This window comes from Lotus japonicus, chromosome 4 (assembly GCF_012489685.1).
Source record: "Lotus japonicus ecotype B-129 chromosome 4, LjGifu_v1.2".
Lineage (NCBI taxonomy): Eukaryota > Viridiplantae > Streptophyta > Magnoliopsida > Fabales > Fabaceae > Lotus > Lotus japonicus.
In genome coordinates this window covers 9,053,504-9,195,248 of record NC_080044.1, presented here as the reverse complement: position 1 = coordinate 9,195,248, position 141,745 = coordinate 9,053,504, and the positions used below count along the sequence as shown (strand labels likewise).

Sequence of the window (141,745 nt, the reverse complement as noted above, 5' to 3'; positions counted from 1 at the left end):
ATGGTGTGGTAGCGGGGTGACGGTAGTGGGTCGGCTACACAACAATGAAGCGGCGAGGGTGAGGTGGTTAGAGAGGGAGAGGCCAAGAAAGTTGGATCTGGTGATCCAGGAAAAGGGTAAATGTGGTGGAGGAGACTAAAAAGGGGTAGAATAGGGCAACAAAATGGAGGGTGAAAGTGGCGGAGGATGAGGGGAGGAGGGTGATGGGATAAGCAGTGGTAAGGGTAGAGTTGATTATGACGCGCAACAGAGGAAGGTTTGAGGGATGATTGAGGGTGGGAGTGATGGTGATGCGCGACAGAGGAAGGTTTGGGGCATGGGCGGTGGTATCCGACACAACATTCCTCCTCATGTCTTGACTTGTCTGTAGGCAAAATTTGCGTCGGCAACTGCTTCTACATAGGCTGTGGACTTAGCGTCCAAAACAGTTGTCGCTAACTGCCCAAAGTGACACGCTTAAATAGCGATGATCTTAGCACCGATGTTAATCAATGCTAACCTGTTAAAAGGTGACTCTATTTATTGAGGGGTCAAGTGCCACAAATCTTAAGTAAGTTTTTTTTTTCTTCTCCTATTTACGTCATTCTAGCCGATGCAAAATTGTCGAATTTAGCATTGGTGTCGTGTCTAACCTAATTTTTTAGGCTTGACCGGAAAATTATGTTTAATAACACTAGCATCGGTTAGGCAGACACTGATGCTAATGTTTGCTATAATGCTCATTCAATTATGAGTTACAATTATTTGCTCATTGCTTGGGAGCCTCTAAATTGGTCGTTCTTGTCTAGGCTAAATAATACCTGTGACTTGGAGTTACTATATTTAGGATCTCTAATCAAGGGTATTGCTTGGGCAGCACGAGACCATCAGCTTAGAAATCTCAAACAAATGATGTAAGTCATCATCAAATTTGCGTCATACTCCCATATTATACTAATATTATGTGTAGAACTTGTGGAATTAGAAAATTCTAATTTAGATGAAGAGTTATTCTTTGTTCTTTAATTAAACATACTTGCGTTGGTTGATATTGGCTAGTCGATCGTGGCTGCAACTACCATGCTATATGTATAACTTCGGGATATGATGGATTGGAATTTGGAAGTTTCTTTATCCAACTCGAAAGTTATAGCATCCTAACATGGAAGTTGCCGTGAAAAATGTCCAATGCTCAACTATTCAGTTGATGTTAAGAAACTAACAAAGAACTAACTCATCATCTAAGTTAAAATTTTCCTAGTTCCACAATTTCTATACATAGTATCATCTTAATATTTTCTGCCAAAAGATCTCAATCTTAACAAGAACAATTCCAACAGCAGCAACAACTGCATGCAACTGCAATCTCTACACATAATTATTGATGCTAAATGAAACCTTCTAGCAGTGGGAAGAACATGAAAAGAACTTCATATATTCTAAACAATTTGCATGAAAACCGGATTCCAATACTTTTTTTAAACATCCAATACTTGTCAACTCTTCATTAATAAGCAACATTCTGTTCCAGCTATCAACGATACCACCACCCTAGGCAGCCCTCCATTCTTTCAAATCCTTCCTTCTTTTTTACTTTGCTCAACAATGAATTATCTTCTTACAATATTCAATAGCATAATGACGCCATATTATAAAAATATAAATAAAATTACTATATCAATCCCCTTTTATGAGTTTAATCAAAGCTATATATAACTCAATTTTTCTGAATACTAACCTAAATTTCATGTTGCATTAATTTTTTTTTACAAAATTAAACACCATATATATATTCTCCACTCTCTAAATGTTGAAGACAATTAAAAAAAATACATTTTCTGATACTTATTTAAAAGTTGAGGAGTTCACACAGTTTACCTTAATTTATCATGCTTACTAAGTTATTATAATGGCTTAATTGCACTTTTGATCCCCCACGATTACAAAAGCCACGATTCTGGTCCCTAACAAAATTGTATTGTATGGAAGGTCCCCCACGTTATGCTCCGTTAGCAACTTTAGTCCGGAGTGTCCATTCCGTTAGTTTTCTAATGTTTCTCTCTCCTAGTGGCCACTAACTTATGACATGGAAAATGTAAAACCCAGAAATCTATCATCTTCATCTTCTCCCCATGATCTTCATCTCCTTCTTCATTGCATACAACCAAAAACCCAGGAAAAAAATAAAAATAAAAAACACACGCACACTTGGACAAGAAGAAAATTAATATAAATAGAGGACAAATTCAATATTACCAACTAAATTACTATATTTTTGTATAGGCATGAAATAGTTAGTTTACATCTGTGAAATGTCGAAGCTGGTATAATTATATAAATATTCACAAAACTATCATTTTGTTTTTCAATTTTAATGAGTTGCAGTGATTGAATCACACAATCTTCAACACCCAAAACACCTCCATTTTATAACGATTTTAAACCCTCACACACTAAGTTTTTTTAAATAATTAAAGAGCAAAAAACTGCCATTGTGAAGGTGTGGAACTACCATAAATTTTCTGATGGGCACAATGATTTTTGATGGGTACAATGATTTATTTTTTTCTTTTTTATTTTAAATTTTTTCACTTTGTGGCTAGTGTTCGTGGTTCACCGTTCATTCTCATTTTTTAATCTCTATACTAACTTTTTTACGTAAAAAACTCCTGCATATCTCACTTGTGTGCTGTGCACTCTATTTTTAAAAATGGCGTCAGATCCAAAGCAAATTAAACCCCGGCTATATTACTCCACACACCACGTGCAAGTCTACCACTTTCATCATTTATATCTTCTATTGTTTTTAGGTTCATCACATAAAAAGGAAAGATAGACACTTGAAGGCTGGCAACTGCACATTTCAATCCATGATGACACTGGTGGTTTTCCAATTTTTGACACGTGTGTAATGATGACATTATACATAGGGGCTTATGGACCCTGTTCCTTCTTGTTTGGACATGCAATTCTCTTCGCCATGAAAGCTTTCTTATTCTTGTTTTTCTCTCACAGTCACAGATTCATAACGAATATTATGTCACGTCTATATATCCTTTACTGAGCAACCGTTAAAAAAAGAAGCAAAAGAAAATAAAAGAAGGAAACATACAAAATTTAGATTAAAAGCCACTTTCCTTTTTGCCTATTTGCTCAAACGGTTAGCTGGCTAAGGTTATATGTAATTATATAAACCATGGCTTCCTAAAGGTCCACTTCATTTTGAGGATCTGAATTCGTGTTTACTTTGGATCCTCTCCAGCCATTTATTCTCTCCAGCCCCTCCTGCACATTTTGAGCCACTAATTTTTCAATCCAATGGTTATAATTAATTTAAGAAAAAACCAAGTGATAATTACATGTATATTCTCTCTCATTTTATACTTGCTGGATGGTGCAGCAGCAGGAGAGGATCTGAATTCGTGTTCAATTCCTATTATTAATGTTAAGATTATATTGGTGAACGATTTATACCATAATCTGAAAAGCATATCTTGACCTGTGATGTTGACTGAAGTCAAACTCACTCAAACTTTTATTCATAGAAGAAAATGTACTTCTAATTTAGCAACGTGCTAATTTGTACTCCAAGAATTAGCACTTGCTAATTTGCTTGGTGGTGGGTACATTGTGATGACGATTGTGATCATGTGAACTGTTAAACCTTCGCTTTCAATTAGAGGCATGCAATGTCTCCGCACTACTTTTCATCTGTCTAAAAGATCAATGTACTTATTTAGCAACTTCTAATAATTGAAGGCCAATCCAAAAGACAATAACACTTACATAATGCGCCAGATTCTCTCTTATGCATTTAATAAAAGTTGTTTCTACTACCCAAACAATGCAAATAAAGCAGAACATGGTTTCCACTACTTATCCGAGCAAATCAATAAATTTAGACATATAGGGGTTGGTCCTTGTTTTAGTAGGCTATTTGCACTCATTTATTATATGCTGTGGTGTAGGCTGTAGGTTCAGTTGTCATTGTAAGCGGTTATTAATTTTGTGCATGTTGGTGAGCGATTCCATCAATCATTAACAAGGTAAATGCATCTTTGGAAATTATTTCATAATTAATTAATTATATAAAACAAAAATCAATTTCCAAGTCAAATATAATGTGAGTAGCTTTTTATAGGTTGGTAACATGTATTCATTATCTACCGGCGATAATAGCGATAATAAGGACTAATTTGCTCATTCTCATGTTTTGCACCATTAAGTAAACAGTTTGACAACGAAATATGAATATATAGCTTCTAAGAGAAAGCACATCTATATTATCAGATAACATGTTGGAAAGACTAATACAGACCCACTCGTACATAATAGCATCAGGAGATCTCCATCAAGAAGGTTATTCACGAGAGCATTTGAAAATCGGTGAAATTGAGAAGGTAAGATTTAAAAATTTTCCATTGATTCAATATGCTATAAGAGATAAGGAAGACTTGATTAGATTAATGGAGTCATTTCTTTATGCGCCAGGCACATGGTCCCCAGTCCCCACACAGAACAGGAGAATCATTGCTTGGGATCGTAAGGATATTCCAAAATGGCTTAAAGATAAAAAAGAACTCCTTACTTAAAGCAAAAAATGCAATTAAAGCCGCGGAAAGCTAAAAGGGAAACGTGGAGCCAAGAAGAAAGCTCGAACAAAAGACACTTTTTCATAGAAAAATTACCAAATAACAACTGGTTTTCTATCCATGAATTCTTCTAAAACTGAACAATGAAAACAGCCCTAAGAATTAGCTGAACCCCTTATTGTACTGGGAACACTGAAAGAGACGATCTCAATTGCAAATTCCAAACATAAGGACACCAATTCCGTGTGGGAATTTCTATGCTCTTTTTTTATATTTCTTCCTCTTTTTCTTCATCATCATCAGCTGAAAAAGGACCTCTACACTTCTATTTATTCTATCTATGAGTAGGGAGATTGTGTTGTAGCAGAAAAGCCAGCTTGTTATATCCAACATGTGAAAAGAGAAAAGAGTTAGCTGTACAAAAATTGTAGCCTTTCCATCACCAGCATCTCTACCAGAAGTTACACTGTCAATTTCCATTTTACCATGTCAAGTTAGCTTCATCATCCATCACCATCAGTGTTCAACACCAACTCTCCCTTCAAACTTAGAAAAACTTACTTTCACGTTTCAATCCCACTTCCGCCGAGATATAAAAGAAGAAATAAGGCACGAAATGAATATGATAGGTGATGTGATAGGAACAAAACAAAGAGATAAAAAGAAAAAGAAAAAATGAGTGAAGACCAGATAGAAGAGAGAAATTTCAAAACTCTACAAACTCCTCTCACCTCTATTACCCCCTCCATCATCCATAACCAACACACAAACACTTTCTCTTTCTCTAACTCTTTCACTCGATCTCTCTTATTCATTGCATTTAATGTAAACGAACCCACTGGTATCGACCCTCCAACGGCATATCTCTAACAATATCAAAGTTGTACCTACCACATGGAAAAACTGTTAGTTAATTAGGGTTCGATTATGGCACTGACAGAATGCGAGCGGGGTCGCATTCCTTATCCAGTGCCACACAAAAAAACACTATAAGCTCTTTGTTATAACACTCACTTCTCTGCAAAGCGCTTTTGCTCGTTTCTTTCGGTGGTTGCAAAGAATTCTTCAATCTCCGCCATTGGTGGTGTCTTCTTCATTTTCCGAAGCTCGCTCACCGCCGCTGAATATTTCTCTGGAAACACCAATTCTTCTGAGTCTCCAGAAAATTCCCTCAACAAACTGAACAAAGAAAATGGAAGGAACAAAAAAAGAAAGTGGCGTTGAGTCTACAGTTTCAGAATGAAAATGGAGGAAAATTTACACATGATGAACCTGAATGACTTCAAATTGTGATTCGTTGAGTCTACAGTTTCGAAACCCTTGGTTTGCACCTGCAGGATCACATAAATTCACCAATGTCAATAAATTACTACAAATAAATTAAAATAAATAGGTTAATTAAAGGAGGTAATTAAGTCCATAGCTCGAGTCGTAAGAGCTGGGTGACATATGAGTTGGAGATGAGAAAGTCAAGGATATCGATCCCTGACGGATGTAATTTATATTTTCGATGTAAAAAAAACACAGCAATTCAAGTAAGAAAAAATAAATAGAAATTTTTTGAGAGTTGGTTAATGATTTCAGTTTGGAGAGACATACCTCCAGATCTAACGGCGCGGTCTTAACGGATTCACCGGTATCAGCAACATGGCTGGAGCTGCAGCAGGAAGAGAGCGGAGAGCGATCCAAGCAAGACTCACCGGAAACCACCGTGCCGGCGGAATTCAAGGAAGTTTCAGGCGATATGTGAGGAAATTCAATGAGGAAACAATGGGAGTTGGAAGGAGTGGTTTTCCTTTTCTTAGAGATGGTAGGTCCACTAGAAGAAGATACATAATCCTCCTCCATTGCTGCAATTGTTGAAGCACTGCGTTTACAATCACTCATTCTCTTCTTCTTTCTCTCTCTGTGGAGTTTTGCTATTTTCAGATGGGTGGAGCTGAGAGAGAGTGTGAGAGAGCGAGGTGGAGTGAGCTTAAAAAGAGGGTGATCGTAGAGGAATATTGATCAGCGTGGTTTTATGATGGACGGTTCAGATTTATCTTAATAAACAACGGGGACCTTTTTGTCTCCCTCAAAAGTAAAGGCTTGGGATGACTGCTAGTCTGTATTTTTTGAACTTGGATTGGAGTAATAGTTATTTTTTTGTTACACTTGGAGTAATAGTTTAAATAAATTTAGTTATTTAATTATAACATTTTCTATTTCAATTTTTTTTTGAAACCTATTTCAAATTTAATTATAAGATGATTGTGTAGACTTCATTTATATTATCATTGTATAATTAATTTGCATTTATTGATAGTGTAAATTTTTTTTTACGTACATTCAATCGCATATTTTCATTATTTGTTAAAATATGTGTAATTACTAATTAAACTCAAATTTAGTTATTACATGAAAAATTGATGATTCTAATTTAATTTGATAAATATACAAATCATTTTACATTGTTATATATGTATTTGAAGTTTCAATTGATTAATGTAGACGTATTTTCCATTAAAAAATGTTGATAATATCTTATATATTGAGTAAAAGTATAAAACAAAAATTGATTTTTTTTATTAAATACAAATGAGATCGATCGAGATATAAATCCTTTCGACAATGAATTTTATATAACGCAAAGCAAATGAACATTTTAGATTTACTTAAAATAAATATACCTTATTTCAAACAATATAATTTACAAATAATTAATTGTCATGTTGATTTTGATTAGGTGAACAGTTACTTTACAAGTAAAATTAAAAAATATCATGTGTGATTACATGATAAAAAGTTATGGAATCACAAGGAATACTTTTCATTTTGTGCCCCCACAAAGGGGGCCACTTTGCCAAATGTCCACATTATAAAAACGCATACATACGTTCCTATGCCTTTGGCAACAGCCCATGTGAAACGCTTCCTTCTATGCTATTTATTTTCCTTCTATGCTATACATGCACTTCACAAAAGTATTTTCTTTAATTATTCTTCACAGAAATAATGCTGTTTTTGCTTCTTCTTTTTTCTTAAAAAAAGGTAATCACTCTGCATAAAAAGAAAGCTCAATCAACTCTCATGGATTTTTAACCTGATATGTCAATTCAATGATCAGATCCAACAACGGGAGATGCCAATTAAAGGGGGAAAAATGAAAATACACATAGGCGTTATTCATTTTGTTTGTTGAAAGCTAGCTTTTCCCTTTTCTAAACTCAAAATGGAGAAATGTACTTTTAAACAAGAATCAATAAAGTAGAAAATGAAACAAGAGTCTTCTTGGAGTTCGTCTTCTTGTATAAAACTGGCCTCGAAATTCAGGTGGCAGATGTGGATGTAGGCATGGCAATGGCACGGGGCTGATTTGGGGCCAAATTTAGCTCTCTCAAGTGCTGTCTTAGTTATGAACATATGAGTTTGAAAATGTCGGAAATGAATTTTTAACATTTTAATTTAATATTACAAACTTTTATATATTCATATAGCAGAGACATTTTGATTTAAATATTTTATTAAAATAGTTTTCAAAAATATTAAAAATGAGTAATGATATATACACACATCACTTTCTCTTTTATCTCATTTCCACACATTTTTCTTTCAATCTCTCTCTGAATTTTCTATCATACTACAAATCATATCACATATTTCTCACTTTTTTTAACCAAGGTGGAAGTGAAAATAAATTGTGGCTAAAAGCATTCTTCTATTAAAAATATAAGAAATTTAAAAACTAAATTACATTTTTAGCAAAATATATACTCCGGATCCAAATATATGATCAATACTATTATTTAAGTATTATTATAATTAAAGTTATGTAATTATATCGGGTTGACGGGGGACTCAGGTTATTATAACCCGAATAGTATTAAGCCAACCACATATAGGGTACGTTTGGCCGTCAGAATATGATAAAAGTATAAAATAATAGATAGTTGAATAAGGACAGTATTTCATAAGAGCAGGATAACTTTTATCATATTATGTGAGGTGGATAAGAAAATGATATGATATGATATGATATAAATAATGAAAATGTATCGAATTTTTCTTGGAATAAGATATAGATAGTATTTTAAAAATAATAATTTTCTTGATGAATTTATCAAAAAAGTGATTATTTTATCAAATTAATTTTTTTATTTTTATAAATGAATCTGTGTTTTAGAATAGAACTAACTAAAGTTAAATTTATTTGTATTAATTAGCCTTTTTTTTTAAGGATCCTCCTATCCTGCACTATTTTATTTTGTGTAAAGTTGCACAGTTGAACTAGGACTCGCAATATTAGTAGAGTTGTTTATGTTTTTTTTTTTTTAAAAAAAAATCTCCCACCACATGCCACCGCCTTCCCTTCCTCCACCTTCTCTCTACCACCCTCCCTCGCTCAACCTTCTGGGTTGGTTGTGGAGGGTTTTAGAGAATATGTGAGAATTTGAATACGCTATCAATGGTGTTTTTAGGTTTGGGCTTTACGGGCTCAAGGTTGAAGAAGAAGAAGATGAAGATGGAGATGGAGATGAACGAGCTTATGGGTTGGATCGATCTTCTGAGAGGCTTTGAAGGTTTGATTTCAGACTAGATTAATTCAAGTGGTGGGTGGTGAGAAAGAGGAAATGGGTGGGTGTTTGGAAGGGTGTTGCAAAGGTTGAATGCGGGAGGGTGGTGGAGAGAAGGTGGAGGAAGGGAAGGGTGTCGATCGACGATGGGGAGGGAGGAGACGATTTGGGCTATTTTTTTTATGTAAAATAGGGATTACCTGTTGGTAACCTATGGTAGTATGTAAGATCCCCTTGCAGGTTCTTAAGACAGTCCAGAATCTCTTAGTGATTAATATTGAGAGGTTGAAGTCGAGGTAGCAGGTTAAAACTAGGTAACAACTAAAATGGATAAATAAAGACTTGAAACGACTGAAAGTAAAAGCTTGAAATGTAAAATAAAAGCTGAAAAATAAGTAAAGGGCTAAAGATAAATAAAGTGCTGAAAATATAAAGGCGGAAAAGTAAATAAATAGAAAAAATACAAAAAAATTGAAAATAGTATTAATTGTTTGTTTGTGACACACTCCCTATTTATAGGGAGTAATTGACATGGTACCACTAAACTACATCGATCTTATTTTCCACAAACACTCATAGATCATGGAGTATTAGTGTCGTATCTTTCACTGTCAGTTTGGAAGATTATTTCAAACTGATTTTTCTTAAGTATTTGTACCTCTTGCATGCATACGTGAAAATATTATAGAAGCTCTTAAATTTCTTTTCTGTTTTTGCTTAGGCTTCTGTATTTGTCCACAAATCCTATCTTGACACATAACAGCCCACACTCGGCTCTGATATTTATTGGTCATATTTAAGAGTTTAATTAGCATTGGAATGTGGAAGGTTTCTTTGGGTTCTTCTACCTAATTCACTAGATAAGTGGATATTAATTGGTGAACCAATTAACTCTGAAACGGCGGTGCAAGGAAATTATTTGCTTAGGGCCTTCAAAATGTCGGGACCGACCCTGTATTAGACCTTTGGTGAGTAGATGCATGTACTGAGATTTTATGACGACAACTGTAAACTCGCTCCCCCTGAGAGAGCTTTCGAACTGCTTTAATCTAAAGAAGGGTGGAATAGTTTCTGTTTTGTAACAGCTTTATGACTTTATCTCCAGCAGGAAGTAGATAGATAGACTCTAAAGGAGAGAAATTAATTCATATGGTGGTATAAATGAAGTTAGGTAACTGATCTTTGGATCCGTTGCTTTTTGGTGAAAGGGGAATTATGTTCATAATATGCATGCAACTTAATGTTTGTTCGTGCATCAAACTCATGATATCACTTATTAATATATGAATAAGTAACTGTCCATTTGAGGTAGTCGACATATTTCAATTTTTTTTCCTATCTGTAATTGAAAACAAAACGTATTTCGCAAAATTAATGTTGAAATGGTTATTTATTCAAATTCAAACGGTTTTAATCTAACTTTTAATAAAATTACAAAATATAATTTTGTGATTACCATTTTTAGTTGCATTTGTTAGAATATCATAACCTATATGTAATATTATTATCACCACCAGTTTCATTAATTGCCCGCACAATCACCACCGACAGGGCCAGCCCTGGGCCTGTGTAAGTCCACAGCCCAGGGCCTCCAAAAGGAAGGGACCTTAAAAAAAATTCGAATATTTTTTACAGCGTTTTTCCTTAAAAAACCGCTGTAAATAGTCCATCTTTTACAGCGCTTCGTACCACTGTATACTATTTTACAGTGGAGAAAGGCCCGAAAAGCTGTAAAAGGCCTTTTTTTGGGCTTAGTATTCCCATTAAACTTTCTTCAAAAAAAAATTTAGGGGTCCATTTTTATTATTAACCCAGGGCCTCCAAAATGTCGGGACTGGCCCTAACCACCGATGTTACCACCCCCTGCCGCCACCACCTCCACTACTACCACCATGGCCACCACCACTCTCTGCCACCACCACACTGCCAACACCGCCCTCAACCAATATCACTATTGCTACCACCACTATCTGCCACCACTACCACCTACCACCACCTTCATATTCTCTAACGCCTCCAGTGGCCCTCCACCACCACCACCACCACAACTGCTACCTCCGTAGCCACAACCACCCTCCAACACCATTACGCACCTACCGCCATCACCATCCTCCATCAGATTGTTATATATGTTATTATTAGTATCTTTATCTCTTTGTTTCTTATCTTGTAATTTGCATTTCTCTCTTTTGTATTTGGGTAAGCACCCCTTGTGCTTTATTTGAATATAATTGTTTGGCTTATCAAAAAAAAAATCATCATCCATCACTGCCAATATTGGCGCCACTATATATCACCATCTCCACCATTGCCACCACGAATACCGCTACCACATGAACCACCACCACCACTCTACAACACCACCACCGCCTCCACTGCCAACACCACCATTGTCATCACCGCCACCATAGCTACTTCATCGTTGCCGTGATAAGATTTTTTAGGTAAGCTAAAGATTGTATTAAATGAGAGTATAAGGGGTGCTCCAACCCTTAGGACACTAGAGAAAATAAAAGAGATATGAAAGACAAAATAAGATATAGATTAATAAAGTCTATATAATAACCCAACAACCCATCTATATATCAAAAGTCAAAAAACCAGCAAAGAAACAGATTAGGACAACACATCAACATCCACCATCACTACCTTCTTCAAGACCACAACCACCTCCACTTTTGCCACGACCATCGCCAACATCGGCACCACCACCTCTACTTCCACCACACACTCCACGATTGCCAATGTTGCCACCTCCTTCACCACCACCACTGTTGCCAGGGACGGATCAATATACACATATAAATTTGTAACAAAAAAATTAACATATACTATTAAAAATGAGGGCATTCAATATTGTGAAATACAAGTGAGCATTTTTTACCAAAGAAGCTATAAAAAACACATACTTTTACTACTTAAATTTTTTTCTAATACTTTTTTTCCCAAAATCAAGTGAGGGCACATGCCCTCATACTCTAATACTTGAATCTTTCCCTGACCGTTGCCTCACTCTACCATCACTACTGCTGCTAGGTAATATCAACCTCTACCCAACCCGTACATTATTTTGTCGTTGCTACTACCACTATGAATTTACAGAGTTGATAATTATGGTGTCTATTATAAATTTATAAAGTTAACAACAACTTTTAAAAACTGAAAACTAAAATAAACTAAAACTAAAGTTTTAGTATTTAAATATTTAAAAAAAAACCACGGGGTAAGGTTTTGCATACCAGTCATATTCACCAATAACATATGTATATATCAGTGCAAAAATGGTTAATTTACTATAAAGACTCCGATTCTATCACTAACAATTGTATGACGTGATGCAATCTTAAAAAAAAAAAAGCAAGAATCATCATTCGTAATTCTAACAAAAAGAGTTGAGGCAAAAAAGAAAAAGTAGAAAAGGTAGAGAAAGGACTCTGCTAATGATAAATTTGTGAGCTTATTGTTTCCTCACTAGATGCATCAGTAATTCAGTATATGCTGGAGATAGGGGGACAACAGTTTGGAGCTCTTTCCAATGAAAGGGATTAATGGGTAGATAGTCACAGTGATTTAAAACAGTAGCCTATTCCTACCCGCCTTACAAAATGAAGTTTTGTACTGCACATACATACTAATGAAGAACTTTGATTGCATGGTGTTGCTGTTATTTATTGCACGTGCTATCATTTGGTTTGTTCTGTGCAAGGAAACAAATGTGGTTGTTCAGGAGAGATTATGATTTTGGATTCAATTCGTATAGTCATCTATAACTTTAATCATGTGATGTCCATTGACAACATTAACCCAAAAAAGTAGAATGCAAGCCAATGATGTTTCAGAAATGAGATGTGGAATATAGAGACTTTGAAGACAAATGGAAGGAGTTGGAAGTTCATTATCATATGCCTTTGTGGCATTGCATGAATAAGGGTGCATGAATAAGGAATTAAGGATGTCAATTTTCACTGAGGAGAGTGCTTTGTTTAGAGCCTCATTTTTTGAAAAAAATTATATGTAAGGATGCGAGACAGGTAAAATTCTCTCCCATATAAATTTGGGGATGAGAAAAGAGATATCCATGCTCTTTGTTCTATGGAGCCTTCACCTGCGTATATATGCGTGAAATTATAACCATGCCTTTAATGCAGTTAGTTAAATAAAAAAAATAAAAAATAGCTTATGCACTGAACCCAACTCACAATAGAAAATTAATAACCATTTCCGCAAAAAAAATCTTAATTATTCAAACATAAAAGGAAAAAAAAATAGTCAGACTATTGCAACCTATGTTTACATTTAGGATTGCATATTTTGAAGGATTCATATGCAATTTTAAAGCATAATTATTTTGTAGTATACAATATGCTTTGAACTAGTTTTCAGGATTTCCAACAAGTGAAGAAAGTTTTATCACATGTTTCTTATGCTGAAAGTAGAAGTCTCTACACCGGTTAGAATAAAGGAGATGTTCAGCTGATTAGTGATTCTGAAGAATAGAAGTCACTATGTCTAAAGATCTAGATTTTAACCACACGAGCTTTCAAAAGTTTCTCTTGCTTATGATCAAAGAATAGATAATTCTTTCGTGAGAGAAGGAATCAAGAAGAATGCAACAAGATACGAAGTCTTTTGCTGAAGAACTGAGATGCTGAATGAAGTGAAGATCTGAAGAAATCTTATGCTGAAATAAACAGATTCTGAAAGAAGAGTTTCAGGCTTATATGGGCTTTAAATCAAGAAGAATGATTCTTAATGGAGTTATGATCTAAAGGAATAACACGATACAAGAATTTAGTTGGTAAAGAAGAAACATCTTAGAAGATAAGTTTCAAAAAAATTCAGTTGCTGAACAACAATGCATGCTGAAAGCTGGGGATGACAACGGGGTAGGGCAGAGGCCGTGAGAGCCTCCCTACTCCTCATCCCCATCTCTCATCTATCTCGATCCCCATATCTCATTCCCATGACGAGTCATAGGATTGCCAACACGTCATTAAAACTTTAAAAATAAATATATAGAAAATAGATAAACTTAAGTAATAAAATTTAAAAGCCACAAATGACAACGCAACCACATCAAATTTAATATATAAATACGTAATAAAATTAAAATAACATTATTTTTTTATAGATAAATGTTAGTTATTAGTAATGTTAATAAATTAGTCTCTCCTTGATATTCGAATCTTAACATTAGTTGAAATTCATCACATGGTATTTACAAATTAAGAAATTTGAAAGGTAAATACCAACATTAACTTTTTTTGGAAATAAAATACCAACATTAATTCATCCTAAAATGTGAAGTCTAATACTCAAAATATACCTCTGAAAATTTAACCCATCTAAAAAAGTGAAGTCTTCATTAAAATTGGTTGTGTTTATGGTATTTTATAATTTTGTATATATTTATTTATGAGATTTATGAATGTGTGCTATTAGTGTAAAACAGTTTTATACTAACATCTAATTATAATATGTCATATAGGAGGAGTAATAGCTTTCGCTTTAAGTTTTAATTAAACCAAAATTATATTTTCGAACGTTGGATGACCGTGTAAATAAAGTTTATACGAGCAGTGCACACACCTTTAATTTTATATTATAAGCATGGGCGGACCCATGTTGAGGCAACCAGTTTTTCTTTCTTTTTTTTTTAAAATATATATATATATATATATATATATATATTTATATGCTTCTATTTTATATGCCCTCACAACTGTGTGTTGCTTTCATTATATTCTCTTCCTGAATGTATTTGATGTTGTGTGTCTGTTGTTCATATCTATCATGAAATTAATGTTCACTCAAATTATTGTGTTCATCATGTCATCCAATACTATACATATATAAAGAAGAATATACTCAAACATATAAATTATAATAAACGACAAAACCTTCACTCAGCACTTTGCAAGCTACTCAAAAAATTCATTAGAAGAAATTTTGTAGTAACCTGCTATGTGATGCTGTGGATTTCTCATGCACCTCCTTTTTTTCGGCCTCCACTATTAGTATAATATAGATTGTTGTCTTCCTATTGTATTTTCCATGTTTTATTGTTCTTGTTTCTTTACTGTACTGTTGTTTTCACTTTGTTTCTTTCGTTATATTTCGTTGTAAGTCTAGTCCTTCTTGAACTGTAAACTCTTCTATTTCTATGAGAAACTTTATCTCATGGTTTTATCTATAATATTTCTCTTTTTCAAAAAAAAAAATTCAATATATTTTAGTCTATAATTTCTTTTATGTTTAGTCTCACTGATATATAAGGTCTAGATCCGCCCCTGATTATAAGCTATTCGATTTTTTTATATTTGATCTACTCAGTTTCATGATCATCACTGTAATTATGTATCGATTTCTTGTTTCCATTCATTTATTGCATCACATGATTCATATAAATTATGTACCTTCTGATTCTTGAAGAGTTTGTTTGTACACCTAAAATTATTACCATAGTTCAGCTGCCCCGTCGTGGCAGAGTAACCAGTAATGCTGCATTTGCGCGCTTACAGAGAATTACTGATGCACAACTACTCACTGAGTCACTGCAGATAAATAATTTTTTTCCTGATTCTGTGAGGACGATATGAATCATAACTGTGAGTTCACATATGGTAACTAACTTCTTAAATTTGAAAGTTGAAACTGTCCCATCGAATCAACTTGTGATCTGCATTTTCTTTCCAAACAAAACCCTTACGTTCGTTATAAAGTCCCACCTATTTGGGAACGAATATTGTACAATCCTATGGGGACTCAAAAATGTGACACGTTTGGTTGCCCGCTCGTGTAGCTAGCTACATTCATTTGGGGTTAAAACTTTCATTAAAATTCAATTTCATTCACTCTAAAAAAAAATCATTCAAAGAAAGTGAAATGAGAGAAATGTGAGAGATATGATAAATGACATCATAGGAAAATAGGAAAGATGAGAAGGGATCCATTGGCTCTAGGAGGGATCCATTGACTCCAAGTCAAGTGATATATTATAGGTATTAATCTTAGCCTTTATTTTTTAATAAAAACAATGGTAAAGATTTGGACGATGATCCATTGACATAATTAACTTTTTATAAGCAAAATAAATATTAATTAATTTGAGTATAAGAGATACTAACTAACTTATAAGTTTGTCGAAACTAATTAAAAGCCAGAATAAATAAAAATCCAACAAATGTGTTTTGTCTTCTCAAAAAGGTAGAGAAAATATAATACGATAATCGGTAAGGAATATAATAATGATAGTATTATTTGTGTATAAATAAACTAAATCGTCATAACATGAACTGTAGTTGCGCCTAGCTTAGGAGTTACTTACTGAGGGTCTCTTTAAAGTAAGAGGTTCGATTCCTATTCACAATTTTTGTCCTTTTTATAACCTTTTGGTACAAAAAATGACTTTAAAATTTAAGGTAGGAGGGATACAAACACGGGACAGTCAGAGGAATCCCTGAAGTACTAACCCTTGGGCCACCTTCTTTTCTTTGATTCGAGTTACCCCGTCTTTTATATTAACTTTACTACAGGGGCCATAAGAAAAATGTACATATTATCAAGATGCAAGGGGACGGTGGCCCCGAAGGGCCACCCCTCGGTCCCTCCGCCCCTACATACACGATGTCCAAAGCAAATATTTAAGGGTAATATTGCTCAAAATGGTCCTTGAAAGTGTTAGGCGATGTCACATTCGTCCCTAAACTAGTTTTATCCATTTCGCGGTCCCTGAATGTGGCAAACATCATTCATATTGGTTCTTCTGTTAAAAATAGCTTGGCGAACGTTAACATATTCATTTTTTATATTTTTTTACCTACGTGGAAATCATTAAATTAAATTAAAAAAACACAAATTAATTAACTTAAAAACTGATTCATTAAAAAAAAACTCAATTAAAATTTAAAAACACAACATCCTAATCTTTGTCTCATCTTCTTCTTACTTCTTCATCTTCTTCTTCTTTCTTCTTCATCTTATTCATCAATCCTTCCATCACAATCAAACCCCAACCCAACCCAATCTTCTCCCTGTTTAATTACATCCACCTCATTCGTTGCTTGCTACCAGTTAATATCTTTGAATATGGTTGTTTTTCCGGTTACCATGTGGTATATGAATTGATGGAAAAGGACTTGATATTGATTCAAGAATTGTTACATCCACATCAACATATTGTTCGCACGCAGCCCAAATCAAACATAATGAACAACCCATATCAACATAATGAAAAACCTAGATCTAACCCATTGCCACCACCCCTCGGTCCCTCCGCCCCTACATACACGATGTCCAAAGCAAATATTTAAGGGTAATATTGCTCAAAATGGTCCTTGAAAGTGTTAGGCGATGTCACATTCGTCCCTAAACTAGTTTTATCCATTTCGCGGTCCCTGAATGTGGCAAACATCATTCATATTGGTTCTTCTGTTAAAAATAGCTTGGCGAACGTTAACATATTCATTTTTTATATTTTTTTACCTACGTGGAAATCATTAAATTAAATTAAAAAAACACAAATTAATTAACTTAAAAACTGATTCATTAAAAAAGAACTCAATTAAAATTTAAAAACACAACATCCTAATCTTTGTCTCATCTTCTTCTTACTTCTTCATCTTCTTCTTCTTTCTTCTTCATCTTATTCATCAATCCTTCCATCACAATCAAACCCCAACCCAACCCAATCTTCTCCCTGTTTAATTACATCCACCTCATTCGTTGCTTGCTACCAGTTAATATCTTTGAATATGGTTGTTTTTCCGGTTACCATGTGGTATATGAATTGATGGAAAAGGACTTGATATTGATTCAAGAATTGTTACATCCACATCAACTTATTGTTCGCACGCAGCCCAAATCAAACATAATGAACAACCCATATCAACATAATGAAAAACCTAGATCTAACCCACTGCCACCACCCTCATCTCTATCGCAGAACCCCCCCCCCCCCCACCGCAACCCTATCGCAAAAACCCACCGCCACCCTAGCCAAACCCAAAAACCCAGATCGAACCAAGCTCCACCTCCATCCCCAACCCTCCTCAGGAATTCCCCTTACACCCCCCTTCACCGAGATCGAGTCATCATTCTCTTCACCCACTTTGACCTAGGTTCGTGTGCACAACGATAGATCTCACAATGTCGAGCTGAACGTGACAGAGGAGAAGAACAGTGCGACGTTGCTAGGGGCGAAAATATGGTGTAGTGGGGAGAACAAAGGTTTGATTGAAATTTCAAACAAAAAGAGGAGAAGATTGAAGTTTTTCTATGGGTTTGAAAATCTCAATTCAGACATGTGGATTTGAAAATCTCATAAGGGTAGAGAGAAATGAGTTTCAGTGGGGGTGGGGGATGGGGTTTGCAATAGGGGATTGGGTTATGGGGGAGTTTGATTGTGATGGAAGGATTGGGAAGATGATAAAGATGATGAGAAGAAGGAGATGAAGAACGATGGTGATGGATGGTAGCTCTCATCAGGATTTTTTGTGTTTTAATTAATTAAATTTTTAGTTAATTTGTTATTTAAATTTAATTTAATGATTTTCATCTTTAAAAAAAAAGGAAATTGTTAACTTCGTCAAGCTTTTTTTAACAAAAGGACCAATATGAACGTTTGCCACATCCAGTATCACGGGATAGATAAAACTAGTTTAGAGACGAATATGACAGCACCTCACACTTTCAATGATCATTTTGAGCATTTATCCAAATATTTAAACGGCATCTTAGAATATGAAAGAACCAGAACATAAAAGAAATCGAAAACACAAATATAAGCTTAAAATATTTCATAATGTTGGTTCTTGATGTGTAGTAACATTGAACTTGAGATCTATATATATAGCCTTGGACCCTCTCCCCACCCTTCTATATTCTTAGCAACGTGAAACTTTTCAAGATGCTTTCGTTGATCTCTTTCTACCTTCATCAACATTTGCAATTACTACACCAAAAAAAGAGAGCCTTTGCAACGGTTCTACAAGGGTTTTATAGAGATTATTAAATGTTGTACAATTCGGCGCTATAAAAGACTATATAGTGGTTGACGACTACTGTAAAAGAAGGTTCCTCATTTACAAAGGTTTTGCCGCAAAAACGTTGTATTCAAATCCTCGAATACAGCGGTTTTACAAGGATTTGCTTTAAACATCTCTTTTATTTTTTTTTTCAAAATTCAGTCCCTGAAAAAACATAAATTATAATTAACTCACATTAGTTCGGCAATCCCGGCTAGATCAACCATAAGGTCAAACATTCTAAACGTCATCCATATCACTATTGAAAGATTTTTTACCACTCTACGCTTGAATCTCTCAAGACTCAATTGTAGTATAGTAAAGGTTTTGTCGTATCCACAAGGAGGTGTAATACTTATGTCGTTCAATAGCTAACAAACTCAAATGATGGTTAAAAAAGAGATTGGTTGTTTGTTTAAGATCTTAAAAACATAAATGAAGAAGATAAAAGAGTTGGATTCACCAAGGTAGATAGTTATGCTGGGATTAGAGTTTCGTTATCGGACCTCTATGTAACCTATTGATTTACATGCAAATATTGTTCTATGAAATTGATTTCTCCCACCATTTTTTATCTTACTACCTAGTCCCCGGCATAGAAGATTATCAACTCAGCTATATTAACCCTCAATCTCTTGATCGATTAACAATAGTGAGTAACATTAAACATGGATGTTTGAAAAGACTAATGATCTAACCCTATCCCTAGACCTTAGAATCATTAGATGATTTTACCTAGTTCAGATTTAAATAGTTAGTTCCCATTATCCTATAAAATCTTAATTCATGTTCTAGGTGATCAATCCAAAACCAGCACGAAGAACAAGGTAAAAATTATTGAATCATGGAAAAGAAGCATATGATTAACTCTAGTTCGGACTCAAGAACGTGTGAGTTCCCTACACTAGTTCGAATCAATCAAAATACCCAAAGAGATCAACCTAAGACATAGCATGAAGCAAAAGAGAAAACCATTGATTCTTTAGCATAGAAACATGAAATTTGCATGAAAGGAAATCAAATAGATTACATGATCATCAAAACAACTAGTTCTAATACAAACAAATGAGAAATTAGCTATCTATTTCCATGGATAGCTTTACAATCAAAAAAAGAGAAGAAGAACGAAGAAAAACCGAATCCACGACGGTTCCCCGGCGATGAAATCAGCTCCAAAGCCTTCTCCCTAGTCTCATATACCTCCCCTGAGGCTCTCCTTCAAGTTCTCTCTTTCCCTAAGTGATGGGTTTCAACTCTGGTTCAAGAAGTGGTTCAAAACGTGATGGAACGCACTTTATATCAAAACAGGGCAGCAGGTTGGTGCTAAGTGCCACAATCTGGTGCTAAGCGCCATGGAAAATAGCCTGAAACCGCCTTAATAGCGTTAAGCGCCACTTTTTGGTGCTTAGCGCCAAACTTTCTTCAGCTTTGGATTTCCTCTCTGCCAAAATGGTGCTAAGCACCCAGAAATGGTGCTAAGCGCTTAACACATCTAGAAACTCCATTTTTCATTCCAAAGCTTTGATTTCCTTGATCTTCTTCAAGCTTTAACCCTACATCAAAACTAGGGGATTAAACATGATTTCTACACAATATATATACATAAACTAGATGTTTAACAAATTAATCATTTGAGGAATAAAATGATCAATAACTTAAGCATACAAGTCAAATAAGTGCTAAAAATTATATTCTAATATACGTAAAATTGACACTTATCAATCAAAACCAATATATATATACACACACAAGTTCTTAGTAAACTTAAAAGAGAAAATGAAAGCTACAAGCATAAATGCTAACGGACATAAATCTAAAAAAGCAAGAATAAAAAGATTGAACACTGCCTGATTATTGTGTATGAGTGTTTTTTATGTAAAAATTTCAGACTTAAAGTTTACTGCATATTTTCTGCTACTACAAGCATAAATGCTAACGGACATAAATCCAAAAAAGCAAGAAATAAAAAGATTGAACACTGAGTGATTATTGTGTATGAGTGCTTTTTATGTAAGAATTTCAGACTTGAAGTTTACTGCATATTTTCAGCTTTAACACTTTATTTGTTAGGAGAGAGTTAGAAGAGAGAGATGCAAGAGAGAGAGATAGGAGAGAGATAGGAGAGAGATGGGGTAAGTTACCTTGTTTGGTGGGAGAGAAGAGAGAGGGAGGAGGGGGCTGCAGAGGTGGGACCCAGCCCTTTTTTGGGTCTCTCCAATTTGAAGAGAAAAGAAACAGTAACGGAGGGGCTGCGTTTTTTTTTCCTGCATGTGGCCTAGCGGTTAAAAACCGCCACTATCTTACTTTTTTTTAAAAAATATTATTTTAATCAAAAGTTAATTTTTTTTCTCTCTTCCACCTCATTATTTCTCATCTCTATCTACTTTATCTCTATCATACCAAACAACCTCTTAAATCTACTCTATTTTATCACATATTTCTCTCTACTCAAACTCTCTCTTCTATACTCTCTCTTCTCTATCTCTCTCTACCCTACCAAACATAGTGTAAGTGACTCACCAAATCGTTCATCAGCTTCCATTTTCTACAATTTTGTCTCGACACGAGGAAGATTCTCAACAGGCTTGGCAAGTAGTACTAGCTATAAGTACATTGTCTGTTGCCCGTTAAATCCATTATATTGTCTGCATGACATTCCTATACACGATGCATTTATCTAGAGCTTTTAGAAGAACATATAAGAGATCTAGTTAATTGCAATCGAATTTTATAGACACAATTCAACTCCCTCCCCCCTATATTGTGTCCCTGTGGTTCTCCTCAACTCGCACTTGAATTTTCAACATTCTCACTCTCAAGTGCGAGTCACCACCATATTATCATGGTCACCCTCAGTGAAAGCTATTCACACTTGCACTGTCTTTAGCTGCATTGCATCAACATGACTCGCTACCTGACCACACCGCCAAGAAGACTTTTGATACAAGGATATTTAACCCTGGCTACATACATCGACCATATATCAACTCTGATACCACTTCAAAAAATGAATCATCCTGAAATATAAAACTCTTGTTGGGGAGACAAGGGGATCTAAAACATGAGACCATGCACCAATGTATCAACACCGTAGACCACCAAGAGAAACCGACGCCCCAACTTTACCCAAAACTTTAAGGCATTTATTTTGTGAGTTACATCTCTTATAAAGTCTTCACATGCATCACTCATTTTTAACCTATATGAGACTCCACCTCGCACTTGAATTATAAACGTTCTCCCCATGAAGTGCGAGTCTCTACCACATTACCATACTCCTCCTCAGCCGAAGCTTTCCAGACTTGCACCACCGTACGCTACACTGCATCAACGGGACACGCCACCTGACCACAACTCCAGGAAGACTTTCTATACTAGAAGCCTTAACCGTGGATACACCAACCATCAACTCTATAACCAAATGTAAGACTTAATTGAAAGTTATACATGATTACAGAACATCAAGTATATTAAGATAAGTTGTGTATCTGTCAAATTATTAGTGTGGATCGAATAAGGATTGAGTGATCTCCTATGGAAACTTTCACTGCAACAGTCGAGTGACGGGAAGTTACTAGGGCTTCCTCTATACCTAACTTCATTTCACAACTGTCAATGGGAAAAGCAGTGGAGATGTTTCAGATAAGTGATTACAGAGAGGACCTAACCCAAATATATTTATCCCAAAATATATTTTGGCTAGATCCCCTATGTAATCACTTATCTGAAACGACTCCACAGCTTGGCCCAATGATCGTTGTAAAATAGAGTGTAAGATATAGAGGAAGTCATTGCTACTTCCAGTCACTTGACTGTTTTAGAGAAAGCTTCCATTGGAGATCATTCAATCCTTATTTCACTCATGATTTAACAGGTACACAACTTATCTCAATATACTTGGTGTTATATAATCATGTGTGACTTTCATACGTCTTACACTTAAATCCATTGTAAAATTAATTATCTTATATACCTTGCTTGTCACCAAATTGTAAGTAATAGATCAAGATATTAATACTCCAAAATAATTGTAGCCAAGCAACATCATACCATCCCCTTGTGGGTAGGGTATGCCTCACAACAGAGAAGGAAAATGAAAGAAAATGAGGTAAGAGAAGGAAGGAGAAGGTTGTGGTGGACTGGTGGCTGGGATCATGGTTGTTTCTAGTGGTGCAAGGCTGAGATTTTGGTAGCTTGATTTGAAGATACGATTGTGATTATCTTACACTTACTCATGAGTTGTGAACCTATTTTTTTAACTATCGTTGAATTTAATTATATAATTAAAGGATGACTTTGAAATATAAAATAATAATAAACATAATTAATTGATGTGTATTGCCTTACATGTCAATAAATTATTGGACCACATAAGTTGGAGTGATTTAACTGATCATCGTTTGTTGGATCAATGAGACAACCCCATATTCATCTTGAAACATTTTTTTTTTCATATTAGGGTTTGATTCAGTTAAAAAAATTAAAGCATGAAAATTAGATCTCATATACTCATAGATAGTAGATATTTTATATCTTAAGATATTAATGAAATTGATTAATGTTGGAGTACGTTACTGAAAAAACAGAAGATATAAGAATTTTAATATGAATTATCAGGAAATTAATCTATAAAATCTGATGGGATAAAAGAATATACGTACCACTTCATACTTCATATACTCACACATATATTGTTTTTGAAATTTTTCAGTAGATTCAATCTATCAAAATTCACCTTCACTCTAAAATAATTGATGATGATAAAAGGATAAAAAATTATGAACAGTTTCAGTTCCACTATTTTGATCTTTGAATTGAAGGATCATGTAGGTGGAGAAAGAAATAAGGAGAAGACGAGAGGAGAAGAAAGAGGATGGCGAAAGAAATGAGAGAAAGGCTTTATAAATAGAAGAGATTTTTTTTTGAAATAATAAATAGAAGAGATGAGAGGACATTTATGGAACTTTAGATTAAAAAATATTAAATTTTAAATTCTATTTTTTTTTTTGAAATAAAATTATAATAATTAATTCTTATAATTAGTGAATTTGACTTGAAAAAGGATTAATTACATAATTAATTACATTTTATGTTACAAAATTAATTCTATTTAATAATATTTATATTATTAATGATATCAATAATGAAAATTATTAAATATTACACACATATTAAAATGAGTTTCTTAATTAAAAGAACTAGAAATAAAAATAATTTACCAATGAGTTTATTTACTATGGATTGACATTCTAAAAAAAACTTTTACGGAAACCTCAAATTAGAAACTATCTACTACTTTTCATGTCATAATTAAACCTGAATTGAAAAATATTGAAATAAAAAATCGAAAGATATGACATGATTGGATGCATGTGCAAATCCCTTTACATTCATAAAATTAATATTTTATTTATTTTTTGAAGCACTATTAATGACAATAATTAATAATTAAGTTTTAAGTTTTTTTTTTTGAAATGAATAATTATGGTTTAAGTTAAAATGCTTAAATTCATTTAATAATGTTTATATTCAAAATTTAAAAATAGTAACATCTTCAAATAAATTTTTGATAAATTTAATAATTTGAACAACTTTACCTTAAATATACAAAATAATGTATTTTAGTAACATATTTATTAATATATTGGACTTTGAGAAGCATTAATGACATAAATAAATACAATTTAAGATAAAAAAAATTAAATATAATTAATAATAATTTTATTATTAATTATTAAAATTATTACTAAATATTAAACTTATTTAAAAATAACTTTCGTTATTTAAAGGAATAAAAATAAAAATAATTACCGATGACTTTAATTACTCTGCATCGATTGTGTGGAGACTTTTGCACAATCATCCAATTAGAATTTCACATTTTGGAAAGTGGAGAGTTATGATATGATTGGTTGTATGCGTAAAACACTTTACACTACAAGTACTTATAAAATAAACTTTTATTCATTTGAAGCAAAATTAACCATAAATTAATTAATAATTAAGGTCTAAGTCAAACATTTAATTAATTTAATAGTATTTATATTCTTAAATATTACTAAAACTCTGAAATTTTTCAAATAATCATGTGATAATTAAGTTTAAAAATTTGAACAATTTGACATAAAAAAGTAAGAAAATAATATTTTGAATAAACTTATGGTTAATAGATTTGACTTGAAGAAGCATTAATGAAAAAAGTAATTACATTTTAAGTTAAGGAATTTTTTTTTTTTTGAAATCAAGTTAAGGAATTTAAGTCTAATAATACTTCGATTATTAATTATGAAAAGTATTAAATATTAAACTTATATTCTTTTTTTTGCTGCAACGGAAAAAATACATTATTAAAGATAACTTAAGCATTAGTGCCTCTAATCCTCTAGAGTGCAGCCCAAGTTCCTTGACCACAAACCAAATTCTCTCGTCATGTTCGGGAGGGGTGTTCTGCGATGGCTGAGCAAACATGGTGGTATTGTTCAGGTAGTGCTCATAGTAAAGACTTGATTGTAGTATGACGAATAAGAGTATATGAGTAATTTCATCACGAATTTTCATATGTATTGATACATATAATCTAAAAAAAGAGGAGGGCTCGACTTACACCTTCTAAATCTTACACTCTTACACTCAATCTAAATCATTGATTTCATTTTAATCCAATGGCTCTAATATGTTTCAATTATTAAAACATCCTATGCACCTTCCTCCTTCTCAATCCTTCCACAGTTTCCTTGTCGTGCGCTACTCGCATCATCATTAATTTGTCTTCCAAGAACCCTCACAGACGATTTCTCACTTCTGGAAGCCCCTTTTCCTCTGCTGTGAATTTCTACCTGTGTCTTTGATTCAATGCTATTAGAAGGAAACAAAACATTAGATGGATAGTGGTCAAAGGATTGTTTGATCTTATTAATTAATCTTTGAGAAGCCATGGCCTATTTTCTCCTAAGGTTTTTGTCATTTAAACAACGATTATTGGTTGGATTAAATCATGGGCAAGGATCTGGAAAAAAAAATGATAGGCAACCAGAATTTTTTAGAAAGCGACATCCTATAATGTTTGGGAAAAGCCAAGAGGCTTTGATGGATCATATTTTCTGGGAGAAAACAAAGGCGTTTCAATAAAAACTCAATTTGATTGATAAATTGAATTAGAATTTCAGAAACCAAACAATTCTTGGACCTCATAAATGTAGAACGTGAGTGTGGTCCTGCACCAGGAAGGATAATGTTTATCAATGGTGGTGCGCTAGGTTTTAATAATTGAAACATATTAGAGTCATTGGATTAAAATGAAATCAATGATCTAGATTGAGTGTAAGAGTTTAAGATTTAGAAGGTGTAAGCGGGGCCTTCCTCCTAAAAAAAAATGTATATTAGGCCAATTTGGGCCTATAGCAGGACGATCGGGGTCCGGGTCACCTAAAGCAGGCCCAGTTCGCATTGCCCCCCAAGGCAAGAGATGGGGTCCACGCGGGAGATATGTAGCATTTGTAGAAGCCAATCATCTCGATTAATCATCCCATTTCTATCCAAGTAACAGAACCTTGGGTGGTTTCTGCACTTAATGTAACCTAATTTACTAATCATGTCGTGAGTTATCGCAGATACATACTCATCAACTATATAATGGGAGTCCTCTTGTCTTGTGCATATGACTCACTTTTTTTCACTTGCAACGAAAGTTTATGTTCTGAGTCGACCTGATATTCATAAGTCGATTCAGGAAGAAACGGTCATACAATAAAGCAGAAAATTAAAACAGAAGAAACATGATACAACTACTATATATGGTCATTCCTGCTTGATGAATGAGACAACTTGGTTGAGCAAAACCATAGCATTCTCACATGTTGGTTTGAACATATGAAACACATGCTCCTCATCCTTTGCTTCCAACACCTCCACTTCTCCACTCCACCCACTCTTCTCAAGCAACTCTTTGTAGTACCAACCCCTATCCCTCAACAAATCATTCCCAGCCACACAAACAAGCACTCTCCCACAAGCTAGCTTCCCAAGATTCGGATCCTTAGCCGGGTTTAAAAGCGGGTCATCGGATCCACTCGTGGTCGGGTACGAAAACCGCCACAAATCATGCACCTTCTGCACATACTCAGGCCTATCTCCCTCCTTCCCAATTCGTTCACCACCCCAGAAATATGGATGCACGTACACTAACCCTTCAATCCTCACACCATCAAAACCCAAACCTTCCGACCCGACCCGAACACCCAAATAGTGTGCTATGTTGGCACCGGCGCTGTCTCCGGCGAAGAACATTTTCCCAAAATCGCCGTGCTCGTTCAGCCACGGATCAGGGCCGTTTCCACCGACATGGGAAGCGACCCATTTCAGTGCCCGCCATGAATCTTCATGCGCTATCGGAACAGGGTGCTCCGGCGCCCTCCGGTAGTGAACAGACACACCAATCACGTTCGCAAGCGAGGCAACAGAGGTAACGTAGTTGTGGTAGTTCGCAGAAAACGGCGTTTCTATGCAGAACGCGCCGCCGTGAAAGTAAACAAGAACAGGAAGCTTCTGCGGCGGAGGGTTAGTCGATTTCGGAATGAAAATCCTCGCTGATATGCCATCTTCTTCGGAGATAACAACGTCTTTGGATTCAACGTTGGTTTTGGGGTCAAGGCCTGTGGGAACAAAATCTACACCGGCTAGCCTCTCTACACGGCCGTTTTTGTAAACTTTCATGATGGGGGAGAGGTCGTAGGCTACTTCTTCAGTGTTGGTGGAGCTGGAATCCATGGTGGATGATGGTGGTGTGCAGTGGAGAGGCTTCACCAGTCTCAGAGAAGGAAGGGTGGTGTGAGGCTTGTGTGGTGGTAGTGGAAAGGAATGGGGTATGAGATTGATGAATGAGTGATGTAAATTTGTTGGGACATGGAGATATTTCAGTTGGTGGTGGACAGTGGCGCTTGGATATCTTATCATCTTGGTCTTGACGCTCTAGTCGTTTGTTTTTTGAGCAATAAGGCACGAGTTTAAAAAGGCCTGAGGTTTAGTTGAATAGAGCTGTCAAATGTAACGTGACTTTTTGAAACTTTACAAGAGGTTTTTGGAGTTCTCTTTTTCTAGAAAAATCGTTCAGGGAACGGTCTGCGTGTGTTGTTACCTATCAGGTAAATGGAAGAGAAGATGAGAAAAATATTCCATCTCAATAATGAGAAGGAAATTGAATGGTTAATAAGGTTGTTTGTCTAGTGTTAAAATAACTAGACCTTCATTCCAATGAGCATAAAAGTTTGAACCGTGAGTAAGATATTTTATTAGAAGGCACGTATAATCATTTTTTAAAGGTAAATTATGTGGTACCCATAAAATATTTTGGGTATGGTTCCCGCATTGATTAATTTAATAGATGATTATTCAATTAATTATCTCATGAAATTTGTTTTTTTAATGAAAAATGGTTTAGTTGTAGAGATGAACGATGATGGTTGAAATGTGCGCAAAATGACCATGATTGACGGATGAACAAAGCCTAAAAAAACATTACTTACAAATTTCATGTCTCTAAAAATGAAATGTTGCATCACTACGATAAAATAACATCAAAATTATAACTTATACATGCTTCTTTATTATTGAATTATCTCATTTTGGGTACCTTACCTTGATTTGGGTTAAGGTACCATAACAAACACATTTTTTAAAAGTGGTGATATTAGTAAATTAATTGGACTTACTATTTTCTTAACATAAAATGAGATCCCATGAGTAAACAAACTGGACACTATATGAAATCTAACTATTTAGGACACTATATGAAATCTAACAATTTCGGAGGTAGTATATTATTATCATATTTCAAAATTTTTAAAACAAAGTTGATTATGGTGATTAAAACAAAGACAAACCAGGATGTTAGTTGGGTGTCGATTTTAGCGTGTGACTTTTTTTGTGTGTGTGCACGTAAAGCTAATAAAATAGTAGCAATCAAACTAAGGCACTGCTAGAGTGTCTTTTAGAATCAAGACTTCTAGCTCATGGAAAGGGGAATCCATCACCGAAACACCTGGGGAGGCTGCTCTCCGCGCCAATCATCAGCAGCAGCGTTGCCCTATCGATTAATATACATAAGCTTTGTGCACCAGTTCCTCTCTAAGAGAGCACGAATCTCTCTAAGTGTAACGCCCCAATTTCTCAACTGAGGAATCACATTAAGTAACCTAACAAAGTCTAAGGACTATTCTGCAATACCTAAAATCCAAGGGTATTTTTTTTTGAGAATGACTAAATACCATAGGGTTGGAAACACATCATAACTTTATTTAAATAACCTGTTTCCCGATATACAGTAATAATAGTTTACAATATCATAAGTAAGGTTCAGAATAATCATGCGCACTTTAACAGTGGCGGAAGCAATGCTTTAATAACAGAGTCCTCATATAGAAAATGAGACTCAAACATAGTCCACAATAAGAGAAGCAAAGCTGCTTCTTACACCCCTACTCCACCGCCTACAACCCGATCTCCAACTCGAGCAGCTAAGCTTCGGCGGAAGGATCTTCATCGCCTAATAGCGTTAAGCGCCCAAACAACAAGTAGCAAATAGAAAGGGTTAACTCCATGCCATTACCACATATGAAAGGAGAAAATCATGCTATTCAAATTTAATTACCTAGCATGGTAAATAAACTAGCAACTTAAGTTAATCCAGATATCAGCAAAACCAGCAATATAACTAAACTCATATATCAACAACTTAACATAGATTAACTCAGATAATAATAACCTCAACAATATAACATCAAATCAGATATTAATAAACCAATAACTAAAATCCAACAACATAGGGTCAGGTGTTAGTTCCCTATAATGCAACTATATGCTGCTACCAAAATGGATCGATCAATAACGTCTCACAAGACTGGACAATCACGCGGGACCACACCCACCTCATCGCCACTTAGCGTCACTACGGACGGGACAATCGCGTGGGACCACACCCACCTCATCGTCACTTTAGAACATCTCGAAAGATGGGACAATCACGCGGGACCACACCCACCTCATTGCCACTTTATAACGCCTCGAAAGACGGGACAATCACGCGGGACCACACCCACCTCATTGCCACTTAAGGACCAAAGCCTATATGTCAAGTCAGTCAACAACAATGCCCAGCAAATGATCAATTCAGAGTAACCTCGTGTTATTCCTATTATCAACAACATAACTCAACTCAATTGCATACCAACTCAGTTCAATGACAGAAACCAGTAAACGACCGAAGCCTCTCAGAAAACGGAGACACACGTCTCAATAAGTTCACTCAGCCGAAGCCTCCAGAAAACATTTTCCAAGATCAGCACAATAATCATAATCCAATGTCAATCAATATAAACATCTTCATCTCAAACACATGCATTGCGATAAAAGCAAGCAAGACTCAAGGACGCTCTAAAACTAAGTTGCCCTTACCTTCGTGAGTAGAAGTTGTGCATGGAAGTTACGAACCTAGAACAAGGAAACACAATCATCAACACAAGACCTACTAGAAGTAATCAATCTAATAACACTAATCGAAACCGGAAAGAAATCTTTTAAAGCTTCAGAGTTCCTATTTAGGCACGAAATGACAACAGAACTCCATTTGCTGAAACGCGCATAACTTGATTACTTGAGCTACAGAACTCGGAATGACACGAAACCAAAGCCAAAATTTCGACAATCAAAAGAGCTACGCTATAGCTCAGGTCATAGAGATCCAAAAATTATTTTTGGACACGGTACCCTAACAAACAGGTTTCGGCCACTTTAGAAAATAGGGTTTCCGGACTTTTTCTTCGATCTAAATCAATTCCTAGGTATTCTTAGGCGATATCTAGGCTAGGGAAACTCTCAGAAAAATTATCGGATCGAAAACTAGAACAGGGGTATTTTGGTCAAGATTTTTAGCTCGGAAACTCAAAATCAGAATTACGAAAAATAAATTGGATGAGGTCGATACCAACGACGTTTATGACGACTAATCCTACTGACGCTAAGCTCAGTCGAGAGTTTTTGATTCAAAAAGCGGAACCTCAGCATAAAATGAGTATTTTGAGTAGAATTGAAGTTCTGCGGCGATTCGACGAGATTCGGCGAAATATAACCGCTAAACATGCTCTTGGGCATGCAGAGAATAAGTTTAGACAGAGAAATCAAGTTATTTGGTCAGTTTTACAAAAAGCTCAAAACTTTGAGCACAGAAAGACATAGAAAAAAACCACAGAATTTATGATCGGAGGTAAGGAAAAGCATCAGTACCTCGAGGCCTACGCGTAGCAACGAACAAAGCGACGATCAGACAAGAATCGGCGAAAATCACTTCTCCCCCTCTCTTCCTCATTGCTCTCGGCCGTGTGTGTGTGTTGGTGGTGATGATATATTTTTTTTCAAGCTATTTATAGAAAATGGAAAACGCGGGAAAATGAATATTTCGCGATTCCAATTTTTCCTGCACATTCCTCTGTGAATTATAAGATAGAATCCGGCGACAGAATTTCAAAACTCGAAACAGGTTTCTTGGAATTTAAGCAAACGATTCACTAACGGTGTTAATCGATTTAACCCGAAAAGTTACTTTTTGCAGTTGATGTTGGATGACAAAACTTCTTTCTGAAGAAAGATTGGAAACATCGAAAGAAATGGGTGCACGCGTGTGGAATCTTCGTTTGAAGCTCTGAATAGAAAAAGTCTTCATCAACAGTTTACTTTAAGGTTCTTGAGCTATCAGGGATTCAGTTTCGGCAAACTTCCGAGAATCGAAACACTTGTCGTGGAAAGGAATAAGAGAAATTCTTATATTCCTCTAAATATTTTTGAACATCGTCTCTACAGTGCTTTAAGAGCAAATTAGTCATTTACTAACGTTTTCGCCCTAAGGCGGAAGTGAATGAAAGTCGTGCTATAACCTATAGCGAATTTAGTAATATTCTATGTCGTTTCCTAAATTTTCTTCTTCATAATACTGATCCAAACATCACACACAAGTTAAGTTCCTCTCACGCTTACACATAATCCTATGCGTGAGTTGGAAATTAATTATTTATTTAATTCTAAAATTTTGGGTCTTACACTAAGTAGGAAGGCTTGGCGTGAAAACACCAGTCATCCATGCTAACGAGCACATCAACGAGGTCGGAGCAATCTACCTCGCATACCACATTCCAATGACCACGATTCCAGGCCAAGACTAACCTATCCCGCAACGCCAAAGCCTCAGCAAGGTAAGGTTTTCACCCCCATCAAACCACATAAATCCTTCAAGCCACTTACCAAGGCCACGCCCTCCCATACCGTTTTCCTTCTCTTGAAAACTCCCATATGTATTCAATTTGACACTACCCAACGGAAGGGCTCTCCACCGATTACACATCATCCTCAAACCATCATCCACATCCGTCGTGTTGCTAAAACGAAGGAAGTCGTTGTGATCGTGGCAAATTTTGTGCAACGTGACCTGCATAGACCAAGGGCTCTGATCAAGAACCATATTGTTGTGCTACTTCCATATTCCCCAAACACCGGCGAGGAAACGCTACGTGCATTCTGCCCCCTTGCTTGAGTCAGAATCCAATCATGGAGGTCCATAAGCTAAAAGTTCTGCAATCCACAAACCCCAATCTCCCCCACATCTCACGAGAATGCGAGCAATCCCTCAAGCAGTGAACACAATTCTCAAGAGCCGCAAAGCACTGAGTGCAAGAGCTAGCGTGGTCAGATGACATCTCAACCAATTTGAATTAATAATAAGAGTCATATACAAGATAACCCAACGAAACATGCGAACCTTTTACGGAGCTAACGACTTCCATACCCAAGTCCAAACCTAGTCACGAGCTATCAATCATGCAATTATTCAAAATTGCCACAAGAAGATAAATAATAAACATGAAGGATTATAAATAGACAAAAAGTAAAAGATTATACTATCTGAAGACATAAATAATCAAATAAAGGTATATAATTTTATATCCCTCAAACTCATGATGGATCAACTCTTTCGGATGCTTTAACTTTGATTCACATTGATGTAAGAGCATCTCCAATGTCAGTTCTTAGAGATGAATTCTTAAGCATTATTCATGTGGGTCTGTACTGCCTCATATGCTTAAGCAACTCTTAAACAACTTTTGCATATTTTGCTCCAACTACAAATTCTTAACTTTGAGTTCTTAGCACTATTCATTTGCTCCTACAATACCACATTATTTATAGTTTTTATTTTCATAAAAATATAAAACAAAACTCATAAAGTAATTAAGCAATTTGGATGAGAGAAAAAAAATGTTTTTTATGCTAAGAACTCATAAAGTTAAGTTATCTATATAAGAACTAGTTATTATTTTTAAGAACTAAGAACTCTACGTCAACAATTTCTAATGCTTAAGAATCTGGTTCTTAGTTCTTAGCTTAAGAACTCACCTCTAAGAACTAGCACTGGAGATCCTCTAATGACTCTGAGCCGGTTTAGTTGTTTTTTCCTTTACAAAAAATGAATTTATCATCTTATCGTTATTTTTATTTCGTAAACATCAAAACTTTATTAAGTATTCATGGCTAATTGATGTTTGAATCGTTCAAGAGACATTTTTTTTACAGCAATCGTTCAAGAGACATGAAAGTGATGAAACAATTAATAAAAAAAAAAGACATGACATGAATCAATTAAAAATAAAAACCCTACATAGATTCCTTTAACTGCATAATTTGATCACATATGCCTGTTACTGTGTTACTCATTATTGATTACAATAAGTTCTTCTTAACCTAACCATGGTTAATAAAGGAAACAAATCTATTGAGCAATGAAACAGCATTCTCACAGCTTGGGTTAAAGAGATGAAACACATGACCTTCTCCTTTTGCCTCCATCACCTCCACAGAACCCTGCCACCCACTCTTCTCCAATGACTCCTTATAATACCAACCTCTATCCTTCAAAAAATCATTCTCAGCAACACAAACCAACACTCTCTTACAAGGGACCCGACCCATATTCGGATCCATAACCGGGTTAAACAACGGGTCATCCAAACCACCGGTGGTTGGGCTCGCTAACCGCCACAAACGCTCCACCAACACCGCATGTTGAGGCTTCTCCGCTTCAGATCCAATCCGCTGCACGCCCCAGAAGAACGCATGGATCAAAACAATCCCTTCAATCTTCATACCCGGAAGCCCCCCTGTTCCGACCCGAATACCCATGTTGTGTGTGATCGTAGCCCCTGCACTGTCCCCTGCGAAGAACACTCTTCCTAGATCAGCATGGCGGTTGAGCCACTCTTCAGGGCCGTTTCCGGTGCAATGGGAAGCGACCCATTTGAGCGCGGTCCATGAATCCTCGAAAGGGATAGGAACAGGGTGCTCTGGCGCTCTTCTGTAATGAACAGAGACAGCAACCACATTCGCCTGAGAAGCAACCGTGTTGAGGAACTTGTGGTAGCGAGGAGAAAACGGTGTTTCTATGACGAAACCGCCACCGTGGAAGTAAACAAGGAGAGGAAGCTTTTGATCATGATCGGTGAGTTTTGGAAGGAAGATCCTAGCGGATATGTCTTGTTCTTTTGAGATCACAATGTCTTTGGAATCAACGTTGGTTGTGGGATCAAGGGATGGGGGGACAACGTCGCAACCCATGAGTCTCTCTATGCGACCGTCTTTGTAGATTTTGATGAGGGGGGAGAAATCAATGGAAACTTCATCACCAGAGGTTGAATCCATGGAGGAAGGAATGGGATGGTGAAGAATCTGGAAGTGTTTCTTATTATAGAGAAGGAAGAAGGTGACAACAATGGTATAGGCAGAGGGTGGTTCAAATTTGTTTTGTATTGACAATGCAACCAAAGGATTGGGACGTGGGAGAAGTGAGACAAATAGATAGACGGAAAGAGGAGAAAAACGGAGACATATAGGAACTCATGCATGTTACGGACTTAGGATTTTTCTATTTCAAGTAGAAAAATTAATACGTGAAGTGTAAGTGTCTAACTATTGAAATTGGACGCTTAACAAAAAAAAAACTATTGAAATTGGACGTTTCTTTCAAAAGAAGAAATTGGACGTTGATATCTAGAAAAGTATTATGGATTTTAAAAATGGTGATGTTGAAAATACACTTCAAGTTAAAAAATATCTCATTTATTTTGAGTTATTATGGATCTAGCGTAACTTTTTTTATTTTTTACTAATTGAGTGTAAGTTGTCATTTACTTTGCCGATTTTGGGCAGAGAAAATTACTTTTTAAATGAGTCTCTCTTATAATCGATGACTCTTGTTTCTTTATTTAGTTTAGTTTTATTTTATATATGATTATCTTGGGGTTGTTTAAATAATCTATGAGAAAGTTTGGGTTAAATGACTCAACATCCAATCTCATTGAAGATAAGTGAGTTGAAATTTCTATATTTTATTTATTCATTTATTTATAAAAAATCTTATTGATCAATAAAATTATGGGTTAGTAACCTACATGAGTCATTTAGATAACTCTCTACCTTGCTAAATTGTTAAATAGAAAAAAATATTTAATTTAGGATCGAGTGAAAGACCATCACAATTTCTTCTATTCTATAAATCCCCTTAATCTCAAATAGAACACATACTTATAAAAAGATAACAAATGTTCATTTGAAATAAACAATGCATCAACAAACATACAAACCTAAACTTTCTAGCTTTCTTTTAGCTTCCGTCAAAGCTGGCTTGGTTGTAACTATGCTTAGAGCCTTCAAGCTTTTTGATAATATAATTTGAGTAAAATACACCCACCCCCTCAAGATTTGTGAGAATAACACTAAGCTCCATTCTTATCCAAAATATGCACTCCACCCCAATAATAATCTCACAATTACACTTAACTCAATTCTTCTCTAAATTCTACACTTCACCCCACCCCCTTTAACATCATCCAAAATATGCTAACGGAATATTCTTTTAACTCAAAATTAATTAATTTAAATATAAATACATTACATTATCTTCTAACTAAATAATAAAATATACTTTTTTTTAAAAAAAAAAAGTAGCACGAGATAATCATTGCTCATTCAAGTAAACAAATCCTTATTATTTGGAGGGCAGCACAAATGATTTACAATAAAGCATGTTCTGGCCTTCTTGGTGTAATTCCAAATTCATAGAAGTAGAATATTTCTTAACCGAGAACAACTTCTGTTTTACTTCTTTCAGATCTGAGTTACGTAGCTTGTAGCAAAGTTTGAAATCATCCTCTTCAAAGCAACAACATTTTCCATCACAAATTTAGCAAAACTTAACTCAATGTCAGAACCATCAAAACTCAAAAACTTTACCACTAAGTTTACTAAAAAAATTTGTCAATAAGTTTACTAAACTTTCAAAATATAATTGTGTTATGACGATATGTGATTACCTTAGTTATTAGGTTGTATGAGCACTTAAGCACATGGCATTTTAAGTTCTAAAATATAAGTTGTTTAAGGTTATACACAGGTATTAAGAACTCGTCATTTGATAAATATTTTGACTGAAATACTCCATATTTAAATTTGAGTTATATTTGAGAGAGAAATATTTTGACCATAATAAACATCAAGTTTAATTATTATTTTTTATTTGGAGGTATTTAAAATATTTTATAAATATTTAGAATATTTACAAAATTATAGTACAATTATTATTTGGTTAGAGGATAATGTAATTTATTTATCATTTATATTTTAATTAATTAATTTGAGTTAAAGGAATATTCTGTTAGCATCTTTTGGATTGTGTTAAAGGGCTGGGGTGGAGTGAAGATTTCAAAGAAGAATTGAGCTAAGTGTAATTATGAGATTATTATTGGGGTGGAGTGTATATTTTGGATAAGAATAGAGTTAAGTGTTATTCTCACAAACCTTGAGGGGGTGAGTGTATTTTACTCATATAATTTTAACTTAAAAAAAAAAACATACAACCTAAACTCCAGATTCTTTTAAGTTTTAACTGTAATGAAACGGGTACCAAGGAAATGCCTAATAATTTCTTCTGCATAACTTAAGTGTGTTTGATAAAGGAAGCAATTTGACTAAACAAGGAGAGAGCATTCTCACATTTTGTGTTGAAGAGATGAAACACATGACCTTCCCCTTTTGCCTCCATCACTTCCACAACACCTTCCCACCCACTCTTCTCCAGCAACTCCTTGTAATACCAACCTCTGTCCTTCAACAAATCATTCCCAGCAACACAAACCAACACTCTCTTACAAGAGAGCTTCCCCAGATTCGGATCCTTAGCAGGATTACACAATGGATCATCAGATCCAGGGGTACTGGGGCATACAAACCGCCACCATTTCCCCATAAACGCTGCAACTTCCGGTTTCTCTGCCTCAGATCCAATTCGCTCCACGCCCCAAAAGAAGCAATGCACCAAAACAATCCCTTCAACTTCAAGCTTGACACCCTGAAGCCCCTCTGTTCCAACCCGAAGACCCATGTGGTGTGCAATGGTACCCCCTGCACTGTCCCCTGAGAAGAACACGTTATCATAATCAGCGTGGCGGTTGAGCCACTCATCAGGACCGTTTCCACTGAAATGAGAAGCGACCCATTTGAGTGCAGTCCATGAATCTTCGAAAGCAATGGGAAGAGGGTGCTCTGGGGCTCTTCTGTAGTGCACAGACACAGCAATTACTTGAGCCTGAGAAACAATGGTGTTGAGGAATTTGTGGTAAGGAGGAGAAAAGGGTGTTTCTAAGACGAAACCACCACCATGGAAGTAAACAAGGAGAGGGAGCTTTTGGTTTGGATCATTGAGCTTTGGAAGGTAGATCCTAGCAGATATTTCTTCATCTTTTGATATCACTATGTCTTTGGAATAAACATTGGCTGTGGGATCAAAGGATGGGGGAACATACTCGCACCAGTTGAGTCGATCTACATGGCCGTCTTTGTAGATTTGGCGAAGGCGTGCGAAATCTTGGATTAATTCGCTAGAGCTTGAAGTCATGGCTGAAAGTGGTGGTGGTGGTGAAGAATTTGAAAAACAGAGCAAAATGGTTAGTGAGAGACAGAGTTGGGGCTGAGATGAGCAACTTTGAAACACTTATTATTTTATAATTCTCAACATGAATCATGCAATTTGCAATGGAATACTTACTACTTGAATTATATTAATCTAACTCTAGCCTTTTGGAATTTTAAAAGGTGAAGGAGCATGCCCTGATGTCACCTGCTGTTGTTCTCATTTACCATGCTCAAACAAAAACTCTTCATATAATTGGAATAATTGTTTCTTTTTCAAAGTTTGTAACTTTTTTCTTAGATATCCCTCATTTTCTTCATGTGTGTCCTCCAATATACAAAAATATCATCGATAAAAATAACAACAAATCTGTTAAGAAATATTTATTTGTTTATAAATGGTTTATGACCTATACTTTATCAGTGAAACGTATATGTTATCGTCGTTGCTTAGGAAAAAAAAATATGAATAATGTGAAAAAAATTATTTACCAAAAAAGGGTAAAAAATTCATATTTACCAAACTGGTGCGTTTTTGAGAAAAAAAGCCACGGAAGCATGGCCACCAATATAAACCGTGGCCTAAAGTCGGAAAATGCAACGGTTCTGAACATGTGGCCTACAAACCGGTTCTAGCCACGGTTTATGAACCGTAGCCTATAACTTCTTCACATTCCCAAAAACTTTCACTTTCTCCAAAAAAAAATTTGTATCAATAACTTTCACTTATAAGAAATAAATTTTTATATGTTTTTATAATTTCATATTGGTATATTATATTTATTTATTTTTTATAGATATTTATTTTAAACAACAAAAATAAATATGAGCTTTTTATTTATTTAAATGTTTAAAATATAATAACTCACGAGATTTAAATATTGGCTCTTTATTTAAATATGAGTCTTTATTTAAATATTTATAAATAAAAAATATATTAAATTCATGAAATTTTAAAAATATATATTAAATTCATGATATTTATTTTAAACATTTAATATATGAAAAGCTCATATTTACTTTTGTTCTTTAAAATAAATATCTATTAAAAATAAATAAATATAATAAACTCATATGAAATTATAGACACATATAAAAATTCATTTTTCATTTAGTGGAAATAATTTATACGAATTTTTTTGAAGAAAGTGGATTTTTGTGTGATTGTGAAGAAGGTATAGGCTACGGTTCCATAACCGTGGTAGGAACCGTGGCCTTTCATGACTTTAGGCCACGGTTTTCTGACTGTGGCCTTGCGTCCGTTGCTTTTTCTCACAAACACAGTTTTGTAAATATGATTTTTTTAACCTTTTTTGGTAAATAATTTTTTTTTCACATTATTCATATATTTTTTTTCCGTTGCTTAGTGGGTAGTAATCTTTCTTAAAGTTGGTGGACGGTGGTTATTTTGTTGTTATGTGATGTAGTGCCTAGGCTATCTTTATCAATAATAATCATCTCAAACAGTTTTTCTATCCGTTACATTACATATCCCATCAATAGCGGCACTTACTATGGTACGGGAATTTTTTTTTTGGGTATCTTACCGGAATGACGTGGACCACTTACTATGTTGCACATGTAATTGTTATTTGGTGTTTCAATTATGACTCAAAACTAATGATAATTATTAATATGCCCCAAAGAAATTAAAAATATCATTTTTAGCCCTTCATTTAGGTGAAATTTTTTACCTAGAACCTAATAGAACATTCTCGACAACCATCGATCGTCGCCGCTGGAGACTTGACGACTTGCGATTTGGGGCTTTTGACTTTTGAATGCCGACGCCGCTGAACTGGTAAACTTGGCAGCCACCATCACTGTTGATGGCGTCGTCGCCGATCGTATCCTTTAATTTTGTGATTTCATCATTGGCTATGATTCGCTCCAAATCTGGGATCGTTGAAACTTGTTCGCTAGATTGTTGAAAGATTTTTTTACCACTCTACGTTTGAATCTCTCAAGACTCAATTGTAGTATAGTAAAGGGTTTTGTCGTATCCACAGGGAGGTGTAACACTTATGTCGTTCAATAGTTATCAAGCTTAAATGATGGTTGCACAATAGTTTGATTTTTGTTTAAAAACATAAAAGTAAATGAAAACAAGTAAAATAACGGAGAAACAATAGGTATGAGGAATTGTTGGGATGAGATTTCATTGAATGACCTCAGTGCCTTCCTGTGATTCAAATACAACCAAGTCTATGCTTATGACTCATCTACACCAGTTCAACCCTACATCATCGATGTCTCGCATGAGTGGAATGCAATAACTCTCTAATTCTAAACATTGATGTCTCACATGATTAAGAAAGATAGTTATCATGAAGCTTAGGTGTTTAAGTGACTAACAAACCTAACTCTATGTCTAGCAATTAGGATTATTAGGTGATTAATTCTAGTTCGGACTCTAGGCGATATAGCTCTCGCTCTCACGCCGAATCAAGCATATATGTTCTAGGAGCGCAAACTAAAACATAACATGAAGATCAAGAGAGAATCACTAACTCATAAACAAAGAACGTGATTTATATCAAGGAGAATCAAATAGAAAACATAAGTATCAATCAGTTACATCAAACCCCAACAAAAGAGAGATTAGCTATCCATTTTCATGGATAACTTTACAAATAGAGAAGAAGAATGAGAAGAACCGAAACCGTCGCGATGTCTCGCCGCCGAATCCGACCTCCGGAGCTTCTTCTCTAGCCTCCTAAGCCTTCCCCTTTGTGTTTCTCTTATGAACTCTTTCTCCAAAAACCAAGTTATCTCTGTTTTGATCTGAAAAGAGCCTTTTATAATGTGCTGTCACGGGCCTGGCCGTTGAGCGCCCCTTTTTGGCCGCTGAGCGGCCAGTTACTTCAGAGAAGGGTAATTGCCACCGCCTTGGGCGCTGAGCGGCCTCTGCATACCGCTGGGCGCCCTGGGCTTCTTCAAATTCCTATTTTCTTGCCAAAACATGCCCTCTTCCTTGAATCTTCAATCCTACAATACAAGTTGAGATTAAAATCAAACTTAAGCACATCTTAGCCTAAAGTTCACCTATCAATAAGTTCTAATCAAAAGAAGTAGGATTTGATCAAGATTTATCATGAATTGACAAGGATAAATGCCTAAATTTCTCATCAAAATAGGTAAAATTGGCACTTATCAACTCCCCCCAACTTAGCACTTTGTTTGTCCTCAAACAAAAGGTAAAGACTTAAATCAAACAAGCATGACAGAAACTTTTTCAAAGCTCACTTTGCAAGATCTCACATGGATTGAATCAATGATCCAAAATAGAAACATGATGCCCACAAGAAAATGCATAACATTAATACAACTACTTATTCAACCTGGAATTCAATAGACATACAATCAATTACTCTTGATCAGGGAATCACTCAATCAAGCCAAGATATAACATGTAAATCAGGCAAGGTCAGTGTTTCGCTCATGTACATCACTGAAACACAGAAGTCAAGATTGTTACTTGTCTCCACAATCATCAAAGCTACATGTTCAATCAAGGATCACTAAGGTCTTTATAGGGTTGTAATGAGGCTAGGCTTCAAAGAGTTTGGTTTTTCAGGATATGCAAAGAAACTCAACAAGGAAATAGAGCAATCACACTTTACTTTCATGATATTCACTCCCCTCAACTTGCTTTAAACTAACTCTCATTCACCATTTTCAATTGAACTTAACCCTTATCTTTCATAAATCTCTTCTTTATTCTCTTTTTTGTTCTTTTTTTCTTTTCTTTTTTTCCTTTTCCTTTCCTTTTCTTGTTGATTTATTTTGAAGCATATAAACATGAACATTTTTCAAAGTAATTACAAAGAGATTGACACAATATACAAACCATAATAGCATTCTCCCCCCAACTTGCATACAACCCACACTAGTGAATGCTCTCTTAGCCTATCAAGCTCAGGAGAAGTCATTGTTTTTCTTTTAGGTTTAGGGTTATAATCACAAACAAAACACAAATCTTCAACTTTATGGCTCAAAGGGGTAACAAATGGATTTTAATTGACATAGGTAGGCTGTTTGGCTAAGTAGCTATATATACACAACAAAATATGCTTTGATCCTTTCCTATCAATTCCATGCAACCAATGATATCAGAGACTCAAACAAAATCAACCATGTAAAGCAGTGATGTTCTCTCAACTCACAGTGTATAGGAACACTCTCTCACAGGCTAAAAAGTTTCAAACTTCCCTGATTTTCAAGTAATTTTCATGTATGCTTCAAGAATTCCAATTAAATCATGCAATCATATCAAGTCATGATGTCAATGAGTGCAAACACAATTTCTATCATGGAATCACTAAAATCAATTCACTTTAAGCACATATCAAGAAATTTTCACAAAAGTCATGCTAGTATTGAGAAAGTCAGAGAAACATGTAATCCAGGACACATGTGCTATGTATAAAACTATCCTATTAAAAAGAAGCTAAAAAAAAGTGAAGTGGATTCCCTTGTGATGTCAATGATTTGAATCCAAGCTCTCTACTAAAATCCTTGATCTTTCTCCCCTTCCATGGGAATTGGACTGTCCTCAGGCCAAACTGTATGATTATCCTGTTAATTTACCTTACAGTCACTTGAAAAACATGTTAGAGTACAAGGGATAAATGAGAATATAAAAGCATTAAAACAATTCAAATCCTAGTCCATATGAAAATAGACTTCAAGAGCTTTCTAGAGAGTGATCATTTGCTCAAATCCGAGAAGAAATGAAGAAGTTACGCTCATTTGAATAAAAGAGTGGATTGCAGAAAAGGGGGTGGCGCTGAGCGGTTAGCATCAGAGTTGCAGACCGTTGAGCGCTATCAGATGGGCGCCCGGCGCCCTGTGCAGTGTAAAAGCTGAAGAAAACTAAAAAACACAACTGGATTGGTCCAATTTTGAGTTTTACACTTCCCGATCACGCCAATTGATTTACACACATTCATATATCATAACAAACATGTTCATGCCTTAAAATTCAGCAATCAAGCATAGTTTATCATAGATTCACAATGCAAGGCTTCAAAGACAAGTTTTATGCTTTTTTTGAAACTCAATAGGCCATATTTTTATGTATTCACTTCTAGCACATGCCGCTTGGTCCAAACACATTCAAATACCCTATAAAACTTGTACATACCTAAAAATTAGAAATTGAAGCACATTTAGCACAAAAGTTATTCTAGGTTCCATTAAGGGTCAAATTTCATGATTTCACAACTCAACACCTTATCTTTTTCATTGCTCAAATTCCTTGCATTCTCTGCCTTATAATCACTCATTCATGTCATTTAAAACTTGTGGAGAGCCTTAGAGCAAACAATTGAAGCACATCTTCTCATGACACACTCTATAAACCATACAAGAGCAAATTGACCTTTATTTTTTGAAATTTCATCACATCATCAAAGGGTTCACTACAAAACTATTCTTAAACTTACAAAACAACATTGATTCACACATGAGATAGTTCATAAGCATTTGGAAGCATGTTTTCACAGTTTATGCAGAAAATGGCTAGGAGAGACTAATTTTTCATCCGAAACTCACAACCACATACCCCAAATTTTGAAAAATACTCAAACCATACACACCAACCATTCATATGCATGCTAAATCAAAATTTGGACTTGTTACAACTCTTAATTGAAAATTTTGAAAAGAAATTTCACACGATCCAAATTTCAGTGAGTTTTCATGCATTTTCACAAGTCAATCCCTCAAATTCCAAATTCATCACTTTCATTGCTTCCAAAACCTTTAAACTCACTCAATATATATATCAAAACTTGTGTAGCACCTTAAAGCATGAAATTAAACAAAGCTTCACTAAATCACTAACCTAGTCCTAAAAACACACAAAACACAACAAAAGCAATAAAAAAAAAACACTGGGTTGCCTCCCAGGAAGCGCTCGTTTAACGTCATTAGCTTGACGCAAACACTATCATGGTGACCACAAACAAGGGTCATAATATAACCCCTTCCGCTTCTTAGGCCGTTTGACTTGGACTTCATCTAATTTTCTTTCAAATCCTTTCCAAGTCAACAAAAATTCATTCTTTTTCTTTCTTTTCACGGTCCAACTCAACTCACATGCATTCAAATCAGATGCCAAGCTATTTACATGCATATGAATGAATGCAAATTTACAATTTTTTGAATAATTTGATGCAATATGCTCATCAAACCTATCACCGAACACAAAGCTTATATGCTCAACATTAAGGATTTCATCATTGCATTGATGATGTGATACACTATCAAAATCTTCAAAGCTTACCTCATCCACTTCATGTTTTACCTTTGGAGGGCTTGAAGGAATTGGTAAGTGGTGAAGAGTCGGACCATTTTCTTCTTTTTTGATTTTGTCTCTTCTTCCTCACTTTCTTCCTCATTTTCTTTCTCAATTTCTTTTGCTTCCACAACAACCTTACCATATTCAGCTAGTTGTGTTGCAAGCTGCCCCACTTGGTTTTCTAGGTTCTTGATGGAAGCCTCGGTATTCTTTTGATTAACTATTGAAATTTGCATGAATTGGACCAAGGTATCCTCAAGCTTAGCAATCCTATCATGTTCTGGGGAACAATATGATTGATATGGTAGTGGTGATACCTGTACTTCCTGAAAAGGACAATAACCCACACAGTGAGTGTTAAAACAAATATCACACCATATTACCTGATCTTTTATAGATGGTTGTTGCATTTTTGGAAGTTAGTGACTCAGAAGCTTCTTGTTGCTCTTTTCTCTTTGACTAGCCGATTGAATGAAAACGAAAGCACAAGCTAACACAAGAGATTAGTAACAACAAGGAATATCAAACTGAAAACAAAAACTATACACTATATTCACAATCATTCAAGAATGAAAACTATTGCAATGCAATTAGTATTGGCACACCTCCCCGGCAACGGCACCAATTTGTTGAAAGATTTTTTTATCATTGGCTATGATTCGCTCCAAATCTGGGATCGTTGAAACTTGTTCGCTAGATTGTTGAAAGATTTTTTTACCACTCTACGTTTGAATCTCTCAAGACTCAATTGTAGTATAGTAAAGGGTTTTGTCGTATCCACAGGGAGGTGTAACACTTATGTCGTTCAATAGCTATCAAGCTTAAATGATGGTTGCACAATAGTTTGATTTTTGTTTAAAAACATAAAAGTAAATGAAAACAAGTAAAATAACGGAGAAACAATAGGTATGAGGAATTGTTGGGATGAGATTTCATTGAATGACCTCAGTGCCTTCCTGTGATTCAAATACAACCAAGTCTATGCTTATGACTCATCTACACCAGTTCAACCCTACATCATCGATGTCTCGCATGAGTGGAATGCAATAACTCTCTAATTCTAAACATTGATGTCTCACATGATTAAGAAAGATAGTTATCATGAAGCTTAGGTGTTTAAGTGACTAACAAACCTAACTCTATGTCTAGCAATTAGGATTATTAGGTGATTAATTCTAGTTCGGACTCTAGGCGATATAGCTCTCGCTCTCACGCCGAATCAAGCATATATGTTCTAGGAGCGCAAACTAAAACATAACATGAAGATCAAGAGAGAATCACTAACTCATAAACAAAGAACGTGATTTATATCAAGGAGAATCAAATAGAAAACATAAGTATCAATCAGTTACATCAAACCCCAACAAAAGAGAGATTAGCTATCCATTTTCATGGATAACTTTACAAATAGAGAAGAAGAATGAGAAGAACCGAAACCGTCGCGATGTCTCGCCGCCGAATCCGACCTCCGGAGCTTCTTCTCTAGCCTCCTAAGCCTTCCCCTTTGTGTTTCTCTTACAAGCCAAAAAAACGCATACACAACCAAAACTTACTTTTTCTCCTCTTCAATGGAAGAAGAACAATAACAGGCATTGGAATCTACAACGAATAAGGTAATCCTAGATGAAGAAACATGATGAAGCAGATCGGAAGTCAGAGAATCCACCTCACTGCAACCCAAACCCTCTGGCTCTCGCCTCTGCCATGAAACCCAAGGACGTCACCACTGCGTCGCACCACCTCTGTCAACCCTTGCTCCGGTATCTGCTGGGAAGAACGTCTCCACCGCCTCAGTTACCCAAACGCTTTCCCTACCTACATAGCCCCATCTTCGAACAAACCACAAAATAGAGAGAGTGAGAGCGAGAAAGCGAGATGATGGAGAAATCGAGATAGACCTTGAGGGATTTTACCTCCGCTGCGATGCGCACCGATGGCAGAGAAGGATTGTGGAAGGGAGTTGTTGGCTATAGTGACTGGTATGGGCTGAAGGGTTTTGTGACGGATTATTTCCGTCACCAATTAATAGCCTATATTTTATTAATTAAATAAGTGACATGTCAGCATTTCCGTTTGGTCAACTGACGGTGATGGACGGAAGGGCTTCAATCGACCGTTTTAGAGACATGAGGGAGTTTGACCGCACATTTTAAACACGGGGGATGCAGAACCGCACATTTATGAAACATCAGGGACCCAAAGTGGAATTAAGCCTAAAATATTTTAATTGTGTCCCGTTCCGTTCTCTTCCGTTCCACCCTTTTCAACGGAACCAAAATGTCCTGTTTAAAAGCTTTTTGTCCTGTTCCGTTCCATCTTAAAAGCATGACAAACACAGAACATAACATGTGTGTTCTGTTCTGTTCTCTTCACACCTGTCTACCAAACGCTACCCAAATCATCATCTTGTTCTGCCTCTACAAATCAATTCGGTGGTACCAATGGACGATGAATTGGAGCTAACTATGAGTTGTTTGGTTTGATTTTATTTTTGGAGAAGTTACCCGATTAGATTTGATGGTGTTGGTTTGGTTTTTGGAAGAAAGAGTGTTATTGGGTTTGATTAGCTTGGTTTGATTTTTGGTGGATTTGGTGGTGGTTTGGTTCTTCAGATGCTTCTCATCCTGCTATTCTCTTTCAACCTCTTATATTCTTCTACTACTAAATATTTAATCTTGCTTACCCTGATTATTAATCTGAGTATGCTGGTATAATCTAATCGTATGTTGTTCTTTGATTTTGTTAAAGGTACCATCAACATAGAGAAACACGGCAGGGGTTGAGGGTTTGCGATGGCAGCGATTGAAGCAACATGTTTGTAACTGAGAATGAGACACAGTGAAATCAAGAATTACCTCTGGTTGAAATTTTTGATTCACCGAGTTACCTATCCCAATCAGGGTTTAATTTGGAAATATATAAAAGTGAGAGTATAAATCATAATTATTTCAAAAGAAATTAAATCATTTATGACATGTACACATCAGCTTAATATGTATTAATTTGATTGGGCCAACTTATTCATGTAGCTACACTCAAATGAATTTATGGGCACCAGAGTAAGCACCATCAATAGCAATATGCAATGGAGATGATAGCTTTAAAGTTGGATATGTTAAGCATATCATCTAGTTTCGGTTCAAGGTGGGAGCTGCAGGTTTTCTTTCGGAAGGCTCCTTAGTTTATTAGCCTTGGTCTGTCTCTCTTTTGTTTTTGTTCTGTTGCTGTAATTTTTGCTTTTGTTTCTTGATTCACTACTTGTATTGGAATAGCACCCGGTGCTACTTTTGAATGCAATCAATTATTGGCTTATAAAAAAAAGGATAAAATGGTTTTTTTTTAAGAGGGTGATTTCTAGAATGAATTTTTCTATCAATTTGGTTTCTAATTGTGTCTTTTATTAATTTTGTTATAATGTTAAATGAGAATCTCCAGCAGACTTTTTCCTTACAAGAGGGGCTCCGTCAAGAAGATGCTCTTTCTTCTTATCTATTTATTTTTATGTGGAAAGTTTCTTTCTTGTTGAATCATTAGGTTGTTGTTGATTCTACCTTGCATGCAATTCGTATTGCTGGAACTTCTATGATTATCACATAATTTGTTTGTAAATTATAGCATATATTTGAGTGTCCTACTGCTTCTGAAGCAGTCTATGTGAAAGATATTATTGTACAATATGAACATGTTTCTAGTGAGGTTATTAACCTTGATAAATTTATGTTCTCCCCTAGCCGAACTGTACATAGTGTTTGGAATTAGAGTGGCAAACCCAACTTCCAACTGTGACAATAATATATAATATATGACAATAAAATAGAGACACAAAAAATTTTAACGTGGAAAAACTTTATCAATATGAAATGTAAACAATCACGGGTACGAGCTAGAAAGTAATCAACTATAGAAAAATAACGGTTACAAAATAATGTCCCACAACATCAAAATCTTCACAAAAAAGGTGGAAATAAAACCCAAAAATAAAAAGGGAAAAACTACACCAAAGAAAGGTGAAAATAGGAGACAGCAAAAGAACCCACAACAAAGAATAATGTTATGTTGACACCTCTAAAATGAGGTGGAGAGAGAGGTGGAGGAGGAGAGAGATAGGAAGAAAAATAAAAGTAAGAGAGAGGAAGTATGAGATGTGATAGATGATAAGAGGAGAGAGATAGAAATAAAAATGAGTGGAAATAAAGTGTTTAGAAAATGAGGTGTATATATGTCATTGTTGAATTATTTGTCCACACCTCATCTATGAGGTGGAAAGAGGTGGAGGATGAGAGAGATAGGAATAAAAGAAAAGGTAAGAGAGAAAGTATAAGATATGATAGATGATAAAAGGAGAGAGATAGAAATAAAAATAGGTGAAAATAAAAGGAGGAGTATAACATATGAGGTGTGTATATATCATTGTTGCAAATAATTATCCCATAGTATCTGGTTCATTGAGCTTACCGAGATGTTGGTAGTAAAGAAAGTCGAGTGTTATGATAAGTATTTTGGGCTTCATGCTATAAATATTTTCTTTTGTTAAGAAAAGAGTATGGAAGATGCTAAAAGGTTGGTAGGAGAAGGCATTTTCACAGGCATGGCGGAAGGTGTTGATCAAAGTGGCCGTTTAGACTACCCTAGCTTATATTATGTAGTGTTTTTCCTTACCCTATGAGCTCTATGATCAAGTTAGGAAACACACATCTCTCTTTCTCTCACATATTATTTTTCACACATTTTTATTTCTATCTCTTTATGCATTTTTTCTCACATCTTATAACTCATTTCTCTCTTTGTCCTTATAGTTAAAAGTGGAAAACATACGTAAACAAAACATTATTGTTTCTAATGGTCTGGTCAACACCTATTGTATGTTCTCATGTTCAGCAATCTTAATAGATGCTACAAACACAAATGCATCAACAAACACACAAACAGAAACTCTTTATTCTTTTAACACCATAGAAACGGGTACAGAGGAAATTACTAATAAGTTCTGCTGCATAACTCAACTGTGGTTGATGAAGGAAGCAATTTGATTAAACAAGGAAACAGCATTCTCACAGTTTGGCTTAAAGAGATGAAACACATGTTCTTCCCCTTTTGCCTCCACCACCTCCACAACCCCTTGCCACCCACTCTTCTCCAACAACTCCTTCAAATACCAACCTCTATCCTTCAACAAATCATTCCCAGCAACACAAACCAGCAATCTCTTGCAACCAAGCTTCCCCAAATTCGGATCCTTAGCCGGATTCACCAACGGGTCATCGGATCCAGTGGTTGTTGGACACGTAAACCGCCACCAATTCTCCATAAATGCCACCCCTTCCGGTTTCTCTGCCTCAGACCCAATCCTTTCCACACCCCAAAAGAACGCATGGATCAAAGCAATCCCTTCAAGATTGAAACCCGGAAGCCCTTCTGTACCGACCCGAATACCCATTTGGTGTGCAATGGTTCCCCCTGCACTGTCCCCTGAGAAGAACACGTTACCAAAATCAGCATGGCGGTTGAGCCACTCGTCAGGGCCGTTCCCACCGCAATGGGAAGCGATCCATTTGAGCACAGTCCATGAATCTTCAAAAGCGATTGGAACAGGGTGCTCTGGTGCTAATCTGTAATGAACAGAGACACCGATTACATTACCCTGAGAAACAACCGTGTTGAGGAATTGGTGGTAAGCAGGGTCAAACGGTGTTCCTACGCAGAAACCACCACCGTGGAAGTACACAAGGAGAGGGAGCTTCTGGTTTTCATCGTTGAGCTTTGGAAGGTAGATTCTAGCAGATATGTCTTCATCTTCTCTTGAGATAACCATGTCTTTGGAGTTGACATTGGTTATGGGATCAAACGATGGAGGAACATACTCGCACCCTACGAGTCTCTCTACACGGCCATCTTTGTAGATTTTGACAAGGGGTGAGAAGTCTTGGACTACTTCATTGGAGCTTGAATCCATGGCAGAGAAGGAAAGTGAAGAGTTTCAGGGGTTTGTAGTTTGCACTCTCTACTAGTTACTGAAAAACAGAGCACAGTGGTGTGTGAGAGACAGAGATATGTGACTGTCAATTTAAACAACGCTGGTTGTTGCTTTTTTTCTATGTGAGCACAGTGGATGTCATCTGCTTTTCTTCTCCAACGAAAATTCTCATCTAGACAGCTGAACAAACATGGAATTGTTGCTTTTTTAAATTATATAACAGTATATATCCTATTATGTCCCTCATGTTCTTCATGTGTGTGCTGGAATATTCAAAACTATCAACGATAAAGAAAGACAATGACACATTTGTTGAAATGTGAATCTGCTTTTGTTGCTTAATTAGTGCGTAGCTATTGCTCAGAGATTTCAAAGATAATGGTTATATTATATGCTTTTGTTGTTATAGTCCGTAGCGTAGCTATGAAAGGTATCTGTTTTTGTTGTTTTATGATGTATATGATGTACTACTACCTATTTAAAAGCATATCTTTCTCGAGTAATGATATATACACACCTCATCTTTGAAACACTTCATTTTTACTTTTTTTATTTCTATCTCTCTCATCTTATCATCTATCACATCTAATACTTTCTTTCTCTTACTTTTTCTTTTCTTCTTATCTCTCTCTTCATTCCACCTCTCTCCACCTCAAAGAGAGGTGTGAAAATAACATTATTGTATCTTTCTCTATCATAATTAGAATTATCTATCGGGGTTTCCTAACTTACGTATGCTCCCAATTTCAAAGGAGCAAGATATCACTTTACACCCTTTTTAAGTGGGGGTTGTCTAAATAACTCATGATAAATTTTGGGTTAAATAACTCACCATCCAATCACATTGGAGATAAGTGAGTTGAAATTTCCATATTTTATTTATTAATTTATTTCCAACTCATTTATCTCCAATGTGATTGGATGATGGGTTATTTAACCCAAACTTTATCATGGGTCATTTAGACAACCCCTTTTAAGTGACTAAAAAGCCAGCCCACTTACTTTTCATACAACTCAGTCTTTTGGGCATAAAGGTAATTTGAGTTTTATTTTTTTAATCTGAAAAATCACACACTCTCTTCTAATGTGACAGCTTTCTCCCGCTTTTTCTTTCCAGTTCCTTCTGGAAGAAGCTGTTCCCTTGTTACCAAATGTGTGTTTGTGGCTCGTTCCCTTTTCTCTGATGCGCATGCCTTCAATCTTTTGTTACTTGAAGGTGAAATCAAGATTCAAGGTACTACACTATTAAATCTACATTTTGCAATCTGTTCACCGTTTGAGTTTTACTTTCCCGTAAATGGGTTTTGTTGTGATTAAATAGATTTTAAGTCTCATTCATTTATTGTTTTTCTTTTTTCGTTACACCTCATTTCATTGTTTATAAATATGCAGTAGATTAAGATCTTTGTTCAACTTGGAAATAATGTTTTTTTTTCTACTAAACATGAGGGCAAATCCTAAGTTTTATATACAGATTGCCGTTTTCTTTTTTCTGGCATATGTTGTCATTCTATCTTCATTGTTATGGACAGATGTATGAAATTAATTCTTTTTGGGTTACTTGTAAGTTTTACTTTTCTCCTATTTTACCATTATATAGGGAGAGGTGAAAAAAAATTTAAAGCCTTAGATTCTAGGCCAAAAAAAAGATTAAGATTTTATTTCAGATAATGCTTTTTATGCTTAACATATTCCATGTTTTGCTATGCAATGTATGTAAAAATGTGCTTTGTAAACTCTTCAATTATGCTTGCTAACAATGATTTTTTTTACTAAACATGTAAAATTCATAGCTGAACTAAGATCTATATGACATCTGAAGAAGAAAACGATGTCACTGATTGGCCCTTAGAGCTTTTTAAAGATCATGCTTCTATGTGTGAGGATAATGGAAATACAAACTCTTCAACCTGTCAAGAGCCACAACTTGAACCTCTTTCTTTAGCTAATAACAGTGCTGATTGGATTCCTTATGAAGGGCAAATATTCAATAGTGAAGGTGATGCTTATGACTTTTACTGCTTATTTGCACGTAAAAGTGGTTTTTCTATTAGACGTGATCACATTTACAAATCTACAAAGAATCAATCAGAGAACAATCCACTGGGTATTTATAAAAGGGAATTTGTTTGTCATCGTGCTGGTATTACTAAACAGAGCAAAGTTAGTGAAGTTGAAAGTCAAAGAAAACGAAAAACTTCAAGATGCAACTGTGGTGCAAAAATGCTGGTCACTACAAGGACAATTGGCTTTGAGGAGAAATGGGTGGTTAAATATTTTCACAATCACCACAACCATCAATTATTAGATGACACAGAGGTTCAGTTTCTTCCTGCTTATCGTAGCATCCCAATTGTTGATCAAGACCGTATAATGTTGTTGTCAAAAGCTGGTTGCTCTATAAGTCTCATAATAAGAGTGCTTGAGCTAGAAAAAGGAATAGATACATGCACTCTACCATTTTTGGAGAGAGATATTAGAAATTTTATTCAATCTCAAAGTAGTATTGGTAAAGAAAGTGATGCTTCAAATGTCCTTAAATTATGCAAAAGTTTGAAAGATAGGGATGACTCATTCAAATATGATTTCACATTGGATGAAAATAACAAATTGGAGCATATTATATGGGCTTTTGGTGATTCAATTAGAGCATATGAAGCATTTGGAGATGTGGTTGTTTTTGATACCACATATAGAATAAATCGTTATGATATGCCTCTTGGAATATGGGTCGGAGTTGATAATCATGGAAATTCAATTTTCTTTGGATGTGTTCTATTGCGAGATGAAAAGATTCCTTCATTCTCATGGGCTTTAAAGGTTAGCACTATTTATGTGAAGTTGTTATTAATATTGAATTTCTAATTTTCATATTTTAGTTAGCTAATTTAACATTTTCACTTGTCCAGTCTTTCCTATATTTTGTCAACGGCAAGCATCCAAAGACAATTCTTACGGATCAAGATGTGGCACTTAAAGAGGCAATTGCAATGGAGTTGCCAAACACAAAACATGCATTCTGTATATGGCATATTGTGGCAAAGTTATCAAGTTGGTTTTCTTTTTCATTGGGTTCACGATACAATGACTTTAAATATGAGTTTCATAAAGTATATCATTTAGAATGTGAAGATGATTTTGAGCATAAATGGACCTTGATGATTGCACAATTTGGTCTAGGCATGGATAAACACATTGACTTGCTCTATTCTAATCGTCAATTTTGGGCCTTAGCTTATTTGAAGGACTTCTTTTTTGCTGGGATGACAACAACTGGACGTTCAGAATCTATTAATTCATACATAAAAAGATTCTTACATGTCAGAACAAGTTTGACAGATTTTGTGAATCAAGTATGAACTTAATTGAGTTACTTGTTTCGATTATATTATTTTTGGAATCAATTAGCTTATAACATGGTATTAATAAATATATCTTGTGTAGGTCGGTATTGCTGTGAACATTAGAAATCAAGCTGGAGAAGAAGCAAGGATGCGTCAAAAGTACCATAATCCCCATATTAGAACAGGTTTTCCTATTGAGGAACAGGCTGCATCCATGCTTACACCGTATGCCTTTAAGTTGCTCCAACATGAGATTGAGTTATCTACAAAATATGCATCAACTGAAGAAGGAGAAAACTCTTATATCGTGCGATTTCATACTAAAGTTGATGGAGGTCGTATTGTAAAATGGATAGAAGAAGACAAATCGATCAATTGCTCTTGCAAAGAATTTGAGTTTTCAGGAATATTATGTAGACATGCTATCCGAGTGCTAGTAATGAAAAATTACTTTCACCTCCCTACAAAGTATCTTCCTTTTAGATGGAGACAAGAAAGTTCATTGGTCCCAACATCTAGTCACATAATTAATTGCAATGATGGCTCATCTTTTGAGTTTCGATCTCTAGTTCAATGGCTACAAGTTGAATCTTTGAAGACAAAAGACCGAGAAGAAGTTGCAATTAGAGAACTAGAGAGAGTCATCCGAATTATTACAGATATGCCTGAAGAGCAAGAACATGCAGTTGATATGGAGCCTAATGTTCCAAATAGCAATGATTGTGATGTTGGAAATCCTATTATTTCAAAATCAAAAGGTCGGCCTAAAGGATCAAGGCCAAAAGGAGGAGTTGAGGTAGCAAAAAAGCCTCGTCATTGTCATGTTCCAAATTGCGGTGGAACCGATCATGATGCACGAAATTGTCCAAATAAAAAAAGAAATGTTGAAACATTTAGTTCTCAATCTCCTAATAAGTAAGTTTTACAAAATACATTTTCCTTTTGACTGACTAAGTGATGTTTATTTGTCCTCTCTTTTGCTTTAGCAGGATGAGAAAGGGTTGGGGAAAGTCATCTTAAAACAGAATGTGATGTTGGTAATGAAGAGGTTGAAGTGAAAAGGATTTCCATGTAGTCAACTTGTATTTTAAGATGTGTACTTAATTAGTGGGCTAAGGTCTGTAATTTATACTAGTATCAGGTGGTGAAAATATTAAATATTTTGGAGAAGGAAAGCCAGAGGGCATTTGTAGTGAGTTTTGTCAATGCCTCTTGAGGTGTATTGTTTCTTAATGTGTTGTGTAATGCCAATTAAGGTGTATTAATGTATTCTTTCTGAAATACTATGTCAGTTCTTTCTTGTTGGGCAAACATGAAGTTATGCACTCTCATATAATATTTTGTGTCCAATAATCTATAGAAAGATGTATACAACCGGTTTTCATTATTATTTTTTTTTGCACTCTCACCCAATGTAGAGTTGGCACAAATTTCAGACTTAAATTGCTAGATAAACTACAATTATCACAACCAGAGGTTCGGCAAAGCCAGGAAGTGATGCCAATTTGAATGCTGCCATTTACATTCTGTTATAAAATTGGTCTTCATTCGTTAACTTTTGATCCTAATGGTCTAACAATTCACTATACCTTCCATTTTTATCCATTTATTATAGATCTTAGAGAGAAACGCAAATTGGAATTATTTTACATTAAAAAAAAAAAACCACAAAGACAAGGGAACAAGAAGCTGAGTGATGAATTGCTTTGACTCAATTTTGCCCCAAGAGATTATGATTGAGTTTTCACTGAATTGAGCAGGTTGTGTTGAGTTTTCACACTCAATTGAAAATAAATAATAGATCTGAATTCCACACACCAACAACCCCTTTCGATCAAACACTTTAACCAAAATTGAATTCTTCTTCACAATCTCCCAAACGAGCTCCCTCGTGTTGTCACAAGAAACACTCGTCATCTCTGTCACGGTGGAAGCAATGCCTTCAAGGCAAATTTTTGAGGGTACGCTCTCCTTCTTACTGCCCACGCCGTAGCCGCAGGGGCAGCTGGTCCTAACCATGCACGAGTTTAGGAAGCCCCACGTGATGAGGATTTCGTCGACGGAGTAGAAAACACAGGAGTCACGGAGGAGTGGTGGCGTGGTGCCTCCTCGTTAACTTTGTGGGCAGTGGTTGAGTTTAGAAGATAACCTGGAACAACCTTGAAAGCAATGGGAGAAAGAAACTGAAAAAGGGAAAAAGCAAGTATGAGCCGAGGAGAGAGGTATCAGGTTTTTTTAGATTAAAAAATTAAAAGCCAATTGACATTTATACCCAATAGCTGCAATTATGTGTAATTTAATTGCACTGGTTTTTATGACCATATGAAAAAGGTGTAACATGATAACATGCTCCTTCTGAAAATCTAATTCCCGTAAGTTAAGAAAGCCCCTATCTAAATGACTCAATTATTCAGGTGACTAACTCACAAATGGACCGGACCAATATGATTTTTGATAAATAAATATAAATAAAATGAAAAGATTCTAACCCAGTTATCTTCAATATGAGTAGATGATAGTTACTTAACTCAAATTTTCTTATCGGTCGACCTATAATAATAATCTCAATTTGTTTTTCAATTCAGTTTTTTATTGTAGTATTTATTTTTGAAGGTCAGTTTTTTATTGTAGTAGCATTGTAGCAAATGGCATCTGAACTTCTGAAGGCTCGTTTATGCAGCCATCAATTCCTCATTTTGATGGTTACTAATTACTATGATCCTTAGAGCATGCTCATCATGGAGAACTTCTTGAAATCCAAGGAGTATCGGAATGTTGTGGAATCTGGATTAATTACCATAGATAGGAAGTTGTGTTAACTGATGCAAAGAGCTGAGATATAAGCTTTGAAGCAAATTAAAAGGACATGAACGCAAAGAATTACCTTTTTCAAGCTATCAATCGAGTAAGCTTGGTTATGATTCTCTTTAAAGACTCCTCCAAACAGAGTTGAGACTGTATGAAAAAGAGGTATTGTTAGAATGCAAAAGCAAAGAGTGTGCAACTGCAAGCACATTGAACAAAGTTTCGAAACTTTGCAAATGATATCAGGTGAACCAGTCACACATTATTTGTGTAGAACATTGACAGTAATTAACAAATCACGGTTCATGGTGAAAAGATGGAGAATGTATAGATTGTATAAAAGATCATTTTGTTAATGTAGGGGAGGCATGGGAGCCCATAAGTCGAGGAGCAAGACACCAAGAGATATCGACGTTATATCTTAACTCAAAACCTTATGGGTCACATCTCTTATAAAGTATTCTCGTCACTCATACTTAACAAATGTGAGACTTAGACTTAAACTTCAATTTCAACAATCTCCCCCTCAAGTTCGAGTTACCACCACATTATCATGTCCCCCTCCGCGGAAGCTATCTACCTTTGTACCATTGTTTCCTGGTCAATGAAACCCGCCGCCTAGCCACACTACTAGGAAGACTTTTAACACCAGGAGCTGTTACCATGCTCTCATGAACCATCAGCTCTGATACCACTTGTTGGGGGAGACAGGGGACCCCATGGACCGATAAGCAAGACACCAAGAGATATCAACGCTACATCTTAACCCAAAACCTTAAGGCATTAGGTTTCTGGATCACATCTATATAAAGTATTTTTCTCACTCATACTTAACTAATATGAGACTCCAACTAATACTTAAATTCTTAACAGTTAATGACACCTAACTTTAATATTATTGTGTGCTTTATTGAAGAATCTAATAACATTGATGACCTAATACTTGATGAGTTACAATGTTCTTTGTTGGTTGATGAATAGAAAATCATCTATAGCATGATATTGAGGAATTGAATTTGAAGGCTTCAATTTCAAAGAATTCTAATAAAGGAAAAGGGAGGAGGAAGGGAAAGTATGCACATCACTAGTCTTGATCAAAAGATATCAGATATTTTTCAGTTAAACCCAGCCTTTAGAAATATTTGTTGAAGAGGCTGTCAATCGAGCAACCTTTGTCAACGGATACCTTGTATATTTCAGCACTAGCTATTCAGGCTTTGATCATTATGGGGTCATCATGATCCCTATGTATGCGGCCAAAGTCTTTGCTACTAAATTATGAAGTCATATGGACCTTAAGGCGAGTGTGGCCTTTGGCATCCCTTTTGGTCTCCTCACCTGAAACTCTGGGTTATGTGACCTCGAGATTGGAGTACTCCAAATACACGTTCAATGTCCTTTCTTGCCATTCTTGTTTTTTTGAAAATAATTGTATTTTTTTTCTCTTTGTGGCATTGGGATGGTCTTCACAAATGTAGCTCACTCATGATAGATATTATCTGCTAGATAGTATGCCATATGATACAGTGTTTTATTCACACTATACCACACCACGAGAGGTTCTCCAGCAAAACATCATTAAAGACAGGAGATTGGTTTAGCACATTAATGTCATTGTCAGAACCTGCAATGCCAAGTCCACAAGTCTTGTAGTGACACTGCATCAAGCATGATTTCTGGCCCTTCATGATCACCTTTCGAGACTTCTTAGAAAACTGGGTCGGGAGGCCTGGAGGGGTGAACCCCACCATCAAGATCCCCATGGTCATGGAGGGAGCAAGGGACCTGAGATGGCGAATTTTGGGAGGGAGATGGGTTATCTGCATATCAGAAGTTTTGAGGATGGTGTGTGGTTACAGGGCTTTGTGGGAAAGATAATTGATCTTGTTTTGGGAGACAGGGGAGCCCATGGGTCGAGGAGCAAGACACCAAGAGATATCATATCTTAACCCAAAACCTTAAGACGTTAGGTTTATGGGTCACATCTCTTATAAGTCAAGGTGATTTCGGTGTGGGGGGCACTGCCACTTGGGCTGAGTCAGTTGGGGTAAGTCTTGAGGGGTAAGCCCAGAAGGTGGGGTAACTTGGGTTCCCTTGCTAGGTTGGCCCATTTTCTTGGCTCTGTTTTTTGAACGCAGCCAAGCTGGAAGTGCGTAGTTTTTTGTTCTCCACGGGTGGGCCCCTCCCAGAATGGCCACTAGGGTTTTCCTAACGCCTTTTGCCTCCTCCACGTAACAAAATAATTTTTAACCAAATTTTAAAAAATAAATATTAAATAATACTCCAATCAATTTTACCAAAATCATGAACATCCACAAGTACAAATAGAAACTCCATATTATTAACGGGCAATAAAGAAACTCTGGTTGATAAGTTCTGCTGCATAACTTTTTTTTTTTTTTTGAATAAACTACTGCATAACTTAACTATGATTGATAAAGGAAGCAATTTGATTAAACAATGAGAGAGCATTCTCACAGTTTGGCTTGAGGAGATGAAATACATGATCTTCCCCTTTTGACTCCACCACCTCCACAACCCCTTTCCACTCACTCTTCTCCAGTGATTCTTTATAATACCAACTCCTGTCCTTCAAAATATCATTCCCAGCAACACAAACCAGCATTCTCTTACAACCAAGCTTCCCCAAATTCGGATCCTTAGCCGGATTCAAAAACGGGTCATCGTATCCAGTGCTACTGGGACATGTGAACCGCCACAAATTCCCCATAAACGCCGCAAGCTCCGGTTGCTCTGACTCTGACCCAATTCGCTCCACACCCCAAAAGTAGGAATGAACCAGAACAATCCCTTCAAGGTTGATACCCGGAAGCCCCTCTGCCCCGACCCGAATACCCATTTGGTGTGCAATGGTTCCCCCTGCACTGTCCCCTGAGATGAACACCTTACCAAAATCAGCGTGGCGGTTGAGCCACTCGTCAGGGCCGTTTCCGCCGCAATGGGAAGCAACCCATTTGAGCGAAGTCCATGAATCTTCGAAAGCGATTGGAACAGGGTGCTCTGGGGCTCTTCTGTAATGAACAGAGATACCAACCACACGAGCCTGAGAAACAATGGTGTTGAGGAAGTTGTGATAATGAGGAGAAAAGGGTGTTCCTACGCAGAAACCACCACCGTGGAAGTAAACAAGGAGAGGGAGCTTCTGGTTTGGATTGGTGAGTTTTGGAAGGAAAATTCTGGCAGATACGTTGTCGTCTTTTGAGATCACAATGTCTTTGGATTCAACGTTGGTTGCGGGATCCAGTGATGGGGGAACCAATTCGCACCCTACGAGTCTCTCTACGCGGCCGTCTTTGTAGACTTTGATGAGGGGTGAGAAATCTTGGACTACTTCGCTAGAGGTTGAATCCATGGCAGAAAAACAGAGCAAAACAGAGTGGTGACTGAGAATGAGATGAACAGAGGCGGATGTACCGCCTGGCCATCCTGGGCCTGTGCCCAGGCTCTGGCCAAAAAAAAATTTTTTTTCTTTGGCCCAGATCATAATTTGGGTAAAAAAAAACAAAAAAAAGGCAAATGTAAAGGTAAGGGAAAACTTCAGGGACTACTTCATAAAAAAATTCTGATACCGTAGTCTCTTGTTCACGCACGGGCACGGGGAATTAGATTTCCCACCCCTGGGTTTAGAATTGCCACCCTAGTCTTTTTAAAAAAATGCCGGGAATACCCTCCGGGACTTAAACCTCCATACCAGTCCAGAGGTTGATGTTCTGGACTAGTCCGAGAGTTAAACCTTCGGATTCTTTAATTACAGTTAAAATAACATGACTTTAGTCCAATTGCAGCAAATATAACATGACTTTAAAATTGAAAAGTTACATAATCCAATTTAAACAAAATTACAATACAATAATCCAAGTTAAGCATTAGAAAAGTAAAGCAAAATAACAATACGAAATCTAAGTTCAGCATTTCAAAAGTTACACAAATAGTCCTTAATATAGATTAGTAAAGAACTAATATTAATCTTCTGTTATGTTTGTGAAGCTTCCAGGTGGAGGTGCACTGTCCTTTGAAAATACATGTATAATGAAAACAGATTCAAATGCTTTGTTGTAGATGTGGAAAAGATTCAAATGCTTTATTTTAGATGTGGAAGAAGATTATCATACCTTGACTACATTGGACAAGGTTATATTCAGATAACAATTAGACTTTCTAGGAGAGAACACAGCGACCTGAAAGCAAAGTGAAGAAACGATGTGATGTCCAAGTTGTCCAAAGAAGCTTAAAATGTTAAAGTTGCCTATAGATTAACCTTTTGGAGAAGCAGAACAGATCCAACAGTTATGTCTTTCGCAAATACGCTTTCAGTGAAGACCTTGTGATGGATACTAGCGCCAACAGTGCCCGTAGGGTCCTGAATCTCAATCTCAGATGTCATGAGAGAAACATGAATCATTTCACTGAAATATAAGGAGGAATAAGGAAATACCTTGAGTGTAACTGTTGCATCTCCAAACCCATTGGGATTGCAGGATTTGATAACACCGATGACGTGATCTACTCTTTCATGATGGTGAGTGATTGCGCCCAGAGGAGTGGCAGATCCGTTTAATTGCAGGGCTGAAAGCCAAGCATTGGATTGGAAATCGGGATCGGTGTCGTGGCCGTCTTGGAGGACTTGCCTAACGAATTGTTGGGTTGAAATGTTTGGTTTGTCGTCGGTGGATCTGCGGTGAATCATGGCGGCCTGGACGGCGCCAGCTGGGCCGGGAATGAGAGGACGAGAGCTGGAGGCAAGGTTGTCTTGGCGTTTGCAAGGGCGGATGAAGGTTGATGGTGGATCTTGTTCCATTTCTTCTGGTTATTTCCTGCAACAAGGGAAGAAGGGAAGTAATGTAATGGTGGAGGATGCCTTTGGTGCATAGGGGACTAATATAGGAAGTAAAGGGATTTATGGTGTAGGAGGAATGAGTAATGGGGTTGGTGGTGAAGATTAATGGTGGTCAGAGTTGGTTGTGTAGGCAGTGATGGTGGTTGAGATTGTAATTGATGGTGGTCAGAGTTGGTTGTGTAGGCATTCTGCTGCTTGATAAGGGTGATCCAGGACTATAAGTTTCGGATCACTCCAGGACTTTAAGTTTCGGATCAATCCAGGACTATAAGTTCCGGACTGATTCATAATTAAATTTACCACCCCCCTTTTTAAGACGTCCGAGAGTTGAAAACCCGGATTAATATGAAACTTCAAGATTCGTACCTCTAAAACCAGATACTGTCACAGACAGAAACGTGAAAATGCAGTGACAATAATATGGGACAAACAGACCTCGTTACAATACTGGAGCATTGTCTTAATATATGTAGGAAAATATTCTTGCTAATAATATGGTTACAGACATGGTTACAACATTACAAACATGAATCATATTATCAATCTTCTGTTATGTCTGTTAAATCAAAGTTGGTAATAACACAAGGACCAATCCAAACAGTGTGTTCAGCCATAAATCTATCCAAACGCTCTTTATACGGTTTACACCATTCGGACTCGGGTTCTTCAACGTTGTATTCCCATTGGGGAGCAATTGGCGGCATAGGATGTCCAGACACCAACTTCAGCTACATTTAAGAGTATAGTAGTAAAATTAGATATATTTCAATATAAATTGTTTAACGTGACAAGAGAGTGTATTAATAAAAAAGAAGATATGTATTTAATTGAGGATATACCTGTACAAAGTGATTGGTCACATGACCAATAGCTATGACAGGATGTTCTAACGGTGGGGCGCCTCCTCTCATCGGAAGGTAAGTGTAACTAGATTTTAACGAGATGGAGATGAAAACCACCCGAAACCGGTTAGCAATAAGGTACCCCATCTCCGGTAGATGCATCCATCTGGCTTTAGTGGCTCTACCATCAGGAGGGAGAGTGAGACGATTGTGCATGGCTTGTACCACATCATAACCCCACATGCGTGTATAGTGTTTCTCATAGAGTGTGAGTTCTACAATCAGCTCTTCCCTAACCCGAGGCCAACCGTCCTGACCGTTCTGAAGGTCCAGCAATGCAGCGACGGCTCTGTATCCACAATTACCATCCCCGACAACATCTATCACTTCATGTATATATGGCCATAAAAAAGATGGCAACTCCGGTAAGTAGATTTTGGAGCCGGTGGCCGTCATAGCCATCTTGTTCTTTGACTTAGGAGCTTGCGATGTTGGAGTTGTTTTAGGAGTTTTGGTGAGCCTAGGTTTCCTCTTGCTAGCTTTCGATTCTTGTTCTTTGGTCTGATTGTCAACATGTTCCCAATGTGAAAGGTCACGCTGGGTGGATCCTATTGATTGACCTCTGGGAGGTTTGGTTTTCCTCTCCTTGGACGATTGATTGTGCTTTATCTTCACTTCAGGAGGACACAATGAACTGATTTGAGGACAATAAAGCTCTTTAAGCTTCCTTCTCAACATACTTTGGCCCGCATCATCCAAGGTATTGAAATGAGCCCACAAAGCCTCAATCTCTAGCGGCATGCATCCACTGTTTGAGGTTTGACTCTCCACAACAGGCACTTGTTCCCAAGAAAGTATCTTCCAGAATGGATCAACTGCTGCATACGGAATTGAGGCAATACTCTGAAGTGCACAAGCGCAAGGTAGTCCATGAGTGACTTTCATCACGCAACCGCATTTCTCACCATGACCCCAAAATCTGTTTTGTTCATCATACATTAGGTGAAGTGCATGTTTAGCAACGAATCCTCTCATATTCTTATACATTGGAGACTTGAAACGGTGCTCTACAATGTTAATACTGCGCTCAAACGATGCTTGTATTGCATTGTGGCGTACAATGGTCAACCTATCAATTGCTTCCCATGAATCGCACAGGTTACCCTTGCCATTCCTAAGCATCTTCTTCAAGCTTGCATGTGCACTTTCAGCCCTGCATACAAACATGAAGCTAGTCTATCAAGCCTATCAAATGCATACAAAAAATGAAACAAGCCTATCAAATGAATCAATTCTATCAAATGAAACAAGTCTATCAAATGCATACAAAAAATGAAACAAGCCTATTAAATGAATCAATTCTATCAAATGAAGCAAGTCTATCAAGATTGCATGTGCGTAGTACCTGTTACTTGTTGTCGTTCCAAAATGCTTCACTCTGTTTGTCCATGCCTTCACAAATTTCTCCTTGTGAACCAACCAAGTGTCATAAATGTACGATGTGAACCTTGGATGATCCTTACACATATCACACATGTCGCTTCATTCCTCCTCAAATTGTGTAGTTGTTTCCGCATATACCACTTCATTCCACTTTTGCATCACTAAGGCTTTAAAATCCGTTGTGTCAACCCACAATTTGCACTTTGCCTCAACATTCTTGTTTATGTGGAATAGGCATAGTAAATGGGTAGCCTCAGGAAAAATATTCCGAACAGCACTGAGTAAAGCCAATTCCCTATCAGTCACAATCACTCCAGGTAATCGGGCAGGGTCAGCAAGTAGAGATTTCATGCACTCCAAGGCCCAAACATAGTCAGGTGTGCGCTCACGAGTCATGTAGCAAAATGCAATGGAGTAAGTCAGACCAGTAGAAGTGAGGCCAACCATTTCAAGCAATGGAATTTGAAATTTGTTTGTCTTGTATGTGCAATCCATGATTACCACGTGAGGGAATGTGTTGAAGAGTTTAATAGCATTAGGATGAGCCCAGAAAAGTTCCATAATGACACCCGAATCTTCTTCATGTCTTTCAAAGTGAACATAGTTGGCTTCTGCCAACTTCTTCAGCAAATATTGCATCTCTGTAAGTGGCCCGCGGTCTAATTCTTTAACTTTTTTGATGCGATTATACACTTGAGTGATGGTAGACAAGTTACCCGGATTATTTTCCTTCAAAGTGGCCAACATGTGTCTCGGTGGGACCCAATTGTTATTCATGCTGTCGACATGCTGTCAACTCATCAAGTAGTACTCGCCTCTCGTCAAGCCTAGCATGCCCCGACCGTGACTCTGTCCACCTACGAGCTCTGGGCTGGTCCTCTGTGTAAGCCGGGTTCGCATACCGGCGAACGAGCCTGTCTGGAAAGTGCTCAAAGACCCAGGCCATCAACAGGGAAGTGTAACCGGCCAACTGTTTGACCCCGCTGCGAGAAGACTGTCCAAGCTGGTCGTACAACGTGGCAAGGGCCATGGCGCCCCACGCGAACTCCGACACCCGCTCAAGATCCTGTAGCATGCCTATCCAACGGGCAGAGAATGAGTGCCCCCCACTCTTGTCGGCGAACAATGTCGCGCCAACAAGATGCATCAGGTACATCCTGGCTGCATGCTCGTACCGCCCCTCTACATTACAATGTAATACCAATTATGATTAAGTAAATATAAATAATAGTTGGAAAAAGTTCAGATAATGAATGAAACAAACCTGCAACAGCTTTCGGGTAAAGGTCTCGCAAGAAGCTGAACCTCATAGTCGGACCCCTAAGCTTATCAAACTCAGCCATGTACAAATCTGCATCCCCCCCTAACAGCAAAGCGCAGGTCTCTGCCACATCATATCTCGAGGCCACTCCTGGAGTGTAGAATCTCCCACCAACCGGGATGTGAAGAAGAGCGGAGACGTCGTCAAGGGTGACAGTCATCTCCCCAAATGGCATGTGGAAACTACTAGTCTCCTCGTGCCACCTCTCCACAAGGGCCGATATAAGCCCTGGATCCGTCTCTACATAGCTGCACCTGACCAGTGGATACAGTCCGCTCCTCTCCACAATCAAGCGGACCTCCCTGTAATTGTCCCCCTCACACGTCATCAGCCCGAGCTTCGTACCAGCAGTGGCAAGCCTCAAATCACCTCGCTCAGAATAACGAGGGTCAGTGGTGCCTAGTAGGGTATGCCACGTCCACGGCGCTATGTGATCCGGGTAATGCTGCAGAAGTGACAACTCAACCGGCCCACCAGGAAACGGTGGATCTCTCTGGAGCGGCGGCATATTCGGATCCTCTACCTCTACATCCTCACCCTCAATCTCAGACTCAGACCCCGACTCCGACCCCGACTCCGACTCCGACTCCGACTCCGACTCCTCAACTGCATCAATATCAAGTGAAGAGGTGGAAGGCTCAACAGTATCGTGGGCGGTAACCTCAGGCGTCGACTGAGGAGAAACCTCAGTAGCAGTAACCTCAGGCGTCGAGAGAGCAGGAACCTCAGTAGCAGGAACCTGAGTAGCAGGAACCTCAGTAGCAGGGGCAGGAACCTCAGTATCAGGAACCTGAGTAGCAGGAACCTCAGTAGCAGGGGCAGGAACCTCAGTGGTCGCCTTCGGAGCCCCCTTCCTAGCCCGCTTCCGAGAAGTCGACACATCTGTATCATGATCACCTCGCCTATGAGAAGCGTGGAGATAGGCACGACGATCGGCCAACTCTTCAGACGATACCCTCTTAGTTTGCTTTGTCCTCGCCATAATCTATCAGAAAAAATAAGGAAAACAGATTAATAGCTATGTAATGAGTAACTAACTAGTTGAAGCAATCCACAAGTATACACAGTAAACTAATGTTATGAAATTTCAATACAATTCAAATAATGTTATGAAATTCAAATGTGAAATCTCAAGTTGGTTATGTCCTTAACCACTACCCTAAGATAGCCAAAAGCATGGAAATTATCTTCACCCCATTCATCTTATCATGAAAAACAATAACAGAAGCAATAGGAGAGACAGTACTGAATCTCTCAAGTCCGAATCTTGAAGTCCTGGACCAGTCCGAATCTTGAAGTCCTGAACCAGTCCGAATCTTCAAGATTCGGAGTACGAATATCCCCAAATTCGCACCTCAGAACCCCATATACCCCAGAAATCACAATAGGAATGAAATTTCACCAAATCAACTCATAAAAAGGGATTCGAAACCTAACCTAATCTGAAATACCTAAATTTGAAACCCTAAATTTGAAATCACAACACTAACTCATCAAAATACACATGATTCAAAATACACATGATTCTTGGTCGTGGATTCCAACAAATTACCTCAGTGTGGTCGGTTTTGAATCACAGATGATTCTTGGTTGCTTTTGGTCGTGATGTGTGGGTCGATTTGGGTGCCTCTGGGTCGCTTCTCCTGAACCAGTCCGAGAGTTGATGTTCTGTCCCGTTACAAATGTGAATCTGAATTGATAGTTTTGTTCTATTATTAACTGAGTCCGACATTTGAAAATTCGGAGGAGTCCGAATGTTATACATTCGGACTAAAACACGGAGGGGCAATATTGGTTTTTCCCCACTTTTAAATGGGGTGGCAATTCTAAACCCAGGGGTGGGAAATCTAATTCCCACGGGCACGGCTTCACCTCTTGTCCTCTTCCTTCAACGCTTCACGGCACGCACGGCTTCACCACCACGACACCACCAGTTCACCAATTGATCCCTCCACCAAGCAGAAGTAGGTAAAATTTCTTAATTGCTCTGTATCTCTGTGATTTGTGAAAGTGTGAATCGATTGTGCTGTGAATTTGTGCTGGCATTGGTGGGTGGGTGAGGCCGTGAGGGTCTGGAAGACTGGAACTGGGGATTGAGAGAGACAGAGAGTGAGGCGTGGGTGGGTGAGGCTGTTGAAGGAAGGAGCAGATCTTTTGAGCAATACCCATTTGGGCATTTGGCCGCGTGGGTGAGTGAGGCTGTGAGGGGGAGGAGGAAGTGAGCCTTCAATGGCCGTGTGGGTGAGTGAGGGGGAGGAGGAAGTGAGAGGCAGGGAGTGAATCAAGAATTGAAATGGGTATTGTCATTGTCTCATTGAAGCTTGATTTTCAATTTCACGTGGCCGTGTGGTGTGTGTGCAGAGTGAATTGTGAGGCTCAGGTGGTGTGTGTGTGATTTGTGAATCAATTTACAAATAAAAACCATGTGGCAGTGTGTGTGTTGAGTTGTAAATTGTGAAAAAACATATGTACACAATACATGAGGCCGTGTGTGTGTGTAAATTGTGATGAACTGTACTCATGTACTGATGTTTCTAGACTATAGAAATTGTGCATAAATGTCTAATGTATTGAAGGGTAAGATTTAAGAGACTATTAAATTGTGCTTTCTAGACTATGTAAATTGAAATGTGCATTGAACGCTATTGAAAATTGTGCTTTTAATTACTCTTTATTGACTGAGTGGGAAGAAGCCTGTGGCTTGATCCTTATGTCGAATTATATCCTGATCATTTGCTGAATTTTGTTTTTCTTCCCTTCGCCTTGGTTGTCGCTAAGTCCATTGACTTAGCTTCCTTTGCTCAATGATTGTGGGTAAATAAAACTTTTCTTGCAGTGAGTGCCTAAGACCATGGACTTAGATGGTGTCGCACTCATCGAAGGCAGTGCCTTAGATAGGGGACTTAGACAGTCGCACTCATCGCAGACAGTGCCTCGGACGAGGAACTTAGATGAATGTCGCACTCATCGGAGACAATGCCTTGATGTAGGACTTAGGTTGGGGTTGCACTACATAGTATGCAATGCCTTAGACGAGGTACTTAGATGGTGTCACGCTCATCAGAGGTAGTGCCTCATACAAAGACTTAGTTTGTGTCGTGCTCACCGAAGGTAGTGCCTCAAACGGGGAATTTAGATGGTGTTGTGCTCATCATAGGTAGTGCCATGAATGAGGGACTTAGTTTGGTGTTGGGCTCATCGGAGATCGTACCTTAGACGAGGAACTTAGATTAATGTCGCGTTCATCGGAGGAAGTGCCTAAGATATGGGACTTAGTTTGATGTCACGCTCATCAGATTTGTATCTCACCTGCCTTGTATAAGAGTTGGTGTATATTATCCTGATCACAAATAAACAATCATAGGTAGTGCCTCAAACGAGGGGTTTAGACAGTGTCAGGCTCATCGAAGGCAGTGCCTCAAACGAGGAACTTATTTTGGCGTCGCACTCATCGGAGGCAGTGCCTCAGAAGAGAGACTTAGATGAATGTCACACGCATCAAAGGCAGTGCCTCGAACGGGGGACTTAGTTTAGTGTCCCGTTCATCAAACTAAGGGAGTGCCTCGAACACAAGGCCTAGTTTATTGCCATGCTCATCGGAGGCAGTGCCTTGTCAAGGGGCTTAGTTTGGTGTCGCGCACATAAGAGGAAATGCCTTGGAGGGGTGACTTAGATGGTTGAGGTACTAAGTTTTGTGACCTAGTCTTTAAATTTCTTTTTTTAGAGCAAGTGTGAGTTTACCCTTTTTGTCATTGTACAAACGAGCTTTTGTTCGTATTAGTTTGTCGGACCTTTATCAATTGCATATATCGTCATTAATGCAATCAAGAAACTTATTCCTTAAAAACGCTAAACATTTGAAATTTTAAGACAACTTAAGAGTTGTAAACAAAAACTAAAAGATAATTGGAAAGAAAATAACAACATGCAATACTTGTGAGAAATTATGTCGTGTTGTAGCCTGGAGTTGGTTGCGACCGTTAAATTGTACCATCCACCTACATAGGGTTTTTGGTTGGCATGGCTTCCTTAAGTGGTGCCTTTTTCCCCGACCAAGTGTGTCCTTTTCCCTTCGAGGTGTGGTTCGCCTTACAGAGGAAGGTTTTGAATCAGGATCCTCCAAAGGCTCACATTGTAGAATATTATAGTGGCCTTGTGGGCCTACTCAACTCTGGCAAGATGTTTGATTCCTCTTCGCATACCAGGATGGGAGAGGGGAATCAATTTATCTTTTTTATCTACTGCTTTGTGGATGTTATGTGGTTAGCACATGACATCCAAACTGTCTTCCAGCAAATTTGGTAATGCTTGATAAAAGTGTAACACTTCATGTTGAAGCTCCTAGGTGGAAACCTTAGGCAGTTTATCATCATCTCATGGTCTAGCAACGAGGTGACTAGTAGTCGGATGGCCTTTGGAGCCTTTATGGCCACTATGGTATCAAGAGGCTCTACCGCTTGTTCAATTGGACCTTTATTCTTCTACTTTCCTCGTTGGACATCATCAAATTCCTTTGGTTCCATCTAGTTAAGGTGGTTTTCCCTACTGACAACTTCAGGAGTCACTCTTAGCCAGAGATTTTGCGAAGAAAGATCCCTTCTTCATAGATTCTACAGCAATATACAACATAATATGATTAGGCAGCAAAAGAATCAAAAAGACTTCATTGCAAAATATGAAGAGAAACGTGCAGACAAATTTTTTAACGTTGTAAAACACATCATTTTAAACAGTTTTTTCATTTTTCATTTTGAAAAACATTTTAAAAATTATTGTCAAATACAGAAATCAGATAAAGTATTTAAGGGTGTATTTGTTTTTCAGTTATGACATCCAAAAGTACTTTCGAGTCATATGTAATTTTGTGTCATTATGTTTGGCATATTAAAGACCACATTCACCAAACCCACTTTTTGCCCCAAACCAACTTTCATCTCAACTCTCCAAATTGTCACTTCTACATTCATTCAACATACTTTCAACCTCAAACTCTATTTTGAAATAAAAGTATTCAAACATAAATCACATTACAACCAACTCACTTTTACCCAAATTCTGTTTTGCAAACCCACATTCACCCAAACTCTGTTTTGCAAACTGAAATCCAAACAGAAGATACTAAGAAATACTAAGAGAGTACAACACTCATTGAATGTTACACAAGATTTTTAAGTTAAGTGATAATTTTGAAACAAGAAAAGCTTCTTTTTTTTTGGTTACAGAAAAGCTTCTTTTATAAAGGTCAAGTAGCATAGAATGTGCTAATTGATTACTCTTAGTCTTACCCCTCTAATTGAAATGTTTATTAATCATATCATATTATTAGACGGCAAGAGTGCACCTGACAGGCTGACACGACATAAGTGGAAAATCTATAATATTGTCATAAAACTTTATGGTCTTAATTTCCTTCATTAACTATAATAAATTTGTCAACTTTCTGGTCTTTAATTGCAAAGTGACTACTACTACGATATCATGTCGTTTTAAGTAGCGTGGCAACACAATCACCATGTCGTTTTTCTTCGGTCTTACTCATCCCTCTCTGAAACACACACACACACAGTTTTCCATTGCCAGGTGCAGCTCCAAGATTAGAAACACAAGAAAGAAAGAACCCTCTCTTTTTTATTTTTTTTCTTCTAATCATTTCATTCTTCACGAGGCCAAAAAATTAATATAATAATAATAAAAATAAAGCGATAAAAAAAGCTCAGTGTCTCTCTCTCTCTCTCTCTCTTACACCCATCATCATCGATAATCGAAGCCCCTTTTGCTTTTCCTTCAAATTTTCACCTCTGGTTTCAGCTCAAGAAAAATGCTTTAGAATATAGAAAATTCAAAAGGGTATCCGAAAAATGCCTTTTTTTCATCTGCAACATTCCTTTTGAGCTCGTCAACAATGGCAGATGATCTCTCTTCCTTCGCCAAGGTAATGTTATTCTGTGCCGTTTCCTCCATTTTGTCTCCTTTTACCTTCAAATCTCCCAAAAACATGAGGTGAAAGATTCTATTTTTGATTTTGTTTTTTCATGGGGTGGCACGTGAATATGTCCGATCTGGTTTCTTTAAAAAAAACTCAATGAATGTGTGTGTTTTGTAGGTCAATGGGTGTTACTGTATTAGGCTTTTTGATTTGCTGGTTTTTATTAAGATGCTGATTCTGTGGGGTTAACATTATTCATGTGCTGGGTCAACCAAGTTGAGACCTTTGTTTTGTCGTTAATAAATCGATTTTTAATGTTCTAGTTCATGGTTTCAGGATGTTTTGCTTGTGAAGGGTCTGAAGAATTCTACCTTGGTGTGGAGGTTGGTCGTTTTGACCTTTGCAATGGTCTGTGGTGTGTATATATGTACCATTTGTCTAAAGCAGATAGGCACTAGCAGCAAGATTGGTCTTTTAGATATCAAGGTCATCCAAAATCCATGCCCTGAACCCAACATTGAACCTTGGGAGATTCCTTATGTGCATTATCCAAATCCTAAAACTTACAGCAGGTTAAATTTTTTGTATAGTGTTCAAATCTGAGATTTTGTTGCAGAATCTGTTTGAAAATTTTGCTGATGTTGCATCCTTTGGTGTATCTTTTTCAGGGAGGAGTGCTCTTGCCACCCTGTGCGCTATTTCGCTATTCTGTCAATGCAAAGATCTGGGAGCGGATGGTTTGAGACGTTTTTAAATAGTCATCCTAACATAAGCTCAAATGGGGAAATCTTTTCGGTTAAGGTGAGGAGGAGTAATGTGTCGACAATAACGGAGACTCTGGATACAATTTATAATCTAGACTGGTTGAGTAGTGCTTCAAAAAATGAGTGCACTACTGCAGTTGGCTTGAAGTGGATGCTTAATCAGGTAAAGGTTGTTTTATGTGTTTGATTACTTGTATTGGGTTTTTGGTGTAGCCTTCAATAGGAAACTAGATTCTTTTAGCTTTTGTGGTAATAAATTTAAATGAAGTTAAGGTCAAGATGTCCTCTGAATTACCAAAATAGAAATGAAATATAGGAAGAACAATATGATGATTCGGAATGCAATTCAGTATTTTCCTCTGAATTACCAAAATTTGAATTGCAATTCATTACTAAAAGTGGGAGGAACATCTTATTACCTATAAGAGTGAGACCTGAAGGTTTGATTTATTTTTGGTAAGGAGCTTAGATAAGAGGGCTTGCAAGGATTGCAAGGTAATACCAAGAGAGAGCTTGGCTACACAATATAGGGTTCTGGTCATTGATGTTCATTTTAAGAGCTGTAAACAGAAAATCGACAAGTTACAAACCCAAAAACAACTGTGAGAAGGGTTGATAACATGGTCTTTTGTCCTGCGAAGAGGGGTAGAGGGAGGCCAAAAAAAACATTGGAACTTGGAAGATGCTATTGAAAATGACCTCATGGTCAATAATATCCCACAAAGTTTGGTTTTTGATCGACCTCAATAGCTTAGTGTAAGCTATATAGCCGCCCTCATTTAGTAATTAGTGGGATTAGACATTTCTTGTTGTTTGTCCGTTAGTGACCCTTTCAAGTCTAAACTGTTGCTAATGGGAATGAGTGTATGTGTCTGCAAGTTTTTCTGTTCTTAAAGGATCCCAGAACAATGATATAAAAGGAAAAGAAGGAATGACTCTCTCTATCTCACACACACACAGTTATGCTAACAAAATGGATGCATGCACCTTTTTCATTATTTGTGTTGAGATGTTGCTTTTATAAAGTATCAGCAACAGGATGACTTGCTGAGTTTTTCACTACCAGTTTTTCTATAATTTTGGTATGTTTTCATGGCTTCTTCCCAGATGATTTGTGTAAGTTTACAAATGTGGCATGTGTTGATGAAGGCTTAGTGAAGATTGGAGATTTCCTTTCTGTAGTGAAATACTTTCACATAAGATTGATAGTTCTTGGAGATTTTTAAAAGTTGATAGAAAGCTCAAGAGTATATAAAGCACTGATTTTAATGGAAGATGAAGGATCATGTTGGCCAGCTTAAAATCCATCATGACAATAGTGACTTGTGGCAGAAGCATCAGGGAGACACAAACAATGTATTACAAAAAAAGCAGCAGCCAAGAAAAAGAAAGAAACTAATAATATATGTCAAAAACATTAAACTAGAAACGTAGCCATAGATAAAATTCACCTAAAATATCGTTAATTCATTATTAGCTGTTCTAGAATCACTTAACCAAGGACCTAATCACATACAGGAAGACATAGACAGAACAGAGAAGGAAAAAGAAAGAGAAAAAGTGAGGAATAGATAACAAAATAGGATATACAGGACAGGGATTGGGACTTAGGTCATATAGTGATAGGGATTGACCATCCATTAAGAAATTTTATGAGAAGAGGTATAAGGGTCATAAAGTGGGAAACTTACTAACTAACTTTGAGTCTTTGACAGTAGGTTAGTCAGGCTCTGCAATATAAGGAGAACAGTTAGAGGAGAGAGAAAATGTTGGAGAAGAGTCAGAAGACATGGAAGGGATAACGCTCAGGTCAGTAAGAATCTAAGCAAGAGAGAGTAAAGGGAACGTAGTGTATGGAGCGAGTCTCCTCTTTTTAGGCTTTATTTGGAGGGCTTATTTGAGCTTATCTAATAACATAAGCATTATGCAAGTGTTTGGGTAAGTTTAAGAAAATATCTTATGAATACCTATAAGTCACTTTGAGCTTATTTTCATATGCTTATCAGATTAGCTTATGAATAAGCACTTATACCTATCTATAAGCTATTTTGAGCTTCTCGAATAAACTTATGTTTATTGACATAGCGCTTAATTAAGTTGTTTACGTAAATGTGTCTATGCGTTGGATCAGGATAATGTAAAGTGGGTTGTGGGATCCAACTGTTAGAAAATGCATCCACTGTTTATAATTAATAGGGTTTGCTGAATCTATCCATTCTTGGCTAGCGGATCCGGCCCATTACCTTAGGTGGCCAGGAACACTGACAAGATTGGGCTCTTATGAGCTCAGTCAGGAACAAGTTTCATAGAAGGTGTTGTGTTTGAACAGATAAAGTTATCATTCAATTTTGGCAGTAATCTTGATTGATTCTATTTCTCACTTTTTTACATACTGAACTATTATGTGTTGCCCATTCTTTTCAGTTGGTACTATTGTAAATTAAACTGTATTGCGCAATGTAATTAATGTGGTTCCCAATATTTGTCTTTCCTTTCTTGATATAGTTATTCAGAACATTTCTTTTTGGTCGATAAATGGGACCAACATCTAGAAAAGGAACAAAAAAAACACCTAAGGAAGAAGCCTATCAAAACTGATAGTAGCGATATTTGCGATTAAACAATTCATTGTGCGATTTAGTCCCAAAGACAAAACGCCATACGATTCGCATCAGCGAGGCTGAAAACTGCATCGTATCGCGATTCGAGTCTTACAATACTGGCGGTACTGATAAGTGATAACCATGATCAAAAGCAACCCCTGCAATTTGAACTCAGTTTTTTAACAGCTGGCTTTTGTATTGGCTACACATATTGCATTTGTTTATTTGTGTATTCACTAAATATCTGACATGTTATTGACTTCTGTTCTCTCCATTAATTTTTTTTAGCAATCTAAGGATATCATAACATTTGTAATTTAATGCAGGGATTGATGCAGCATCATGAACAAATTGCCGAGTACTTCAGAATACATGGTGTTTCAGTCATATTTCTTTTCAGGAGGAATCTTTTGCGCCGGATGGTTTCTCTACTTGCAAATGAATATGACCGGAATGCTAAGCTATTAAATGGGACTCACAAATCTCATGTTCACTCACCCAAGGAGGTCTCTGTCTGTACTTTGTTCTGTGCATGCATGTGTGCTACTTGTGTGTGAGCTTGAATATCCCTTGGCTGTACTTTTGCATGAGTGTTTCATCGTGACGCAAGGTGCTTAACTTAGTTGATGTACTTCATGTTAATGGATTTTCATTTTGACTTTGGTTTCAGGCAGAAATACTTGCGAAATACAAGCCCACGGTCAATTCAACATTGCTGATCGCAAACCTGAGGAAAGTGAACGAAACCACGACTAAGGCTTTGGAATATTTCAAGAGCACCCGGCACATTATCGTATACTACGAAGAAGTTGTCAAGAACCATACTGTAAGTCCCACTACCTGCTGCATGATATCTACTTTATTGCCCTTTTTCATATGCGCCTATAGTAGGCTCTTGACGATTTGATTGTCTTTCTTGGTTTCAGAAATTAACAGACGTTCAGGATTTTCTGAAGGTTCCTCGCACGGACCTAAAGAGTAGGCAGGTAAAGATACACAAAGGATCCTTATCCAGCCAAGTTGAAAATTGGAATGATGTGAGCAAGGTACTCACTGGGACGCCATATGAGAGTTTCCTTCATGAAGATTACCGTAGGTAAAATAAACCGATGGGTATGTACATACCACATTTGCCTTTTCTTTTCTGATACCTTCCCATAATCTTCGAGGTAGGACTTTCTGCACCCGTATTTTCTCTGACCGCACCTTCCTACATGCTCCCGGAAATTGATTTCCCAAAGCCAATCATTTTTGGAAATTAATTTTGGAAAGCTATCTTTGATGGTGTATGGAGAAAAACTCTCCCCTAATCTTTTGTTCAGAAGTTGCTGCAAGAGCCAACAGGATAGCCACCCTGTTGAAATTTTGGCCAGAGCTCCCTCTTTTGTTTTGTTTTTTTTGTTTTAACTCAGTTTTGGGTTGTTAATTTGTTTGCCTATTCAATTAATATTTAATTCATTCTTTGTACCTTTGCCAATTCTCTACACTGTGGAACGAACTCTTGTATTGAAGACATCAAAAGAATTTGCTAATTTAATTTTTCAGATCAAGTTTTTTCCCCTATCATGATCGAATAGGAAACTTAAAAATGACTAAAAATGTTGTTTTCTAGTAAAATCTATCAAAGGAGAGCATAGTTGTCTTTTGAGGGAATTGAAGGGGAGTGTTGAAGACAGATCCAAGCAAGTTGTTAATGTTTACACTTTACAGTATCTTGTCTAGCTGCGTACAGCTGGAGCCATTTAGGTGGACACGCGCCCCCACGTGTATATTTAATATTATTATGTACTCATGCAGCTAGTTGCTTTTGTTCCCCTCCATGCTCAACTGGGGTGAGTTGTATCATTGGAATTTGAATTCTATGCAGAATCGGATCCTCTTGCAGCACCTCAACCCCAAAGGCTACAATTGCTGCTGCGGAGAGATTGAGGGATTGCAGAGGATCTGGATTTCTACACTAATCACAATTCAGTCAATGAGTTGTAAGCCAATAGAATGCACGAAAAATCAGTATAATTGCAGACACTCCGGTTGGACCAAATGATTGAAATCCGAGTTATGATTCATATACACACTTTAATCTTTCTCTTCACACCTCATTTTTTAGGTGTGGATAAAACATTATTCATTGCAATCCTTATAGTTGCAAGACATTCTTTGAGAACTTATCACACATAACAACCAATTTAGACAGTACTTTAGATTGAGAAAACAAATGAGGATATGATTCATGTCCAAGATTAAATGGAGGACATGAAACATTTAAATCAACTGTCAAAAGCATTGATATAACATTTTCATAAATGATTTTGGTAAATATGATCATAGTAAAAATGATATAAAAAAGTCCTCATATGATAGCTCAAGTGGTAGGAACTAAGGGACATATGTGTTGGGTAAGGGGAGGTTCAGAGATCAATTCCTGCCGGGTGCAATTTATCTTTCCGATGTACCAAAAAAATGATATAAAAATATTACTAAAGATGAGATGCTTGCAGCCGAGTCATGATCGTGTGATCTGGGCTCTAGAACTCTAGTGAATTTCATTTTTTCAGAAATCTCTCTCTTTCTCCGCCTCTTCACACCTCAAAGGAGAGGGCGCATTTGGATGTTTCTTCAGGTGATCAATGCAGATTTTAGGAGGCTAAAAATTTTTGGAAATAGTTTCAAGGGCTTTTTTTTAGGTTGTTGGTTCTTCTCCTAATTTTGTGCTGGGATTAAGGAGTGGAAAGGTATTTAAGGATGTTTTAATTGCACATTTAAACTTGTCTTTTACTTTTTGTGGTGTGGGAGAGAATTTTTCCGGCTCCAATGGTCATTCTTGGTGTGAGGGAGATCTTTTTCTTCTTAATAACCAGAATTTGAGAGTAATTGTCCCTAAAATCTAAAAATTAATTCTGGTAATGGAAAAAGAACTTAGAGAAATATTCACTTCTTAGTGTCCTAATGGTGTTTCTGGGTGCTTTTTTCTTGGTTTTTAGGGTTTTCTTTGTGAAGCTTTGTTTATTTTTGCTTTGCATCTTGTAGCTATAGGTTTTGGTTGGTGGACTTTGTTTTTTTTTTTGGGTGGGCAACCTTCAAACTGGTCCATCGGTGGACCATCAATAACCACCGTTGGATCTTGGAATATAAGAATATTCTTTAGATCAATGGTCAAGATTAAATTTCTATAAAAAGGGTATAATTGTCCCTCAAAATTCCCCAAAATTCCCAAACCCAATCTCCTTCATGCTCCCAATCTCCTTCAAGGATAATGGGATTACTCAGTGAAGCCGTAGGCCAGGAGAAACAAATCAAAGAATCTATTTCCCAGATCCAAAAAATCAAATGCAACAGAACAGAAGAAACAATTGAGCGATCCCATTGGATACATATTGAAATAAATAAATAAACAATAACATGAAAAAACAAATTGGGGAAAAAAAGATAAACATTGGAAAGGCTTGGTCGGAGAATTAGTTGGATCCCACGATGCACAAGAAGAGAAAGGGTTGATTCTGAAGATGGGAACGACAAACCAATTCAAAGATCAATCCATCTCCCTCACCAAGAGGCTTGTTCCTTGGACCCTCTATGCTCTGCTTCGGTTGTACTTCTACCCTCTTCCCTTCCCTACATCTCCAGAACCTGAACTTCCCCATCTCCAGAGCAAGAACTTGGTTTGATGAGTATTAATGAGAACCGTGGCGAGAATGGTTGGGTTCCTCCAGAAAACTAGAATGTGTCTGGTTCAGATCAAGGTACTCATTTACCTGGTTCGGATAAGCCATGGATTGGTACATGCTTCAGAATCGTCGGCGGTGCCACCGAATCTTCTCCCTCCCCCTACGATGACAACACCTTCATCAATCTGGTTCTCCCTCTGTTCCATTCTCAGATCTGAGTTTTTTCTGGGTTTCTTTGACAACACCTTCGTCAACACTGGTGGTGAACCTGATGCTGTGACCATCGGCAAAGATCCAGATGTCCACATGCATGTCCGATCCATCTCAGATCTAGATCCACCAAAATTTTATGTAATTGCTTGTCTTTTTTTCTCATAAAAGGTTGGATTTTTATGGGTTTGTAACAGATCTTGGTTCAGAAACAGAACTAGAAACTGAAGGATTTGAAGATGACAACGGAGGAGTCAACGGTGGCAGAGGAAGAGGAGGAGGTTGGTGGGGTTTCGCCGGAAAATAGAGGAGAAGATGATGGTGGTGGTGGCCTCCTCCATGGTTGCTGCCAGAAGAAGAAGAATGAGAGAGATGCATGAGCGTGATTGAGGGTTTTTTTAGGATTTAATTTTTTTTAGCTTTTGTAAATTGGAAAAATTTAACATACACAAGTAAAAATTTGTGTATGGTTGCACATTGGCATTTTGACCTCCTATAGCAGGTTTAAAAAAAAATCAAAATACATATTTTTTAATTAAACATTTAAAATTTCTTAATCACAAAATTTATCCCTAATCCTTTTTATCTTTTTTTTTTCCTGAAATCCTTTTTATCTTCTCTCTCACCTTCATCTTCATCCTTTCTCAAAAATCCTAACACAAAAGATCCCCATAGCCGGCGGCTACCACCCTCACCCTCTCTGAGATGCCGCCGGAAAACGCACACAAAACCCGCTGGAAAAACACAACCTCACGAACTCAGACCCCCACCATCGGAAAATACTCACAAAACCCAGATCCTTGCATCTCCTTAAACACCACTTGCGAATCCAGATCCCGTTTCTTTCCTCTTAGCTCTTCCTCTCCTTCCAGATCCAGCAAGGGAGCCGATCCAGGTGGAAGGAGAGCTCCATGGGCGGATCTGGCCGAGAAGCATCAAGCAACGACAAAAAGGTAGGAGCTTTTTATAGCCAAAGTCTTGAACTGGTATGAGGGTTTGTTCAGGGGTTTGGATCTGGAGGTTGAAGTATGCTTCTTCTTCTTCTTCTTCGGGTTGTTGTGGGTTTTGGATCGGTGGGGGTGGTTGTCTGTGGGTGGGGTTGGTTTTTGGTATTTTGGGTTGCGGTGGGGTTATGGGGGTGGGTTCCGATTGGGTTCTGGGGATTGGGTTGCTTCTGCAGATTTGGAGGAAGGGAGGGAACTTTTTTGTTTTCTGATTTTTTTTAACAACTCCAGATGAAAAGTTTGAATTTTTTCCCATCTCTTTTCATGTATCCTGTGTGTTTTAAAATGGGTATTTTATTTTTGTAGAAAAAGATTGATAATTGCTTTTGAATAATGTTGTAGGCTTTTCTTTGCAACAAGAATAAGATGGGGTGGTGAGGCTGGGAATGCAGATGGAGAATTGGGGAGAAAAGATGGAGCAAATCATACACGATGCTGTCTAGTTTTAATTATGTTGCTTGTTGTGATAAGAGTAAATTTTGTACTTGTCATAGAAATTGCAAATGACCGAAAATTGAAAGACTGTTATTGTATGAAAGTTGCAAGTTGAGGAAGATGAAGATTGCAGGTGAGGAAGATGAAGATTTCTGGGATGGATCTGAGGTGAGGAAGGTTGGAGGTTGGAGGTGAGGAAGGGATGGACAGTGTCAAATCAAATGGGTCATTATTTTGTGCTAGGATGAATTTCTGGGTTTGGTGGATGAATATATCCAATTAATAATGTATTTGGGGGTTTTTGATCTTGAGATTTTTTTTTCTTCATTTTTTGGGTTTTTACGGTTTGAAGATGGGATCTTTCTGGGCAGGTGGTGATGGAGGAGGAAGAACATATGGAATAATTAATATTTTTTTTACTATGAATAATTAACATAATTCTTCATTAACTAATTTACTAATATATGTTTTTTATTTTTTTTAAAAAACCTACTAAACCTGCTACCATAGGTCAAAAGTAGCTTGTGTAACCTTACACAAGCATTCAATTGTGCACCGTAAATTCCTCCTTGTAAATTACCAATATAACCATAGGTGCACCAGTGGACCAGTTTGAAGGTTGCCCACCCTAGTGGGCACCTTTTTTTTTATAAGCAATTTGAACTATATTGAATGAAGTATAAAGGGTACTTCAACCCAATACAAAGAGAATAAGAGAATGGAGAAGAAAAGGAAAAAAAACGACTTAATCCTAAACGGTTGAAGATGATCCAGCAGCACCTACCCAACCCCCTCCCCTTGAAGATCAAAGGGAACAGGCCTCATTAAAACCTTACCAGGGAAAACCCCCTTGGAAAAACCTAGTAAGGAAAAAGAGTACCGGTTCACAAAGATCAAGATGAGACTTCAGGGGAAGAATTACAAAACCCACCCCCAAGAAAGCCAACGAACCTAAAAAGATACCACCAGCAAAGACCCATATAGCTAAAATCTAAGACCTGCAGCACACCAACAGGAATAGATACTACCACACAGGAGCATAATACAGTTAAACAATCCAACCAAGCCAAAACCCTCCACGGCCACAATTACCATCAAATCTCATACAGCTCCACTCATTTGTATTTCTGCTCTTGGGAAGTGTTGTATTCCACTTATTTTTGGTTGAATTTTCCTCTCATATGATCATTTGCAAAGGATTTTCCCGTTGTTTTCTAGCAATATATAATCGTCTTGCTTGGGGGAAAAAACACTTACTAATGTGGAACCTAATATGACCCACTTTTATGCCTGCATAATCGAGTATCATAATGCAAAAAAAAATTTCTAGGACCTAAGTAACTACTTCACACTCACGCCTCTTAAAACATTTAGTTAAATGCATTAAAGTTGTTTCCAAAATTTATAAACTTTCCAAAATTATCCATAAAATACTTTCTTAATTTTTTATGCACCATTTTTTTTGAAAGATATGCACCATTAATATTAATTGAGAGTGAAAAAAGAGAGAAAATTTAATTAAATAGATAATCTTGTTAAAAAAATATTTAATGCACTATTTACTTTAAATTTAAGTTGGTTGTTGTTAAAATCCGGAGTGAGTATGTTGACATTCAAAATCTTCCACAACCCAGGGCCGTGGACAGTGTAAAGAAAAAAAAAGCTACTGCTTAAGGCCCCCAAAAAGAATAAAATTCTTAGGCCCCAATTTTTTTTTTGTTACTAACCATTAATAAATTTTAAATAACCAAAGTATAAAAAATCAGAGTTATTTATTTCCTAAATATTAGCCAACTAAAAAATGAAGTTAGACCAATATATCATCTCTTTTTTTAAATTAACTAACAATATCACACATACAAAAAAAAACAATATCACGTTAAAAACATCAAAATATCACGTTCAGAAAAAACTAACAATATTATCTTTTGGTTACATAAAAAATATCTAATCTTATTTAAAATAGAACAAATATTTTATCAAAAAAAATTAAAATTCCTATTTCCCAAAAAGAGAATTAATTTTCACCACTATTTGTGTCAGAATATTAATTATCTTCAACAACACCACCGTTAGAAAATTAAGAGATTCCTTCTCTAAAAAAAGAGTATTAATTATCCCTTAATTTACTCAAATTCTCTCACAATCTCACTCTTTCCATCACACGTCACCTTAATTTTATCTATTGAAAGTGAAATGTTAGAATTATTTAATTATAAAACTCTGATAAATAATTTTACAGCTAAAAAAGCTAGAAGATTAATATAAAAATTAATATTTTATGTTAAGTTTTTAAAAAAAATTTAAAAAAAAACTCTTTAACATTTTCACTTAAGGCCTAAAATGTCTGTACACGGCCCTGCCACACCCCATAAAGCTTAGCTTCTAACACCCCCAATTTCATGAATACACACAATCATTTTCACGTCCCCAATTTCATTATTGTAACACATGAGCTAGTCAAACTTACGCGTAGTCTAACATTCCGTTCTAAACGTACAACGTTGACGGGGAAAACATGTTGGCTTCAACATCTCACGATCTAAGCCCCTTTTTTGACCTGGTCAAGTACCTAAAATACATGCAAGTATGCAACTATGCAAGTATGCAAATACAACGTTCCAAGCCACCACCAAACACAACTACTATTTTCTTTTTCGTTTTTGTTAATGAAATAATGACTGCTTTTTTTTTTCTGGGTCAACACAACTAGTGCTTTTAAACATGGATTATAGACGTTGTTGCGAAGATTTGAATTAAAAATATGCAAACTGATCCCCTAGCTAGATTACAGTCACTTTTGAGAGTTCTCGACAATGGCATGTGCTTGCTATCCGTTATTTTTCATCAATATCAGAATTATAATGCAATTAATATATTCGATCTCTAGAATAATACTCCCAAGTTTTTTTCTTAGAACAGGTTTTCAAGTTGAGCAGAACATGTACTACCAAGCTTTTTTATTAGAATGTAGGTAAGCTAAAACGTGAAGCCTAGGGATACTGACATGCATTTTATTTAATTAAGTTGCATTGGGCACTGGCTTTAAACCTTTAATTAAAATTTGTGAATTGATGATTGGAGTCTTTCTTAGTACTATTTATATCTTTCATAGCATTAAAGATCCGCTCAGCCATTAATCTTTGAAATTGAGGCGAAATTGATTAATATTAATATACTTTTCGTTCTCTGACTTCTGGCTAGAAGGACGGTCTAAGAAGACTAAGATTGAAAAAGAAAAACAGATATTAAGAAATTCAATTAATATTGTTAAATATTTCAAAACATATTATTTGTTTACCTAACTTACCATTGAATTGTATTTTGGGTGGGAGGGGTAGCTCACTTGGTTGAGCTAAGGATAGAGATATGTGTTAGAGATTGAGAGGTTCAGGGTTCGAACCTCGAAGATGAGCATTTATAATTACTAACTACCAACATTTACTTATAAAAAAAACCCATTGAATTGTATTTTTGTCTAACATCAATTAATGCTCCCTTAAAATTCTAAGTGACAATTACTGTGAAACAATTTTGTAACCGAAAATACTCACTGGACAATCTCCTACTGTTTAGTGCGTTGATATTAGGGCGAAAAGTTAATCTTACAACTGACAACTGTAGAATATCTGGTTAACATGAAGAAGAAATTGACCGGAGAAAAAAGTCATGTTGCGTCTTGTATATATATAGGATAGACATGTGGTTAATGAGAAACGTGCCAATATTTTTTTTTTTTTTGATAACAAGGCTTACAAAACAAAAACTAAAGGGAGAGGGTTAGCTCCTCATGAACAAAGTGCTCATTTGGTCCACTCTCAACAAGTGCAAAGTACCCTGAATGGAGTGTCCCAAATCAGAAACTCAGTCATAGAAGACGCTCCCTGCCTTACTAAGAAATCCGCCACCGCATTTTCTTCTTGCTTTGCCAATTTTTAAGGTTGAGTTTCTTTTTATCTGGATATTAAGAGCAATTTTAAATTAATATACAAATGAGGATAATATTATATTTCTTATGGTAAAGAATCACTAATAATAGGCAAGTAATACGATAACTAGCACAATTGGTAGATAATCGAATTTATTAAATATTTAGTTTAGGAATTGATATATGGCGGTGCATATAGATAATTATTTGTTGAAATATGCCTAGTCGCTTAAATTGGCATATATGATGATTTTTTTTTTTTGAATGAGGAACACAATTATACCAAGTCTCATCCTCATACGTCAAAGGAAATTTAACGCCACACTTATTCTCCACATTAGCTGCATCTGAATTAACTTTCACAACACCCACAAGCAAATGGAGGAACCCAATGTCGTACCACCGAAGGCTAGGTACAACAACTGCTCAAGAATGTAGCAGACCTTGCGCTTCCTAGTACTTGTTTAGCTCTTTAGATGCAACCTGAGCAACTAAACTCTTTTCAGATTGTCCCCATCAAAGCACAGAGAGTTTCAGGCCCTCCACATGTGGTACAACACAACTCAGACAAGCTCAACAACATATTTAGGAGCATTCATAACAACTTTTGCCAGCCAAACAGACGTACATTATCACCTGTGTCACGGTGCCAGCTTCCCACAAGAGCTTCCCACAAGACTCTTAGGGTTGGCGAAAAACATACCCCTTTACTCCACCCACAATCCTACAATGCATGTTCCAAAGTTTTGTCATATGAGGTGCACCTAGGGCAATGACACAAACATTACACATCCTTATTCCATAGCCTCGCACAGTCCAAGATAATACGTTGTAGGAACCGCTACACAAAATAAGCATCCCTTGGTAAAATACACAATTTCCATAACCCCCCTCCCCCGTGGTGAGGTCTGGTTACGCGAAACAGTGGCATGACCAGAGGATTCCCAGGAATGAATGCAATGGTACACAAATCTCCCCGTGAAGAAACCATCCTCTAAAGAAGCCGAAACTTTAAAAACTAGATCCACTTTATTATTCATTATATTAATTGTGAATGTTTTCAATTTTACATTAAAAACTTTTCAATTTCTCATATCTAAAAATAAAAATTGATATTATTTTAATTTTAATTTTTATTACAAATTAAGGAGATTTTTTAAATAATAATAATTGAAATTTACTACCTTTACATTAATAACAATATTAGAAAGTTAATAATAATTTTTAATATTTATAACGAATTGTAAAAATTTCCAATATCTTATATATTAAAGCTAAAATTATTTTGATTATTTTAATTTTAATTTTAATTCTTAATCATTAGTTGAGAAAATTTTAAAAAATAAAAATTAAACTTATTACTATTTTTTACGTCTAAAACTATACATTAAGTACTAAAATTGAGCCCGTAAAAAAAATACTAAAATTGAACATCATGTTAAAAATAATTTTAAAATTTACTTGAGCTTTGTCTTATTAAAAATAGTTAGGATATTAATTATCAACCATAACTTGAGGAAAAAATTAAAATATTAAAGCAAAACTTTGAAATATATTTATATGTGAACAATATTAAGAATTTAAATTAATTAATATTAAAATTTATTTATTAATAAATAATTTAGGAAAAAATAGGTTAAAGATTAAACAAATGTCTCAATAAAGTATTTACTATTAACATTATTGTATGTGTGTGTCGCTTGAATAGTTCACATAAGATTGAGTTTTGAATCTTTCGTTTCTAGAATAGTCTCCAAAGATTCAATTCACGAATATAATAAATACAATTCATAAACAAATTAAACTTCAACAAAATAGATGTTTTGTTAACGTAAACGAAAAACACATATGGCAAAACATCAAAAGGAAATAATATTTTAACACGTAGATTCAAATTGTGGTTGATATTTAGTTCAATGGAAATCCAAAACTTTTTTTAAAGATAGTAATAATATTAAACGAGAGGTCAAGTAGTCCCTGAGGCCCTTAATCATCTATAATCAGAGGCTCAATCAGTGTTATTAAATATCTGCCACATGGCGCCGCCATGACAGTTTCTCATGGCGGTTTCTTGGCTTTCCGCCATGGTCGATATCCCACCATATGGCCGCAATATTCTGTCATATCCCACCATATTCCACCATTATTTGTCATGTATGGTGGGATTTTGGCTTTCCGCCATGATCTGTCATCCGCAATTAACAACATTAGGCTCAACCATCCAGGGATCTTCATCAATCCAAACAGAATCATCAAAGTTTCTAGCAAAAAGGTCTGCTACTTTATTACTAGTTCTACGGACAAAATTAAAAGCAAAAGAATAAAAATACGAGACCAAGTCTCTTCAATTCAACAATTCAGCAAAACACAAAATAAATAAGAGCACCCAACTATAATAGAAGAAAGTGTAGTTTTTCCAAAGTGTGGATCCAAACTCCAAAGTGTGAATCCAAAACTACTCTATCAACTAATAGAAGAAAAATGCAAGAAGTAAAGATTTAAGAGTGTTGCTACTTGCTAGTTGCTTCTTGCAGCTTGCTAGGGTTTGTAAGAGTAGATAGATGGCTGCAATGCAAGTTGGAGATAATAAGAGCCGTTGATTAAGAGGCAGTAGGCCCCACAGCAGGGAGACACGTTCACGGACGGCTACGTTATAATCGAGGTTTTACAATTTTAGCCTCAGATCCAAATCCAAGGGTCGTGTCTTTTCTTTTAAAACCAACCCTACCGATTTCGCGTCCTTCTCTTTTCTTCTTCTCTCTTCTCTCATTTCATTCTCTCTGTTCTGCCTCCATTAGAAGAACGAAGATAACAGAACAGAGAGAGTAAAAGAGAGTGAGAAGATTCAACTAACTAACTAGCTTCTTTACCATGGCTCAACCTAGCAACGGTTCCGCCGATCTGAACCAAAACGCGCCGCCGCAGCAGCAGCAACCGCAGCAGTGGGCGGCGCAGCAACAGCAATGGATGGCCATGCAGTATCCTGCAACCGCCATGGCTATGATGCAGCAACAGATGATGATGTACCCGCAGCATTACATGCCTTATGTACATCATCATTACCAGCCTCACCACCAGCAGCAGCAAGCAGCGGCGGCTGCGGCGGGGGCGGTGCCTCAGCAGCAGCACCAACAACACCATCACCAGCAGCAGCAGAAGCAGCAGCAAGGCGGTGGTGGTGGTGATGAGATCAGGACGATCTGGCTCGGTGACCTTCATCATTGGATGGATGAGAACTACGTTCATAACTGCTTCGCTCACACCGGCGAGGTTTGCTTCTTTCTGAACTTCTTCTTATCTATTTGAAATTGGATATGCTAGATTTGGAATTTTTCTGATTTGCGTTTGGTTTTGCTGATTTAGTTGTTTGTTTGCACTGGATTGATAGATTGGTTGTTGAATTTCAACTTTGTGCTGAACTGTGAAAACGACAAATCGGTTACTTGAGCTGCTATCTAAACTTTTACTTTAAGGTCCTTGATCTTTTTGTCTATGATTGTTGGACTGTCTTAGTGGACTCTGGTTGTGATGAGTGATTATTTAAGGTGATTTCATTTCCCCTTTTCAATCCTTGGCATTGCTACATCAAGGGGTTTATACTTTTGATGGCCTATGTGGTCCCCTAGAGTCTGAAGGCTGAAGATGTAGCCCTGTTTGACCAGAGGTTTCATTGGGAGTGATATATCCAAGATCTCTTAATTTCACTCTTGTAGAAAAAGGGTCTATTGAAAAGGCATTCTTTGATTGGAAAATTTTAGGGGAAACAAGAAAGGAGGATAATATTTTCATTTCATGTTGATATTTTCTAATTTATCAACTTTTTAGAATGAATGGAATGGAATGATACAAACATGAACTTAATATCCTACTTTCTTGTTTATTTTTTTAAGTATGTTATAACGCTTTTAATTCAAAATTGAATTTTTTTTAGTCCCCCATCAAAATATATCCTTGTTCCTCTATTGTAAAATATCTGCATGTTGAATAGCCATCCTTGACGATCAGGCGTTGTGATTTACAGAATTCATGAATGAATCTTTTTGCTTGTCAGCTTCCCTAAGCTTTCATTAAAGGAGCTTCGATTCAAAGTTAGTGCATAGCCCCAAGAAAAGCTTTCTGATGTGTTGTTGCCTTATATGCAGGTTGTGTCAGCGAAGGTCATTCGGAATAAGCAAACTGGTCAGTCGGAGGGATATGGATTTGTGGAGTTCTATTCGCGAGCAACAGCTGAGAAAGTCTTGCAGAATTTTAACGGGACAATGATGCCAAATACAGATCAGGCATTCCGTCTTAATTGGGCTTCATTCAGCGCAGGTGAAAGGCGTTCTGAGGCTGCTACTTCTGATCTCTCTATATTTGTGGGGGACTTGGCCATAGATGTTACTGATGCCATGCTGCAAGAGACTTTTGGTAGCAGATTTTCGTCTATAAAGGGAGCAAAAGTTGTCATTGATTCTAATACTGGCCGTTCAAAAGGCTATGGTTTTGTTAGGTTTGGTGATGAAAATGAGAGGACAAGGGCAATGACCGAAATGAACGGTGTTTTTTGTTCCAATAGACCCATGCGAGTAGGTGTTGCAACGCCCAAGAAAACTTATGGCTATCAACAACAACAATATTCTTCACAAGGTTTGTTATTTAGTTATTGTGCTTGCTTTTGAAGCTTGTCTGAAGTAGATTTTTTAGATTATGCTATCTCAATGTTCAGTTTATTAATCAATTTTGTAGTGCTACTTACATCACCATATACCTTTTCTGCTGCAGATACCTCTAATTTTTCCTATTAACTGAGCAAAGGTCCCAATAATTTAATTGTTTTAGAAGTTTATTATCATTTGTTATAATAATAACTATTATTAATCTCTGTTTTTTTTTTTTTTTTGGTTTGTGTACTCCTATCTTTAAGGTGGTTAAAATTGGAGTACTAACACATGATAAATAAGTTGTTAGTAATGTGCATTATCCTATGGGTAATAAATCATAAGTTTGCTTTATGCCGGGAGTAATCATAAACAGTTTTTCATACAAGTCTTGGGCTCTGCTCCAAAAGATTTTACTTCAGTATATATTAACTTCCATACATCGTTTCTGCTTGCATGGGCTTATTATTTTTTATTTTTGACAATTGCCAATGGCTGATTTTTCTATGCTTTTGCATGTCTCTGTCTCTATTCCCTTGGATATCTCATGTTACATATTCTCCAATGTCTGAATGACAACAAGTCTGTTTTTTCTTATACTTCAGTATATTATTGAATTTTAATGTGTGCTGTTGAAATCTTTACGCAGTTTAGAAATTTGAATACATAACCTGACAGTGAAATTCATTGTTCATTATTTTCTATATGTTGCCAGGCTTTCTAGTTTACGTTTATAACACCATAAGGTTTTCCCTGGAATGAAGTTGCATACTAACATCATATATCATGCTTCTAATTAGAAATTTCTCTTGTTCTTTATTTCTGTAACTAGCTGTAGTGTTAGCTGGTGGACATCCGTCTAATGGTGCTGTGGCCCAAGGTTCTCAGTCCGACGGGGATTCTAACAACACAACAGTGAGTCTTCTTTTGTATCTTTATATACCCGTTAATCAACTTGCTTCATTTGATATCTCAGTGTCTGGTCTGTGTTACAGATATTTGTTGGAGGGCTTGATTCTGATATCAGTGATGAGGATCTGAGACAACCGTTTTTGCAATTTGGTGATGTTGTCTCTGTGAAAATTCCAGTGGGTAAAGGGTGTGGTTTCGTTCAATTTGCTGACAGGTACACTTGTAGTATCCCTTAACATGCATAAAGATTATAACTTGCTTGTTAGTGCAACCCCAACACTCCCACAGTGCAGTGGTTGGTTTCCTATGGAATGGAAAGCGGCATAAGTATTCCTGAGATGGGTGTGGAATCCTTGATTCTGCCAACTTTTAATGCTTTTGAAATCAATTAAGGATTAGGAAGGATATCAAAGCATATTTCTAAAAGTGAGAACTATTGAATATGATGATATGATTGTGATTGTTATTGCCAATATCGTAAGTACTATCTTATTTTTTCCTGGGTAAATTGGCTACTTTTTTTATGCCTTCTGCTGTTACTGTAACAGAAAGAATGCGGAGGAAGCAATTCACGCATTGAATGGAACAGTGATTGGGAAGCAGACAGTGCGTCTTTCTTGGGGCCGCAGTCCAGGAAATAAGCATGTGAGTTTGTTTCACTTTTTTGTGATTTATTTTCATTGTTTAATATTTTTACCTCTGGTCATCAAATGGGAACATTTAGTATGATCTCATTCTCTTCACGTCTATGTTTTTGTGCACTAAATCTCTGAAACTGTTTTGTTTTTCACGGTAAGGAGTATATAAGCATCATTTCAGCTCATCATTTCTTGTAGTTTGTTATATATCCTTCTATCATGACTTGCTCATCTCCTTGTTTGCCCTAATTAAAAAATTTCATTTTCATATACACTTTAATTCCTTAGCACAACTATAGTTGTAGTTTGTCTTGTCATGATAGTAGTTTTGAAGGGTTATCCATTAGCATAAACACTTTCTAATTCCTTTTCATTTTAGATTTTCATTTTGAAGGCTTCCAAAATGAATTCTCACTTGTTTCGAGGCATGCTGAAATACTATCCCTAATCAATCAAATTTTTCAAAATAATATAGAAAGGGAAATGAAAAAGGTAACATATAGATGCGTTTTTTATTAGTCAAATCCATCTCTAATTTAATTCATTTGCTTCGCACAGTGGAGGTCTGATTCCAACGGCGGCCATTACGGTGGTCAGGGTTATGGAGGCCATGGATATGGAGCGAGACAGAATCAAGATATGGGTATGCATCCTACTGCTGCAATTCAAGGTGCTTCGTAACGGGCCGTTGCAGAACTCGGTTAGGATGGATTTTATTGCTCTCTGAATCAAACTGTAGTATTATTTTTAAATTTGTAGTATTGTTATATGTGTTTGATTCCTAAGATTGTATTAAAATGTCTGAAATTTTGGAGTGAACCTGACCCATTAAACATGGGTCAGGTGTTTTTGGTTTTTAACCCTTAAAAGTTAAAACAATATTGGTCGTAGACAGCCAAGATTATTTTTAATACTATCTTTACACAGTGCAATGTAGCTGTTTGAGTCAGGTGTGTGTTTGATTTGTTAAAGAAATGAAATACTGAACACAAGTATTTGTTTCATTAGTTTTATTAATAGTGTTATAGAATGGGCCTTTTGCCCTCCAGTAACAAGAAAATAGTAGAATAAAGTCAAATATGAAACCTAGGATAAATGTTCAAATATTTATTTTTTCATAAACTAATAAACTAAGTTAATTTACCTCATCCTCAACCATTGAAAGGTAAAATAATGTTCATGAAGTTAAACTATGAATATATCATTGATAAATAAGTCAATCAAGTTGGTATGTCATGCAAATATCCTGCTTCCCCATCCTGATTATTGGAGCTGGTTGGTCTCGCCAATTTGCCTTTACTCCTATGCATACCAATGGTTGAATAATGTCAAAAGTTGACGCATTACAACACTTATCTTGGACCCTGATTTGGTGAGTTGATGTATTGGAAAAAGTGAGGCTCTTCCTTTGGCTTTCCGTGCATGACAGGCTCCCCACATATGTGCATAGGTTTAGCTCTATCACATGTGGTAGGTGGTTGTGTTTGTAGGAGGATGTACTACATTGTGTGTGACTGCTCCCACTCTAAGTTTGGCTAGAGTTAGATCATCTTCCTGTCGACTTTTGTCCACGGGATGCTCAGTCAGCTCATGTTTATGCCTTATTGTCCACGAAGCCCCACTTTCCTCACGATCATTTGGTGACTCTAGCATTGGTGTAATAATGCTGTTTTTTAGACTTGTGGCTCATTTTCAAGGTTTAGCAATGCAGGACTTGTGTCTCCTTGTTATGTTCCACGCACTAGGATGTCATAAGAGGTGGTGTCACACACCACCTTCTTGGGTTAAATTGAGCACTTATGAAAGTTGTATCCACTCCTCTAGGCCATCTTTTCAAGGGGGTCTCATCCGTGATCCCTTAGGTGCTTGGTTCTTTGGATTTGTAGCCAAAGATGGCTACGAAGATCCGTTTCTAGGAGAGGTTTAACTGTGAAGTATGAGTTGCAATTTTGTTGGTAGCTGGGTTACTAGGAGATACAATGTGAGTTAGATAACCTCCTATTAATTACCTTTTTGTGTGAAGAAAAATTTGGACCTCTCATGGTTAATGCACCAGAATCATTTGAAGTTTTATAGTTGCTTCAATTGTCTTGGGAGGTTTCCCTTCATCATGTTGCTAGAGGTTGCAATTTGGTTGCAAATAAGTTGGCAAAGATGGCTTCTTCTCAAGTGTGTAGGGTCCACTCTAGGAGCTCCCCTCCCCCTGTTTGTAAGGGGATTTTGGGCTAAGAGATCCATGAGTAGTCTCTGTTTTCACCCCTATTCAAGCAATCACGCCTGCATGACGGTTGTAACTAGGTAGTGTCCTCGGGTAGGTAGTTCGGTATAGCAGTAATGCATTGACACATGAGAATTATAACCAACTCACATAAGATTCTTAAGCAACATATATAAATTTGGGGAAATATGGTTCGATTACTTGGCAAACTCGAGACTTCTTTTATCTAATTCTCTAATATTGTTTATTCACTATAGTTATTTTACTTGCATAATCAAAACAAGCACCAACTTTATTTTCCTATACAATTAGTTTCCCTCTAAAGCTAGACGTTTATGCCTTAGTCCATTGAGTTCGATAACTGAGACTTAATTCATGTATTACTTTTGCGATAAAGTTCACTTGCTCTTCCATGCTCGTGTGTTTGAAACACAATACCTTCCCGACGTGTCATTTCATTTATCCTACATTTTTTTTTCATGTCACCCTCCTCTTCCCCTTTTCTCCCTCTTCCTCCTCCCACCCACCACCACCTACCACCACACTCACACTCATGCCACCCTACAACTCTTCCCCTTCAAAATCTCACATTTCATCACCTTTCAACATCACCAATCTCTAACCCCTTCAAATGCTCTTCCAACCGGTTCATCTACAACAACGAGGAATAGTGCAAAGTGAGGAAAAAAAATTATAGCCTTCAACCTTTAACCCACTAAAGCAAAGCATCTTAAGCACAAAACATCACATGTCGAAGCCCCAACCAACCACCAATTTTAACTATAAAACGCCACAATAGTCACTAGCGCCACTGAAACTCCTTTTGCTCATGCTAGAAACAAGCCACCGTACCCATTTTACAATGTAAGTCATCCTCCATTATGCCAAACCGTTAAATAACTAAACAAAATAACGAGAAATGATTGGGATTTCTTGCCACCCAAACCCTAACCGAATTGCCTCAAGCATTGTCTTTATGAAACCTCTCACTCACACTTCCGTGTCCTTCTCCTTCTCCTTCTTCTCACGTTCGTATACATTATGAATAGTGATAGTTTTAAAGGTTGCAAAATGCTCCTTTTTCTGCCTATAACAACATTTTTATTCGCAACAAAATGAGTTTATTTTTTTCATATGAAATCAATTAGTGATGGCCTATGCGTTAGCAATTAGCGTCAGTAATTACAATGGAAATAGTTGTGGGTAAGTTACCGACAGGTTTTGAAAGCCGTTGGAAAAAATTACTGACAAGGCCAATACCCACGACTTTTTGGTGTTAGTTGGCAGTCAATACGACTTACCGACAACTTTTGCCTGTCTGTAATAGGCTTTTTTGTTATAGTGATCGCAAACCTCCCCCAAACCCCATCGTGTGACTTCCATGGACCTTGTTATTAAACCTTCCTCTGGGTGAACTGCTTATGAGAATTGTTGCATCACCAAAGAACAGACATGAGGCAGCCATCACCACCCCATATGTCTCTCCCTCCACAATTTTCTTCGCATCTGCAGCGGCCAAAGACATCATTGTTGAACTCATCGTCACACTGCACTATCAATGTCCTTGGCTATTGTATCTCTCCCGTAGTCACTGCCTCAACACATTGCTTCTCCTTCGATCTCAATTATTCTCAAACCCTCTTGAACTTCTCTGTCTCTCCCTCAGTTTTACGGTACTCTGCTTTAGGGATCATAGTTTTGTGCTTAAGACTTAAGATAGGATAACGAGATATTGTACTAGGTTTTGGTCTCTTGGCCCTCTTTATCTTATTTTAGATTGGGTAGGTTTTGTCTGTTAGAGTTTTGGTTGAACAATGAAGGTGGTGGCCGGGAGGGAGATTTGGTGATTATGAGGTTCTGGAGTGGTGGTTATGGAAGAAAAGAAAGTTAAAGATGAAGAAGGGGAAAAATGGATTGAAAGTGACTAAAAATTTAGAGGGACCTAAGTTGATGTGAAAAAAATCACATATGGTCACCCTTCAGCTCATTAGACTCACCCTTTATTATTCTCATCAAATTCCAACCCTTGCTGATGAGCTATGCCTTCTTTGTCCTTGTGAAGTAGCCACATGTAACAAAAGTTTATTATATTTTTCACAGTTGCAAAATATGATTAATAATCTTTCGCAAAAAAAATTCAGAATTCCGTTATTTAAACTTTTTACTACTTTTACATGTTTACAAATAATTATTTATAATATTGATAAACACTTATATACTCCAAACATAAAAGTCAAGTCTAAGTTCAAAGTAAACGGTCTCCTTACTTATTTCTTTTTCAAAAAATGGCTCTAAGTCTTCGAGAAGTCATGTGATTTATGTGCAATTTCTTTACTTAAAATTTATGTGATCCACACATAAATAATAAATATGATGAAATGTGCTCGACAACATCAATTTTGTCGGCGCTGTTGGATGTTCTTCTAATCATATTTCGAGAACTAAATTTGATAAACCTAATAAAGCACGATTTTAGCTGATAATTGATCATATATTATTTCTTGTCAATAAGTATCAAGAAGAAGTGGAATTTCAAGTCAATCATTTAATTAATTAGTAACACCCAATCTGCAACCTTGAATGTCGCGCAAGAACAAATTTGGTGAAACAAAACAAGTCTCACAAGAAAACAGATGTTGTGAGTTTTAAGTCTAATTGCCATTATTTTTTAGTCCCATTGCCTTAGGGTTCTTAAGCTATACACCACACTAGCACTAGAGGAATATTTTCACTGTGCACTTTAAAATCCAACAAGTGTTATCAAGAGGCTAAATGACGCTCAAAAGTCACAACCCAAGAGCCAAAAAGAGAAAAGAAAAAATTAATAATATGCCTAATCAAAAACATATCAACTAACACTCAACTATTAACTAAAATCAAGTCAAGGCTCCTGAGACTCAAATTCAAATTGAATGAGCACAAGCCCATACACACCACCTATGAGATTTGGCTTAACATGAGTAGAAACGCAGGTAGAGCAAAGTACAATAACATTGGTCCAATTGAATTTGAGGGGAAGTGTTTAACAAAATAACTCCCACATGGAATAGACTAAGCGAAGTACAATGATTTATCTATTGATTTTTTTTTTAGATTTAATTGCCTTAAGGTTTTTAGACCACACCACACACATAGAGACCATCATCCTCACCCTAAACTAGAGGAACATTTTGGCTCTGCCCCTCATTTTCTCCTCATGTGAGACTGATTGGATTTTTTATTAGCCATCTAACAAGTAACAACTACCACTAAAATGTGTAAAATAGCTAAAGAAAATCCTTAGATTTCACATCGGTTCTGGTTTTGATCTTTTCAACTTGTCCTCAACTTTTTGGTTCACAAAAGATGACTTGAATAATTTATTTTTATTTCTTGTTTACTGAAGTTATTTCTGTTTTTATTTTGAAAAAGAAAGCAACGTGCACTCTTCAGAAACCCCAAAGTTGAATTGATCTAACGTATAACTATTATATAAATTGCTTGTTGTAGATAGTATTTAACAGAAAAACATGCTACTACATAGATAAATTAAGAATAATTTTGTTTTATTAGTAGACCAAATGTCATAATCAATAGTTGTTACAACTTGCCTTGCTAATGGAAGACGAAGGCAAGTTTGACAACGATTTTTCTTTGGGTTAAAAACTATAACCGTCCCTGAACTTTGAGCGAGATTTGAAAACCGTCCCTCGCCGGAAAATTATCTGAAAACCATCCTCAGACTTTCAAAAACAAATTGGACCCGTCCCTCCGACCACCATAGCTCCGGCGAGCTGCTTATGTGGCCTTCCACGTCAGTTAATGAGCCTATGTGTAATTTTTTTATTATTTAAAATTAAAAAAAATCATAATTATTTTATTTAACCTAATTATCCTAAATTAACCATAAATCCCCAAATTAACCCTAAACCCCCTTTGAACCCAGAAATCTTGCAAGGTTCCATCTTTGAACATTCTACATTGAACATTGCTCTTGAAACAGAGTAAAACAGAGAAGGAAAACACTGCATCAGATTCTGGGGTGGGGTTGGAGAGGGAGGAGAACAAGAAACCACCGCCACCACCCCCAACCTCACGCACCACCACGCCCACCCACCACCACGGCACAAACCCATCACCCCCAACCTCACCAACCCAGAAACCCACCCACCACCAGAGCAAAAATCGACCACCCTCACTCCCAGCACCCTCAACCTCACCACGGCACAAACCCACCACCCCCAACCTCACCAACCCAGAAACCCATACCCACCACCCCCAACCTCACCAACCCAGAAACCCATACCCACCACCAGAGCATAAACCGACCACCCTTACTCCCACCACCCTTACCCCCATCGAACAACCCCCACCACCAGGAAACTCAAACCCAACCCCACAGATCTATCAAGCAAACCAGAAAAAAAAAGAGAAGAAGAAGAAACTAACACAGCAACAACAACATGCAAATGGAAAATTAAAGTTTAATCATTTAGATCTGGCCGTTTGGGAAAGGATTTAGGGTTCGATTTGTTTGGGAAGGAATTTAAGGTTTGATTCAGAAGATGAAATGGGATTTAGGGTTTTTTTTTCTGGAAGGGAATGAAAAGGGGGTGAGGAGAGCAGCAAGAAGAAAAGAAGAAGAAGAAGAAGAAGAAGAAGAAGAAAAGAAGAAGAAGAAGAAGAAGAAGAAGAAGAAGAAGAAGAAGAAGAAGAAGAAGAAGAAGAAGAAGAAGAAGAAGAAGAAGAAGAAGAAGAAGAAGAAGAAAGAAGAAGAAGAAGAAGAAGAAGAAGAAGAAGAAGAAGAAGAAGAAGAAGAAGAAGAGAAGAAGAAGAAGAAGAAGAAGAAGAAGAAGAAGAAGAAGAAGAAGAAGAAGAAGAAGAAGAAGAAGAAGAAGAAGAAGAAGAAGAAAGAAGAAGAAGAAGAAGAAAAAAAAAAAAAAAAAGAAGAAAAAAAAAAAAGAAGAAGAAGAAGAAGAAGAAGAAGAAGAAGAAGAAGAAGAAGAAGAAGAAGAAGAAGAAAGAAGAAGAAGAAGAAGACAGAAGAAGAAGAAGAAGAAGAAGAAGAAGAAGAAAGAAGAAGAAGAAAGAAGAAGAAGAAGAAGAAGAAGAAGAAGAAGAAGAAGAAGAAAGAAGAAGAAGAAGAAGAAGAAAGAAGAAGAAGAAGAAGAAGAAAGAAGAAGAAGAAGAAGAAGAAGAAGAAGAAGAAGAAGAAGAAGAAGAAGAAGAAGAAGAAGAAGAAGAAGAAGAAAGAAGAAGAAGAAGAAGAAGAAGAAGAAGAAGAAGAAGAAGAAGAAGAAGAAGAAGAAAGAAGAAGAAGAAGAAGAAGAAGAAGAAGAAGAAGAAGAAGAAAGAAGAAGAAGAAGAAGAAGAAGAAGAAGAAGAAGAAGAAGAAGAAGAAAGAAGAAGAAGAAGAAGAAGAAAAAAAAAAAAAAAAAAAAAAAAAAAAAAAAAAAAAAAAAAGAAGAAGAAGAAGAAGAAGAAGAAGAAGAAGAAGAAGAAGAAGAAGAAGAAGAAGAAGAAGTGGTGTGGTGGTACGGTGGTGGCCGGGAAAAAGAGAGATTAGGATGGTGGTGAGGAAGTGGTGTGGTGGTACGGTGGTGGCCGGGAAAAAGAGAGATTAGGATGGTGGTGAGGAAGTGGTGTGGTGGTACGGTGGTGGCCGGGAAAAAGAGAGATTAGGATGGTGGTGAGGAAGAAGGAAGAAGAAGGAAGAGGGAGAGAGAGAGAGAGAGCTGAGGAAGAAGATGAAGAAATCATAAAAAAAGATTTAATTTTTAATTTCGAAATTTTAATTTTTTAAATGAATAGGAAATGAGTAGTTTTAAATAGGAATTTTTAATTAGATTAATTCCTAATTAATTTTTTTTTAATTTTAAATAATAAAAAAATTATACATAGGCTCATTAACTGACGTGGAAGGCCACATAAGCAGCTCGCCGGAGCTATGGTGGTCGGAGGGACGGGTCCAATTTGTTTTTGAAAGTCTGAGGATGGTTTTCAGATAATTTTCCGGCGAGGGACGGTTTTCAAATCTCGCTCAAAGTTCAGGGACGGTTATAGTTTTTAACCCTTTTTCTTTTATATACTTTTCCATATAAAACGTGTGTTTTTTGTGTAAACGCTTCAAAATAGTACAGATTATCAATTGAACAAGTCCTGTATGTGTAGTTAAACTGTTTAAGCAATGAGAGTATTCATGCATGACATTTTATTCCCTATAATCTAGAATCCTATGGATTGTATTGTAATATGGTCATGGATATGCAAGTTGTGGTCAAGTTGATAGAAATCTGGTATAAGAGAATGTGTGCTGGGCTAGCCGCAATGTGATTCATAAGGCGCGCGATTCAATTATATGTTACTTGATTCTTGTAACCGACTGGATTATAAAACTACAAATTCAAATAATATTTTAACTATTGTCAACATCATCCATGGCCTTATATAGACCAAGATTAGTATGAAAATCTACTACTTCTTATTTGTCCACTACTGTAGCTATATAACCTCCTATTGCGTTTCGACACGTGTCCTGCTTTTACTTTTTGTTTTTTTTTTCAACCAGAATGTCCAAAACGACATCGTTTCGTATTGCACTGTTTCTCCCCATCAATGACGAACCCAGATTGCATTCGCGTGTCTCAGACCCTTTTCTACCCACTCTGCTGTACGATTCATCTCTATTTGTTGATTTCTCTTCCATAACTTCCTTAGAGCAACTCCAATGCTTAGGCTCTTATTTGGGCTTTTATACACTATTCAGCACTATTCTACACTATTCATGTGCCACGTCAGACTTAAGAGCCTGCTAAGAGCCTGAAGCAGATTTTGCTCCAATGCATGGGCTCTTAAATTACTATTACAAGGGTCCCACTGTGTCCCACCATACAACATTAAATAATGATATTTATTTTCACCTAATTTAGATTTAAAATTTAATAGTATATCAATACTTCAACTAGAAATTAATTTAATTATTACTTATACTAATTTAATTTAAAATTAATTTTCCTAAAATTTTAAAAAAAAGTACATTGTATTGAATTATAGAAATAAAAGAGAGCCAAACTTGAGAGAGAGAGCCTCATTAAAACCTTACTAGGAAAAGCCCAATTGGGATACAAGCCTAGTGAAGGAAAAAGAGTACAACAATCCCTAAGAGAGACCTTAATACATTACATTAACAAAATAAATACGAAAGGAAATACATGAGAATGAAAAATAAACAACAATACATTTGAAACGAAATACACATCAAGGCGTGAAGATTAAGTTTCATTATTATCGATTTCAGGAAGGTCCCAGATATGCTCCACCAAGTCTGCTTGAAGTTGGCAATGGATTGACTTTTCAATTTGATGTGCTCTCCTTTCCAACATATTTCTAAAAGCGGGAATAGGACCGCTTAATACTTCAGCATCCGATATGTCATTATTGACCTGCTCATAAACAAAATTACCTTTGTACGTGTTGCGCTCATCTTCAACAATCATGTTATGCAATATGATGCAAGCATAGATGATTGACTTCATGTCATTCGGATGCCACCAGCGTGATGGACCACGGACAATCACAAACCGAGATTGGAGCACTCCGAATGCACGTTCCACGTCCTTTCTTGCTGCTTCTTGTCTTTTGGCAAACTTTTGCTTTTTTTCTCCTTGTGGCATTGGGATGGTCTTCACAAATGTACCCCACTCGGGATAGATACCGTCTGCTAGATAGTATCCCATGTGATACATTGTTTCATTCACTCTAAATTTTACCATGGGAGCAGCTCCACGCAAAACCTCATTAAACACGGGAGATTGGTTTAGCACAGTAATGTCATTATTTGAGCCTGCAATGCCAAAAAATGCATGCCAAATCCACAAGTCTTGTGATGCCACTGCTTCAAGCATGATTGTGGGTCTTCCATGATCACCTCGGGTGTATTGACCTTTCCACGCAACTGGACAATTCTTCCATTCCCAATGCATACAATCAATGGAACCTAACATACCTGGAAATCCACGAGACTCCCCCCATTGAAGTAGGCGTGTCATGTCTTCCTCGTTTGGACGCCTCAAGTATTGCCCACCAAATACTTCACACACACCTTCTACAAAATTCTTTAAGCACTCAATTGCAGTACTTTCACCAATTCTAACGTATTCATCAACACTGTCAGCAGGTGATCCATACGCTAACATACGAATAGCGGCGGTGCACTTTTGTAATGGTGATAGACCTTGTCTTCCAACTGCATCAACGGACATTAAAAAGTACGGGTTATAAGACCCAAGGGCCTCTACAATTCTGAGGAACACATGCTTTCGCATTCGAAACCTTCGTCGGAAAAGCTCTTCCGTGTATACAGGATTTTCAGAGAAGTAGTCCTTCATCAACCGCTCGTTCCCAACTTCACGATCTCTCTTTATTACTCTTCTTGTTTTCTTGGGCCTAACGGTGTTGGCATGTTGTTGTTGTTGATAGAACTCCATCTCCTGCTGCATCATATCTTCAACGAACGTGTCATTCATAAAATCCTCCACACATTCGTTGTAAAATGTGTTCCAGTCGGGTAAATTGTTTGGATCCATTATATGGCACAAATGACAAAATATTGGTGTAATTTGATAGGAGGAATACAAGATGAGAGAACGAAAGAACTGTTGAATGTTGAAATGAATGAAATATGGCATGAATAAATAAGAGAAACAACGGTTATATTCCCAACGACTATATTCCCCAACGACTATATTCCCAACGGCTATATTCCCAACGGCTATATTACCCAACCGCTATATTCCCAACGGCTATATTTCCCAACGGCTATATTTCCCAACCGCTATATTTCCCAACGGCTATATTCCCAACGGCTATATTTCCCAACGGCTATATCCCCAACGGCTATATTCCCCAACCGCTATATTCCCCAACATTGACATAGTACTTATTACGAAATTTGAATGATAAAATTACGACATTGACAATATACTAATTAAGAAATTAGAATAACGAAATTACAACATTGATTCAGTACACATGAAGAAGCTAGAATAATAAAGTTACAACATTGATGCAATACACATTAAGAAATTGGAAGAATAAAATTACATCACTGATACACATTAAGAAACACAAGAAGATTTAAGACATTCCTAGTTCACTTAAGGCGAAAGCACGTAGTGCGTTATGCGTACGCAACTCCTCATCGTTCATTCCAGATGTGTTCTTGTTAAGGATATCCATATATGCCCGAAAGTTCTCCGCCTTCTTAAATTTGAGTTCTTCCTGTCTCAATTGCAGTTCACTTTGTTTCAGTTGTTGGTCAGCTTGTTGCAAATCTAGTTCTCTGTTCCTTATCTCCCTAAAATTTGCCATCATTTCCATTTTAGCCTTCCCCATGGCTAACACATCAGGGTGAGGAGCAAAAGATAGAGTACTTGACGCAGTATCTGTTGTTTTGGCCTTTCTCTTCTCTGCCTTCTTGCCCTTCGGGCGAGTTGTTGGTGGTGTTGCCTCATATTCGTCGCAATCAATTGATGCACTTGGGTCAGTCGATGTTCCGTCGGCGCCAGCTCCTGACTTCTTTTGTCCCCTTGAATTGGTTTTCATTGATTGTCCCTTCCACTTTGGTTCATCTTTCACCATCCGCCATACATTCTCATGTGTGAAATCTTTTTTATGGTCTACCTGAAATAGGGCATGCACCTCAGCCATGATATCCTTCTCTGAGTGTCCACTTTTCCAAGGAGTGGTAACTTTGTTGTAGCAACCGGTAAAGAATTGAATATCTTTACTCAATTTTCCAAAACGACATTTCAGCATCTTCCCTGTCCTCGGAGGAGTGTCAAAGTCACGGTACTCATCAAATTGGTCGCGGATCCTATCCCAAAACTTTGCTGCCGTTTGATCAGTTCCCACCGTCGGATCCTTAGAAATGTTGAGCCATGATTGAACAAGAAGTAAATCGTCTTTAACCCTCCATCTGGTGCGTTTCTTTCCAGAAGATTGATCCTCATCTTCAAGATCAATATCATCTAGACCCTCGTGTTGTGTATCATCAGGCGTAGCCTCACATTGTGTATCAGAGACTTTTGAACCAGTGCTACCAGTAGGAGGGGCTTGGCTTTGAAATTGGTATTGTGGTGGATACATGGGGTATTGTGGATTTGTGAAATTTTCATCAGGGTGAAGTGGTTGGTTTTGAGATGTATATGGAAACATTTGGTACTGACAATTATGAACATTGCCACCGGTGTGAGGCGGTTGGTTTTGAGGTGGATATGAAGACATTTGGTATTGAGAATTTTGAAAATTGCCACCGGGGTGATGCGGTTGGTTTTGAGGTGGATATGGAGACATTTGGTGTTGAGAATTTTGAAAATTGCCACCGGGGTGATGCGATTGGTTTTGAGGTGGATATGGAGACATTTGGTGTTGAGAAATTTGAAAATTGCCTCGGGTGTGACGCGCTTGGTTGTGAGGAGGAAATGACGGCGTAGGTCGAAACACCTGTGAAGGTTGGTTTCCTTGTTGTAACACCGGCGGAGGTTGAGAACTTTCATTGGTGGGAAGTGTTTGATCGTCCAACAAATCATAGTATTGTTGATAATGTTGGTGATCCATTTTGAATTTTGTTTGAATCTTTGGACAAGAGAGAACTTGTGGGAGTAAAAATTGATGTGTAAAATGATGAAGTGCACACTATATATAATGTATAAAAGCTGAAAATGGGAGAGAAACGGTCTGATAACCGGTCAAACCGGTCAGACAACCTAAAACGGTAAAAAAACCGGCTCCAGCCGGTCAAAACCGGTCTGAAACCGGTCCACAACGGGAGGGTGAGGTCACCCTATATATAAACCCATTTCAGCCCCAATTTCTAACCCTAGCCGTCTCTCCCCCTTCTCTTCTTCTTCTTCTCCCCTCTTCTCTTCCTCGAAACCCTTCTTCCTCTCCCCTCTTCTCTTCTTCTTCTTCTTCTCCCCTCTTCTCTTCCTCTTCTCTTCTTCTTCTTCTTCCCCCCTCTTCTCTTCTTCTCCCCTGCCTCCTCGAAACCCTCTTCTCTTCTTCTCCCCTCTTCTCTTCTTCTTCTTCTCCCCTCTTCTCTTCTCTGTTTCTACGAGCTCTCTCACTGCAACCCCACCAAAACCCACCTCACTGCAACCTCACCACCACTGAAACCCAACCCACCGAAACCCAACCCACCTCACCGCCTCAAACACCCACCACCACAGCCAAAATCCACCTCACCGCCTCCAAACACCCACCACAATCGACTGACCGCCACCCAAATCGGAGCCACCAGATCAGATCAGGGGAAAGGAAGCCCCTTTTCGCACATGCAAGTCTCCAGATCATCTCCCTTTCAAGCAGATTGGACATGGGCTCTGAGATTTTTTTTTTCCTATGTAAATATCAGTTGCAGTGTAAAAGTTCCATTGATTATCATTCAGTTTGATTTTGGTTGTAAAGTTTGGATTTTTTTTAAAGAAAATTGATTTTGGTTATGTTCTTGTGTTTCAATTCTGTTGTTCTTCCTTCTTCCCTTCACCGTTTCTTCCCTCTGAAAGTAGTTGATGAGGAGCATGTGAGAGAAGATAATAATTTTTTAGTGTTAGAGCCCATAAAGCAAGAGCTCTTGCAGAAGAGCCTCTGCACTGTAGCTAAGAGCTTGAAGGCTCTCTCCAATGCAGGAAAAAAATAAAAGCCGGCTCTTAGCAACTCCAGCTGGGCTAAGAGCCCAGCGTTGGAGTTGCTCTTATTCTCCACTTCATTCTAAAACCCTAGCTGTGATTCAGTGTTTTCGTTCATCTTTCCACCCACTTCTCACCAACCCATCAACTTCGTCTTTTCCGATTGATCTGAGCCTTTACTTTCGGCCGTCGGTTGAAGCTTGCCTCAAGATTTGTTTGCCGTCGTGTATGCTCGAACCATTCACGTCTTCACACCTCAAACGATTCACTGTTCGTTCGTCATCCTTTCTCCTACAAAACCGGAACATAGGTTTGAATGCATCAGCAAAGGTTTAATCTCTCACCAAATGGTCAGTGTCAATCCAAAGCTCCTTTAATTATCTCCTCTCTGTTGTATATATTTTGTACTACTCAATCCTTTCATCTGTATTGTTTAATTTGTAGATGTAGTTTTTTGAAAATCATGTTAGTTTTTTTTTTTATAAATCGTACTACATGTGTGGTTGTGTCACTGTAGTTTCAAAACTTGGCTATAAATACCACATGTTCTGAACTCCCACTCAACTCATTTCCATTTCCCAATTTCTTCTCTTCCAAACTCCCTTGCTCTCACTTATTTCACTGATTTGTTTCATTTGTCCTTATATATGTGTGCCTAATTGGTTGTTTTTTATTTGTTTTGCAGTAGCCACTCCTAAACATATTAGTGAACACATGCATGTGGAAGGCATGGCAATTGACAAATTCAAAAGTCACTTACAAGTGAGTGTGTTTGTATTTCATTAGGTTCCTAACAAGCCTGGACAGATTTCAGCTTTTTAGATGAGTTTGAACTACCATTTTCTTTGATTCTCAATAGCTAACATTGATTCTGCAATATTGTTTTCTCATTAACTTGACTTTGTGATACAAGACATGGCCATTAGAGTGTAATAGGCCTTTAGAACGGATCAATGCCGACAACTAAAATGAATATGTTAATAGTTCCAATCTGAATATGTTAGTAGTTCAAAGTTAAGGATATTAATAAAATACTTTTCTTATGCCTAAGATATAACATAAAATAAGAGGCTTAATTAGGTAATCTTAACGCGAATATGTTTTCCTTCATGAATTTGCTGTAAGAAGAGATGTCATGGTTGAGATTAAAGTTATGTTTCCTTCATAAAATTCATTAGCTGTGTTCTTCAAGTAAAATATCAGCTCATTCTTAAGCATCTTATCACCTTTTGTTGTTGTGATGTCTTAATTTTTTTACAGGGATAAGTTTGACAAGAGTTTGGTGTTGCTGTGATGTCTCTTCTACTAGAGTCCTTTGTTGTTTTTCTGCTTTTGTTGTCGGTTTTTGGTTAATGCTTGCTGTTGCCGATCACTTGCTTGCTGGTGCTGCGAGTTTCATGAAAGGGTAGATGTTTTTGCTGGTGCGGTGTGCTGCTGCTGCTATTTTGTTCATGATACTGCTGTTTATTTTTATGTTGCTCTTAGTCGGTTAGTGCCTTTAGTTTGTTAGAGTTGTTTCTCTTTTGCTGTATTTTATCGTTTGTGTTTTTGGACCCTTTGTTGTCTTCCTTTTCTGTTTTTCTTGTGCCAGACTTTAATCTCACTTGGGGGAGATCTGTTCCCAAGAATTTCTTTTTATCAATCATGATCTTTTCTTCTCAAGAAAAAACCATTTCCAACTGTGTCCCAAGTTACTGCAACATTCAATCTCTCATGCTTTATGCTCACCCTAGGTTATTACTAGCTTCTGTTTTTGCAAATTTTATTGTTCTTTATGTTCTCATTACTTAGTGTTTAAGATATATCAACTACAAGTTAAAATTATGGCTTTTTTTTTTTTCTTAAATCTGATCATACCGATGATGCATTCCATGTGTTCACCCAAATGCTTAAACTGAATTTTGAGTTCCCATCATATGACTTTACGGTGGAATTGTTTTTGGGGAGTTTGTGAATGAAAATATTAAGGCCAGTTCTTGATATTAAAAGAAGGTGCAAACTATATAACCTGGTCATAGTAATCTTTGACAATGAAATTGGTGCCTTTAATGTAGCATTTATCCATTTGATTTACAACTATATACCTTGGTTTTCAATTTATAATGTTATGTTACCTTACTTTTATTTTTGAAGTTAGAGATATCTACCAAGTCCAGTCCAAATTCCAGCCTACCTCAAATTCACCCTTAATCTCATTTTGATACCCTTTCTCACATTATCTCCCCCCCCCCAATGTGTTCCCCACTACCTCTGCCAGCTAGGCAGTTAATTAGTCTCTTTGTAGTTGCACTTTACTTTTCCTTCCATTTTAAATTAAGTTCACTGCTATACTATATTAAGTTAATGCTCTATTTCTTCTTCCAAACACATGAATATGTTGTCCTTTTTGTTTCAGTTACACGAGATTGCAAGTGGACCAAAATCTGCAACAGTTATTGGTGATCAAGGATCAAGAGAAAGTGAGTGAAGCATTTGTATGCTTTGTTGCACATGTGATAGTATATAGACTTGAAATTGACTTCTTATTTTCATTCTAGAAACAATTACAAAAAGGTAATTATGAGAGGTAACTTTCTGATGTAGAGAAGTTGTTTCTTTTTGTTTCTTCAGGATATTCATTGGTTGGTTGTTCAGTGTTCATGACTTCCCCTTCATGTGTTCCCCTTCTCAGGTATCTCATTTGAAATCTAAAATTTAGTTTGTCACATTAATTATTAAGAGCATGTACATATTTTTCAATTTCTTGATAGTGAATCTATAAACTATGTCTGAAACAGATTAAACCACACAAGGCATATTTTGCCACATAAGAGTTTTTTTTTCCAGTTATAACTGTTTGTTATCTTTGATTTTACTTAAAAAATATGTTATCTTTGATTTTTCTCTAATTGGTTTGGACCAGCAGTACCTAAGACCGGATGAGAATTTGGAACTCAATGTGGAACAAGAGATTCATGTTTGATGTGATGAATAAAGGAAAAATTATCAATCTAAAAATGAAAATTTTGGAGTTCTAAATGGAATTGAAATATCATATTTTGGGATCTAAATGTGTAAGTTTAATTTTTTTCTTTTCTCTGTATTAGGGCTCTGCAAGGAATTTGTCTCAATCATGAACTTCAAGACTCATCAAGGACCGGTAAAGTTGCCTTAAAGTCTATACATCTTCTAACATGAACTCATATTCATGTATTAAATGTTGAATAACAGTATGCATGCTTGATCTTCTAATATGGGATTGAATTGTGTAGCTTGAAAGATGAGGTTGAATGTAATGGGTAGAAAGTTCCATTCATGGACTTTAGTTTATCTTTTTCCCTTTTCAAAGTTCCCTCCCTGGCTTTTCTATCTATGTGTGATAGATTGAGAAAAAATAGGAATTCTAGGCAGTGGGTGTGTAAGGAGGGAGACTACCAGAGGTTAAATTGCAGAGTTTAATGTGTTGGTATTCATAGTTGCTTTGCAAAACCTCTAAAAAATATTGGTTATTGGACTTGGATTTCTTACTGATATTTTGTTTTTATGTGACTAGAATCATCTACAAGTATACTACAAAAATGTTGCTTCTACAACTTGGAAATTAACTTCACAGTGAAAGACAAATTTTTAACTGATAAGAATAGATCACCAAAAGTTCATTATTCATTAATCTAGAATTCTAAATCTTAGAATACTGTGTGAAGAGTGTTGATCTCATTAGTGGTTTATGTTTCTACATGAATGGAGGCATATCCTTCATTTGCTGCAATTTCTTCTGAATATCTGACATGAATTCTCATTAAGGTGGTCTAATGTTTAGGGATGAAAGTGTAATCACAGGACCTCCACCCAAATCAAATATCCTTCATTCCAATCCCATACCACATGATGGCCTTCTTGCTGGCTCTGAAACAACTGCAGACTTTCCTTCCTCAGTGCATTCTCTTCTTATGACTGCAATGGATCTCTCTAAGCATAAAATTTAAGGTTCTCTAAGAGAGCAAAGATCTCATATGGTATTTTTTATTTCACATATTGGTTACTTGCATTAGCATGTAGTCACAATCTTAATGGACAATGATATTGAAGTGGGTCAAAGTGAGAACTATTCATGCTAAATGGAGAGAATTCTTGCTTAGTAAGGGGCTGGAGAACATTTATCTTGATAATTTGGTTCAAAAACTGTATAGTCTGCTCAAATCTCAAAGTTGATTGTGATTTTTAATTGTCTTTATTTTTAGATTTCATGTCTAAGCTGAATGTGTATAGATAGTATACATAATGGACTTGATTTTAAAAAGAAACTAAGGAAACTAAGGATCCATTGAAACTCTATACATTGATTTTAAAAAAGACACAATAGACTTTGTTTGGTAGACAAATCTAATTTTATATGATAATTTTTATTGAGCATCTCCATGTTTCTCATTTGTTAAATCTATTTGGTTACTAATTACATATGACATTTTCTTAGACAAAACAGAACCTGAAACTCAGCTCTCATGTCATTATGAATGAGATTTAAGGGTTTAACCCTTAGTTTTATCCATATAAATTAGGGGAGTAAAGAATTGGGGCTGGTTTGTTCTACATCCGCTCGGTTCACCAAATACAAATTACTGCGATGATGCACTTTATCTATCGTGGACAGACCAGATTTTATATCCACATATTTGATCTATTTCACAGGGAGATTTCTTACAAACTTGCTCCTGAAGTGGCTCTTGAGATGAATCCTAACATTGGTGGGGATGAAGACAATGATGTGATTAACATTATTGATGTGTATGGCATGTAATTTTAATCATTGTTTGAACTATTGTAGTGGAGTAATTTCTTTTCATGTGTTTAAAAACTATTTGTTTTGTGGTATGTTTCATCAGTATTTGTGTTAACACTGTTGAATTTTTGTGCCTAATGTTTTGGTCTCTAACATGAGAGGAGTGTTCTCATGGTTTTTCTCTCTATCAATATATGTTGTAGTTGTCAAAAATTAGTTATTCGCTTGCTTAACTATCCAACATTTAAAATTCAATTTTAATCATAAATGAGATGCCATTCTCAATATCAAAGGTTTTTAACATATACTAATTCCAATGCTATTTGGTTTCTCCAAAAAGGATTGGATTCATCTCTTCCATTTTATAAATCATATTGACTTAATTTTATAACCTTTAAGAAAGGTTGATAGGATTAGTTTATAATAATAAATTCATATTTTTCTTTCTCCATATTACTGATCTACTTTCTTTATGGTCTATTTTGATAGAAACCAAAACACCATAATTTTAGAGGGATCGGAAACATATTTAAGCCTTATTTACATTTAAGTTATAGGGTAAAAAGCTGTCATGGGGTTTGTACGAAAATATTTTCATATTAAAACTAATAGAAAAATAAATTTATTATAATTTAAGAACGTTTATTCATAATTTCCAAAATATTTTATGAGTAAAAACTTATGAAAGAAATAACATATATGAATGAATTTTTCTGTTATCATTGCCCTTTAGTGGTTTGGACTTTGGACTCATGGAATAATGTTTTGTTGACATTTCTTATCCACATCCACCTTAGATATATAGAAAGACAAAATAGAAAAATGTGTGGAAATGAGATAGGAAGAAAGTGAGATATGAATAAATCGTTACTCTTAGATATGTGTATAAATATTTTCTTTTAGTTTCAAATATCTTACTCATAGTCTAATATGTTATTACATTTCAGCCAACTTTTCATCTTTTACAGTAAAGATTGTATCAAATTACAAGTCGACAGGGGTCAAACACAATTAACATTTGAAACTCATATAATTCATATATATAAGAAAAATAAAACATTTAAACATAAACATAAGATAATAACGATATATAAGTGTTTGAATAATTATAATTTTGTATCTTAGAAAATACATCATTGCATTATTCCATATATATCAAGTTCTGAATGATCGTAGTTAACAGTGGAGTTCGTAAAAAATTATCCGTGCATCGCACGGACAAACGGGGATAATCCTAGTATTTATAGAATCATCCTTGATGAAGATTTTAAATGAAGAGGGGAATTGCCACATATAACAAATATTGATCATAAATTATGAATGTGTTATACATCACAGTAAATACATGAAGTGGACGAAGAAACTTTAGAAAATTGATAGATAATTGTGCTCCTTAAGTAAAATACTTAATGGTTAAAACTCTGGGCTACGTGTATGAAGATAGATTTGTGAGAAAATTTCTGCTACTTAATGTGATCTCCAAACTTTAAAGAAAATTAGTCTAATAGCCTCTGAAAATGAGCATACCTTAGTAAAGAACAGAGGAGAGAGATTGCTCTAGGACATAATTTTGTTACATATTCATAAATTGTCTTTAATTTCAATGATCTATTGTTTGGAGCATAAAATTGCAATATGTCCCAATGAGTACATGAGGCTGGGAAAGATTGGATTCGACCCTCATCACCTTCTCCGACTTGGTCAGCGGCAAGAGAAGAACCAACATTAGTTTTAGTGGTTGCAATGATATGGTTACTTTGTGCTCGACCCCACTTTTAGCTTCAAGATTCTCTCACACGCTTACCACCAAAACTGGGCAAGTGGAGGGGGAGGAATCGTTCCCTTCTTCTTCACTGTCAAGGTTTATGTGCTTGATCAGTTTGTCAGAAAACTTCGTGCCCTTTCTCATGGTGGTGAACTCAGAGAAGATTGGAAAGCAAAGGGGTAAAAGATTTGAAGAGGGTTGAAAAGTTTCCTAAGCTTTTGTGAGACCTATAAGGGCGAATTAGAACAGTTTTTGGGTGAAAGCGTATTTTATAGGCATAGTGATTCGAAAATCCTTCACCACTAATGACAATGTTTCACTAATTAAAAAGCACACCGACTCGGAAAGAAGTGACACTTCAGTCCCATAACAATACCCTGGTCGGAATTCCTTGACTCATGATCAGACTGCAGGAACAAAGATGTGTGAGCGGTCTAGTATACACATGAAAAATCATTTGCTGTGACATGGACAATCAACAAGAATTGATTGGAAAAGAGATCTTAAGCAACACCAAAGGGATATCTGTTTATTTTGAAGGTCAGGAGCTTGACATGCCAACAGTAACACGCCAAACTGCGGGGATCTTGTTCAAGTCGACTCTAAAAGTCACACGACCCGACGACTTCGTGGCTAGCTCAATAGGTTATGTTCTTTAGTGGACACTGTGCGGTCGACCAGAACAACCTTGTCTAGAAACGAACCACCCCAGCATGACTGCAAAGTATTTGACCGGCCTGGCAAAGGGCACAAACATACACACTAAGCACGACAACATCAAAGCCAACCATGTACTCGGAAGCCCAGTTACTTCCAGAGACACCGAACATACACGCGTGACCATGCTATTCTTTCTTAGCAATTTTGAATTCTTCTTAAACTTATGGAGTCTCTCTTTACTCTCTCATTAACTTGAACGTCAAAGTATCTTCCGCAAGTATTCCTCCTCAACTCGAGACCAACGCCACCGTCAATTTTGACCAAGCCACAACCGAGCATTTATATTTAGTAAGTGAATTTCAATTGATATTTCGCAATTTCATTGATGAAGAATAAAACACACTATAAAAGATTTTGATATCAAAATAAAGGAGAAGAAGCAATGGTAAACGAAAGTGTTAAAGAATTTTGTCATCTATTAATTACATACAACAACCAAATATGAGTATAAAAAACAAGTTGGTTGATAAGTAGTGCAATATAATCACAATTTCATTGTGCATCAGCATCAACCAACTCACATCCTTGTAGTTGGAAAGAAACTGTTGACTAAGGTGAAACAAGAGTAATGATATATACACACCTCATTTTTAAAACACTTCATTTCCACATCTTTTTGTTTCTATCTCTCCTCTTACCATCTATCACATCTCATACTTTCTCTCCCTTACTTTTTCTTTTCTTCCTATCTCTCTCATCATTCCAGTGTGTGAGTAACATTAATCGTGAAACAACAATGAATAATAATGTCAGTAAAACCATTGGTACTCTGAAATAGGCGGCTACCTTCAATGACCTGCCTCTCCCACAAGTCAATCTTTCCCACTCCATCACCTTTTCCTCTCTCCTTCTCCCCTCTATTGTCTCAATCCTTCCCCTATATAATTACACCATCACATTCCAACCGACACCCATTTTCCACACAAATTGAACTCGTTTCACACATACATACAAACACTCAAGAAAACTAGAAAATGGAGGTGGAAGTGGCCATGCCAATGGTGGTAGGAGACTTCAACTTTGACAGCAACTGTTCCTCTCCGTACATCACCGCCCCTTCTAGCCCTCAACGCCTTGGAAACTTGTTCTTCAGTGCTCCCACTAGCCCCACTCGCGGTTCACCTTTCTTCCATCAATCCATTCCTTCTTCTTCCTCTGTTTCCTCTGTTTCCCCTGTTTCCTCTGTTCCTTTCAATTGGGAACAGAAACCGGTTGTCCCCAACAAACCCGACAGCAACAATGACGGCGATGAATTCGAGTTCAATTTCAACGGAAGCCTCGAAAGAGCGTCTCTCTCCGCCGCCGATGAGCTCTTCTCCGGTGGAAAAATCCGCCCATTGAAGCCCCCACCACGGATTCAGTTCAGCGATGGACCCACTTCTCCGGCGACCCAATCGCCGGGGAAGAAAGCATTATCTCACCAGAAGAGAGATTCAGACCCTTTTGAATCCGCCATTGAAGAAACACACAGAGGTAGAGAAGCAGAAGGAGAGAAACGAGGCAGAGGAACTGAAAAAGCTTCATCTAGCGGCGGCCGGAAAGGAACCAGATCGCTGTCCCCTTTAAGGGTCTCCGACATCGTGTGCGAGGAGTCCGAGGACAATGATGTTTCTTCAACCGCAAGCAATGGGAGATCGTTCTTGTCGTTCACGAAGGGTTACCGGAAATGGAGGATACGTGATTTTCTTCTGTTCAGGAGCGCGTCGGAGGGAAGAGCCACCGACAAGGAAGCTCTGAGGAAGTACGAGGTTCTGCCGAGGAAATCGGCGGCGACGGCGGCGGAGGAGGATGTCAGGAACTGCAGCTTCCGGTCTACCGAGAGTTCCGGTTCGGTGTCGAAACGGCGTGGACCGGTTTCGGCCCATGAGCTGCATTACACTCTGAACCGGGCTGCTGCAGAGGAAATGAAGAGGAGGACTCAGTTGCCTTACAAGCAAGGGTTGTTTGGGTGCTTGGGGTCTAACCATGGTATGCATCAGATTTCTAGGGGAATTGGGTCTTTCACACGTTCATGAACCATGATCAAGAATTCAAGATACTTTCTAGTTTGGATCTTGAGTTCTTGATCTTCTTCAATTGTTCTGCTTTATTTTTTTTTCTACAATGTTTATAAGTATATACACTTTTTTGTTGATCTTTTTGAGTCTCTTTGCTCTTCTCATTATGGTGTTTGTGGTTGATTATAAGCCTCTATACCGCATGTCACACTTGTAACTTGTTCTTCTCATTTTCATGTTGTGATGTCTATCCGCATGAGAGACTGAAATAATAATTGTACACTTCATCCACAAACATGTATGATAGATTTTCAACCCAGGGTTAAACATATATTGCTTTGGTATTTCACATCTTGCAGTAATTTTGTTTGGTGAGTTTTAGCCAGGTGAGTTGCTTTTTAAGTAGGGTTAAATATGTTCTCCGTCCCTAAACTTTGAGCGAATTTTGATTTCCGTCCCTCGCCGGAAAATCTTCCTAGCATCATCCTCAAACTCAATTGTTTGGACGGAAACCGTCCTTACCGCCGGTATAGCTCCGGCAGCCGTACACGTGGCCATGCCACATCATTTAATGAAATGACATGGTATTTAAATAAAAAAATTAATTTTTTTTGTTTTTTAAATTTAAATTAAGCCCTCTTTTTAACCCTAAAAAACCCAGAAACATCTTCATCTCCTTCTTCATCATCTTCTCCATCATTAAACCAAAAAATCAAAAGATCTTCATCTTCTTTTTCATAGTTCATCATCTTCATCAAAAGCCCCAATCAAAACATGTCAGTACCAAATTTAAAAAACCTGAATCTCAATGTTAATTAAAAACTCAAAGCAATTAAAAAACCCAAACCAAGTTCTGAATCTGAATCTCAATCATCCACTATGCTTCTGCTTCCTTTTGCTTCTTCCTTTCTCTCCTCACAGCCAAGTTCTTATCTTCCAGAAAATGAATCAAGAACCTTGAAATAGACCCATCTCTATTTCTTCCCCAAAATTCCATTCTGTAAATCAAAAAAGCTAAAGAGAGAGAGAGAGATCTGGAAGGGATGAAGTCAGAGGAGGAGAAAATCAACGGATGGTGTCGGGATCGGAGAGTATTACTACTATGGATCTTTCAGCTTCAAACCCATTAGATCGAGATGGGTTTTCCGGATCTAGGTTTCCCCTCCCATTCTCCAATTTTTTATGAGAAGAACCCTAACCCTCTCAATCTGTTCTCTCCCTTCCCTCTCTGTTCACTGCATCACTCCTCCTCACCCTCTTGTTCTCACTGCAAGTAGCTCTCTTCTCCTTCTCGCTTCTCAATCGCTCTCTCTCCTGCTCCCTCTCGTTCGTCGTCACGTCGTTCGCCGTCAGTAAGAAGAGAAAAGACGGTAATATGGTGCTCACTCTTTTACTATGGTGCTCTCTACCTTCGTTCAGCTTTCTCTCACTGGAAGGTAAGGTTAACATGCTTTTGTTGTTAATCCTTGTAATCATGAAATTAATGGTAACTTTGTGAAATCTATTGATACGTGATTCGCTTTGAAGGTTGTGACTTGTGAATCGAGAGAGTGTTTCTATGGTTAATTTTAAAATCCTTTTGCAGTCATTTCATCAGTTTTCAGTTGCTGAATCTATTCAAAACTGTTCAAATCATTTTTGTCGATAACACCAGTTTATAATTTGTTCATGATGTTGGAATTTGCTTGCAGATGAGAACAACATTTTTTGCTGAATATTGTCCAGTTGATTAACTTTGCGCTTTCTTTTACCTCTCATTTTAATTTGTGTGCTTGACTCTCTTGAGAGTTGTCCAGGTGATGATAGAGGTTGGTCATGAGGTTGCTCAATGGAGGTTGGGGGTGGTGTTGGACCTGTTGGTGCTCAAAGCCTAGGTTGGGTGGTGCTTCGATCTGGAAGGTCGACAATGGTGCGGCGGTGGTGGCATGACGTTAATTGGATAGCAAACTTGTAGATTGGTGGCATCCTAATTAGTTTTAGGATTGTATTAGGTTTTAGGGTAAGATGATGAAGAAGGAGATGAAGATGTTTCTGGGTTTAATTAGGGTTAAATCAAAGGGCTTAATTAAAATTTAAAAAACAAAAAAAATTATTATTTTTATTTAAATGCCATGTCATTTCATTAAATGGGCATGGCCACGTGCACAGCTGCCGGAGCTATACCGGCGGCAATGACGGTTTCCGTACAAACAATTGAGTTTGAGGATGGTGCTAGGAAGATTTTCCGGCGAGGGACGGAAATCAAAACTCGCTCAAAGTTCAAGGACGGAAAACACATTTAACCCTTTTAAGTATGTTCAACCTCGACCAAATAGTTGTGAGAAAGTAAGATAAAATAGGGGAATCAGAGTAAGTGTGTGTTTGTTAGGGTAACCTTAATTCTCACCCGGTCTTTGACAAAATAGATGCTTGAGATATTTTTCGAGAATTGATTTTACTCTCAGAATATTATGCGTTGAATATAGTTAATTGTGAGATTTTACAATTGAATTTCACAGTATTATGTTATAAAATCATTTTTTCATAAATGAATCTATATATGAATGACTTAACTTTCAACTCACTTTTACTATAATCAATTTTATCTAAAATCTATTGTGACAATGTTGATCCAAACACATTAATATTCTGGTCGAACACATCCACCATATCAAAACGAAAAAACACTCTGAGCTTGTACAAGCCACCTAGGGATGGTAATGGGTCTCGGACCCATTGCGTACCCGCTAAAAATACCCACAATGGGTAGGGTAAAAACCCGTTAGATGGGTATGAGGTTGGGTATGGGTAATTACCCGCAAAAAATAGTGGGTACGGGTGCGGGTATGAGTACTATATAGTACCCAACCCGCCCCATACCCGCACACATTTTATTAATTATTTTTATTGTATATATACACACTTGGAAGTATATATATTAACAAACCTAATTAACGTTATAACTTTCTAACTTACTCTTTTAAAAATGAATGATTTTACTTGTTAAATATTTGGAAAGACTTTTGTATTTTTAATTAATGTTCTTATTTTACAATAGTAGTTATATTATTTTATGTTGGAGAGTGAAAATTGTATTTTCATTAACAAAATTGCGGGTAATGGATACGAGTACGAGCATATAGGTACCCAGAGGGTACGGGGACGGACATCCAAGTTGCTACCCACGCGGGTATGAGAACGGATACAGATAACTTTTAAAAATGCAGGTATATGGATGAGTATTATAGTACCCTACCCAAACCCTACCCATTGTCATCCCTACCCGAGTGTTTACAAGCCTCAACAACATGAAACGCTTTATACCGCAACTACCCAACAGCTACATGTACACAAACTTGCAAGCACAAAAAATACAATAAAAATAACGAGCGAAGGTTTGAAAAAAATCACATGTCATATATTACTCTCTATTGATTTTATTAATTCTATCATATCACTTATTTATTTTTCTCATAAAAAAAAACTCATGTCTCTCTCCATTTCTATATTAGAATGTAAGGTGTGATAAAATATTAATTCAAAAATAACCCACCATCCCACTACTAGTCCTTGACAACTAGGAACATTAACACAGCACTTCACAACAACTATATCATAGAAATCAAGTCAAGTTGCAATTAGCAGACTAATAAGCTTACACCTGGTAGCACATTTCATTCATTTTTAATCTCGGAATGAATGCTATTATTCATTTACACAAATCTTATAAAAAAATTCATTTACACAAATCTTATAAAAAAAATTCATTTACACAAATGTCTATGAGTACCTAAACCTCGGCTATATTCGTGAATATTTCTCCATCGCTATAGATTGCATTGATGACCACTTAACAACACACTGGAATTAGAGTTAGGGATGTTTAAGGCCTCGGCATGTGGTGTGTCTCGGAATATACCCTTCTTTTTACCTACTCTTTCCCCCACACAAGCTATAAGAAAAACAAAAAGGAGGATGGTAGGGACGAGGTGAAAATTCAGAAGGATAGTTGAAAAATGAAGAGGAATTAATTGAGGGATTTTAATTTAAACTATCATGTCAATTTCATGCCAACATGAGTTAAAGAGATTATCCACTATGTAGATATTGATGAAATGCAAAAGGTAAACTACTTTGTCACTTTTTGTTGGGGAGACAACTTAATTCTCTGTAGAAAGGATAAAATGGAGTGATTTGAGTGGAGGTTAATTCATAGTAAACCAACATGATATATAAAGATAATTATTCCATAATCTTACAGAGAATTGAGCAACTAATTCTCCTCTCTCATAACAAACATTTGACAATTGGAGTTGGCACACATGGTGAAAAGTTCGTACTTTACATCATATAATGCAAGAAAGCATGACAGAAATAAACAAAAATTAAAATATTTATCCCCATTAATTTATATTACTAGGCTGTAAGCAATCGAAGACTTGAGATGCGAGCAATTTTCGTACTACTTTGGACCACTGTCCACATGAGCTGCTTTGCTTACACCGACTCACCAAGAAACTGTGGTCTGAAACAGAGTACATCAACCAAAAAAACGTTGGAAATGACCTACCAGGTGCTTCCTCATAATAAACTGAGTTTGCTTAATTGTACTATAGTAGCAATACTTTTAGAGATATAAAAGACCTACCAGGTGCCTGCTTATAATAACCACAGGTTGCTTAAATGTACTATACTAATACTTTTGAGATGCAGTGCTAAGTCACACACACATTTTTTTTTTTTTGTCTCAGACAACCATTTCTTAGTTGTTTTTAACCCCCCACAAAGTGAAAGGTTAAGAAAATGTAATTTGTGGCAATTTGAACTTGTCACAAACGCGCGGTATTTTTATGTCAAGATGTTATAGCGTGGTTTATAAAACATTAATGTTTGAAATGTAAAATTGCACATGTTTCAAATATGCAAAACTTTAGCACTACAAACACTCATTGAATATAGTTTGTGGCACGGTTAAAAACGTCAATAAAACTTATATGTCTACAAGGTGACTTAAGTTTACCGAGTCCCAAAATCAATTTCCAATTGTATGGATGGTTGCATCTATATATTAGCTTTGAGACAACAAATTATGGATCTTTATTAACTCTCAATTTTATTTTTGAATCAAACTTTCAAAAACATATCTACATACTTCAAAATTTAAAATCTCTTGATAGAGAGGGGACATATTAGAAACATATATAAACTATTCATGTATGTGTACTCAACAATTCCTTCCAATTTAATTTTACTTACTTACTCCATATGATCTACTCATATCGATATTTTAATTCTAAATTAAATCAATGGCATGATGCAGTTCGTGATTCAAGCATGAGAAACTTTCACTCTAAAGTGAGAAAAAGATAGGGTAGAGGTCGATTTCAATATATCCCATCCCCTGCATGTTTATGGGATACGCAGTCCTTTAAAAGAAAAGCAAAACTTTTTTAGGAAAAGAAAATGTGAGAGGACCAGCCAAGGCAAGCATGCAAAGCTGTCTTTATTAAAAGACTAGTTCTGTCGATTGAAGAGGACACCCATATGATTATGAGGAAACTTTATTATTTACCTCTTTAGAGTGTACACAACAACAACAACATATTACTATTGGAGCTAAAGGCCAAGGTACGGACACGTCATTCCAGACTAATTATGCATTTTCCTTGAAGGATATGCATTTTCCTTGAAGGATATAGTACAATAACACTATGGTGAATTAATGTAGTTCTTAATTAATATACAGAGTTGAAAAATGATTGCTGCAATTGATAAGAGGAACTCATCAACTAATCCGTGATCATTGTCAATTTGACTTCATCATTCTCACATTCAGCCGGAAAAATAATGACCAATGCTATCATAGCTAAAAAAATTGGTTACATACATAGCTAAATTTAGAGAAATATATATTTTTCGATAGTGTAAATTAATATTTTTTAGGAAAAAAATAAATTAGCCCCTAAAGTTTGGGTCACTTACGACTTAGTCCCTCATTTGCAGAGTAGTTCCCATGTAACTCGACCAAGGTTGGATAACTTTATGGGTTAGGGTGGTCTTTTTCGTGATGATCATGCTCATTGAATTTGTGGTTTTTCTTCTCAAGATGTTTGTGGGAGTCCTCTTCTATCAGAAGCAAATTCTCTCTATGATGGTTTTTACTTGGCTTGGACTAGAGGCTACAACAATGTCGTTTGTGAGGTTGATTGTGCAGAGTTGTTACCTTAATTGGAAATCCGAACTCTTTACCTTTTGTTCCTGTGCTTTCAGAGATAATTTTATTTACACTGCATATCAATTAAATCCATTTATATAATGCATAGAAATTAGAAACAAGAGTATTGACAAATACGGGTTCATGTTTAGCTGTAGACAGTAGACACATGTCACCATCAGCCTAAAATATTGAAGTTTACAAATGAGACTTCAATATAAAATGACAAGTCAGGTTCGTTTTAATTAATTTTCTCTTTCAATTCAAGTCAAAATATAGATCAATAAAAAAAGTGAGATAAAACAAACATGTAAAACATTAATGGGTTATTCTTGATTTTGACACCATTGATTTTTTTTTTTTTGGTACAAGAGGAAAGCTTAAAGACAGAAAAACTACGGATTAGCGTCTAAAAACAATGACGCAATAAGACTAGAAGGCGGAGTAGACCAAACTCTACGCTGAGTCCCTTCCCTCGATGCTTCGCGAGCCAAGGAATCAGCCGCATTGTTCCTCTCCCTTGGAACATAACAAAACTCAACTTTCCAGTCCCTCGACACCGTTGATTATTTACTACTTGTTTTTAAATGTAAATTCGATAAATATTATTCATTGAGACATTCATATTCGAGCCGCATAGGATTATTATAGTCGGTAAACTTGTGACATTTGCTTAAGTTAGAATAACGTATTAGTTGACCTACGCGTTTGATGGTAAATGTAAATTGTTTGTTTGTGATTTCTAATTTTCTAATATATAAATAAATATGATTATTGTGATGGATACAACACGAAACCGTAATCAATGGAATAATTAAGGGGATACGGTTTCAATATCAATATATATTAGAAAAGAAGAACTCCCATCAGGGTGATTTAGTGACGTGTAGAACTCCCATCAGGGTGATTTAGTGACGTGTCATTCTCATGTTAATTCTTAGTGACGTGTCGTTCTCACGTTAATTCTCATAAAAAAATTCCACGTGTCATTCTCAGGTTAATTCTCATAAAAAAATACATTTTTAAATTTTAGATTTGATTATGAATTTTAAATTTATTTCCAAAACAAATCTTGAAACCGTTTTTATTATCTCTTTAAATTTGGAAAAATCTCAAGCCTAATTTACTACATATTTACAGGAATCGCGTGATTTCTTCTTTTATTCTTTCTCATGATCCGCAATAAAAAAAAAATATGTAATGCCAAAAAAATTCCCACGTGTTATTCCATTAGATAGCTTCTCTTTTGTTGACACGTGTCAAAAAATATTTAATATCAAAAAATTATATCTTTTCTTATTTTAACTTATCTTTTCTTGATATCCAGTTAACTAAAAAAGATTCCAAGCATCACTAATAATACATATTTCGTATTTTATATGTTTTGTTGTATATTATAAAAAGTTCAATATCTATTTGATATCGAAAATAAAAACATGATTTGAAATTTCTATATTAAATGAAACATGATTTTCAAATACTGAAATGTCTATATCTTTTTTGAAATTTTTTATTTTGTATTTTTTTGAATTATTTATATTGTTATAAAAATTATAGGGAATAAAAATTATAGGGAATATTAATTTTAAAATTTTAATTATTTCTGAATTGAAATTTGAATTACTTAAAATCTAGACAAAATAAAATATTATTTTTTCAAAAAAATCAAAATTAAAAATACTGATGTAGTAAATTAAAAAAATTAATATATATTTGATTTAGAAAATAAATAAAAATATATATACTAAAAATCAAAATAAAAGTAATGATGATGATTTAAATAAAAAATCAATATTTATTTAATTTGTAATTATTTATTTGCTTATCATACCCATTTTAAAACCAATCTAATACAGTATTTATTAATTTTTGGAAAATTTCTATATTAAATGAAATTTGAATTTCAAATTTAAAATTAATATTGACTTTTCCGCTTTTAAAACTTTACATACTATTGATTCTATTGATCCTTAATTGGCTGGAATGTGTTTAAATTTAAAATCGTATGGTGGTTAAAAATAATATTTTTTCAAAAAGATTTTGTTTTATTTTACAATAATATTTTATGAAAAATATTTTTTTTATTTAAAAAAATGTTAGTAATTTCGGGAAAATAAATTTCTGTTTAGTTAATGGGATTGAAAAAAAAAATGTGTTAGAAAATAAGGTAGAATAAGTAATAAAAAATGAAAATATATGTGATGTGATAAAAAAAGGACATATTGTTTTTTTGTTTAAGAGGGAAATAGATTGATATGGAAGTGCCACATGGCATTGGTACATTATATTCCCTTGCATATATTTTTTTCCATTTTCTGTGTAGTTTTGTTCAAACCCTATTCTAAGAGCTCTTCCATCCATCGACCGTGCAGAGGTATCTTGAAACCGATTTTTTAAAGGTAATTTTAAATCTGAAAAAAGAATTCATAAAATTTTAAAAGATTTGCCATAATTATCTAAGATTTATCTAGATTAAATAAAAAACTAAAAATTCAATAAAAATTAATTAATAAAAACTAGCAAATCACAATAAAAACTCATAAAATCCTTAATGAAATAAAAATCAGAAAATTCAATAAAATTTAACTAATACTCTAAAAATAAACTTTTTCTTCACCTAAAATTTATTCCCATAACAAATCTTGAAACCGATTTTTAAAGGTAATTTTAAATCTGAGAAACTTTTTCATAAAATATTAAAATTTTAAAAGATTTGCCTTAATTATCTAAGATTTTCCTAGATTACTCCTTACTAATACTGCATCAGCCATCTCCTCCCCTATATGCCTCTAATGTGAACCGGTTGGCATGGAGGAAAAATGACGAAGAACACTCGAGTATGGAACTTGCTTCATGTGGTGCTGATAATTGTGTAAGTGTTTGACATAAATGTTGTTGAGTAATTTGATTATTTTCCTCACCCTCTTTTGATATATTTGTTGGAATCATTTTCTATTCTTATAGCTATGGCTAAGGAAAATATATCGTTACTTGCTTTGTTCTTCAAAAAAAAATATATACCCATCAAACCCTCATCCTAAATCATATTTTCTCATGTTGTCAATTTTCTCTTTTAGTTTCTTTCGTTGTTCCTTTACGTGAAACTTGCGAAGACCAATTCCCTTGCACTAAGTTTCAAAACTGATGATGTCTCTACAGTGGGTTCACTAATTAAAATTACACAGAATTGAACCTGTTGTATGAGAAGTGCAAATCAAAATGTTTGTTTTCTGTTCTGTGTACTTATGCTGTTTTCATTCTCATATGTTGCTTTATTGGTGTCCCTTTCATTGCTGAGTTATCTTCTTCTTCGGTTTTCTAACAACTCAAGTTTTGAATTGCATATCACTAATAAGATACAATGCTTGCGACTAATTTTTAACATTTGTTTGAGTTTTGACATCCTTAGGAACAAGGGTTAGAAGAGCTACCAACGAAATCTGATTCACGAGAAGGATACATGCTAAATGATTTATACAATTTATTTCTAGGTAAAATCCTTTGAGTTCTCATTATTTCATAGGTGTGAATGTCGGTTGATATTTTGAGTTAGGATAATTAGGGGAAGGAAATAGACAAAAAAATATTAACCATTTTGGTGATTCTGCTTGGCATGTTATGTTGTTAATGGTTGACTGATTTTGTTGCTATTTATGTATGTGCTGCTCAACTGAGTTTGTAAAACTGCCAGCATGAGTAAAATATTTGATGACCCTATGGTTCACAGAAGTAGAATATTTTTTTTTTATCAAATCAGAATATGGAGAGGAAATTTTATTGAGTGTTAGCACCTGTCTCATCTTGATATAAGCCGAAAGTGGTGGCAATGGGTGTTGTAGCAATATCATTGATAGATTGCTTTGTTGTTGTGAATTTTTTCATTTTTATTTATTCTCCTCTCTTCTCTGCCCTTCTCTCAGGCTAATTCTCATCAATCATTCTGTATTTTCTCATTTCTTTCCCAATTATTTTACTTTCTACTGTTGATTGCGGAGAGGAAGCAGGTTTTGTCTCCCAGCAGATCCGTCTCAGGGATTATACGCTTTTATGCAGCACATGTATCACCTTTCATCTGATTTATTCTCTTAGGCATTCTTTTTAAAAATACTCAGTAGAGTAGCAATGAAGATGACTATCCCTTTACCTACATTGACTTGAAACATGTTTCACTAATTTTATCTGAATTTTTCATGTATAATGGGTTTTTGTTGCTTTTCAGAAACTCTGTTGGATTTCACTTGGAGCCAAAATTTGAAGTATACTATCATGAGAAGCAATGTTAGGAGCAAGAATGGTTTTCAGGAGAAAGGAAACAAGATGGTGAACTTGCAATCAAGAGTGGCCAGAGAGTTAAGGGTTCTTTGGAATTTAGATGCACTTTCAGCTCCTGGAAAATGGAGAAATTTTACGGAAAAGGTCTTTTGGAACCGTGTACGAAGACTTCACTGAGTAATTAATTTTATATATTATGATATTAGAGTATATGTATCAACATGGCCTTGCTGACATGGCAAGCCATAACAGAATCAGTTAGTGGCCTTGCTGACATGGCAAGCTATAACAGAATCAGTTAGAGTAGTTAGTTAGCTTTTCCTTATGATAGCTTGCTGCGCAAGCTTCTTCTCTCTCTATATATAGCTTGGATCTCTTTCTGTAATATCAACCTTTCATAATTCAATATTACAATTCTGTTATACAGTTAGAGTTTTCTATTATGGTATCAAGAGCAAGCTACGATCCAGTGGATTTTTCTCTTTGATTCCACCTTTTTCTTCTTCGTCTCAATGGCAGAAGAAGCTTCTCCGACTCAGATTCCAACTCCGACTCCGATTTCGGTTGCGATTCCACAGTTGAGTTCCACCTCGCTGGTTCACAAGCTTCTCTTGAAGCTTGACGACTCGAATTTCCTCTCATGGAAGCAGCATGTGGAGGGAATCGTGCGCACTCACAGATTACAGAGTTTTCTTCTTCATCAGCCTGAGATTCCTCCTCGTTTTCTCTCTGATGAAGATCGAGCCAATTCAGTGGAGAATCCTGCTTTTCTTGTGTGGGAGCAACATGATTCAGCTTTGTTTACCTGGCTCCTCTCTTCTCTTTCACCATCTGTGCTTCCTACAGTGGTGAATTGTCAACATTCATGGCAAATCTGGGAAGCAGTGCTGGATTTCTTCCATGCACACTCTCTCGCACAGTCTACACAACTCAGATCTGAGTTACGATCCATCACCAAAGGATCGAAGAACACCTCTGATTACCTGAAGCGGATCAAGTCGATAGTGAATGCTTTGATCTCCATTGGTGATCCTGTTACCTATCGTGAACATCTTGAGGCAATCTTTGATGGCCTTCGAGAGGATTATAGTCATCTGATGACTATCGTGACAAGTCGCGAGTTTCCGTGTTCGATCTCGCAAGCAGAAGCGATGGTGATTGCGCACGAAGCGCGTTTGGATCGTTTGCGTCTACGTCAACATGCAGCTTCATCGCCGTCAGCGTTTCTTGCTCAAGCGACTGCGCCACCGCAGTCGACACCACAGGCGCCACCGCTTGTGCCATCGCAGTCGCCAGCGCCACCACAAGCGCCACCACCGGTAGCGATTGCTCCTCCTTCGTCGGAAGTCAACTACATCTCACGCACTGGATCTGATGATCGTGCGTATGAAGATCGTGACGACGATCGTTCTCGATCTGATGACAATCGCGATCGCGGCGGTTACAACAACCGTGGACGCGGTGGTCGTGGCAGTTACAACAACCGTGGACGCGGCGGCGATCGATCTTCTGTTCAGTGTCAGATCTGCCATAAATATGGTCATGATGCAAGTGTTTGCTACTATCGGGGAAATTCTACATCTCCTGCTACTAACTCTCAGCCAAACATGACTAATCAAGCACCTGCACCTGTGGCACCAACCTTTGGTTTTGGTTCTTCCTTTGGCATGATGCCTCAGTTTGGTTACTCTCCATTTCGTGGTTTTCAACCTTATGGAGCTCCCTCACCGTTTGGAATGTCATTTCCAAACTCAGGATTTGGTTCTGGTTCTCCATATGCTTCTGGTGGAATGTTTACACCTCCTGGTTATGGATTTGGTTCTGGTTATGGATTTGGTTTGCCTCCTAGAGCTCCAGCACGACATATACGTGCACCACAGACAATGCTAGCCTCTGCACCTTCTACTCTTGGTAATTGGCATCCTGACTCAGGTGCAACTCATCATGTTACTCATGATGCCTCTGCTATTTCAGATGGAATGTCAGTGACTGGGAATGATCAGGTGTACATGGGGAATGGTCAAGGTTTGCCCATTCAATCCATTGGTTCAGCCTCTTTTTCTTCTCCCATTCACACACAAACCACTTTACTTCTTAAAAATCTCTTGCTAGTACCAAATATTACTAAGAATCTGGTTAGTGTTAGTAAGTTTGCTCAGGATAATGGTGTTTATTTTGAATTTCACCCTTTTCATTGCACTGTCAATTCTCAGGATACTTGTAAGACTCTTCTCAGAGGTTCTCTTGGTTCAGATGGTCTCTACTCCTTTGATGGCATGCACTCTTCAAACTTTCATAAGGATCTTCCTCAAGTTCCTGTCTCTTCAGCTTTTTCATTGTCCAAGCCTGCCTCTCCTGCAGTGAATACTATTGTTTCTACTTCCAATAATGTACCAAGTCCCACAGCTTATGACTTGTGGCACTCTAGGTTAGGGCATCCTCATTATGAGGCACTGCAATCAGCACTTACCACTTGTAAAATTTCTGTTCCACATAAATCAAAATATACTATTTGTCATTCTTGTTGTGTTGCCAAATCTCATAGATTACCTTCCTCTGCTTCCTCTACTCTTTATACTGCTCCATTAGAATTAATTTTTGCAGATTTGTGGGGTCCTGCATCTATTGAATCTTCTGCTGGCTATTCATATTTCCTGACATGTGTTGATGCCTTTTCTAGGTTTACCTGGATTTATCTCCTTAAAAGAAAATCTGAAACCAGTACTGTCTTTATTCAGTTTCAAGCTATGGTTGAATTAAAGTTTGGTTTAAAAATTAAGTCTGTACAAACAGATGGTGGTACTGAATTCAAACCCTTACTTCCTCATTTCCTAAAGCTAGGCATCACTCATAGACTTACTTGTCCTCATACACACCATCAAAATGGTAGTGTTGAGAGGAAGCATAGACACATTGTGGAGACTGGTTTATCTCTTTTAGCTTGTGCTAACATGCCCACATCCTATTGGGATCATGCTTTTCTCACAGCTACATTTCTCATAAATAGACTTCCAACTCCAGTTCTTGGCAATCTTAGTCCTTATCACAAACTTTTTAAAGTTCCAGCTGATTACAAGATCCTTAGAGTGTTTGGAAGTGCATGCTATCCTCATCTCAGACCTTACAATTCTTCCAAGCTCTCTTTTAGATCTCAGGAATGTGTGTTCCTTGGATATTCTTCTTCACACAAAGGGTACAAGTGTCTTGCTAGTGATGGTCGAATTTACATCTCTAAAGATGTACAATTCAATGAATTCAAGTTTCCTTATTCTACTTTGTTTTCCTCAGAATTTCCTGCTTCCAATCCTTCTTCTGTGTCTTCTGTTATTCCTGTTATTTCTTATGTGCCTTCTTTGCAGCAACCAATCCCTTCACCTCATCATTCTCATCCCACTGCATCTCATCTCCTAATTCAGTTGATTCCCTGCAGTCACTGCCCAATTCACCAGTTCATAGTGCTGCCACTGTCTCAGAACATCCTGCAGCCTCTGGAACTGTCTCTCCCAATGCAGTTTCCAGCACATCTTCCTCAGATCATTTTGCTTCTGTTTCTTCCATCCCAGCTACTACAACAGGCTCTTCTCAGCCTCAACAAGTGACCAATGTGCATCCTATGCAAACTAGAGCAAAGTCTGGTATTGTTAAGCCTAGACTCCTTCCCACTTTGCTTATGGCCCAAGCAGAACCAATTACAACAAAACATGCTCTTAAGGATCCAAAGTGGATGGCTGCAATGAAGTCAGAGTATGATGCACTCATGTCCAACAATACATGGACTTTGGTCACTCTTCCCAAGGGCAGGCATCCAATAGGGTGTAAATGGGTTTTTAGAATCAAAGAGAATGCAGATGGGTCAGTAAATAGATATAAAGCCAGGCTAGTTGCCAAGGGTTATCATCAAGTGAAAGGCTTTGACTATGCAGAAATCTTTTCTCCAGTAGTAAAGCCAATCACCATTCGTTTAATTCTCACTTTGGCTGTTTCCAAAAGGTGGCATATTCACCAACTGGATGTGAATAATGCTTTTCTTCATGGGGCTCTCCAAGAAGAGGTTTACATGCAACAACCAGCTGGATTTCAGAATTCTGACAAAACACTTGTGTGCAAGCTAAATAAAGCCTTATATGGGCTTAAACAAGCTCCTAGGGCTTGGTTTGACAGGTTGAAGGCAGCTCTAGTCAAGTATGGGTTCAAAGCAAGTTGTTGTGATCCCTCTCTCTTTACTTTTCACAACAAGTCTAATGTCATCTACATACTAGTCTATGTGGATGATATTATCATCACTGGCAATTTCTTGCCCTTTATTCAAGAAGTGGTTCAAAAACTGAATTCAGAATTTGCTTTGAAGCAATTAGGCCAGCTGGATTATTTTCTTGGTGTTCAAGTTCATCACTTGCAAGATAGATCTCTTCTCCTAACTCAAACTAAATACATAGGTGATCTCCTTGAAAGGGCTGACATGGCTGAAGCTAAAGGCATCTCTACACCTATGGTTAGTGGTGCTAGACTTAGTAAACATGGGGCAGATTATTTTTCAGATCCTACACTCTATAGATCCATTGTTGGTGCCTTGCAATATGCAACATTGACCAGGCCTGAGATTAGTTTTTCAGTGAACAAAGTGTGTCAATTTCTCAGCCAACCTTTGGAGGAGCATTGGAAGGCTGTCAAGCGCATACTTAGGTACCTCAAAGGTACTATTCATCATGGTTTACACATCAGGCCTTGTTCTCTGCACTCTCCAGTCTCTTTGGTGGCTTACTGTGATGCTGATTGGGGGTCAGACCCTGATGATAGACGGTCAACCTCTGGCTCTTGTGTCTTTTTTGGTCCAAACTTGGTCACATGGACTTCTAAGAAGCAGACCTTGGTAGCCAGGTCCAGTACAGAGGCAGAGTATAGAAGTTTGGCTAATACTTCTGCTGAGTTATTATGGATACAATCCTTATTACAGGAATTGCAAGTTCCATTTACAGTTCCTAAGGTTTTCTGTGATAATATGGGGGCTGTTGCTTTGACTCACAATCCTGTTCTCCATACTAGGACAAAGCATATGGAACTTGATATCTTTTTTGTTCGAGAGAAGGTTCAAAATCAGTCTCTTTTTGTTCATCATGTCCCTTCTGTTGATCAGATTGCTGACATCTTTACAAAGGCCCTCTCTCCTACTCGTTTTGAAGACCTTAGAAGCAAACTCAATGTGCGTGAGAAACTTGTTTCTCACCTACCTTGAGTTTGAGGGAGGATATTAGAGTATATGTATCAACATGGCCTTGCTGACATGGCAAGCCATAACAGAATCAGTTAGTGGCCTTGCTGACATGGCAAGCTATAACAGAATCAGTTAGAGTAGTTAGTTAGCTTTTCCTTATGATAGCTTGCTGCGCAAGCTTCTTCTCTCTCTATATATAGCTTGGATCTCTTTCTGTAATATCAACCTTTCATAATTCAATATTACAATTCTGTTATACAGTTAGATTTTTCTATTATATGACATTCTAATTTTTTGTCGGTTGCACGAATATCAATTTATGCAACAAGGGTTTCTGAAATTCTGGTTCACGCACAGGACAGATGTCGAACCAAATGTCTAGGACATCTGGCACAACGTACAACAGATAACAGCAGAAGTGCAGCACAATATTAAATCAACAAAAAACAATAAAGAACACAGAGAATTGTTAACCCAATTCGGTGCAACATCACCTACATCTGGAGGGCTTCAGCCCGAGAAAGATAATCCACTATTATAGAGAATCAAGTACACAAAAGGTCTTAATTGAACAGCCTGTGTTCACAGCCTTTCTTACTTATTTCTGCCTGTGGTTTATTACTTAGGTCTCCCCCTAAGTATGAGAACCCCTCTCACTTTCTCTCACAATCACTGCCACAGTGATTGAACATGCAAAAGCAATATAAGATGAAGAGATTACAACTCAACTAAAACAAACCAACTCTAAGCCTTATGATCAACAATGATGGCAGTAGAGTAGTGTACAAATAACAGAACAAGGACTCACAAAACACAAACCCTAAAAGCACAATTCTTTGATGCCCAACAACCACCTAGCAACTAGGGTTAAACCTCTTTAAATAGTCATTCTTCATGTCTTGATCTTCAATGGGCTTGCACGAAAATAGAGTCCACAAAATAGATCTGGAACAAATCTTTCAAACCAGTAACAAATCTTATCAAATAAGATTTGAACAAAAGATAGCAACTTTCACAATTTAAACAAATCAAATCCTCTTCAGTAGATTTGATTCCACTATAATATATTCCAGATAGCACACAGAAGCTTCTTCAACAACTCTAACTTGAATACCATGTAATCAAAGCACAACTTCACAGATAACTTAGCCAACTCATATCAGATCCACAGGGACACATGTCATAGTCAAGATGTTACAACATCGTGCCCGACATGTTGGCAAAAACACACTTAGCTAAAATGCAGACAATCATGAACAAATGAACAATAGTTTCAATTTAAGACTTTTTGACTATTTTTCTTAGCATTTCAGACTCTTCTATTTTATATGTTGTTTAATATGTTGGTAATTCTTCATATCTATCATTTGTGCTTTTGTCGTCATGTTCATGAAGAATGTCAAACGAGTTCCCGTTGATCTCAATCAAGCTTAGAAGAAAATACTTTTGTCCACTTTGTTCATCATTTCTGACTCTTCTATTCCATTTGTTGTTGATTTTATTTTTAATAATCAAAATATTAATTGATGTATCAAATACAATAGACATATTCCCCGTGCAACGCGCGGGTACAAAACACTAGTTAGTGTTAAAGATATAAAAAAAGTATAAAACGTATCTTGAAGATGAAAAGAGATTAAGCTACATAATCAAAAGGGTTGTTTTGATGGAGCCTTGCACCTCCATGTTACCCAAAAAGGGTTGTTTTGCTTGTGGCTTGGATTGAAGGTTAAAAGATATTCAATGTATGTTTATTTCCAATTCAAGTTAGGGTTTGTGTTAAAATAAAAGACCATGTTAAATTTCCAATTTAAGGACCAAGTTGAAAGTTGGAATTAAGGAGAAGTTGGATGCATAACTGCAGGTATCATGAATCTCTCGAGTTGCGCCGTAGTGGCTTTACCCACATGCAAGAAGGTAATTAGGATGCTCTTATGCTGGCTAACATGTTCCTCAGAAACAAGGCTCCCAAGGTTGGAATTTGGAACTCAAATGAAATAGCAACATTAGAAGAGCTATTTTAAAAGAAAATAGGCTTAATTGCACTTTTGCTCCCTGATCTTTCACCTTTGTGCGATTTACCTCCCTCATCTTTAAAATGAGCGAATTCCCTCCCTCTTCTATTAATATGTGCGATTTAGGCCCTTCCGTTAGTTAGCCGTCCAATTACTAACGGCGGTTGCTATTTTCACCCTCCCTTTTACTAACCACACCCCCATATCAGAAATAAAAATAAAAATAAAATAAAAAAATGGAGGTAAATCGCACAAAGGTGAAAGATCAGGGGGCAAAAGTGCAATTAAGCAAAAAAATAAAAAATAAATTAAATACAATTAATAGAAAATAAAAAAAAAACTGAAAAAAATATTTTTATAAAAATCAAAGAAAAAATAATAAAATAAATGAAATAAGTTAAATACAAATAATAGAAAATGAAAAAACATTTTTATAAAATCAATAAAAAAACTGAAAAAAATATTTTTATAAAAATCAAAGAAAAAAATGTTTTTATAAAATCAAAGAAAATAAAATATTTTTTTAATTGAAGATAGAAATTTAAAAATAAAATAAAAGAATAATTATTTTTAATTTAGTGTAGGTGGTGCAAATAGAAACAAATTCTTCTTTTATTTTATTTTTAAATTTCTATCTTCAATTAAAAAAATATGTTATTTTCTTTGATTTTATAAAAACATTTTTTTCTTTGATTTTTATAAAAAAAATTCAGTTTTTTCTTTGATTTTATAAAAATATTTTTTCATTTTCTATTAATTGTATTTAACTTATTTCATTTATTTTATTATTTTTTCTTTGATTTTTATAAAAATATTTTTTCAGTTTTTTTTAATTTATAATTTTTTTTATTTTCTATTAATTTTATTTAATTTATTTCGTTTATTTTTTATTTTTATTTCTGATAAGGGGGTGTGGTTAGTAAAAGGGGGGGTGAAAATAGCAACCACCGTTAGCAATTGGACGGCTAACTAACGGAAGGACATAAATCACACATATTAATAGAAGAGGGAGGGAATTCGCTCATTTTAAAGATGAGGGAGGTAAATCGCACAAAGGTGAAAGATCAGGGAGCAAAAGTGCAATTAAGCCAAGAAAATATGTGTATTTTACCAAGAGAAGGTAAATTTGATTGCCTATAGATGAGGAGATTAAGGCCAGATCATTATCCCTCCCACTGAAGGGAAAACAAAAACTGTCACAGTCTATTGTCTAGCCACCTCTCTTTCCAACCCCAACCTCTATGCATTTAGGATCTCCCTCATCTTAAGGCTGTTACTCAAATACAAAAGAAACATAAAATGTGCATTACTTTCCATATCTGTATATTACACAAGGATTAGCCTGTATTCTTGAAAAAACTTCTGCAGCCTAACTCAGAACTTTTAAGTTTTAACCCCTATGATCCATTCCCGAAAACACATACAAATACGACTTAAAATGAGCAAGTATTGCAAAAAATGTAACAGTTACATAAAATTTACAAGGTAAACACATGAAAAAAAAACACTTATGGAATTAACATCCACTTAATGACAGCATAAAATCTGGAAAAGGAAATATAACCCTCAAATTATTGGGGGAAGTCAAGACTACTTAGTCAAGTTTCCCCAATTAGTAAGGCTTGCTGTATAGACCAAGCAAGGATTTCTCCCTTTCCTGTACTCTCTTCCTTGCAGCCTCTCTTGCCTTGAGAGCTGATTTTTCTTCTTCAGAGACAACCTTGGGTTTTTCACCAGGTCTTTTTCTCTTACCAAGAGAAAGAGATGAAGGAGCAGCTTTTACATTTCTCGTGGGATTCAAAGAAGTTGTAACAACTCTCCCAGGTAAAGGTCCATTATGAGGCTTGTTTCCTTTGTTTGATTGTGAAGTTGACGAGGCCTTTTTCGTAGTTGAAGCAAAGTGAGGTGAGGCATATGCTTCTTCCTGGGTCACCCACTTGCCTGTTGAAATTTCTCTAAGTAAATAAGCCATCCACTTTCAAGTATAAACTTAATATTACTACAGGTAAAGTATGTTTAGTCCCTCTAAAATATCAAATACTTTGTTTTAGTCCCTAATTTAAAAAATGTCCCACTTTGTTCTTTCATTTTTTTTATAAAAATAGTCTGACTCTTGTCCTTGACATTAATAAGATGATGATCCAAACCATACAAAAACAGGTGGTATCAATAGTAAACAACATTTATGGGCACTTGCCCGTTGTCTAACATACATCAGTTTGCACCAAAATCTAAAATATAGAATTAAGAAGTATCTGTTGAGGACTAGAATGAGACTATTAAAAAAAAATGAGGTGTTTCAAAAGTCAGGGACAAAACTTAATATTGACAATTTTTAGGCATTAAAAAATACTACAATCTATTATAATTTACATGTAAATCAAATATAACTCATACAGTCATACCTATGGCGTCAGAGTAGTAAAATCCCGACTTCGGATCATAATAAAATCCATTTGTTTTATGGTAGTAATAGCCTGAACTGCTTTCAAAGTCCCATTCTACGAAATCAAATCATCCATTGAAAATCAGCGTTAAAGACCAAATATCAATACAGCAATAATGAAAATCACTGACATCTATTTTGATCTGGGTTTGTGTCCATGACCCAATGTATAAAGCTGCATGGATATACCAGATTAAACGGTTATGCAGAGAAAATGAAAATTCAACAGAAAAGATCATGAAGATAATTAGAAAACAAGTGAGAGTAGACCAAGTTTCTTAAAAACAACAGACTACCATACTTTTACTACCTATAATGAACTCCAACTCCTTATTTCCTTACTTCTTTTACTTTACTTCTGAAGTTAATTCTGTGATGAGTGCATCTTGCACGACATTCAGCTTCAAACTCTATGACTTGTTTGGCACATCCACTTTTACACGTATAAAAGTTCTGGCCTTTTACAAGTGTGATACTAAATTACTAATCATCTTAGCAGAGAAGTGTGGCATAAAATTTCTTTGCAATGCTTTGAAAGACCACAGAATGTTCAGTAATTTCTGGAGATGGGGCTCTCCTAATTGAGTTGACACCAAAATCCTTGTTTTCTTTGTAGAAGACACTAATCATTCCCTATAAAATCAGTCTAATAGGTCTAAACACAGCTCAAATGTCAAAATATGTATCAGATTATGCATATCAATTATTAACTAGAACTCTATCAAGAGAAATCAAATAAACAAAAGTTCATACTTACAACCTTCGGCATCCAATTCATGCCATTCTCTGGCTTCCTCAAGCTTTGCTTTATCCTTTTGATAGCTACGCTGTGCTTTCTGTATTAGAATACAAAGAAATAGATATGATCAAAATTTATATATAGATGATTATAATACATGCACTAACAGTATTCGAGTCATGTTTATATCTCAGACTTGCCAAAACTTAACCATTAATAGAAGTGTGATTATGTGAATGCCCTGCTACCAGTTCATTCCCGAATCTCGGAATACAGACAACATTTTACTTGAGGAATAACTTTGGGAATCCAATACCCTTCTTAAATATAAAAATCATTTATATGCTTTGCCTCAATAGTTTTAGCTTTTGCGTTGGTTCATGATATGGTATCACCCATTTCACCCAATAGCTTATGTTTTTTCGATGGCCAATTTGTGACATCAAAGCTCATCATGCTTCTTCCTGAATCCTCACATGAATCATGGATTCAATCCCATCATAACACTTCTAACTAGATTTAGCATATTTTGGTGGTTCTATTCCTCACATGAATCATGGATCAAGAAGTATACAATTATAAACTATCCCTTTGGCTCCTTGTGTCGAAAGTCTTCTTGACATGGAAATCAAACAATATATTCTGTTATTCTGTATAACACTGGTGCAAGTACGAAGATTTAATTGGTAATATTTGCATAGTGATATTTTCATAGTGATTTGGAATATTTGAATGATATAGTGGGATCCGCTTGAGATATAGAGAAAGTGTTGAAAAGAGAGTGTCAAAGAAAGTATTGCTAGCTATGAATATGTGCATTATGTGTTGGTCTAGCTAGAAAAGTTCTGCTCATTGGTTTTTACATTATCCAGCAGCAACTGCTATCATGAAGAATTTGCTAGCATATTTTGTGACAACTATATATGTTCTCTCACTTTGACTCAGTTCATTCTGATAACACTCATAGGCTTTGAGGCAGGAATAAGGAGGGTAAAATGCTATGGAAGCTGATGCAGACCACCCTGAAGTGTATGTGAGCAGCGAAAAAGGTGTGCACCTCATCAACTCAAAGAGAGAAAAGATGCAGTAACTAATTGCCGAGTAGTAAAAGGGTGGGAAACGTGAGTGTGGTTGTAATGTGTATATGATCCGAGAGGGCAAGAAGGGGAAGGGATACTGAAATTTGGAATTGGACTAGACCTCTCAAATACCAAGAGCCATTTCCTTTCATTTTCTCTTTGCTTACTAATATATCAACACACTCCAGGTTGTGTATTTAGTTGCTTTCAAACCTGTTCTTACATTTTTTAAAACATAATGCACATGGATTATAAAAACTAATTTTTCCATAACCTTAATATTCAACATAACTTTATTGGAACTCAGCTTTATAAAAACTAATTTTGCAACCTAATGCACATGGATTATAATATTATTGTTTCATGTGAGAGCTTGCATGTATTGCAGATAGCTTTCTCAGAAGAGCTTATTTTCATTTGTGATTTAATTGTTAATCATCACAGTGGTACTGATCACAGGGCTGAGTTGTTGTCAATTGACTTATTGATTAAAATAAAGTCAGTTGCTGTCTTATTGATATATGAGATATTTCATGTAGCATGAAGGGCATAGATATTTGAGTTAATAATATAATAAGGAGAAGAATATGGAAATTTTTTTACGAGTATTTACTAAAATATTAAGTAGATTCCACTTGAGAATAGGCTAAGAAACTTGCAAATAATCTTCAGAATAGACTACTAATGTAATTTTGAATTTCTCGGCTGGTTTACACCATATGTAAGTATGATTAATGACATATATATGTAAACTCTCTAGTACGTATTCCAATGAAATTAGACATAAGGCACGGACATGGAAATAAAGCTCATGCAAATGTTGAATATCATGAATAATCTCCCAGACAATGAAGAAAGCAGCATCAGCAACATAAAATAGGATGAGAAGTCTTACAGCTTCGATTTGCTCAAGGGCTTGAGCAGTTTCCTTATGCTCTTTCTCCTTGGCAGTATTCTCTTTTCGCATAGCAGCCAGCCTCTTGGCAACATTATCCTTGTGACGTGTACCGAGCTCATGATTTCTTATGCTCGAAGGATTGTTCGATATATAAATTTTGCAAAAATCACACCATTTGTTGCCCTGGCTGACCCAGTACTGAAAACAAGAACAAACAGTAAATAGATAAAAGTCAACAAAAACCATATAATGCATCCAAGCAATTCATCACAACCAACAAGCCTAACATTCACATATCAGAAAATTGTAAAAATTGTATGCACACAGCTAACACTTCCCCTAAAATATAGTTAGTGATTTTCTTCCTTCTGATTATGAGAATTGTCACAAAACAAATATATATATTTTTACATTAATTTGGATTTTAGATATATCACAATAGAACTAACTTCAAGATGAAATTTTTTTCTTTATTTTCCATGATGAGCACAAATTTGTGTACGGAAACACACATCTTTATTAAAAAAAATTGAAAATTGTATAAATTCTACGAATTGGGAATTGGGATTGGGGGTGAAGAAAGGGTTTACCTCAGTCATGACAACAAATTAGGGTTCGAAATCGGAGATTGTGAAGAAACTGACGAAAATTGGATTGAAGTGTAGTTGAGCAAAGTCAAGAGCAAACCCAAGATTCTTCAAATTTCAAAACCCTCACAAGCGCTGAGCAAAGTTCAGAATCAAAGCAAGGTCGAAGATGGTGACTTCTGAGTTTTTTTGTTTTTTGTTTTTCGAGGGAAAGTGCTATGAGAAGTGAAGAACGAAGCTTGGGCTTTAAGGCCCAGTCGATTGTGTCAAACTAGTCTTAGCTTCATATGACTGGGCTGGTAAAAAAACAAATTGGGAGCTTGTAGGTTCTGTTGTTTAAGGCATGTTTGATTTACCCTTTTTTTAAAACAGTTTTCAGTTGTGGGCCTAAAGTAATCTTTAGTCTACCTTCGTGTAGTTCTCTCTCCCACTGGTGGAGGCTTGTCCACCTCTGTGTAGACATCCCTACTTCTACGTAGGCGTTTGCTTTTTCCAGTACACTCTCCCTGACTCCTCCTCCTTTCAGTGCCACGAAACCATAACCCTTTTTCCCTTACCCACCCGTCTATTTCCTTCACACCTTGCACCCTCCCCTTCTAGGGCTACGAAACTTAACCAAACTATAATGTCTTGCCCTTAACCTCCCTAACCTCTTCACCCCACACCCTATCATCCATCCTTCCTTTCTTACCCAACCACTCGAATAACTTCTTTTTCCATCTTCATAGGTCATGAAACCTACAAATCAAAATGTTTGCTCAACACAATACACTACTAGCTAACGGTAATGAGGAAATCACAATCGTTATTCCAAACGAAGAAGTTGTTATTACTATTTGAGAGGCGTCCAAATAAAAATACAGTTAGGGAACTTATCACCTAGGTTTGGGGCTCTCTAACAACCCTCGGGATTAGCGACGTAGGATCAAACCTCCGCCTCTTCCAACTTCCTTCGAGGATGGAGATCTCGCGAATCCTCAGTGTGTCGCCATGGACGGTCATGGGGCATTTGATCAGTCTACATAAATGGATCCCAGAGATAACACTCCAAGAAACTTTGATCTGGTCCCTTTTTTGGATCCAACTACATGGACTCCCCCTAGCTGCTACACAACCAATCTCTTGTTCTGTTTTGTTCCAATTCAGTTGTGTATTTCTTGCTTCTTTCTCTTATGAATGCATTCCCTCAGAGCTTGTACTTCTTGCTGGCGAGATTATTTCCAATTCCTGTTAGATCGAACAACGCAGTCCTACCTCAATAGATACAGAGAAGAACATTCGTCGAGCTGCTTTACGTTCTCGTCATCCTCGTCAGCGTCCACTTGTTACACTTACCTTCCACTGAAAGGAGGCGTTTCATTGGAGGAACATCCAGTTATAGTTGTTGGTCATGTGAATGATTACTTTGTACAGGTATATTTTGGTTAAGTACTTTAATTTTTGATTGTTACACTCTCTTATCACGTTAAATAATTTATGTTTGGAAGTTATCTAATTTTATTGTTATACTTTCAAATGTAGCTCAAATTTAAGCTTGGACATCCTATGTCGCCACTTGCTCCCCAATGGGAGTGACATGCCAAACCACCCACCACCTACTGGAGTATCCCATATAAAGCACGTTTAACCACATCTATGGTTGAATTCACTGTTTGGATTCCTGCTACGAGTGGTCCTCGTGTTCCTATTCAGAATAACTACACAGACATCACTGAAGATTGATACTAGAACTCACTTCATGTAATGCATAATTTGTAAATTTGTGCCTATGACTTGAATTTGTAAATTTGCATGTTTTTAAGCCTATATTTAACTTTGATTTGACATATGTACCACTACCTAGAAATTCAAATATTTATTTCTGATTCAGTAGAATGTGCTTCAGAGGGGAGCCTAAGGGTTTAAGATTTCCTAGAGAAGGCTACTGATAGACTCTATTAGTTCAAAATATAGAATAAACATGCAAATATTTTCAATAAATAAGCTTGTATTTTGCCATCCACAAATGACAATTAAGCTACAATAAATAACATCTACATAATCACAAAGAATATTAGATGAACAGTTTTTGTAAAATATGTCAAAGACAATGGAGGGACTATTTTAAAACTTAAGCTATTAGAATGATTTTTTATTAACATCTTCAACAAGCACTATACTCAAACTCTTTGGACTTGAAACATAAACAAAAAATAGGACAACCTTTCATTGAAAAAGAATTGGAATATTCAGGTGTGGCAAACTCTAAATAACCATGTAAATTATATGTTGTCACTAACTTTAATTAAAAAAGTCTCTACAGACACATTTTTTCCTTCAAAACCAATTTTGGCAGATGCTACTTATCTTCTCCAGTTTTTGTCTCAAAATCAATTGTAGTCCACCTCTCAATAAACACAATATTTAGCGTGCTCGGATCAAGTTCTTTTTTCTCAAAATTAATTCCGGCACCACAAGGTAGTTGAAGAAACTTATCTCCATCATTGATTTTGGTTTAGAATGTTTTCTAAATATGTAATTCTTATGTTGTCGCGCGCTAACTTCAACTAAATATGTCTCCACTATTTTAGGCACATTGATTACTTTAGAAACTGGAACATAGTCTAAAAGAAAACATGAGTTTATTGTTGTGGAAAGCGGCTAAGATGGACAAATCATGCTATTTTGGGGAACAAGTTGTCTAAAATGGCTCAGGTTGGTTTCTATGAACAGATTGTATGTTTGAATTTTCATTGAATTCAATGTTGATTGATATGTTGTGGAAGTGAGATACATGGTCAATTCCTCCTTCAAAGAGAGAAGCTTCAGTAATGGTTAGGATCCTTTGATCATGTCCTTCAGTTCATTCTTGCGAAGGACTTAATTGATCCTTCACGTGGTTTTGTTGAGAATGATTGTGCTGATATCAATGTTGCACATGATGGAGACACCAATAGACATGAGTTTCATGCGAGAGATTTCGCAACCACTAGGATATGGTACATATGACTGAGGCTCTAGTACTAGGATATACTTCAATTCATTTTTTTTTCAAGAATAACTAGTAGTAGCATATACTTGTTTTCATCTTTTCCAAAAGCAACTATTTGTTGCTTTCCACTCGTATTTGTTTGATTCAATTTCCGAATGTTAAGACAAGGTATCATAATATATAGTTCATTTGAATAGCAATTTTGCATTCATAAAACACACCTATTATGTTTTTTTATAAGCAGCACACATATCATGTGACAATCATGTGAACTATATGTCTAAATATTAAAATTCAAAAATCTAGGAGGAATTTACTGTACACGAATTTTTTGTGGTGCAAAGTTGCACCACCCCTTTTGACCTTTTTTTTTAGGTCTTGACCAAGGTATCCCCACAGCCGACAACAATGAGACTAATCATTCGCCCCACAATCAGCGCACTAAGCGGTAGGGGGCTGGCCAAGGAGTTTTTTCTATTCGCAAGAGTTGGGATTCGAACCCCTTTTGACCTGCTACTGCAGGTTTTCTCGGTTTTTAAAAAATAAATAAAAATACATATTTCATATTGTCTATCAATATATATATATATATATTAATCACAAAAGTTAAAAATGATAAAATACAAAATTAGAAAAATAAACCCAGAATTATGGGTTCATGTTCATTATTCTTCTTTCATCAAACATCAAACACCTTCTCCTTCTTCCACTCCTTCAACAACCATCGCCAGATCCAACAAACCATCTTTATCATAACTCTCATTTGAAACTACATCCAAACCCTAATTATCTTCTTCTTCCCCCTCTCCCAAACTAAAATCCCTAATCAAATACAGAGGAAGCAGAGCATCAAGGATCTGCTCAAATTGCAAAATTGGTGAGAATTCTGCAGTCTTAGCCCTCACGCTAACCAAAAGCTTTGATTTTTTTTTTCTTTTGGGTTTGGAAGCGTAGCAACCTGCAGAGAGGAAGGGAGGAAGGGCGGTGGAGCACGACCCACATGATGGGTTTGCAAGGTTGGGTTTTTTTTTTGGTGGGGGGGGGGGTCTGATATGGGTTTAGGAGGTGAACCTTCCCCTCCCACCTTCACCATCACCATCACCTCCAAATATCCGATTTCAACTTCACCCAACCACCCTAAAGAAGATCGACGACCCAAAGCTTTTCTCTTTCGATTTTGTGGTGGTGGTGGGGTAGGGTTGTGGTTGAGACGGCTGGATCCAATTTGCACAAATTAAAACTTCTAGAACCAAAATTGCACGTTTTAAAAATCAGGGATCCAAATCGCACAATCGTTATACATCAGAGATCAAAAGTGCAATTAAGCATAGATTTTGATGTTAGTTTTGTAAAAATACATTAAAACAAGACTTCATCAAAAATTAGGCCCTAAACCTTCAAATAATAAAGTTCAAAAATCAAAGGGTAATGCTGGGTTGCACGACATGTGCTATGTACGACCCAACACTACCCATGATTTCCATCCACTAATCTGTTTTTTAATATAAAAAAATAAAATGCAAAATGTTGGAAATAACTGAAATCTAAACTGGTATCAGTCGTGGGATATAGCAGTGCTGAAAATCAAAATTTAAATTCCTAGGCGGGTCCCATAAAGTAGCACCACCGTTTTCCTCTCCAACCAGCTTTTCGTTTGGTACGACACTACTAAATTTAAAAAAAATGTAAAAAGAAAAAAAATTGGTTGGAGTAACCGGTTACCACCACAACTCTGCAGTGACCGGTTACCACCACAACCAATCCCACCACCACAACAAAACAACGGGAAGTGACCCAACACAACACAACCACTCTCTTGTTCTCTGTTTTGTTCCAATCTTCCTTCGCAAGCCGCACTTCACCACCGCCACAGAAACAGAAATAAATAGATCACCACCGCCACCAACAACCACCACCACCACCACCGCTAAAATCCCTAATTTGCTCAAATTAGGGTTTCGGAAAATGGATCAATCGTTTCTCGTCATGCTGTCGAATCTCCTCCACCTCCACAACTCCCTTGATCCCACCACCGACACTCTCTCCTCCGCCACCTCCGCCACCTCGCTCCTCTACTCCTCCTCCATTGCGCCTCTCCTCTTCTTCACCATGGCCTCCGTTTTGTCCTACGTCGCCTCCACCAAAGCCAACAACGCCTCCGACAACCGCGAAGGCAACCACCGCCGCCAGCCCGCTCCCAACGCCTCCGACTACTCCGTCTCCGCCTTCCGCGCCCTCTCCACCGAGCACATATGGTCCCTCGAAGCCCCTCTCCGTGACGCTCACTGGCGCTCCCTCTACGGCCTCTCATACCCAGTTTTCACCACCGTCGTCGACAAGCTCAAACCCCACATCGCGCTCTCCAACCTCTCTCTACCTTCCGACTACGCCGTCGCGATGGTTCTCTCCCGCCTCGCTCACGGCCTCTCCGCCACCACCGTCGC

At 36.7% G+C, this 141,745-nt stretch overlaps 17 protein-coding genes across 21 annotated transcripts in view; 6 read left to right on the top strand and 11 right to left on the bottom strand.

Moving 5' to 3' along the window:
* Positions 1-4,626: 4,626 nt before the first annotated feature.
* Positions 4,627-6,541, bottom strand: LOC130715712 (cyclin-dependent kinase inhibitor 7-like). Its single transcript, XM_057565831.1, has 4 exons — positions 6,171-6,541; positions 5,844-5,902; positions 5,586-5,750; positions 4,627-5,458 (listed from the first exon to the last, which is right to left on the bottom strand). Exons 1-4 carry the CDS (start codon positions 6,456-6,458, stop codon positions 5,392-5,394), a joined length of 579 nt encoding a protein of 192 aa, XP_057421814.1. The 5' UTR covers positions 6,459-6,541; the 3' UTR covers positions 4,627-5,391.
* A 20,234-nt stretch (positions 6,542-26,775) lies between these two features.
* On the bottom strand, positions 26,776-28,145 carry LOC130713537 (probable carboxylesterase 12). The gene has a single exon (XM_057563307.1). The coding sequence runs from the start codon at positions 28,099-28,101 to the stop codon at positions 26,947-26,949; it is 1,155 nt and encodes a 384-aa protein (XP_057419290.1). The 5' UTR covers positions 28,102-28,145; the 3' UTR covers positions 26,776-26,946.
* A 1,272-nt stretch (positions 28,146-29,417) lies between these two features.
* Positions 29,418-38,238, bottom strand: LOC130714959 (probable carboxylesterase 12). 2 transcript variants are annotated; one of them, XM_057564945.1, is made up of 2 exons: positions 37,234-38,238; positions 29,418-29,689 (listed from the first exon to the last, which is right to left on the bottom strand). In XM_057564945.1, exons 1-2 carry the CDS (start codon positions 38,132-38,134, stop codon positions 29,661-29,663), a joined length of 930 nt encoding a protein of 309 aa, XP_057420928.1. In that variant the 5' UTR covers positions 38,135-38,238; the 3' UTR covers positions 29,418-29,660. The 2 variants fall into 2 exon arrangements, with proteins under 2 accessions (XP_057420928.1, XP_057420929.1); XM_057564946.1 differs by lacking the exon at positions 29,418-29,689 and adding an exon at positions 35,260-36,393.
* LOC130714960 (probable carboxylesterase 12) lies at positions 33,801-35,020 on the bottom strand. The gene has a single exon (XM_057564947.1). It carries the CDS (start codon positions 34,882-34,884, stop codon positions 33,931-33,933), a length of 954 nt encoding a protein of 317 aa, XP_057420930.1. The 5' UTR covers positions 34,885-35,020; the 3' UTR covers positions 33,801-33,930.
* Positions 38,239-49,362: 11,124 nt separating the features above from the next.
* LOC130715841 (probable carboxylesterase 12) lies at positions 49,363-50,613 on the bottom strand. Its single transcript, XM_057565973.1, has one exon. The coding sequence runs from the start codon at positions 50,403-50,405 to the stop codon at positions 49,452-49,454; it is 954 nt and encodes a 317-aa protein (XP_057421956.1). The 5' UTR covers positions 50,406-50,613; the 3' UTR covers positions 49,363-49,451.
* A 1,622-nt stretch (positions 50,614-52,235) lies between these two features.
* LOC130712245 (protein FAR1-RELATED SEQUENCE 11-like) lies at positions 52,236-54,689 on the top strand. Its single transcript, XM_057562078.1, has 5 exons — positions 52,236-53,198; positions 53,336-53,606; positions 53,661-53,746; positions 53,871-54,416; positions 54,534-54,689. The coding sequence occupies exons 1-5, from the start codon at positions 52,236-52,238 to the stop codon at positions 54,687-54,689; spliced, it is 2,022 nt and encodes a 673-aa protein (XP_057418061.1).
* A 1,697-nt stretch (positions 54,690-56,386) lies between these two features.
* LOC130713780 (probable carboxylesterase 12) lies at positions 56,387-61,632 on the bottom strand. Of its 3 annotated transcripts, XM_057563580.1 has the most exons (5): positions 61,032-61,632; positions 60,855-60,956; positions 59,054-60,774; positions 56,655-56,725; positions 56,387-56,554 (listed from the first exon to the last, which is right to left on the bottom strand). In XM_057563580.1, exons 3-5 carry the CDS (start codon positions 60,078-60,080, stop codon positions 56,507-56,509), a joined length of 1,146 nt encoding a protein of 381 aa, XP_057419563.1. In that variant the 5' UTR covers positions 60,081-60,774; positions 60,855-60,956; positions 61,032-61,632; the 3' UTR covers positions 56,387-56,506. The 3 variants fall into 3 exon arrangements, with proteins under 3 accessions (XP_057419563.1, XP_057419565.1, XP_057419564.1); XM_057563582.1 differs by lacking the exon at positions 61,032-61,632 and having other exon boundaries at positions 60,855-60,994; XM_057563581.1 differs by lacking the exon at positions 61,032-61,632 and having other exon boundaries at positions 59,054-60,961.
* Positions 61,633-61,757: 125 nt separating this feature from the next.
* LOC130713778 (uncharacterized) lies at positions 61,758-63,825 on the bottom strand. Its single transcript, XM_057563577.1, has 3 exons — positions 63,681-63,825; positions 62,273-63,488; positions 61,758-62,161 (listed from the first exon to the last, which is right to left on the bottom strand). Exons 1-3 carry the CDS (start codon positions 63,809-63,811, stop codon positions 61,973-61,975), a joined length of 1,536 nt encoding a protein of 511 aa, XP_057419560.1. The 5' UTR covers positions 63,812-63,825; the 3' UTR covers positions 61,758-61,972.
* Positions 63,826-64,487: 662 nt separating this feature from the next.
* On the bottom strand, positions 64,488-67,667 carry LOC130713779 (protein MAIN-LIKE 2-like). 2 transcript variants are annotated; one of them, XM_057563578.1, is made up of 3 exons: positions 66,592-67,667; positions 64,983-66,024; positions 64,488-64,900 (listed from the first exon to the last, which is right to left on the bottom strand). In XM_057563578.1, exons 2-3 carry the CDS (start codon positions 66,019-66,021, stop codon positions 64,488-64,490), a joined length of 1,452 nt encoding a protein of 483 aa, XP_057419561.1. In that variant the 5' UTR covers positions 66,022-66,024; positions 66,592-67,667. The 2 variants fall into 2 exon arrangements, with proteins under 2 accessions (XP_057419561.1, XP_057419562.1); XM_057563579.1 differs by having other exon boundaries at positions 64,983-67,667.
* A 2,894-nt stretch (positions 67,668-70,561) lies between these two features.
* Positions 70,562-75,893, top strand: LOC130714362 (uncharacterized). Its single transcript, XM_057564258.1, has 6 exons — positions 70,562-70,971; positions 71,302-71,537; positions 71,634-71,892; positions 74,659-74,838; positions 75,003-75,158; positions 75,259-75,893. Exons 1-6 carry the CDS (start codon positions 70,942-70,944, stop codon positions 75,430-75,432), a joined length of 1,035 nt encoding a protein of 344 aa, XP_057420241.1. The 5' UTR covers positions 70,562-70,941; the 3' UTR covers positions 75,433-75,893.
* Positions 75,894-78,799: 2,906 nt separating this feature from the next.
* On the top strand, positions 78,800-79,973 carry LOC130715271 (uncharacterized). Its single transcript, XM_057565351.1, has 2 exons — positions 78,800-79,160; positions 79,554-79,973. The coding sequence occupies exons 1-2, from the start codon at positions 78,913-78,915 to the stop codon at positions 79,759-79,761; spliced, it is 456 nt and encodes a 151-aa protein (XP_057421334.1). The 5' UTR covers positions 78,800-78,912; the 3' UTR covers positions 79,762-79,973.
* Positions 79,974-86,262: 6,289 nt separating this feature from the next.
* LOC130711233 (polyadenylate-binding protein RBP47) lies at positions 86,263-90,713 on the top strand. Its single transcript, XM_057560762.1, has 6 exons — positions 86,263-86,844; positions 87,717-88,203; positions 89,047-89,129; positions 89,210-89,340; positions 89,675-89,771; positions 90,323-90,713. Exons 1-6 carry the CDS (start codon positions 86,446-86,448, stop codon positions 90,443-90,445), a joined length of 1,320 nt encoding a protein of 439 aa, XP_057416745.1. The 5' UTR covers positions 86,263-86,445; the 3' UTR covers positions 90,446-90,713.
* Positions 90,714-99,232: 8,519 nt separating this feature from the next.
* On the bottom strand, positions 99,233-100,546 carry LOC130712244 (uncharacterized). Its single transcript, XM_057562077.1, has 3 exons — positions 99,967-100,546; positions 99,533-99,804; positions 99,233-99,403 (listed from the first exon to the last, which is right to left on the bottom strand). Exons 1-3 carry the CDS (start codon positions 100,544-100,546, stop codon positions 99,233-99,235), a joined length of 1,023 nt encoding a protein of 340 aa, XP_057418060.1.
* Positions 100,547-101,096: 550 nt separating this feature from the next.
* LOC130712243 (glutathione S-transferase T3-like) lies at positions 101,097-102,107 on the bottom strand. Its single transcript, XM_057562075.1, has one exon. The coding sequence runs from the start codon at positions 102,105-102,107 to the stop codon at positions 101,097-101,099; it is 1,011 nt and encodes a 336-aa protein (XP_057418058.1).
* A 9,606-nt stretch (positions 102,108-111,713) lies between these two features.
* LOC130715979 (uncharacterized) lies at positions 111,714-113,220 on the top strand. Its single transcript, XM_057566156.1, has one exon. It carries the CDS (start codon positions 111,867-111,869, stop codon positions 112,905-112,907), a length of 1,041 nt encoding a protein of 346 aa, XP_057422139.1. The 5' UTR covers positions 111,714-111,866; the 3' UTR covers positions 112,908-113,220.
* An 18,643-nt stretch (positions 113,221-131,863) lies between these two features.
* Positions 131,864-136,557, bottom strand: LOC130714905 (zinc finger protein ZOP1). Its single transcript, XM_057564882.1, has 5 exons — positions 136,334-136,557; positions 135,741-135,941; positions 133,788-133,863; positions 132,987-133,082; positions 131,864-132,522 (listed from the first exon to the last, which is right to left on the bottom strand). The coding sequence occupies exons 1-5, from the start codon at positions 136,340-136,342 to the stop codon at positions 132,194-132,196; spliced, it is 711 nt and encodes a 236-aa protein (XP_057420865.1). The 5' UTR covers positions 136,343-136,557; the 3' UTR covers positions 131,864-132,193.
* Positions 136,558-140,908: 4,351 nt separating this feature from the next.
* LOC130713682 (protein ANTAGONIST OF LIKE HETEROCHROMATIN PROTEIN 1) overlaps positions 140,909-141,745 on the top strand; it is a 1,922-nt gene continuing 1,085 nt past the window's right edge. The window contains exon 1 of the mRNA XM_057563476.1: positions 140,909-141,745. This exon is cut by the window's right edge and continues 1,085 nt beyond it. Within this exon, the coding sequence (XP_057419459.1) occupies positions 141,267-141,745 (479 nt within the window). The 5' untranslated portion in view covers positions 140,909-141,266.

Excerpts from the sequence above, each read along its gene's own strand:
- LOC130715712 (XM_057565831.1), bottom strand. The coding sequence starts at position 6,458 with ATGAGTGATTGTAAACGCAGTGCTTCAACAATTGCAGCAATGGAGGAG. Across the intron at positions 5,751-5,843 it reads CACAATTTGAAGTCATTCAG|TTTGTTGAGGGAATTTTCTG; the intron begins GTTCATCATGTG and ends TTCTTTGTTCAG. Across the intron at positions 5,459-5,585 it reads CAAAAGCGCTTTGCAGAGAA|GTACAACTTTGATATTGTTA; the intron begins GTGAGTGTTATA and ends TCCATGTGGTAG.
- LOC130713537 (XM_057563307.1), bottom strand. The coding sequence starts at position 28,101 with ATGATAAGATATCCAAGCGCCACTGTCCACCACCAACTGAAATATCTC.
- LOC130714960 (XM_057564947.1), bottom strand. The coding sequence starts at position 34,884 with ATGGATTCAACCTCTGGTGATGAAGTTTCCATTGATTTCTCCCCCCTC.
- LOC130714959 (XM_057564945.1), bottom strand. The coding sequence starts at position 38,134 with ATGACTTCAAGCTCTAGCGAATTAATCCAAGATTTCGCACGCCTTCGC. Across the intron at positions 29,690-37,233 it reads TCATCTCTTCAACACAAAAT|GCGATGAAGATCCTTCCGCC; the intron begins GTGAGAATGCTC and ends TAACGCTATTAG.
- LOC130715841 (XM_057565973.1), bottom strand. The coding sequence starts at position 50,405 with ATGGATTCAAGCTCCAATGAAGTAGTCCAAGACTTCTCACCCCTTGTC.
- LOC130712245 (XM_057562078.1), top strand. The coding sequence starts at position 52,236 with ATGACATCTGAAGAAGAAAACGATGTCACTGATTGGCCCTTAGAGCTT. Across the intron at positions 53,607-53,660 it reads GATTGCACAATTTGGTCTAG|CTTATTTGAAGGACTTCTTT; the intron begins GCATGGATAAAC and ends TTTGGGCCTTAG. Across the intron at positions 53,747-53,870 it reads ACATAAAAAGATTCTTACAT|GTCGGTATTGCTGTGAACAT; the intron begins GTCAGAACAAGT and ends TATCTTGTGTAG.
- LOC130713780 (XM_057563580.1), bottom strand. The coding sequence starts at position 60,080 with ATGATCTGGGCCAAAGAAAAAAAATTTTTTTTTGGCCAGAGCCTGGGC. Across the intron at positions 56,726-59,053 it reads TCATCTCCTCAAGCCAAACT|TCTCAACTCTGTTTGGAGGA; the intron begins GTGAGAATGCTC and ends TTTTTCATACAG. Across the intron at positions 56,555-56,654 it reads CGATTGATAGCTTGAAAAAG|ATTCCACAACATTCCGATAC; the intron begins GTAATTCTTTGC and ends TAATTAATCCAG.
- LOC130713778 (XM_057563577.1), bottom strand. The coding sequence starts at position 63,811 with ATGTGTGATATGTGTAAGGATCATCCAAGGTTCACATCGTACATTTAT. Across the intron at positions 63,489-63,680 it reads GGAACGACAACAAGTAACAG|GGCTGAAAGTGCACATGCAA; the intron begins GTACTACGCACA and ends GTTTGTATGCAG. Across the intron at positions 62,162-62,272 it reads TGACCAATCACTTTGTACAG|CTGAAGTTGGTGTCTGGACA; the intron begins GTATATCCTCAA and ends TCTTAAATGTAG.
- LOC130713779 (XM_057563579.1), bottom strand. The coding sequence starts at position 66,021 with ATGGCGAGGACAAAGCAAACTAAGAGGGTATCGTCTGAAGAGTTGGCC. Across the intron at positions 64,901-64,982 it reads TTACCCGAAAGCTGTTGCAG|AGGGGCGGTACGAGCATGCA; the intron begins GTTTGTTTCATT and ends ATTGTAATGTAG.
- LOC130714362 (XM_057564258.1), top strand. The coding sequence starts at position 70,942 with ATGGCAGATGATCTCTCTTCCTTCGCCAAG. Across the intron at positions 71,893-74,658 it reads TGAAGTGGATGCTTAATCAG|GGATTGATGCAGCATCATGA; the intron begins GTAAAGGTTGTT and ends AATTTAATGCAG. Across the intron at positions 74,839-75,002 it reads ATGTTCACTCACCCAAGGAG|GCAGAAATACTTGCGAAATA; the intron begins GTCTCTGTCTGT and ends CTTTGGTTTCAG.
- LOC130715271 (XM_057565351.1), top strand. The coding sequence starts at position 78,913 with ATGCCGCCGGAAAACGCACACAAAACCCGCTGGAAAAACACAACCTCA. Across the intron at positions 79,161-79,553 it reads CATCAAGCAACGACAAAAAG|GCTTTTCTTTGCAACAAGAA; the intron begins GTAGGAGCTTTT and ends ATAATGTTGTAG.
- LOC130711233 (XM_057560762.1), top strand. The coding sequence starts at position 86,446 with ATGGCTCAACCTAGCAACGGTTCCGCCGATCTGAACCAAAACGCGCCG. Across the intron at positions 89,130-89,209 it reads GGGATTCTAACAACACAACA|ATATTTGTTGGAGGGCTTGA; the intron begins GTGAGTCTTCTT and ends TCTGTGTTACAG. Across the intron at positions 89,772-90,322 it reads GCAGTCCAGGAAATAAGCAT|TGGAGGTCTGATTCCAACGG; the intron begins GTGAGTTTGTTT and ends TGCTTCGCACAG.
- LOC130712244 (XM_057562077.1), bottom strand. The coding sequence starts at position 100,546 with ATGGATCCAAACAATTTACCCGACTGGAACACATTTTACAACGAATGT. Across the intron at positions 99,805-99,966 it reads GGAGTCTCGTGGATTTCCAG|GCTCAAATAATGACATTACT; the intron begins GTATGTTAGGTT and ends TTGGCATTGCAG. Across the intron at positions 99,404-99,532 it reads TCCAATCTCGGTTTGTGATT|GTCAATAATGACATATCGGA; the intron begins GTCCGTGGTCCA and ends GTTTATGAGCAG.
- LOC130712243 (XM_057562075.1), bottom strand. The coding sequence starts at position 102,107 with ATGTATCCACCACAATACCAATTTCAAAGCCAAGCCCCTCCTACTGGT.
- LOC130715979 (XM_057566156.1), top strand. The coding sequence starts at position 111,867 with ATGGAGGTGGAAGTGGCCATGCCAATGGTGGTAGGAGACTTCAACTTT.
- LOC130714905 (XM_057564882.1), bottom strand. Across the intron at positions 133,083-133,787 it reads GCATGAATTGGATGCCGAAG|AATGGGACTTTGAAAGCAGT; the intron begins GTTGTAAGTATG and ends TTGATTTCGTAG. Across the intron at positions 132,523-132,986 it reads TTACTACTCTGACGCCATAG|GCAAGTGGGTGACCCAGGAA; the intron begins GTATGACTGTAT and ends AAATTTCAACAG.